This window comes from Triturus cristatus, chromosome 4_1, assembly GCF_964204655.1.
Source record: "Triturus cristatus chromosome 4_1, aTriCri1.1, whole genome shotgun sequence".
In the NCBI taxonomy this organism is placed as follows: Eukaryota; Metazoa; Chordata; class Amphibia; order Caudata; family Salamandridae; genus Triturus; species Triturus cristatus.
This window is the reverse complement of record NC_140585.1, coordinates 100,374,876-100,519,054: the sequence shown is the minus strand read 5'-3', so window position 1 is coordinate 100,519,054 and position 144,179 is coordinate 100,374,876. Positions and strand designations below refer to the sequence as shown.

The window sequence follows — 144,179 nt, the reverse complement described above, 5'->3', positions numbered from 1 at the left end:
GCCTGTTTAGGAAAGGCCCTTAAAGAACAAGTTACTTACCTTCGGTTACGCTTTTTCTGGTGGATACAGTATCTGCCTGTGGATTCCTCACCTTGTGAATATCCCCTGCGTCAGCAACATTCGGAAACTTTTGTAGCAGTCCACGCCGATGAGGTCGAAGACGAGGTCACAGAGACACAGCTCCGCTCGCGACTCCGCTGATGTCACCGGCTCCATAAGAAGACCTCGTCGGCGTGATGACGTCAGTTCCGCCCTTTTTTCCGTGCCTTCAAGTCACACGGACGGACTGACAGCAATATATACACAGTATACACAGCACATAATATACAAAGCAACACACACAGTGTGGAGAATAAGTAGAAAGGCAAAAGAAATAACACAATGCCTTTGACAGTAACGACATACATTTTGAAACACCAATAATAGAATTGTAGGTATAGAAGGATGGACAACGGGGAGGCGGGTGGGTCAGTGAGGAATCCACAGGCAGATACTGTATCCACCAGAAAAAGCGTTACCGAAGGTAAGTAACTTGTTCTTCTGATGTATAAATCTGCCAGTGGATTCCTCACCTTGTGAATAGATTCCCACAGCAGTCCCACTCCCGGAGGAGGGTGTCCACCCTTCTATACCAGAAAGTCCTGAAGGACGGAACAAGCAAAGTGTCCGTCCCTCCTCACCTCGGTGTCTAAGCAATAATGTTTTGCGAAAGTGTGGAGGGAGGCCCAAGTTGCCGCCCTACAAATGTCCTCCACAGGAACACCTCTAGACAAAGCAGAAGTGGAAGACTTTGCTCTAGTGGAATGAGCCCTTAAACCCTCTGGAGGTTCCTTACCAGCCAAAGAGTAGCATATCTTGATGCACAAGACAATCCATCTGGAAAGGGTGCGCTTGTGCACCGCTCGACCTTTCCTGCATCCAACAAAGCCCACGAAGAGCTGGTCATCAACTCAAAAGTCTTTTGTCCTGTCAAGGTAGAAGCTCACCGCCCTCTTAGGGTCCAAGCGGTGAAGTCTCTCCTCCTCCTTGGAAGGGTGAGGGGGAGGATAGAAGGAAGGAAGGGTAATGGACTGTCCCAGATGGGAAAGAGTTACCACCTCAGGCAAAAATGCAGCCCTGGTCCTGAGTACCATCCTTTCAGCATGAATGGTCAAAAACGGGGGTTTTGAACTCAGAGCTTGAAGCTCACTTACCCTCCTTTCCGAGGTAATTGCAATAAGAAAAACCGTCTTAAAAGACAACAATCTCAAGGGACACTTGTGTAAGGGCTCGAAGGGAGAACCCATAAGTTAAGATAAGGTTTAAGTCCCATTGAGGCACAACAAAGGGAGTAGGAGGAAACCTGTTTGTGAGGCCCTTAAGAAAACAAAGAACAATAGGTGATTTGAATAATGACAGCTGATCCGGCAAGCAAAGGAAAGCCGACAAAGCCGATAAGTATCCCTTTACAATGGCCACAGCAAAGCCTTGCTGAGCAAGAGAAATGGCAAACTGCAGAATGTCAGATAAACGAGCCTTCAAAGGATCAATTGACTTCTCTCCACACCAGAGAACAAATTTAGAAGACCACCTATAGGAATAGTTAGATTTGGTGGAATGATGTCTGGCAGACAAAATTACATCTACCACATCAGGTGGGAGAGAAAAAGAGTTCAGGTTATCCCGTTCAATCTCTAGGCATGAAGGTGTAAGCTCTGGAGGTGGGGGTGTAGAACCTGCCCCTCCGATTGCGAGAGGAGGTCTGCCCTCAGAGGGAGACGGAGCGGAGGGCACGAGGAGAGGTGGAGAAGATCTGTGTAGCACACCCTTCTTGGCCAATCAGGGGCGATCAATATGACTTGGGCCCGGTCTTGGCGAATCTTCCTCAGAACCCGAGGAATCAAGGGTATGAGAGGAAACGCGTAAAGGAGTCGTGAGCTCCAACTCAACTGAAACGCGTCCCCCAACGCTCCCGCCATCGGATACTGGAGACTGCAGAATGACGGGCAGTGAGCGTTCTCGTGAGTGGCGAACAGGTCCACCCGAGGAGTTCCCCACATACGAAAGACGTGACGAACTACCTCCGGATGGAGCCTCCACTCGTGGTCGGCGGAGAACTGCTGACTGAGACTGTCTGCATGCACGTTCAGCACCCCGGCCAAATGATTTGCCATCAGACAAATCTGATGATCCTGAGCCCAGGACCATAGACGCAGGGCCTCTCTGCAGAGACAAAGAGACCCCACTCCTCCCTGTTTGTTGACATACCACATCGCGGTAGTGTTGTCCGTCAGGACTTGAACAGACTGACCGCGAAGTGAAGGGAGGAAGGCCTTGAGTGCTAAACGAATCGCCCGCAATTCCAGAAGGTTGATGTGAAGCAACCTTTCCTCTGGAGACCAAAGACCCTTGATCTCCAGATCCCCCAAATGAGCACCCCACCCTAAAGTGAGTGCATCCGTAATCACTGTGGCCACCGATGGAGGTAGATGAAAGGGCTTTCCTTGAGACAGATTGCCCTCCACGCTCCACCAAGACAGATCCGCCGAAGGTTCTCTGGAGATCCTCACAGACTCCCTGAGATCTCCTTTGTGCTGATACCACTGCCTGCAGAGGCACCACTGGAGCGCCCTCATGTGCCAGCGTGCATGGTTGACCAACAGAAGGAAGCAAACAGACCGAGCAGGCGAAGGACCTTCAGAACTGGAACGACCGCTCCATTGTAAAACAAAGGAATCATTTCCTGTATGTCGAGAATCCTTTGAGGAGGTGGGAATGCTCGACACACAGTAGTGTCCAGTACCGCACCTATGAACAGGTTGCGCTGAGAGGGCACCAGGTGAGATTTGGGCACATTTATCGAAAAACCCAATTTGAACAACAGCTGAGTTGTATCCTGCAGATGACACAGCACCTTCTCTGGCGACTCCGCTTTGATCAGCCAGTCATCCAGATAGGGAAAAACTGAGATCCCCGACCTTCTGAGATGGGCTGCCACCACTGCCATCACCTTCGTGAAGAGTCGGGGTGCAGTTGTAAGACCAAACGGAAGGACCGCAAACTGATAATGTTGCGACCCGACCGTAAACCGGAGATACTTCCAGTGCGACTTCAGGATGGGGATGTGGAAATACGCATCCTGCAAGTCGATCGACACCATCCAGTCCTCCTGATTCAGCGCTTGAAGAACCTGAGTAAGGGTGAGCATCTTGAACTTCTCTTGCTTTAGAAAAAGATTTAAGATCCTGAGGTCCAATATCAGACACAATCTGCCGTCCTTCTTCGGAATCAGGAAATACCGGGAGTAGCATCCCTGACCCCTCTCCTGCTCTGGAACCACCTCTATCGCACCTTTCTGAAACAACTTCAGGACTTCCTCCTGTAGGAGAAGACGGTGGTTCTCTGTGCAAGCTCCTTGACAAGGAGGGTAATTTGGAGGGAATTCCCAAAAGGGAAGGGCATACCCATTTTCTACAAGATCTAGAACCCAAAGATCTGTAGTAACAGATTCCCAATCTTGTAGAAAATGGGTAAGCCGGCTCCCCACAGGACCAACATGATCCAGAATGGCGGATCTAGGGCTGCTTTGCGGTGGAAGGAGGGGCTGAAGAGGAAGAGGAAGAGGAGGAGAGTTGACGGCCACGTGAGCGACCCCTGATTCTACCTCTGTATCCTTTAGACAAAGAGCCTTGCTGATGCTGTTGGGTCTGCCTGTAGGAATGAAAGGTTGCCCTTCCGAAACCTCTGTATGTTTTAAACAACCCCCTTGACTGGGATTGAAGGCCCAAAGACTTAGCCGTAGCCTTGCTTTCCTTAAAACGTTCAAGAGCAGCATCTGCCTTTTTGCCAAATAATCCAGATCCATCAAATGGCAAGTCCAACAGTGTTGACTGTACATCCGGGGAAAACTCAGAAGACTTCAGCCACGCACCCCTCCTGGTGGCAACAGAAGACCCCATGACTCTTGCCACTGAATCCGCCGTGTCCAGCCCACTCTGAATCACCTGACGTGCTGCTGCCTGGGCATCGGTCAAGACCTCATTAAAGCCAACCCTATCCTCCTCAGATAGTTTTGGTGCCAATTTCTTCGCAGAGTCCATGAGCGCATGAATATAGCGTCCCAAAAGGCAAGTGGCATTTGTTGATTTAAGTGCCATGCTGGCCGATGAAAAGACATTTTTGGCCGACTGATCTAACTTTTTAGCCTCTCGGTCACCTGGAACCTGAGGAAAAGCACCCTTAGATTTTCCTGAACAAGCAGCCTCAACCACCAGGCTCTCAGGCGATGGATGTGATGTTAAGAACTCAGGGTCCCCTGGTGCTGCTCTATACCTCCTAGCCACAGTCTTAGAATCTGCAGGAGCAGTAAAAGGCTTACGCCACACCTCCATCACAGGATCTATAATGGCCTCATTAAAAGGCAATAATGGCTCTGAAACTGTAGTAGGAGAATGCAGTACTTCTGTTAGAATATTCGATTTAAACTCAGTAGTAGGCAACTGAAGATCTTACAGTTCAGCTGCTTTCCTAATCACTGCATGATATGGAGCCACATCCTTTTTGAGGGTTCATCGGAAGGTGGAGTAATTTCCCACTCAGGAGACAAATCCAATCCACTAGCCTCTTTAAGTTCTTCAAAAACTTTGTCAGACTCCACCAGCTCTGCTTCTTCTGCTTCTTCCAGAAGGTAGCTTCGCTCATCAATCACCCTTTGAGCTTCCCTTCTGGACCGAATCCGTACAAGCGGTGTCGGCAGCGCCGTGTTTGAATCCGACGGCGCCAGCGCCGAACGTGGATCCGCAGGAGCAGCCGGCGTCGAACGAGGTCGAGCCGGCGCCGGTGAAGAAGGGAGCGGCGTCGACGTCCTCGGCGCCGGTAGATGCCAAGACGGCGTCGCCGGAAAAAATGGCATGAAAGGGGCCTGCGGATAGACTTGCGGCACCCCCAAATTGAAGGCCATTGGACTCATCGGACCCGCAGGTGCACCACTGGGGTACATGGCTCTCGAAAATACCCCGTACATATCATTTAAATAATGCGAGGGGTCCTGACCTGGTCCAGGGAACGCAAGGTACTGGTCAGGCATCACCGGACTCGGGCCAACCGGCACCGACGGTGGAATAAGCGGCGTCGCAGGCTCACCCGGTGCTTGAAGCTCCTCAACCGGGGCCGGAGACGGAGCCGGAGATGAACCCAGAGCTGGAGATGGAACCGGTGTCAGAGATGGAACCGGAGCCGGAGATGTAGCCATAGCCGGTGAAGCCACTGGAGAAGAAGGACCAGGAGGCGAATCCGGAATGGGTGAAGGAGACACAGAGTCCTTACGGCATCAAGTTGGTGACTTCGACTTCGAAGCCAAACTCTTGTCAGAGTGACGTCGAGAAGAATGTCTCCTCTTCTTTTTGTGCTTCTTGGAACTTGAAGCATGCCCCGAAGTCGACTTCGACGCCGACCTCGATCGTGACCTCGACCTCGTTCTCGACTTCCTTCTTCCTCTCTTCTCCTTTTTCATCCTAACGATGAAGAGTTTCGCCTCCCTTTCTTTTAGAGCCTTGGAGCTCATCTTGCGACAGCAAGAACAACCATCCACATCATGGTCAGATGATAAACACCATACACAGTCGTCATGTGGATCTGTGATCGACATATGTTGGCCACATTCATGACAGGGCTTGAAGCCTGATTTCTTTGTCGGCATCTTTTTCGAAAAAGAAACAGAGAAATCCAGTAGAAACACAAAGCAACAGTGAAGCTACCAACAGAGATTCCCGAAATCCGTTGGCGTCGACGGCGCAGAAAAAAGGGAACTGACGTCATCACGCCGACCAGGTCTTCTTATGGAGCCGGTGACGTCAACGGAGTCGCGAGCGGAGCCGTGTCTCTGTGACGTCGTCTTTGACCTCATCGGCGTGGACTGCTACAAAAGTTTCCGAATGTTGCTGGCGCAGGGGATATTCACAAGGTGAGGAACCCACTGGCAGATGTATCCATCAGAAAAGTGAAATATACAGAGCCGAAATCTAGTCAACAGAAATCTAAATTGCATTTTCATGGTAAAAGACAGATAAAATTGTTGATATAAAAAAGGCTGATTGGTATAAGGTTGTCGCCATTGTCAAGCTCAACACGATATGTATTTTTTATAGTCAATGTCATACTTGTATCTATGCTATTAGGATTATCAAAATAATGCCCTAGGTCAATTTCATTAAATTTTCCCTTCACATAGCGAAGCCATGGGATAGCCTCAGCATTATCCAGCGACATGCAATCCTTAATAATTTCTCTTGTGAGCTTTAAGTCTTCCGACAGCCAGACTTTCGCCCAGAGTATCAATGGGGCAATGTTAATCCGATCTGTAATAAAATAAACCCCTACCTCAGAGTGGCAGAATGCAGTAGGGCCGCTTTTTGGGATCATCAACAATCTCTTTAACAAATTATTCTCTAGAGTTTGAAGTTTCAGACTTTTTTGATGTCCCCATACTCCCCCCCATATGTGGCAGTAGACAAACATTTTGATTTATATAAGGGTTATTAATTCCACTACAGGCTTATGGCCCAACTTGCACGCAAAGCTGAAAAGACCTTCCACAGCACGGCTAGTGTTCTGCACCCTGGATATAATGTGGTGTTCCCAGGTCAATTTGTTATTAAAAACATTCCCTAAATAGTTAAAATTCGAAAACTGGCCAATTGTCTTTCCCTTTACCATGAACTTTCTAGATTTGCTATGACTTGGTCCACAGACCATGACATAGGATTTAGTGAAATTAACCTTTAGATCTAGAGCTAGCATGAAATTAGTAAATGTATTCAGAGACTTCTGTAAGCTATTAGCGGTTAAAGCCATTAGAACTGTGGCGTCCGCATATGACAACAACGGAATCGGCTTACCCCCTATTCTAGGGAAGTCTAACTCTTGATCTTTTACGGCTGATTCTAATCCGTTTGTGTACAGAAGAAAGAGGAAGGGGGTCAATGTACACCCCTGACGGCCTCCCTCTGTAGAAACAATAGACCCTGTTCTTTCTTCCCTTGGTCCAAATCTTATAGCTACGGTGGTGGATGCGTGCAGCCTACGTAGTAGTGTGATCAGAGGCTCCTCAAAACCCATTTCTCCCATCATGGACCACAGTTTACTCCTATTAACTGTGTTGAACGCGCTGGACAAGTCCATGAAGGCAAGGTGTATTGACCCCTTCCTTGCCTTCATGTACTTTCCCATAATCAGCGCCAGGTTGAGGCACTGTTTGTTTGTCCCCATTCCGCTTCGAAAGCCATATTGGGTTGGGTACATTAGAACTTTGAAGTCTGCCCAGGTCTCAAGACATACTAAGATCACCCTCACCAACACCTTGGCCGTGGAGTCAATTAAGGAAATGGGCCTATAACAGGCCAGGTCTTCCTTCTTGACCATTTGTACACAGGGACCACTATGGGCTCATTCTATGATGTTGGAATGGGGCCCATTATTGCTGCTCTAAAGACATTCGTTAGGAGAGGTGCCAAAAGTTGGATATTACTTTTGAATAAATCAAGAGGTACCCTATCCGGACCTGGGGCTTTTAGATGTGTTCTTCTCTGTGAGGCCTCCTCTACCTCACTCACTGAGAGGGAGGCGCTGAGATGGTTAGCGGTCAATGGATTTAGTTGGTCCACCTGGCTTGATTCCTGACTAATGATACTGTTCGGGTTAAATATCTTGGTATAGTGAGATTCCCACACATCCCCTGGTATCAGTGAGTCCATACCCCCTGAGTCCTTTGAGAACAATGGGCGGATGATTACCTCCCAAAAGCACGTAGAATATTTGAGCGCACTTGATCTCTCTAGGTCCTCCTAGGCCTGCTTTCTCAGGTCTTGCTTCCTCTGTGCCACTATGCACTTGTAGGACTGCCTTGCACTCTTAATTAAGGCTTTATCTTGCTGGTTTGTGTGTAGTGCCTTCTTTAAGTCTTTTTGCGCCCTTGTACACTCAGCATTGAACCATTTGGTTTCCCTAGGTTCCCTTGATACTAGTGGGTTCATCAGGTTACTTGATACGTCCCTACAAATTCCCTGAAATCCCTGTATAACCATTTCAGGGGGGAGTCATAATCAAGGCATTTCAAAAAATAACTTAGATTTGTTTTAACAATGCTCTCCTTAAATTGAGGAGGGGTTTATCTTGCTCCACTTCATTCTCACCCCTTGATTTGAAATATACTTAAGGGGGCGACCATCACCTTTATTCTCCTGGGCAGCTACATGTAGGGAGACAGTGAGAGGGTTGTGGACGCTGGCATTGTTTGGCTCCACCTCAAAACTGTCTACAAGGAAGGCATATTTTCTGGACATTAACATGAAGTCAAATACACTTTCACTACATTTGCCCATATAGGTGGGATAATAAATTTCTGAGTTACTGACCAAGTCGTTCACGAAGAGCAAATCATTGACAATATTGATGTCATTTAAGGCGTCTCCCTGTGGGGTGTGTATAAAATGCGGTAGTGGCTGTCCCTCAGTGTCTGTTAACCCACATACCTTATCTGAGCTACATCTATATAAAGTGCAATTAAAATCCCCGACCCAATAGATTCACAGGGGCTGCCATTTCCCTGCGATCTTGTCAATCTCCTCCTTGAGGTTTACAATAATGTCATATCTATTTGGGTCGAAAACATTATAATACCAATTAATTAAAAGAGTCTTGACCTGGAACAGATTAAAAATCAAAATCAATTGATACCATGGTGAATTAATAACAGACTTGACAATAATAGTCCCATTTTTAAGAGAAATCAGGGTCGCCAGTCCTCATTTTGCTCTCCATGCAGGTGTCAGATCTGGTTCCTCAGGAGCAGTACCTCCAAGAAGCCCACCTTCAGGCAGCCTTGACTCTGCGCTCAAAAAACACCAGAGTTTCAAGATGGCCAGATGAGGCGAAGGGAATTAGGGAGGGTACTGCAGGGAGGGAGGTCTGGAATGCAAGTAAAATGGTAATTGAGTGAGATTCTTCAGTCTCTGGTTCAAATCACAAAAATTACATTTAAATATATATATATTATGTTCCAAAAAACCATTACCTGTAAAGAAAAAGGATCAACCATATAGTTGCTTTAGAATATTCTACTCAGAATGATTGGTTGTGCAAATCTTGTTTTCTGGGATTATTCTGAAGGTTCTTTAGTTGCTCATATAGTACACTAAGAGTCTTTTGAATATTCAAGATTTAAATGGTTCTAACATGCATTCTCTATTGTCTGACTTCTTCTTTAAATTCTCAATGTATGAGTTCCAATGTTCAAAAGCAGTCTTAAAAGAAGTGACAACAACAGTAAAATATCCAATAGACTGATTAAGCACCAAACACTAATAGCATTCTTTAACTGTCTGTGATGAACTGCTAGTGTTAAGATTCTTGAGATAATGATTCCACAGAATAAGTGCTCCGTAATGTTCAAAAGCCTAATTATGTGCTGAAAATTCTAGTTCCACAGAATAAACGTTCCGTAATGTTCAAAGGTTAATTAGGTATTTCAAATACTAGTTTCCCAGAATAAGTGCTCCGTAATGTTTCAAGGTTATTTAACTTCTGCCCTTGATAATAAAAGCTCTTCTGAAACGTTCATGTCTCTTTGACCCACAATATTCAAGTCATGTAGTCTTTGAAGATTAAACACGCAGCTGAAATGAAATGCTGCCTTAAATGAAAGGAAAATGAATTTCACTTATGTGAAGATGGCAGCCTTCACCAAAGTATCGGAAAGATCTTACCAGCAGAAGAAACTAGCTTTGTCAGAGGTGCGAGCAGGGATCCGCCTGGAAGGATGCTGGAATAATCTGCAGGGTGTGTCTGGGCGCGGTCACTTTAAATAGCAAAGGGAGGCAGGGACGGCGGCCGCAGAGGGAAATAATAATGCAGAAGACAAAGGTCTTTAAACAAATAGAGCGTGTTCACCAACAATTACAGATACGTTTTCTGCAAGGTGCTTTTTCAAGGTGCTGTTGTTTTACAGGAAATAAAGGCAAATATGTATGCAAAAAAAGGAACACACGGGCTAATAATATCACAATCTGGTCCATAGTTTGTAATTAAGCTTAAATAGTACGGCATAACTATAGTGTGTGAGGGCTGTTACACATGAATAAGAATGTTTCTGCATAATGTTCCTGAATCTTGGTAAATCATAGGACAAATAGAAGCAAGAGACACCCTCATTATGCCATGAATAGAGGGTCAAGACTAGAGGGTCATGACAGCAGGTGAGACGGTTGAATAAACATTGAGGGACCGGTAACCATTTAATTCAATATTCTCCCTAGACCAAGTTTCCTGGGTGCAGATAATATCAAAGGTATTTACATACTTTAACCACATTTCGTCAACAAGTTTGGAGCGGATGCCTGCAATATTCCAGGAGGCGAATCTAAGGGGATGAGTTTTACATGGCCTTATAGCTGGGTCCTCCCTATTACTAACAGCCCCCCCCCCCCCTTCCAAAGTCAACTAAAGTAGGGGTACTGTAGGGGTCGTTACCTGACAACCGCTCCTCGATGCTACTAAAAGTGTCTAGTGGTGTATGTGTGTTGAGATCAACAGAGTAGGACCCCAGCCTATTCTTTTCTGTTCTGTTTACTGGGCAGTTGGATTCCCTGGATAGCCCTCCTGCCCTTAACAATTTACTTGGGCTTTGTAGGTCCACTGGTAGTCAGTCAATATCTGATAAACCCGATAATACTTCAAAGCGATTTGGAAGGTGCCATGTGGGGGGCTGAAGAAGAGGGGTTCTGTTCTGGGAGTGCAAACTGGACCTAATGCTCCTTTGGTGGGGGGGATAAAAAAGGCCAAAGGACGGGCCAGTATGTATTCCATAGGGGAGTTTCTGAAGTCTGAGTCTCTGAAGTGACATAAGGCAAATTCTGCCCGTCTCCTATCATTAAAGTTCAAAACCACACAGTCACCTTCTATGTCTTTTTGATTTTTCCCCAACCAACTCACTCGTCTTGCCATTATAATATGTTTATGCCAATTTACCTGGGGATGTATTTTACTAGAGCACAAATGGGCAGATGTATGATTGAGGCTCTGACAGCTTTTCTGGTGGCCTCGGTGAGAGCGTGGAACCCCTGTCAAAATCATCGTGAAAGGGGTACTTGCTGGCGGGAGGTCTAAAACAATATTTTCCTCCCGCCGAGTTTGCTTGAGTCCCTTATTGGGCCCTTTCTTATTCCCTTGGTTCCCACTATGGCCCCTTTCAGCGTTCGAGGAATTGGAGTGCCCTTGTGTTTTATTAACGCTCCTAACTTGATCATTTGCCTGTGTTTGCAGCACTGTTTGAGGGTCTGTACAGTTTACCCCCACCCGATCTGGAACTGATAATCTTGCCTTTCCACTTATAGTTATTGATCTATCTATGGCCAACGCCTCACTCTCGGGGGCGATGGGGGTAAGATTTACTTCCCTCTCATTTGGGTTTTTACAGAAAGAACCCCGAGCATTAGGCCTAATTTGCAGCGCCGAGCTCCCCATACTTGACAGTAGTTGGCCAAGCTGCTCCTCTATGCGGGCGAATCGCAATGAAATAGGCTCCAATGAATTTGACACCATTTTCCCCAATTGAGCTGCCACCATGTCCACATCAGGCATAGATTTTGTCTTTGCAGGCCCTCCTCCCCCTCGGGCTTTCCCCATAGGGGCCGGTGGGTTTTGTTTTGTGCTCTTAACCCTGTGCAATTGACCCACGATCCGCTGTTCAGTCCCAATAGGGTCAGTGCGCTTCCTTTTTCCCCCAGCTGTGTTTTGGTCTCCCGTAATTGTCGGTGTTGCAGTGTCCATGCCTTTTGGCTCGCCACCCAGGGTGCCCTGCTTCACGAAAATAACAGTTGGTGAGAGCACAATTGGGGGATCCTCTAGCCGAAAGGGAGGGAACATAGGTGATATTCGCTTGGGGTCCTCTGCAGTTGTTTGTGGGGGAGACTTGCCTGAGTGAGTGTTCATGTCAACGGCTAGGGGTACTTGGGCCAACAATAGTCTGCGTTCTGCCAGTTCAATTTCTTTGTTAAGTGCCCCCACAGCTTTATGCAGAAAGCCATCTAGAGTTGTGTCTGTGCATTTAGGGGCAGGTATAAACTTGGTTACACAATAATTTTACTCCAACTGACCATACAGTGGTCATTATTAGTCCATGTAGATGGAATGATATGACGAACAGGGGAACTTATAACTTCACCACTAGGTGAGCAAGGAAGCAATTCCTTTTAATTTAAGTACCCTCAACCACCCTAGTGGTGTCATGCTTCATCATCGGGTCACCCCGACGCCTAAAAGTCGGGGTGGGCTCAACCACAGTGTTGGGAGCGCTTTGAAGAAATTGCAGACCAGGGAGGCTATAAGATAAAAAAACCTCAGGCAGATCCCCAGTTTCCCTTTATTATTGGGTCTGTCTGGGTTGATTAAAAAATAAGAGAGGGGGTATATATAGGAGTATTATGGTCCTATGACCCTAGTGCCAACATGTTTCAGTCCACAGTGGCCATAAAGGTCCAGGACTTTCTTCAGGGCAAACAAGGCCACCCTGGGATACAGAAGGGGGAATTCCCTATTCTGTTTAATTATGGACAAGGGTAGAGTAGCTACTCCTTGTGTGAAAGACTGATTAATTAATCTGTCTTGCGTGGTAAATCCATCTGTAAGAAAAAACACAAAGAAACACATATCCAACTTATACAAATCGGTTTGCATCATGGTGTTTCCATAGTGACGTGTTTCAAACTCGTGTTTGGAATCCAGAGCCACACCTATATGTGCCAGGTGGTCATAAAGGCATGATAGTGTGCAGCTATATCCACATGTGTGTCACTCAAGAATTGTATCTGTGTACAGTTAATCGGCGTGTCAGATATATTGTGCGGTGGCGATTATGCTCGCATTCTATCTGGAACCAGTCGACAAAACGTGGATGCTATCAATGAAAAGAGACTCTCATAAAATCATCCCACACACATCTCATTCACCCCAAATCTGTGATTCAACACAGTATTAAAAACCATGCGTGACTCTTAAAACCTATGGGTAATTGTGCATGTATCACTCACTCCTGCATACTTGCTTACCCGGGCTTCGAATGGTAGTCGTTTCTCAGGGGATGGAAGGGCTAATGGAGTAGCTCTGTAGTCAAACCCTAACGTTAGCCCCAGGGGAAATATGAAACGGAATGGTTTTAAAAAAACATCAAGATCGGGCATCCAGGATCGAAGGTAATTGACGATGATTCCTTCTCTGGTGGGGGACCCAATGCTAAGATAATCGTCCTAGAGTAACAGACTTACTTCGTCAAGAGTCCTGCTCCGCTTCGCCACCTATTTGGACCCGATCCCCGGCGTTTCGCGCCGTGTTACGGTGATCGGGAAGTTTATACTTCCGTATTGTTTGAAGCGGACGATTAGATTGGTCTGCGCAAGCATGTGATCGGAGATGTTTCCCGCGCGGGATTGGTCAGACGCGACCTGTGACCCAAGCTGTCAGCCAATGGGGAAGTGGTTAGACCGAAGAACGCCGAAATAAACAGATGTTGATTATCCATATTAGCGTCCTCATTCAATTAAACTCATGAAATGTAGTATTTATTGTTGGGGGCTCTTATTTTAATTAGTACTCTAATACTGACGGATAAGGGATTTCAAGGTGTGTATGCTTTATCCGTGCAGATTCAACGGCGATCATTGTAGCCAGTACTCACGGCTGATGGGAGATGTAGTTTATTTTTCCACTGAAGGTAAAAGTGTGTTACCCAGTGAAATACATAGACAGCACTGTTTCGAAATTATTGATCCAGACAATAGCAGAATATATTTAAATTTAAAGGAAGGAATTTTTCAATGAGTGACATGAGTGTCGCATGGAGTACTACGCAAGTGTAGTATATACATATGGGCTCCTCAAAAAGGAAGATTGGTTGTGGGCAGCACCTGTTGAGTGGGTGATCACCCTCATACATTTGGCACTGACAGAAAACTTTTTCACCTTTGAAGATCAATTATACCTACAAATACATGGGACATCGATGGGGAGTACATTCGCCCCAAGTCTGGCCTGCCTGTACGTCAGTTATTTTGAGGAACAACACATATGGACTCAAAATCCTTTCAGTATGCATATCTGCAAATGGTACAGGTACATAGATGATGTCCTGATGATCTGGAGAGGTGATCTAACTAGTCTTGAGAATTTTAAAACATGGATCAATTCACTGAACCCACACCTTCATTTCACTATGAATGTGAATAAAGAGAGTATCTCATTTCTGGATGTCACCTTCACAGCTAAAGATGGCACTCTCGAAAGCTCGCTGTATACAAAGCCCACGAACAGGAACAGTTTATTGAGATTTGATAGTGCCCACCCACGATCCTTAAGAGAGAATTTACCAGTAGGCCAATTCTTGAGGATTCGTAGAAACTGTTCCAGCATCCAAACATACAAAAAAGAGGCAGCTATTCTTAGTGACAAACTCCAACAGAAGATGTACCCTAATAAGATCATACAAAGGGCTAACAAAAGAGCTCGCAACACCCCAAGGGAAGCACTGTTAGAAACATACACAAAAGAGCAACCAGACCAACTTATATGTGTGACAACATATAACTCTTCATCCAATGACCTGAAAAAAATAATAAATAAAAAATGGTCAATATTGACATCAAACAGGTTATCCTTTGAGAAACCCATGTTCTCTTTTAGAAAAAATTCTAATTTGAGAAATGCCCTGGTACATACCAACTCCTTTACTCCTAAACCAACTGATCAGCAGACATTATGGGGTTTATCACCGGTTGTAGGACATTACCCGTGTGGGTCATGTGTGGCCTGCCCCTTTACAGAACACACCAAAACATTGGATTTGGGTCTAAATTTTCCATGGGAACAGAGGTCACACACAAATTGTAACTCCGAATCCATGATCTATATGATAAAATGCCCCTGTAGACTGATGTATATTGGTATGACGAGTCGGAAGATCAAAGTCCGCATCAGCGAACATAGAAGCACTATACGTAGATCAGTCACAGCAACTAGGCTTACTGCCCATTACCAGGAGAAAAAACATAAGGACACAGAACTGAAGTGGACAGTACTAGAAAAGGTCACAACTATGGGGAACAACTTGCAGCAAAAACTTCTAGAACGTGAACAACGATGGGTCTATCGTTTAAAGACCCATGAGAAGGGTCTCAATGATTGTATACCCTGGAACCAATTGAACAAATAGATGTAGCACATCCCTCGTCGTGAGTACTATTGTATTTTAAAGGGGTGATCTATAATCTTATGAGAATCTTCCATATGTTACCATCCCCCCTATTAGGAGCTTGAGTCCCATTGTCACCATACATATACTTCGAGATTCATGTAATAATAAAAATACTAGACTTCGTTAAAACACCAACTATCTTACAATTGCGAAATGCCCATATGTATATACTACACTTGCGTAGTACTCCATGCGACACTCATGTCACTCATTGAAAAATTCCTTCCTTTAAATTTAAATATATTCTGCTATTGTCTGGATCAATAATTTCGAAACAGTGCTGTCTATGTATTTCACTGGGTAACACACTTTTACCTTCAGTGGAAAAATAAACTACATCTCCCATCAGCCGTGAGTACTGGCTACAATGATCGCCGTTGAATCTGCACGGATAAAGCATACACACCTTGAAATCCCTTATCCGTCAGTATTAGAGTACTAATTAAAATAAGATCCCCCAACAATAAATACTACATTTCATGAGTTTAATTGAATGAGGACGCTAATATGGATAATCAACATCTGTTTATTTCGGCGTTCTTCGGTCTAACCACTTCCCCATTGGCTGACAGCTTGGGTCACAGGTCGCGTCTGACCAATCCCGCGCGGGAAACATCTCCGATCACATGCTTGCGCAGACCAATCTAATCGTCCGCTTCAAACAATACGGAAGTATAAACTTCCCGATCACCGTAACACGGCGCGAAACGCCGGGGATCGGGTCCAAATAGGTGGCGAAGCGGAGCAGGACTCTTGACGAAGTAAGTCTGTTACTCTAGGACGATTATCTTAGCATTGGGTCCCCCACCAGAGAAGGAATCATCGTCAATTACCTTCGATCCTGGATGCCCGATCTTGATGTTTTTTTAAAACCATTCCGTTTCATATTTCCCCTGGGGCTAACGTTAGGGTTTGACTACAGAGCTACTCCATTAGCCCTTCCATCCCCTGAGAAACGACTACCATTCGAAGCCCGGGTAAGCAAGTATGCAGGAGTGAGTGATACATGCACAATTACCCATAGGTTTTAAGAGTCACGCATGGTGTTTAATACTGTGTTGAATCACAGATTTGGGGTGAATGAGATGTGTGTGGGATGATTTTATGAGAGTCTCTTTTCATTGATAGCATCCACGTTTTGTCGACTGGTTCCAGATAGAATGCGAGCATAATCGCCACCGCACAATATATCTGACACGCCGATTAACTGTACACAGATACAATTCTTGAGTGACACACATGTGGATATAGCTGCACACTATTATGCCTTTATGACCACCTGGCACATATAGGTGTGGCTCTGGATTCCAAACACGAGTTTGAAACACGTCACTATGGAAACACCATGATGCAAACCGATTTGTATAAGTTGGATATGTGTTTCTTTGTGTTTTTTCTTACAGATGGATTTACCACGCAAGACAGATTAATTAATCAGTCTTTCACACAAGGAGTAGCTACTCTACCCTTATCCATAATTAAACAGAATAGGGAATTCCCCCTTCTGTATCCCAGGGTGGCCTTGTTTGCCCTGAAGAAAGTCCTGGACCTTTATGGCCACTGTGGACTGAAACATGTTGGCACTAGGGTCATAGGACCATAATACTCCTATATATACCCCCTCTCTTATTTTTTAATCAACCCAGACAGACCCAATAATAAAGGGAAACTGGGGATCTGCCTGAGGTTTTTTTATCTTATAGCCTCCCTGGTCTGCAATTTCTTCAAAGCGCTCCCAACACTGTGGTTGAGCCCACCCCGACTTTTAGGCGTCGGGGTGACCCGATGATGAAGCATGACACCACTAGGGTGGTTGAGGGTACTTAAATTAAAAGGAATTGCTTCCTTGCTCACCTAGTGGTGAAGTTATAAGTTCCCCTGTTCGTCATATCATTCCATCTACATGGACTAATAATGACCACTGTATGGTCAGTTGGAGTAAAATTATTGTGTAACTATTGATATTGGGAGGTGTTACTCTGACCTATATCCTCTCTACCCTTTGGGCACGAGAATTCATTTGTTTTTCTCAACAGCCTTTGTGTAAAAAAAGCAGGTATAAACTTGGCCTGGGCGAGGCCCGGGCATGCCCTCGTGCAGCCCGGGCTCGCCCGCGCAAGTCTCGCACTGCGGGAGCCCGCCACAAGCTTTATCGTGCCTCCAGGCGCAGATTAAAGCATCATAGCTCCACTGGCTGCTGGGCAATGGAGTGCAGGATTGCTGTTCGCCTCACGACACTTTACGGCGATGTTCCTCTCGGGCTTCCCGCGCTGCGGGAGCCCGCCACAAGTAACCCATCTAATTTTGCAGCCAGGCTGTTAAACCCCTGCATGAAGGGGAACCTTACTGCACATAGACAATCTGAAAATCTACTCAGACACCCTTACACAATGGTGCATTTGTGTTGATATCGGTGGGGGCATGCTCACTTGTGCACATCATCTGTCGCATTCACAGTGCATCCTCATTTAGTAGTCAAAAGAGATGCAGCGCTGTGCAGAAAATTGTATGTGCATGGTGTTGTGGCAAGGGGGACATTTTGACAGCCTGCCACATCTCCAGGCTATGTACCACTTCACTCTTCCCTGTTGCCCTTACATTGTGGTCTGATATGGAACTTTGGCTATGTTTAGAATTAATTTTCTGTGCATGTTTCTAAATGTATGACCCTACCAATATGTTTCTTGCAATATAATTGTTGACTAGGGTGTTATGTGGCTCTACACCCAGGGACAAGAGTATCTGTGACACGATCTGCAGTCATTGTGGATGTGCACTGGAGGATATTTAATTGTGTATCAGTGACATTGGGCCAGTACAGCCCAGTCCCCCCAGTCCCTGGTTGTTACTCACCATGTTGCTGATGTTGCTGGTTGTGTTAAGCAGTGTCCTGTCCCTAGACTCCAACCACACACTACTCGCAGATGACTGCGGACCATCCAGCTCTTCCTGTGGTGCTCGACTCCCACCTCCGGTCTGTAGTGCTGCATTGCGATTGCCTGCCAGTTTCTCCTCAGTCTTGCGCTTGGCATCATGCCAGCACTTCTTGCAGTCTTTCCCTGTCCTCCTCAACTCTCCGACAGCATTCACCTTGGCTGCGATGGACTGCCATAATGCATTCTTTGTCCCCAATGACACGGTGGAGCTGACAAACAGCTACTGTTGTTATCGATCACCTCCTCAATCAGGACCTGGTTTTCCCGCTGGCTGAACCTGGTTTTCCTCTTCCTCGTCTCCTTGCCCGTCTCCAGGCTCTCAGGGTGGTCCTCCTGGCTGTTTGGGGGGGTTGTTTTCTCCTGCAGTACTGGGTCCAGCTTCATCCGTGTTTTTTTGTATTTTTTTTTTCAGTTTGTGATACTTTGCGGGAGTCTTGTGGTCGCTTTCCAAGCTTAGCGCGAAATAAGTGGCGTCACGCTAATTTGCGTGCAGTTTCTGGCCGCTGACTGGTCTGCTGCCACTTTTTTCATGTTAGCGGCAATATTTTTATTGCCGTGACGCTGTTTTTAAGGTTGACATTCCCCGCTTAGTTCTGAAAATATCGCCACGTAGCGTCAGCTTGTACATACGTCGCTAACATGGCGATAGTTTGCTGCAGTGCGCAGCGATAAAAGTGTTGCCGCTAACTAACGTTAGCAATATTTTACCCCGGTTCCTGTACATATGCCCCTGTGTGTCTAGGGTCCTCATTTAAATGTAACATGTAACCCCGGATCTGCGTTTGAGAAGCTTAACCGCTTGTTATGTTACAGGGCATATGTATAGCGCCTGCGCCTCCTAAATGCGCCGCTGTACAAAAAACAGTTCAAATGGGAGAGCAAGGCATGCTTCCAAATGAGGGTGGCACCTTACCCTGGTTAATATAAACAAAGAGGCTTTTTGACTAACACACTGCTCCATCTCGATGAATCGAAATTTTTTCAGCGGCAATAAATCCGATTTTCCAGCACTAATTACGAGTCCACACTCGAGGATGAAGTTGTTCCTTACAAAAGAGATATTTAAATGGATGTGGCTGGAAAAAATATATAAATATTAAAAGGAGTTTGATCTTTTGAGTCAAATTATGCAAGCGCATCTGCTATAGGACAGTTTCTTCTGCTCCTCCCCCCTTTTCCTAGTGTCTCCTTTAATCGCTCACACTCATTTGGCTCTGAATAGTCATTCGAATTTAGTGCAACCCGAATTTACCAAAAATATTCTGCATTTGTTTTTTAAATACAAATGATAAGTAAGGGTCGTATGTATGTTCCTGCCCTTGAATTATTAATAATCACTCGGTGATATTAAAGTGTCACAATAGAAGTGGTGAAAAACATTATTGTGAGACCCTTTGTGCCTCGAAGCGTTGCATGATAGGCGCTTGAATACGTATGATCACTTCGCAAAACAAAAAAGCTGGCAAAGGGCTTATATTTAAAAACACGTTATCCATTGTATTTGGAAATAACAGAGGGAGCGATTTGATAAAGCACAGTGTGGCTCGGGGTGATAAATAGAATATTAATTATATATGCCATTTCACAATTAGAACACAAGTCTAATATTGAAATAACCCCAATCGCAATGCACTTGACATATTTCTATATACTGAAATATTTTACATGTCTTACTCAAGACTTTATTTTATTGCATTAGCTGAAAATAGAATAGAGTGCCATACACACGTGTTACTTTAATGACACTGGCACCTGATGCAATGCTTCCTATGACACCCCTCACCTTCGCCCCTTCCATTCAACTGTAGAAAGTCTCTCCCGCGTTTTCCACAGGACATGACGCACCTCTCTACCTTCAAATGGTCCCTACAAACAATTGTCACTCTCTCCTACTAAATCGCTCCCATTTTATGCAACTTAAATGTTTACTATATAAGAAAACTAATTTTCTATGGTTGTTCAAAAATAAAGCGCACTAACACCCATTAGATGGACGGAGAAGCACTATATAAAAGAAATAAATCTTAATCCTGATGGTTATAGCTTTTTGGGAATGTGGCATTCCAGGGGTGCAGTAGCCACAAAATATGAATTGATGACTCGCGTTACCCTGCGAGTAGTATGTTTTGGTGCCTGAAGGGGGTTTTCTCTAGATGGGGAGCTATAAAAGGGTTTCTAAGAAAGGTTGGGATTTTTTTAGTTCAGTTGAACAGTGTCCCTACTCCATGTTCTAAAAAGTAATCGACGTTAATATTTCCCCGTGCCAGTCTCTCCACAGATCATGAATCCACGACTTGGCTCTTCATTAATCATTCATTCATTTCTCCTATTTGTTCTGGCAGGTACTACAAGACGGGCAGCATCAAACCTGGGGTGATTGGGAGCTCGAAGCCCAAAGTGGCCATCCCCAAAGTGGTGGACAAGATCACGAGTACAAGAGACTGAACCCCACCATGTTCGCCTCGGAGATCTGGGACCGGCTGCTGGCAGAGGGGATCTGCGACAATGACAGGTGCCCAGCCTGTCCCCCATAAACAGGTAACACCGCACCCGGGCAGGCCTCGCCCACCCACCTCTTCTGGCAGAGCGTGGCGCCATGGCATCCATGTGGTGGCCGACCCTGCCGCTTGTAGCTGATAAACCCCATAACGGCATAATGTTTATTTCATCAGCCCACACGGATTATGCCTTTAGATAGTGCTGCGATGTACATTTATTCTCAATTTTACAGGGCATGTGGTCAAGTAGACATAGTTCTTTGTATTACAACTGGTGTGTGATTTTTGTGTCCACATCCAGTTAGCCTTGGAAGGTATCTCCGCAGAGCTTTCTGTGAAAGTACAGGCGACACATGGCCAACATGGGAAATGTCCTTTTACTGGGGGTAGATCCAATAGTAATCTATGGTTTGATCCATTATTGTCTTGTGGGCTAGTGAGTATTAGCATGTCCTTCAGACTAGCAGTTTGTTTAAATGCAAACATAAGTGATGGGGAGGAGAGTGGCCCAGTTTGTAAGATTTTCCAGTGTTTCTTATTTATTTTGTGTCTTCTTTTGGGCTGGGGTGTGTAAGTAGTGACACATGTTAGAGTCTTGTCTTGTCTCCTGCATGGCTCGAGCAGTGTCTTTCTGTTACAATTCCTAGCCCGTTTTATGTGAAGTTTTTACACATCGACTAGAGTATTGTCTTGATTCCAAATCTACGGCCAGCTATTGTACCTGTGCATCAAAATCCTTTAGTCTGTTGCAATTGTGTTGCAGGAGCAGAAACTGTCTGTAAGGTAGGTTGTCGCGAAGGGATTTCGGATGGTGGCTATTGTAACGTAGAAGGCTATTCCTGTCTGTACGTTTTTTATATGAGCTTACTACTAGCTTGTTGTCTTTCTTCTTGATCAAAAGATCCAGAAATGGTAGTACCTTTTCAGTGATTGTTTTGAAAAATTTCAGGTAGGGGTTAAAGTTGTTGACCCAGGAGCAAAATGTCTCACAGGTAGCCAGGTCCCCTTTCCAAAAGATGAGTACGTCATCTGTATAGCGCCGACAAAGAAAGTTGTTAGGTCTATCTGGGTTCTCTCGACAGAGAATAAATTGTTCTTCAAAATGTGACATATATAAACATGCTAGACTTGGGGCAAAGGTACTTCCCATAGAGGTACCTTGTATCTGTTGGGATAGTTGTATCCCATATTGAAAGGAATTTTCCATGAGGGCAATGCATGTGCATTCTATGATAAAGTTAATGGTCTTACGTGGAAGTCCACTCCTCATACGTAGGATGGTGTCTATAAACTCCAGTGTGGCTATCCGTGGTTCATTTGTACAAAGTGATTCCACATCCAAGGTGACTAGTAGGTCTAGCTGGTGTGTGTCAGAAGTTGATTCAATTATATTCAATATATCTCACGTGTCTTCTATGTATGGTGGAGTTTTTTTACACATGTGTGCAAAAAATAGTCACAGAACTTGGAGAGTGGTTCCAGGAGGGAATTTATGCCTGAGACTATGGGTATGTCTGGAGGTGGGGAAATCCCCTTATGAATCTTTGGAAGGGTGTAAAAGTATGGGACCCTCAGGTCTTTGTTCAATAGGAAGTCTGCTTTGTTCTTAGTGATCCATCCCTGTGTTTAAGCAGCAGATACCATGGAGATTATCAGCATTGTTTGCCTTGTTGTTGGGTCCTGTGCAACGGGTGTGTAATACTTGTGGTCAGCAAGTTGACGTACACATTCATTCTCATAATCAGTGGTGGACGTAATTACAGTCGCACCACCTTTATCTGCTTGTTTTATTGTGATCTGTTTGTCATTGGCAAATTCTCTAACTGCTTCATGTTCCTTTTTGGACATGTTGTGGAAATACTGTGTGTTATAGTCATTTCTTATCTCTTTTAGGAAAGCTTGTTCAAAGGTCACTAGTTAATGTGTCATCATTGGCGTAAAAGTGGATGGAGATTGTAAAGACCTGAAGACGTTTGTGCTAATGCTAGTTTGTCATGAAAAAATGCTTTGAGACGTATTTTGCAGAAGCAATTTTATAACTCGCAATTCCTTTGGAATTGGTCAATCTTGAGTATAGGAACAAAGCCCGATTCCTTCTGTAAGACTTTAGCTTCAGTTTCTGTGAGTTCTCTCGGTGAAAGATTTACAATTAATCTTTCTTCCCTGAGTGACTCCTTAGTACCATTTGGGGTAGTGGAGGTTCCTGGCACTGTCCCCATTTCTGCTGCCCTCCTCTTCTTCCTCTCCCTCTGCCCCAATCTCGGTCAAAAATAGGATGGTTGTATGGAGTTTGGAATGGATTGTGTGGTCCCCGAGGAAACATTGGGTACTGCCACAGTGGTGGACCCTGGAAGGGCATCATCCCATTACCATCTTGTTGGTGTGGGGGTGAATTCTTTCTATTCCGGTCCAAGCTGGAGTTGCTGTTTAAGGAGCTTTTCCTTCTCTGGGAGGGTAAGCTCTCATCTGATGAGATATCTCCTGTATTATTGACATAGTTATCTTTTAGATAGGAGTAGATTTTCTCTTTGTCAAATTTTTTTATGTCTTTTTGCAATTTTGTCATTTTTTTGTTTGGTCAGATATTCCCTGTTCGCTGCAATTTCATTGATGATTTCTGCTAGTTTCGTTTTGTAGGAGGTCAGTTGGATACTAGTTTTAAGGCTCCTTAAGCGATGTTTTTCTTAATGCTCAGGCCATACATTTCGCCATGTTGATAATTAGTACCAACCAGTTCTTTTTTTTAAAGTAGCATCTTCAAGAAAAATATGTGGTACGTTAGCCACCACCAATCCATTAGGGCACAAAAATCGCACACCAATTGCAACACAAAGAACTATGTCTATTTGACCACACTCCCTGTAAAATTGAGAATAAATTAACAGCGCAGCACTATACGCTGCAAGAAATCCAATACAAAAATGAGCACACATTTCCTCACTGAGGGGCACAGTGCAGAGGATATACTATGGACTGTGCTTGAAGCATATACGAACATGAACCAGCATACCCACTTTAGAAGGGAACAACAATGGATATTCCACCTTTCATCAAACATCATCAGTTTCAATGATGAAATTCCTTGGCACAAAATATAAATTTGATCACAGTTAGTGAGTGACACATGTATGTCTACATTACCATCCTCATTCACAGAATGAACAATTGTTCAACGGAAAACATTTCTTTGAATCACTACTGAAAAAACCATGTCAAGTCATCATAATAGGAGTGTTTTTATGTCAATCCGACTATTAAAACTAAGATTGAGTGGACTGACAATGACATTGACTTCACAAATTTGTGCGCCCTTGTCAAAATGGCCGCCATGTTTACACATATATGGGAGAGAAGACTCCTGTCTCATTAGAAAGAAAAAACAGATCCGAACCCCCGACCCAAGTGTTTGAAACCGGACTTCAACTGCACGAGACACACTGATGGAAGACAGATTAAATACTGAAGACCCGCTGGCACTTGGCATTTTCCCAGTTGCCAGCATGAGTAGGTCTTCCAGTGTGCTGATATACAGGAGTTCATAAGTACGACATAGTGCTCTATTTTTCCAAAAGAGAGTGTCAGTGCAATGTAACAGATCGATCGTCAGATCATTAACGCGCGTCAACTGGCCCTGTATTTTGATATTTTACAGCATGCTAATAAGCGTCACCAAGCAAAATACCCGAGGAGTCCTGATTTATACCCTCGGTGGGTAAGTTTCCTCACTCATCAAGGGTATGTTGGAATTTCATGATATATGTTTTATCTTCCATGGAGCGTTGGTGAATTGCACTTTTTTAATTCATGGGACACGTTAGAGAGTTAGCATGAACATGTGAGCACGCTTTGGTGTCTCAAATTGTTTATTTTTTGATGATAGCGAAATTGATGTCATAATTTTGTCTGCACTGCAGTCTTCTCAAAAAATGATTTACTTATTTTGATACATAGAGAAGTATAGGTGGCTGAGAGTGACGCAAATGATATATCGAAACCCCAGTCACTGTGTAGATTCGGTTTTTATGGTCCTGAAGAAAAGCCGCTAGATCATTCACATGACTAAATTTGGCTTGAAACATGTCGACCTTCAGCTACCTTAGATAATCACTTCTAGTAGGTGGCACCACATATTTTAACAAAGGCAGTAGGACTCAATCATTAAAATTTTTCTGTAGAGTACCCCTTGTCATATTTTTATCCCACTCTTTCACATATTTACTTAAAATACACCAATCTACTATTTTACTCACACTTCACTATATGGCTTATAAAATGATCTCCGGTAAAGAGCCCCAATTGAGGATGCCCCTTGGGCATTGCAGCACCGGCCCGACGTAGAGCAAAAGCCCAGGGATGAAGCATGACACCTATCTAGGTGTGTAAGGGAATTTGTTTCAACATTATAATGCTCCCTGCAGGCTCTGTGGAACCTACCTGGTCTAAGCAGACAAAGCTGTGCTTACTAGGAACTGCATACCCCTGTGATCTTAGTGTGTTTTCTCCCCCGCTGCTCCTCCATCATCAGTATACGGTAGGGGAAGAATGGGAAGAAATATCCTATTTGTCCAATTGCTGACGAGCATACCAGAAAGGTTTAGCCTAATGTGTATACTTGGAGCTGCCTTCAGGCAGCAGGCAGGAGCACAGCTTCAAGGTGGGTATTTGGGGTGTTACACCTCCCCTAAAAAATGTATTCTGTAGCAAATAGTTGGTTACAAAAGCTTTCTGTCGGATATGATGAAGTTTCTGTCAGATTTCACCTGAGAATTTTACATGCCAAATGTGACAAAAACACACACACACACTTGCTAGTCTCTATATTGTAGGCCCTAAAAATTGTTGGTTCATTTATAAAACGATGGGGCATATTATCAAGCCTGGCAATAAAATTATCGCCGCTTTAGCGTCAGAAAACTGCTGCTAAAATGGCGATAATGGGCTTGATAATATGCTCTATGGAATTCCAATTGAAGCCCATGTTAGATGTCCTTCACATTTAACATGGGCTTCAATTGGAATTCCATAGAGCATATTATCAAGCCCATTATCGCCGTTTTAGCAGCAGTTTTCTGACGCTAAAGCAGCGATAATTTTATCGCCAGGCTTGATAATATGCCCGATGTGTTTTAAGTGCCACCAACAATTCCCTCCCCTCTCTCTTTCCCCTGCCCCTTATTCCCCCTTCATTTCCTGCTTTCCATGTTTTTTTCACAAGATATCCCAGTGTGACTGTTGGTAAATCTGAAGCTCCCCCCATTCTAATTGACCAAGCTACACCCCTGGCAGCAGGGGTTAGGGCGAGAGAGCAATGAACAAAGGAAAGGGAGTGAGCAGACTCAGGAGTCGTGGTAGCAGCAAACTGGTGTAAGAACTGAGAATAAGACAGGATATGAAGGGATGTTTTACATGTATTGTTAGGGTTGTAGATGCTTGTCCACACTAACACACATCGCCTGTGATGACACTCACTTGTTTAAGTCATGGCCACTAGAAACAAGGCTGAACGCTGCAACGCGCAACCCACCACTTCCATCATGGCTGCACACCTCACTGATAAGATGGACTCAGCGTATTTGTTTCTTGCATTGGGGTTTTAGAAAAGTCTTGACAGCTTTCCTGAATGAGACGTGGGTGGAATGGATTTGATAAGTATATACATGTTTATGTACATCTGTGGTAGTTATACAGGGGACACCGAGCCAAAAGGCAGTGGAGTGCTGCACAGGGTCAAAGGCAAAGATTCAGGAAATGAGTGACTGGAGAAGCAGCTGGCTCTAGAGGCTTTGTCATGATCTAGTGTTCTTGAAAGAGGTGTGTCTTTAGAACCTTCGTAAATCAGAGCAGGGTTGGGGTAGTAGTGATGGATACAGAGATGTCGTGCCACATCTGGGTGCCTCAATCAGCTCACGGCTGGTGTTTCAAATTGAACAAGTAAAATACATAGGAAAGATGGTTGCTAGCCATACTTACCTGTGCATGTGGCTGGGGGCTAATGGGGATAATATTGACATAAAAAGGAGACCCTTATCTGGATTTAGTAATTCAGTAACTAGATACTATGAGAAAGTGATCAGTTGACTTAGTCGTTTCAAAGATGGAATCAAACAACTCACATCTTTTTGGAAGACCCTATTTTATAGAACTTAGGAAGGTGTTTAACTCACACCTACAGATGTGCTTGTGCTGGACACAAGTGAAGAAGTATCATGGGACAATCAAATACACCGAGGCAAAAAGTGATTCCTCGCGACTACCGCTTAATACTTTACTAAGATCGGATTGGTGCAACTTTAAGCAGGGGGCCATGTTTATGACACGATTTGCGTTGCACTTGCACCACGCAACGTGATGCAATAGTGATGTAAATCTTAAGTCATAATTTTGAAGTCACACAAAGCCTCTTTGTGGGGCTTGGAGTGGCTCCAAAAATATGGAGTAACGTAACACAGCACAAATCACATTGTTGTGTTATTCTGCCCTGGGTAGGCCTCTTATGGCATTGCAACTCCTATGGTTTTTTTGATGCATTTCCTGATTGACATGACTTTGTAAAACCTGGGAATGCGCCAAAAAATACACTTCCCCAGGGAGGCGTAGCGGGGAGAAATATGTTTGTTTCTCCTCGTTTTCCCTCTTTTTATGTGTGCTGCATTCTGTAACACATATAGAAAGTGCAAAAAAGAACCCCTTCCTGCACAAAAACAATCCTCCCTACAGCACAGGCACACTTGCACCATGCTAGGCTGCCAAAACAGCACCAGTGCAAGGGAAAAGGACAGGAACCGTATTGGGTAAATACTGGGCTTTCCTTCCCTTTACCTGTGATGCAGGGAAATGAAGCAAGGTCACTTGCTGCGCTGCTATGCACCACTCAAATCATAAATATAGCCATCGATATATAGGCATCAGACTGCTGCTCATCTCTAACTGGACAAGGTATACATCATTATTGGCCAACCCACATTCAGCCGAATTTTGTTGCACGAGTGTGTAACTTGGACTTTTGCACATGTGCCTGTTCAGATATAGAGACACAAACATGTTTCATGAATTTCCATACTTTGTGCATTAATGCATCCCTCAATTTTGGAACCAAAATTCATACAGCATTTCTGAAATTGTTTTAAGGGGTGAAGAGAAAATGATACTGTTTTGTCGGTTTTCCTTTGTTATATAGGCTTCAGTAAATAGATCATGCTCTTACAAAGTTTCATTTTTTATTTCTATTCAAAGATATCCAGGCTTTCACAGCTTGCTGTAAATTGACTGTCCTAATTGGTGGTGGAGCAAGTGTTGGATCTCCTTCCATGAATGCTCCTGTGCCCTGCAATGGGCTTCCAACTCCCCTCCACACACCACCGGCCGGGAATAATTGCGGAAGTGGCATATTCTGCAGCGGGGGGACCCCGGAGAATCAATTAGGTGTCCAGCGCCCAGGTAGAACAGGAGGTGACCATTCCCTTTCCCGTTCCTTTTCAGCCGTGTAAGAGCCTCATCCGCATACAGTTTGCTGTTGTAGATCTCATCATCACCACCTACAATGAAGAGTATGGGACAAGAGGCTCTCTCCACGGGGAGCAGACTGTCCTGATGCTCCGGTTTCCTGGGATCAACAAACACATCATGGATATCCATTGCCCCAGAATCAGTGATGCGAGTAAACTCCATCCTATAAGCAGGACCATTAATGCAGAGGTCCTTGTAGCGTAGTGTCATGTCATTGATGTTGTTGGTACCATTGATACAGATCGTGGCTCCCACCTGCTTTAGGAATGTCGCCATGGCCAAGGCAATCTCCGCTCCTTTGGAGGTCCCCACCACTCCAACAGTGGGGCCCAAGACCTGAAAAAAAAATACATTTGTGATTAGGACATACCATTGACTTTTTAGCTTTACTGCCAGAAACAAGGGGTTTTTATCATAAACTAATTGCCAGAATATGAGATTCAACATGCTCACTTGACGGGATCCACTAAAAGGTGGATGTCATGGGTGAGGTGGCAAGCTTAAGGAACAGTGGTAATTGGACCACATGGAATAAAACTTACATAAAAGAGGATTTACATGGAACCTTTAGAAAAGACACAGGAGACATATATTGAGTCACTTCACATGTCGTCAAACAATTTTTGGTAATTCTTCACATCCAACCCACAAAAGTATTTCCAGACTTTTACCAAGAACACTTATTTATTTATTTGAAAAGTTTTATATAGCGCTGGCTAGATCCGGAGGTATCAGAGCGCTTTACATGAGGAAGAAACATTGTTCCAGAACATGGTTACAAAGTTATATCAGTTACTGGAGCATTGTTACAGGAATTACATGAGAACAAAATCATAGCATAAACATGAGGAAAAAGAATAGGCAAGGGGAGAGAAGATTAGGGGAGAGAGGGAAGGAATAGGGAAGGTAGACAGAGAACAATAGAGGGAGTAGGAGGGGGAGGGTGTAGGAGGCACTATGGAGAGACGAGTAAAAACAGTGTCAGAGGTCCGGCTGGGTAGGTGACGGCCGAGGGGCAAACCAGAGCCAAACTCCTCTATAGCTGCTTGGGACAGCTCCACCGGTCATCGGCCAAAGGTTGCTCGTGCACCGCAGTACACACAGAAAGGTTATAGTTTCAGCCTAGGGGGGCATAGTCCAAAAGTTCCATCGAGTGCGCTTGTCACAGTGTACGGTGCTGTGCTTCCAGCGGTAATGGGATAAAAACCCAGACCTCCGTTGTGTGAGACTCCAGGGCATAAATGCTGGATCCCTCCCCAACAAGGGAAAAAGGAGTGCTTTGGAAAGGGGCCCACTCATGTTGGCCATTATTAGAAAATAATAGAGATCGAGAAAAGGATAGAGATCAAGGATTACTCTGAGAAAGTTAAAATCCTAAGGGAGTTGAATAGATGCAAATCAGGGTTATAGTCCGCATCTGTTGGCTATCTAGAAGACTTCATCAAGAGATACGTTGCACAAGAAGCTGATAGAAACAGGCTGGGGGTATTTAACTGATAGATACCGGTTGGGGAGGAATTTAAATGACAAGGCATGGTGGCCCAATGGTTCCAGTTTTAAGTCCATTCTTTGAAACTGGGAGGTACTTCCTGGGGTTGTGAAAATACTATGCTGGCGATTCCGCAGGTTAACGCAGGAATACATGAGCAGTATAGAACACAGTGATTGTGCTAATACTTCTAATTAGTGCTAATTTAGAGCACTTAGGTTCCTGAGTGCGTGTTTGGTAGTCCATAGGACTACTAAACTTTCGGACAAGATGTGGTGGTGGTCGGAGACTCCTGCACCAGTGGTCTGACAGCTGTATTACGAGTACGGCGGTCTGAGCACTTTGTGATCGTCACAACTGCCAGGTATCCCTGGTGGTGGCGTGGTGGTATGGGAAGGCAATATGCATGGCAGTGTCGCTACGAGTTTCCCCACTGCCAGCCTTTTCATGGGGTTGATCCCGCCATGAAAAGGCTGGTTTCGGGGAAACCACTGCCCCTATGCACGGGGGTGCATGCAGGGGGGAACAACTTGTGCCCCCTGTGTGCATGCACCCCTGTACCTGCACAGCACGGACTGGTCAGACCTTGCATGCAGAGACGTGCACTGGCGGTCCTGCAGCAGTGCAGTTCGAAGGGTCAATTATGAAGCTTCAAACTGTACCATCGAGGGGCTGCTAGTCTGCCAGACCACAATTAACTCATAAAATGGTGGGCAGCGGTTGGGTTTTGCTTTGTGGGAGCGGGGCGGTGGCTTGGCGGCCCACTCCCACACCGCCAAACTTGTGATCAGGCCCTTAGTGTGATAAACACCACCCAGTTCTGAAACAACAAAAAATGTGTTTATTCTAGTGTTTCCTCTTTAACACAAACAAATCTCCATTAATTTGATAAGTCTAAAAATTATTTATTAGAATACTGAATAATAGCAATCTAATTGTTTCGAGTAAAAACTACAATTATTACCTTATATTTTTTTTTACCAGAACTGCTCAAGATACAACGTAAATGTAATATGGAATTTTTTACTGACACTGCACATTTTTAGATAATTATTATTGAAATATATCAGTTTTGATAATTTCTAATTACCCAGATAAAGTTCCAACCCCTATCCGACACCAAGGCTGCATACAGGTGTGTGAATCATTTTCTGCATCTGGTCATCTTTAGCAGCCACTGCATGCTATGTGTTTCTTGGGTCCTTTCGTAAAGGAGACCTATACACCTTAGGGCTTATGAGCCAGCCTTGTGCACTGCAGAAACCGCTAGGTCCCAATCCAAACTGCTCATGCATCTCTAAGGAGGATATGAGTCTGTTGTTGATAGACAGATCCCCTGCGGTTATACATGCCCCTCTCTAGCAACTGAAGGAAAGGCATAGCAGTGAGCATATTGCAGAAGGGATTCAGGGACCCAAACAGATAAGTCAATGCAACCAATGCTCTTTCTGGGCTTTGATTACCACCCTGTGCTTAATTTCTGGTCTCAGACAGATTAAATATGGCAAACCTCTCCGTTCGTCCCTACCCATCATGAACTGCTCCTGTGATGTGTGATTTGAGCGCATGCCTGCCACCAGTGACTTTTCCCATTTAGGACCATTCTGAAACCAGTGAACCACATGTTGGAGTTGGGCTGCCGTTTAACATTAGAACAGGTTGGGCATCCCCCAACCCATGGAAATTTAAGTGTAGTCAATTTTACCATACAGCACTTTCTAGCCTAGAATTGTTTCTACACATCAACCAGTCTATTCAAGAAAATGTAGTTGTTGATAAACATTTATCTATATATAGAATCGAGTTCCTCAACACATATAGGCAGCAGGGGAGGAATACCAACTTGGCCAGTGAGATTTGTCCCACAATGGAGGTATGCTAACTCACACAGAGAGCAATCATGCACTAAACTCACGCATTGCCATAAATCAAATGCAGAACCCCGAACCTAACAGAACTAATTTGCTGTACTCCTAGCAGGGAGAGATCAGTCAACCAGGGGCTTGCCAATTTAGGGACTTTCCAGCCGTATTGAGTCTGCCAGCCTGAACCATGTTGCGCAGATCAATGGTCACATTAATCACCTCCACCTCTCACTCTTCGTCAGTCTTCAAACAGTGCCTTTCAATCACAGCATCAGTAAATCTGAGAGATAAAGCACACTAGCCACAAGTCCCAAGCAATCAGCGTAATACCTGATCTTTTATTTACCTGTGTCCCTTAATCTGGTAGCACAATTTGTCAAGCCGTTGATGTACCAATGTCACTTGGATCTGTCCCACCTTCTCCCGTTCCCAGCTCTGATTACAACTCTGGGTGTCGAGCGCTGTTGGTTCTGATCACTGCATGATCCTTGTGGTTGTCCTTTGCTCCTGCAGGCATGGTGTTCCCAGTGAGGGCCAAAGTCCTCAGCCACCCACAGTCCTAACCTGTTCCACCCCTCAAACCAGGCCCATACCTCTTCAGGTTGATTAAAGAAGTGACTCTTGCCTTTGGAAATCACCATCAGGTGCACCGAGAACAGCAGAATGCATTACAGATTCAGGACCTTGAGGTTCTGCCTTACCATTAAGAAATACTTCCTTTGAGTTTACACTTTACTGGTATAATCCAGGTAGAGGGTAATATGATGGTTTTCAAATGTTAGCTGTGTCGCCATCTTCAGAATACAATCTCTGTCCCTATGGGCTAGTATCAAATCTATCATAGCTCAAGCTTTCATTTGAGAAAGGAACCTGGGTTGGGATCTTGCCGTCAGAGCACGTTGGGTCTTTTCCACCGTAACCATGTACGACAGCCTCTTTGGTTTTTATTCATGATGAATCCATGTCTCATTACATGTCTCTGCGTCTTCTCCCTCTGCCCACTCTGTGAAGCCAAGGAACTGAAAGTTATTGTGCCATGGGCGATTTTGTTAGGGTTCCGGCATTCTGTAGTGTAGGTCGGATCCAAACTCAAGCAGAATATTAATGCAGATTTGAATCTCTGTCAATCCACTGATTCCAGTAATTTTTAGATGGCCCCTAAACCACGTAAAAGGACGCTACACTCGTAAGCCGTTGCTTGTCTTACTGATGCTGTCATGTGACCACGCTCCTTTTGGTTTCCGTATTGTTCCTGTTCCCTGCGGCGTGTAGTTCGCCGACCTCCGTATCCAGTACCTTTCGAATTGCCAGTTAGGACTACAGCTGTCCTGCACATTGAAGGCGCGGCAGCCCGCCACTCAACTTACTCGTGAGTCCCGGTATCCTTAGAGTGTATATGCATGTCTGCTCCGCTCCTGTTCTCAGTAGAGCCCGCCAGCACGCTATACATATTTTTCTCCCCCATTCCTATTATTTTTCAACCCCAACGCGCGAGCGTGTCTGCTCCGCTCTCTCTCCTTCGAGGCGGCCAGCATGCTGCGTTGTTGGGTACTTTACATGAAACTTGCACCATTCTAACGAACGCGTATGCGTGGCAGCCCCGCTCTTAAGCAATTTAGAGCCAGCCAGCACGCTGCACTGTTCGTTCTGTCACCGGCCTCTCTTTGCTCGCTCTTGTGAACGTGACTGCTCCACTCCCTTCTTCCCCTCTGAGCCGGCCAGCACGTTGCGAGCGAATTATTTACTAGCTTTCCAGTAGACCTCAGCCCTTAGGCGTATTTGTTGCAGATCCCTTCTCCCTCAGTTTCTGAACCAATCTGCAACTTGCGCTTATGGTTCTAATTAGGATTATTGTCCCTTTCCCTTTGACTACAACCTTCCTCCGTAGTCCCAGATTGAATGGTGTGTGATTAGAAGGGTCATCTAATCCCGCATCCCTGTAAGAATCCCTTTTTTATAAGACCTCTGAAGCATATTTACGCAGTACTTTGTCAGACAATCTGACGTTTTGCCGCTACCAGTTGAATGTTTAAGGCGGTCTGGAATCATTCCTTTTGGTAAGTGGACTGACAACAGAGTATTTGAGATGCATTAATCTGTTTGTATCTTTAGTCAGCTGCATATTGTGGTTATACCTGTCTGTATTATATTTCAGCTTTTGAGTATCCTGTTTTCACACACCAACGTTTCCTGTTTCTACCTATGGAGAAGAGTGGTGGTCACTCTATGTTTTTTTCCCCCAACTTTTAGCGAACAGTAACCTGTGAGTAAGGCATTCGATATTCCTCCAGGTTCTATTATCTGGAAGTTTTGGGACTTGTCTCTTCGCTCCCGTGGAACTACGCTTGGTGTAGGCTGGGATTCACCCATCTGACCCAACAGATTTTCAGCATCTTCTGCCTTACTTTCAATGACTTGAACTGTTGTTGTCATTTTTGGCCATCTGATCTTTCAACACCTTTACCTCCAACTACAAATCAATAACCGAGACCTCTACAATGTGTACTCATTCAGCCACCTTTTACAGGTTTGTCTGTAGTAGGTTCACCTCCACCGTGACTTTTCTATTTACCACTCAAGCACAGGTTGCAAGCCCTGAATGGCAGCCAGCATTTCAGCCCTAAAGGGTTCCCCCCACGACCTTCTTCTGCTCCATCATATTTTGTGTTTCGGTCTACCTGTGGGAGAGACTGTGGTGTATTGAGCTATGGTGTTGCCTGTTGTGGCTTGGATGCATTATCCTTACCCATCATGCCACTGCTGTCAAAACAAATATCAGCCAGGTACAGGTGCTTCTAAAGGAGTATCAATTAGCTTTTCTCAAGCCCCCAATGCAATCAGACTAGCAATCTAACCGCCCCCAGTGCGACCAGCCACAGCATTCTAGCAGTAATGTGTGTGTTCCTCAGACAATTGAAGCTCGCTTCACAAAGGACTGTCAGGGCTGTTCAAGCAGTGAAATATTCCTCATACTGATGTGGACTATATGGTCCACCCGGCAGGTTAGGGGCACTCCAATGGACTCCAACCACTTCCCTCATCAGAGGGGCTCACACTACACAGGCTCTTCTGCTTGGTCTTTTTTGTGCCAGGAGAGTTACGTCTACTGTCCTGATCTCCAGTCCATATTAGAGTGTGAATGTGTGTCTCTTAGCTCATTCCCTCAGGGGGGAGGGATTTGTCCCTTCTGCTATTACCCAGGCACCTCCAGTGTCCTCCAGCCCCACAGGTGGCATGTTAACTCTATGGGTAGGGGCCTGCCACATGTCCTGCTCCCTGATCAGGAGTTGCTCCACTCACCCTTTCACAAGCCTTGGGCTCCATAGGCTGTTTGTTGTCTTCACTATGTGAATATCACTTGGTCACTCCTCCGACACTTCTCTCTCTCCCGCAGCCAGGCAGCACCCATTGTACAGGGCCGACTGGAGGGCTTTAGATCAGCCATAGGCTCCCCCGGGTCGACCAGCTAATGCAGCCCAGTGCAGACTCCCTTCTGTGGCAGCCCACTCAGAAGAGCTGCTGGCGGAGCTATGTGGGTCTCTCAAACAGTTCCACACCAGGTTGCCCTCTATCGCTCTCCGTTCTGCTGCCAACTCCAAACAAGTCCGCCCACCCAGAGATCATGACAATACACTAGGAGGCAGGTTGCATACTCTGCCTCAGGGCTGCCGCTCCAGCTTGTAAGCCTGCTGGGCAGATGATTTAGGATAGCCCCTGGGTGTTTCTGGATTGTAGGACTCCAGCCCTGCCTCAGCACTCCGGGGTTGGCTAAACTCTACCCATCATTGAACCTTACAAACCCTCACCATCCCTAAACTTAACCCTACTTCGAACTCTAAATACCCCATTCTACGCCTGAACTCCACCTATCCCTGACCCCTTGTTAGACCTGGCATCATTGGCATGAGTCTCTCCTCCATTTTTTTCTGTTTGCCTCCTCTGTTTACGATGTTTTTGCTGGTTTACCGCTTTGGGCACTGTGCCACTGCTGATCAGTGCCACAGTGCAAGTGCTCCCTATGTTAAATTGTTACATTGATTGGTGTTACCATGATGGGCTTGGTTGACTTACTGTTCAGACCCTAGTCTAGTGCACTGCGTGTGCCAAGGGCGTGTAAGTTAACTGCTGCTGGTGGGCTTGCAGCACTGGTTGTGCCACCCACGGAAGCAGCGCGTAAAATATGTCTCAGGCCTGCCACCGCGGCGCCTGCGTGCAGTCCCCGACTGCCATGTCGACTTGGCAAGGAAACCTACTTGCCAGTCTCTAAACCTTCACTTTGCCACATTTCAGACACCTCTATGGTAGGCCCTAGGGCAGGGTGCATTGTTGGTAAAAGGTAGGTCATGCCCTGATGTGTGTGGCATGACCTAATAGTGAATTACAGCCCTTTTCGTTCTTCACTATTGAAGGGCTACCTGCCTCCCATAGGCCAGGATGGGCAGACGGATTATTAACTCCATTATAATCTATCTGACTCAGGGAGCATGGTAGCGGGTCGAGTTTAGTATCCCTGAACTCAGAATTTAATAACACACCCTTTAGGATGGATGGTTTTTAAATTCTATGTTTGAAAATAGCCCTTTTAGAAGGTGGCTATTTTCTTGTCCAACTATCCACCGGTCTCTGCTGGTTTGGTGTGTGTGTCAGGGGCTGGGTGGCTCCAGAGGTCTGCATGAGTCAGTGTGGGGTGAATGGGGCGTTTACACGTAGAGTGAGGGAAGAGTAGCCTGCCCTGCCTGACACAATTCTGGCTCCGCCTCCTGCTGGGCGACTGATAGCCCTGCTCCTGCCAGTGACAATACTGGCTCCGCCTCCTGCTGGGCGGCTGAGGACTCTGCCCTGCTCAGTGAATAGGCCAGGTGCTTCTGCCCGGCAACACCCACAGCGAACCTGAGATGGGGGGAATTTCCCTGCTTGGACAAAGGGAACAAAGGAGAAAAGGGGTATAAGAGAAGGACCCCTGAACCAAGAACTCAGATCACTTCTGACAAGGAAACCTGTACCAAGGACAAGAAGCCTGCTGATCTAAGGACTTGCCTCCCCTTTCTGCCAGAGTGCTGTTTGCTGTGGAGGAACCTGAAAGCTGCTTCTTTATTTTTGCCAAGGAACAAGGAGAGAGGAACTTGGTGTGTACTCTCTGAACACTTGCTAGGAAATCTCCAAGGGCTGGAAGAGTGCCAGTCTCCTGCTGAAGTCACAGGGCCAAAGGACTTCACCATTTTGCTGAATTACTGGAAAGTGTTGTTTCCAGTACACAAGGGAGAATCTGCAGTCGACGCCGCCGACGCCGCCGAATCCAGCTCGACACCGTGAGTAACGGCTCCAGTGTCCCGAGCCTTCGACGCCGGCCGCCGGGCCCGATCGACGCCAGCAGCAACGCCAGTGAGCAGTGGGTATCGGCCCCAGTTCCAAGTGACCCCGTCTTGACGCCGGTGTCAACGCCAGTGAGCAGTGGGTATCGGCCCCGGCTCCAAGTGACCCCGTCTCGACGCCGCTGCTGATCGCATCGACTCGACGCCCTTCTCGACGCCGTGAGCGCTGCTCCGGCCCGACATCCCTCGACGCCGCTGCGGATTGACCCGATTCCGAGGCACGACCTCGACGCCGACATCTCGACGCCGTGGATCATCGTTTTCTTCGTTTCTCAAGGTACTGTACTTGTGGGGTCAGTTGCAACTCCAGGCTCGACGTAGCGCTCCTCGCGGTCGACGCCGAACCTTGGGAATCTTGTAGACTCGACGTCGTGTGACTCCTGTGGGGGTTACATTGTTGCCAAAGAACTGTGCTCAGAAGAATACTTTGCTAAAGAACTATTTGCCAAGAAGAAACCTTACTTGAACTATTTTTCCTTCCAAAGAGTATTTATTAAGACTGTGGTATATTTTTGTCGTTATTTGGTCTTGTGCTAAGCCTTATATAAAAATACTATTTTTATAATAACTTCTGTGTCGTGTCCATCTGTAGTGTATTCACTTTATTACTGTATGTGGTCATAAATGCTTAACACACTGCCTCTGAGATAAGCCTGTCTGCTCTGCCAAGCTACCAAGGGGGTAGCAGGGGTTATCTGAGTGTGTAATCCCCCTTCCCTGACTAGAGTTGGTTGGTCCCTATTTGTCAGAAGTGTATACCTCTGCCAACTAGAGACCGCCGGTTCTAACACCCCTAAAAACAAACCCAAAAATGGCCCCTACATGGCATACAGTAATGTATGTAAATTAATGGGAAACGTACTGAGAAACCACACCAGAGGAAACCAAATCATGGAAAACCAATTTTAAGAAAAGACAATTTTAAGAAAATAGAAATCAACTGAAAGAAACATTTAAAAGGAAAGATCATTTTAAGGAAAAATCCAAAATTGCATTTAACTTGGGTGGAGTGTGAGGGTTTTTGGGATGGGTAATGTTTAGGGGTAACTGAAAAAAAATTGCCTGAATCATTTTGTAGGTTTGTGCATGTGTGGTGCAGATGCCTACAAAAGGATGCGATTGCATCAAAAGCGTTTTTAAAAAAAACTTTAGCCCACACTGCAAAGCTTCACATTGCGTGCCAATAGGTCAAGTTGGCGAGACTTTTGTTTAGTCTTTTTTAGTCTCCCAGCCGTCCTGTGGGTCTGCAGAATGTTTCCAGGGTCAGGGGCTGCATCACAGGATTGCAATTTCTCCTCTGCATTTTACTAACATCTGTAACTGGCCATAAAGTGGACAGAGGTACAAGTGTGTATTCTAATCTAACCTAATCTAGAGGATTTATAAGAAACATGGCTACCCAAAGGCTTTCCAACGGGTACACCAATCAGGATAACCCTCTAACCGGACACCACATGGAAGCTGAAGAGACACCTAATTAATGAATAACCAAGTCTTCTAGAGTATTCTGAAGTTAGGTTCTGAGTCCATGTGACACAATTCACTTGGCAAAACATTCCACAACTTGGGGGCCAGGTACTTAGAAGAACAGCCTCCGCATCTTATTCCTTTGATTTTTGATAGCTTTGCTAGAAGTACATTTGCCGATCTTAAGGACCTTCCAGGGTTTTTTTCGGCCAATGAGAGCATGCAGTAATTGGGGTACTTTGTTATGGAAGGCCCTATGAGTGATGGAGAGATCTTTAAACTTAGCCCTCTGCTCAATGGGGAGCCAACGAAGGACAGCCAGTGCCCTTTTTGCAGACTGATGCCTCAGAATATTGAAAAGAAGGTGAGCGGCCACATTTGGATGGCCTGTAATCTGCTTTTTAAAAAAGTAGGGAAGGCAAGTATATAGAGTTGTATAATCCAACAGAGATATAATCAGGGCCTGTCCAATGAGTCTTTGGAAAAGGAAGGGCATATGGTCTAACACTTTCCTCAGCAGTCTATGTATTTCAGAGCAATTTGCTGCCATTTTGTTGGCCTGCGATTCCATAGTGAGTGAGCCATCCAGCCAGATGCAGAGGCTTTTTATAAGATTTTTGGGGCTAGGAGGTGAAGTCTGGCCACTGCGGAGATGGCCTTCTGCCCGTGACACTCCGCGACCCCGGCAAGCCACGAGAGATCCAGCAATGCCAGCAGTGCTGAGACAAGGGTGAGGAGCTGAAATGTGACTGCACGAACCCCCGGGCACCATTAGAGTCCCTGAGTTGATGGGGCCAGGACTCCTCATTTGCTCACTGGAGCCCGACATCCTAGCCCGGCTGAGTGTCCAGTCGCACCTGAGGGAAGCTCTTTGGCATCGGTGCTTCCTATTGCTGTCGGGGGAGATGGCCTGCCTTTCCCCTTATCCTTAACTTCCTGCATTCCGCACCCCAGTGGCCCAGTGGGCCCCACCCACTGGGCCTCCCAGGGCAGCATCAGCCCTGCCCCGCCCACAATCAGACTGCCGCTTGGATTGCCCTTTCTTCTCTCCCCACTTCAACCTCCCTCTACTTAAAGTTCCCTCATCCTGTCTAGTTTAAACAAAATATCCTATTTCATGAGAGTGGAGTTGAGAAGTAGCCCTTTCTGGCTACTTTCTGCATTTGTTCTTTACCCATGACTGTGACCCCCAACTGCTGTGTCTCCGGTGGGAGTAGAATGAGTGAGCTATTGGACAACAGATCTGAATGCCGTATAACACTATGTTTGACAGGGAGATGTCGAAAGAGGACATACCTTGGGGTGCTTCAAGAGGAGGTCTGCAGCTTCTTCAAAGTACTCCAGATCCAACTCGGTCAGTGTATCTGGCAGGTCATCATAGGCAAAATAGGCCAAAGCGAGTGTGGCAAAGCCCCGGCTGGCAAGAAGACCGCTGCGGAACTCCGTGAGACCCCCAGCACCTCCATACATGTCAATGACTCCAGGAAATGCCCCATTTCCTGTGGCACAAAAGACAGCAAAACAGTCAACAGTGAATTCAGAAATGTGAAAAGGCATGTAGGGAAATGCATGTATGGTTTATGCCATGCAGCTTTGTCTGGAGAAGCCATTATAAACAAAGGTATTTAGCCAGAACCAGATTACAATGCTGAAAGTTATGGGATTTACAGCATGCATTTCAGGATAGGGTACTGACTCATACATGTTGTGCCTTCGCTGCAAGAGCCTGTAGAACCTGATGCATGTTTTCAGGATCAGCTATTCTTTTTGAGATAAAATCATATTAGCCCCATTCTCACACTTTCAAGTGACAAACATTGCAAATAATTCATTTTCTTAGCCAAAGTAAAATATTGATTTGTTAATAAATATGGAGAATTTCTATTTGCACAAACAGATAATCAAAAGGATGTTGCCAGTTGAATATATCCTCCACTTTGGCTTTTGAACTTGGCCGATCATTTATTCTTCGACATGACTCTTACATGTGCAGGTGCAGTTGTACAGCACCAATTTCATCACAACACTCACCAGCATAATCCTCGCCACAGATTAACATCATATCATATGCAGATGTCACCCAGCTCCTATTATCCCTCTCCAACTAGACTCCAAACACCCAGACTATTTTCCTTGCCTACATGACCGAAGTACCAAATGGATGAAAACCAACTGCCTCAAAACTCAACACAGACAAGAAGGAAGGAATACTCTTTGGCAGAGATGCCTAGCTCTGGGACTCCACCTGGCGGCCTGCCAAACTTAGACCCACAGCCCTCCTGGCAACCCCTGCAAAGAATCTCGGAATAGTAATGGACAACCAGCTCACCATTACCGGCTAATTGGACGAGGTCTCTGACTCCTGTTTCCACACACACAAGATGCCCTAGGAGATCTTCAAATGGCTCCCCACAAACATTTGCAGAACCGTCACCCAAGGCCTCATCACTAGCAAGATGGACTACGGCAATGCACTGTATGCCTGAATCAATTCTAAACTGACCAGAAGTCTTCAGAACACGCAAAACTCACTGCCAGGTTCACTTTTAACCTCCTACACCACACTAGCATCATCCCACACCCCAAAGACCTCCACTGGCTCCCAGTCCACAAACTAGCACTTTTCAAACTCTTCAGGCACACATACAAAGCCCTGCACAACATTAGCCCCACGTACCACATCCACCGCATAAACTTTCACAAACTTACCAGACACCTGGGCTCAGCCAGACTCTTACTCGAACCCCCACATGCACAGAACCAGATTCAGCAGTCTTGCCTTCTAACACCTCGCTCCTAAAGCCCAGAATGATCTGCCAGTGCACTTCAGAACCACCTCCTCAGTTCTTGAATTCCGCAACCCTCGCCCTGGATCGGCCTATAGGGCTCCTGCTTCAGCACCAGCATACCTTCCCAGATTTAGCTGTGAGCTTTAACATAACTGACAAAGTGGAACTGGGGTTGATATGTACAAGTACAGAGGTTCAAGAATCCGTACTTATCAAAAACTGTTCATGCTTATTATCAATCTGCAATTCTAACACAACACATTGTTTTATGTTAGTTGTACCTGTTCAGTTTCCATTTCTGTAAAGTAAGCTAAGATTCGGTATAACTGGAAATTGAACAATTTTACGTTCTACACAGAAGTAGAAACGATGAGTGGTAGTAGAGAAATAGGGAAGTAAGAGTCCCAGAATGAATCACAAAGCGAGAGAAGCAAACCAAGGAGCTGAAAATAGAATAAGAAACTAGGAGAGAAATATACTCTGCAGTACAAAACAGCAACCACTCTAGGAAAACTAAAGAGCGTAGTGAGAAGAGACTTTGGAAAGAGGGAAGTTACAAAAAAATATTTAAAATAAAAGAAACATCAAGACAGAGGATGAGAGAGGGATTGAGATAACTTATTTGAACTGTCTTAAGTCCCGCGCAGGCCCATTGTCATTTTCCCTACGTTAGCATGAGCAGGTTGCAGACCGTCCTTTTCTCTGCACACATTACCATAGAGATATACTTTTATTTATGCCACAATGTATTTTCACACAAAACACGCCATTATTTTGCACTCTGTTCTTTTCCTGGGATTTAGTATGAACATGTAGACAAGGTCGAACAACAATGCCCCTAGTTATTCTGTTCTGGACAGGCCCTAGCACCTAGACAAAACACGCAAATGCAGCTGTTGTTTAGGAACACGTACTTTCTATCATATAGGTATGCACAGATAGGTAACACACACTTGGAGAGGGACCTTTCTAGGGAAAAGATCGTGACAGCGTCTGGGATGTAGAACTTTCATCTGTGTATACTGAGGTACGGGGTCTGCTGCTAACACCTAGAAATCTTCTGATATATAATCATTTTGCTTCTGAAGAAGGGGAGAGAGGTTAGTCTGCACTGTTGAATGTAATGACAGCTCCATTTATAATTTACGGACGACTTGCTGTGGTAAACCTATTTGTGTTTTTCTAGTTGGTGTGGCACATATACTGCATGCTTAAGTACGATAGTTAAATTAACATTTTAAACTTTCCTCATGTCTCTTATCAGAACTTATTGTGGACTAGTACTAGTGTGTGAGCAAACGGTTGTGACCTGCAATTGGATTCCTGTGAGGGTCGGCAGAGTTGTGTTCTGGGGTGTCTAAACAATTGTTCCTCTGTGAGTGAGTAGGAGCGCAAGTTAGACACAATAGCTAGTTGGTCCCGGGCTCATGGGTACCCAGGTGACAGGGTGACTCAGTCCCTGCCTACTAAAGTCCCATAATCCCAAGCATAGTACTGTGACTCGGCAGAATCACTGCAACATGACGCCGCCAACATTTGGTCTGGTACTTATTCACGGGAACCCTTAGTAGCGCTGGGGCTTGTTCACAAAACCCTTGCACCGTTTTCTTGAGACATCCATGGTGGGAGCGCTTTGCCTCCTCAGTTTTTAGGGTTGCCCTACAGTTGTAGGTTTTCAAGCTTAAAGTTCAGAAGGTTTTTAACCCATTTTGTGCTACTGTTTCTTTCTATTGTCTTTCTGTGATGGCACAGCCGATTCCGGCTCATTACCGCGCTGCCCTCACTGAGCATTTCTTGCAGCAGGGATAGCTTAAATCTGGTGTCGTAGCGAGCTCGAGACCTACGTCTGGGCATAAACTTCCCACTTAGAGTGACAAATGCAAAAAGAACAGATGATGGACAGAATTTGCTTTGTTTGCCCGAAGTTGGCAGGGTATGACCAGACGTGGGTCCCTTGCTCACTTTGCCACTGGATTCAAGCTAGCCTGGCTGATGAAGGGTGTTACCCCGAAACCAGTCCCAGGATGCTGGTTTCCAGTCCAGGGAAGACCTGTCATGGCAGTTTGGGCTGAGCTGTTCCCATGAGGAACAGGGTCAATACTGATTTGCATATGGCTGGGTCTGAACTGGGGTGGCGTAGTGAGGTAAAGAACGATGATGGATTCAACCCAGATCTGTGACTAGGGGTGAGATTCTGAAAAGTTTCAGCACTCAGTCCATCATAATAATAATAACAATAATACAGACACTTATAAAGCGCAACAGCTACCTCAAACAGAGGTGTCCCGGCGCTGTTACACGCCCAGCTTCTTGCACCTAGTCTTAGGCCCACAGCTCACTACACTACTAGTACCACAATGCATCTGGGTGGGTGAGCAGACTGTGGGTGGACTTACTACACTACTAAGACCACAATGCATCTGGGTGGGTGAGCAGATTGTGTGTGATCTCACGCTGCCGAAGGAGGTGTCAGCTGACCCTGTGTTTAAAATGAGAACCGCCCCTAACACTAATTGCTTGGCTTCTTACTACTGTTGGAACCTGCTTGTCCTGACCCGTCGTGACTCTCCAGACTTCTGACCTGCTGTGCGGTGCAGTACGCACTTGGAATTCCAATAGTCATCGCATTGTTCATGCCCCCTTCATTGCGCTAAGAAGCGCCGCCTTGGAAAGTCTCGTAAGAGACTATTGAACTTATATTTTTGGGCGTTGTTCTTCCCTGCATGAGAACGCGCCAGCCTGTTGCTGCGAGAAAGCGAATCGTCCTGTACAGACTCACGCGCTCTCACGGACTCGCTAAAAGCTTCTGCCCCGCTGGGATAATTGCCTCCTTGCTGGTTTCCATTAATCATTGTTTTCGTTTAGGATGGCGTTTATCCTTCCTAAAAGCTACGGAAGACACAGACTTCTTTAACTTCCTTTTGTTAGTCTACACCAGGAGGCACGTATAACCTTGAACTCAGACCATACTTTTTGGGCACAAAAACAAAGGAGGCTTTTATTTTTTGTGAGATATTCTGATTCTGGCTGATAAGAACCTGGCTGATAAGTGACCTGCTGAGCTGAAAGAGAAAACACATTACGGAAGCTGCTGCTGCTGTTTTCTTTGTTCTTTTCACTTGTACTGGGATAGAGTGTCTCCAGCAGGGGTGATTGCTTCCTCTTCTGTTTGGACTACAACTTCTCATATTATACAGACCTCCACCTCCGTTTAAGGTGAGTGTGGAACCACACACAATAAGGGTCATATGAGTTGTAGCTATTAGCTTACACACATTAGATTGCTATTTAGTGATTTCCTGTTTACCTTCTGTTTCTCTCTTTATTCCCTGCAGTTTATTCTCCTGAGTTCCCTTCTTGAGACAGAAAATGTTGTGTCTTCTCCCTGGAGGTCCTGAGTTGTCTCTCCTCTCCCTAGGGGTACGAGTGAGCCATCCTGTTGCTCTATGAGTAGGAGTTGACTGTACCCTATGGGAGAGGTGGGATCCCATCTTCGCTCCTGAGGATAGCAGGTGGTGGAGACACCCCTTAGACCTGACAGAAAGCCAAGCCCACGTATACTTAATCCCCCGAGCGAAGATGGACAGGGCTGTTTCGTTTGACGCACTGTTACAAGGTGCCGCAGCCCCTGTGACGTCAGAACCTTCCATGGCTGAACTCACTGCCGCTGTAGTCAGTCTACAGGCAGAACTTAGAGAAGTGAAGACAGAAAACCAACGTCTGGTCCTAGAAATGGATTTATTAAAAAGTCAGAAACAATCAGAAACCGGAGGTACTCCCACATATAGGAAGAGCTATATACAACCTGCTCGCTTTCAGGTTCCCGCCTTCTCTGGCCCTTCTCAAGTAGAGAACTCTGAATCTACCCCTATGAATGTCACGGTAGTGACACCACCGCAAACCCCGTTAGCCATGCCAGAAAGGTTCTCGGGAGACAGCAGCAAATATGCTGTATTCATGAACCAGTGTCATCTGCATTTTTTGAGTAGAGCAGCCTCTTTTCCTGATGACGCAACGAAGGTGGCATTTATAATATCGTATTTGACAGGTAATGCTGCTATGTGGGCTGTTTCCCTAGTAGAGAATGACGACCCCATGCTTTACGATTTAGTGCAGTTCAAAGACAGTATGAAGCGTCTGTTTGCCCGGCACTCGTATATGCAGGCCAGTGACAATGAACTTCTAGGACTCAAGCAGGGGTCAAAGGATCTATTAACATACATAACTACGTTTAATAGACTTGTAACCGAAACGCAATGGCCTGAAGCCAAAAGAACGTCTTTGTTTTATAGAGGCCTAAGAGACGAATTAAAAGACATACTGTCTCAAATAGTTGACCCCCCGGAGGACTGCTCATCTTTCATAGATCTAGTGGTTAAACTGGAACATTGTTTACAAGAAAGGAAAGGGGAAAAGAGAAAAGGAGATTATCCCCGTCTCCCAATACCAAGGATTGAAAAGAAAGACATAAAGGATACTAGCGAGCCTATGCAGATAGGAGGGATCCGAGGGCCTTTGACACAAGAAGAACGGCACAAACGTAGAAAACAGAATCTTTGTCTGTATTGTGGTAAAGGTGGGCATTATGCCAAAGAATGTCCTGTCAAGCCTAATATAGGGCAAAAAACGTCCGTAAGTAAAACTATCTCGGTGTTGCAGGTGGAAAACTGACAGACCTGGAAGATTTTGAGACCAATCTTCCAAGTCCCTCTCTTTTTCAGGTCTCACAATTTCTTGCCAATACCTTCTCCTCAATCCCAAAACATCTGACTCATCTCTGTGGTGCTCCTATTGTCCTCTCAACATAGGAAGTCTTTGTCCATACTGGTGGATTCCGGGGCTACAGGGAACTTCCTAGACATAACCCTAGCCAAGTCTTGTGGTATTGATTTTATACCAAAACCCCAACCTGAAAAATTCCGAGCAGTGGACGGCTCAGAACTATCCTCAGGCCTGGTGACATACCATACCCCTGAACTACTCATGACGTGTGATAATGGACACACTGAAAAAATCATTTTTGTCCTGATTGACACCCCAAACTTTGGAGCCATAGTAGGTGTACCTTGGTTACAGCAACATAACCCTTTTATAGATTGGGTTACCAGGAGAATCACGTTAAAATATTCGTATTGCATGGCACACTGTTATCAAGACTTAGTTCAGATGCACCTGCCTTTGCATTGCGCAGTGACAACGAAACCCCTTTCTGCTCTTCCTGTAGAATATCAAACTTATACAGATGTGTTCGATGAAGTAAAAGCGGTGACTTTACCCCCGCATAGAACATATGATTGCAGAATAGACTTGGTCCCTGGGGCTGAACTACCTGTCAGCCGAGTCTATGCTCTTACGGAACCTGAAACTCAATACCTGTATGAGTATCTTCAAGATATGCTAAAGAAAGGGTTCATTCACCACTCCTCCTCGCCGGTATCCTCGCCCATCTTTTTCATCCCTAAAAGAGAAGGAGGTCTAAGAGCCTGCTTGGACTATCGCGCGTTAAACAAAGTGACGATACAGAACAGATATCCTCTTCCACTCATCTCCAACCTCTTAGATCAAGTTCGCAAGGCTAAAATCTTTACCAAACTGGATCTTAGAGGTGCGTATCATTTGATTCACATTCGGGAAGGAGATGAGTGGAAAACCGCATTCCGTACCAAGTTTGGCTTAAATGAATACTGCGTAATGCCCTTCGGCTTATGCAATGCCCCAGCCTCCTTTCAGTTTTTTATAAATGAAGTCCTGAGAGAATATCTAGATGTATCCATAATAGTTTACATCGATGATATCTTGATCGACTCTCAAACTGAACAGGAACATATCACGCATGTAACAGCCGTTCTCCGATGTTTACAAGACAACCATTTGTTTGCCAAATTAGACAAATGTCTATTCCACACCACCAAAGCTGAGTTTTTGGGTTTGTCATCTCCCCTGAAGGGATACAAATGGATCCATCCAAGGTGTCAGCCATAACCAATTGGTCAAGTCCTCAGACTGTGAGAGAAGTACAATCCTTCTTAGGATTTGCCAATTTCTATAGGAGGTACATTGATCACTTCTCAGACCTCATCAGTCCTATTACCAGGCTCCTTAAGAAAGACGTGTCTTTTGTGTGGGACGATGCTGCAGAACAGGCCTTCCAAACATTGAAAAACAGATTTACTTCCGCCCCCATTATACGCCATGCAGACGCAACTAGACCTTATTTCATTGAAGCAGACGCCTCCCAATATGCGGTAGGCGGCGTATTGTCTCAGAGAGATCCAAAGACTGGGACGCTTCACCCCATAGCGTACTTCTCAAAGACTCTTCTACCAGCAGAGCAGAATTACACTATCGGAGAAAGAGGGCTTCTGGCCATTAAATTGGCCTTTTAAGAGTGGCGTCATTATCTCCTTGGTTCCCCTCATGTAATCACAATCTATTCAGACCATCGAAATTTGCAATTCTTCAGATCTGCTAGAGCCCTTACTCCAAGACAGATGCGGTGGGTTTCTTTCTTTTGTGAATATGATTTTGTCATCTCATTCCGCCCTGGAGCAAGACATGGGAAGGCTGATGCGTTGTCTCGGCTGGGTAAAGAACACAAAAACACAGCTGACACACCATTACCTATCATCCCTGACAGTAAAATAGTCGCAATAGGAGACATACAGAAAAGGATGTCTGACTCCTTTTTCGAGAAACTCTCTGTTGCATACTTCACATTATCGCCAGAGGACTGGTTAATGGACCCCCTTAATAGAATCGAGAACAATTTGTATTACCATGAGAACTGTATATATGTACCCTCAGAGGAACTCCGTACCCTCATCATACAATGGTGTCACACTCTACCTTTAGCGGGACATCCTGGAAAGGACAAAACGCTTCAAATGTGTAGAAGGTGGTTCTGGTGGAAGGGAATGGCGTAAGATATACATACATTTGTGGCGGCATGTCCTACGTGTGCCCGCCAGAAACCGTTACATTGTGCACCTGCAGGATTATTACAACCACTACCAGTATCACCAGCCCCCTGGTTTTCTATCAGTCTTGATTTCATCACTGACATGCCGGCCACAAGAGGTTATATAACAATATTAGTTGTCGTAGACATGCTCTCCAAGATGGCACATTTCATTCCACTAAAACTGGTGCCCAAGGCCAAAGACCTCGCAGAGGTATTTATAGACCAGATCTTGCGATTACATGGCTTACCGTCTGTCATAGTGTCAGATAGGGATCCCCAGTTCTTCTCCAGATTCTGGCAAGGGTTGTGTCAGTCTTTACAGATAGATCATCGTCTTTCCACAGCATACCATCCTCAAACGGATTGCCACACAGAAAGGACCAATCAGACGCTAGAACAGTATCTCAGGTGCTTACTAAGCACTCTCACTAGTGACTGGGTCAAAGCACTGGCAGTAGCTGAATTTGCATACAATAACTCCACACATTCTGCTTCCAAGGTTTCTCCTTTTTACTTCTCTTATGCATATCACCCTAGATCCCTACCTCTTCACCTTCCGTCTGCTTTGTCGGAAATACCTGCTGTTTAAGAACACCACGCCCATCTACAAACCATATGGAATCAGGCTAAAAAGGAGTTGAAAGAGGCGAAGGACTACATAAAAACACAAGCTGATAAACACAGACGAGTGGTCCCTGGGTATAACATAGGGGATCAGATTTGGTTAGCCACCAAGAACATTCGTCTAGCAGGGGCCAGGAAATTGCAACCCCGTTTTATTGGTCCATATAAGGTTGTACAACTCATTAACCCAGTAGTGGTGAAATTAGAATTGCCCCAAGAACTTTGAGTGCATCCTGTCTTTCACATTTCCTTGCTCAAACCTTATGTAACCCCTTCCTTTCCTGAACCTCCACCCCCTCCTCTCATAGTGGAAGGGGAAGCAGAATATGAAGTGAAACGCATAGTAGACGCCCGGAGACATAGGGGTAAACTACAATACCTCATAGATTGGGTGGGGTACACTCCAGATGATAGAACCTGGGAACCAGCTGAGAACGTACATGCTCCCTTGTTAGTTCGAAGATTTCATGCCTTACACCCCGATAAACCACGCCCGGTTAGGCTACCTTTAAGGGGGAGAACTGTTACACACCCAGCTTCTTGCACCTAGTCTTATGCCCACAGCTCACTACACTACTAGTACCACAATGCATCTGGGTGGGTGAGCAGACTGTGGGTGGACTTACAACACTACTAGGACCACAATGCAGCTGGGTGGGCGAGCAGATTGTGTGTGATCTCACGCTGCCGAAGGAGGTGTCAGCTGACCCTGTGTTTAAAATGAGAACCACCCCTAACACTAATTGCTTGGCTTCTTATTACCGTTGGAACCTGCCTGTCCTGACCCGTCATGACTCTCCGGACATCTGATCTGCTGTGCGGTGCAGTACGCACTTTGAATTCCAATAGTCATCGCATTGTTCATGCCCCCTTCATTGTGCTAAAGCGCCGACTTGGAAACTCTCGTGAGAGACTATTGAACTTTTATTTTTGGGCGTTGTTCTTCTTCCCTGCATGAGAACGCGCCACCCTGTTGCTGCGAGAAAGCGAATCGTCCTGTACAGACTCACACGCTCTCACAGACTCGCTAAAAGCTTCTGCCCCGCTGGGATAATTGCCTCCCTGCTGGTTTCCATTAATCATTGTTTTCGTTTAGGACGGCGTTTATCCTTCCGACAAGCTACGGAAGACACAGACTTCTTTAACTTCCTTTCGTAAGTCTACACCAGGAGGCACGTATAACCTTGAACTCAGACCATACCTTTTGGGTACAAAAACAAAGGAGACTTTTATTTTTTGTGGGATATTCTGATTCTGGCTGATAAGAACGGAATAGTGACCTGCTGAGCTGAAAGAGAAAACACATTACGGAAGCTGCTGCTGTTGTTTTCTTTGTACTTTTCACTCGTACTGGGATAGAGTGTCTCCAGCAGGTTTGATTGCTTCCTCTTCTGTTTGGACTACAACTTCTCATATTATACAGACCTCCTCCTCCGTTTAAGGTGAGTGTGGGACCACACACAATAAGGGTCATATGAGTTGTAGCTATTAGCTTACACACATTAGTGATTTCCTGTTTACCTTCTGTTTCTCTCTTTATTCCCTGCAGTTTATTCTCCTGAGTTCCCTTGTTGAGACAGAAAACATTGTGTCTTCTCCCTGGAGGTCCTGAGTCGTGTCTCCTTTCCCTAGGGGTACGAGTGAGCCATCCTGTTGCTCTATGAGTAGAAGTTGACTGTACCCTATGGGAGAGGTGGGATCCCATCTTTGCCCCTGAGGATAGCAGGTGGTGGAGACACCCCTTAGACCTGACAGGCACTAAGCGGACAGTAGTGCAATGCTGGATAGCTCAAGTAAGGCCCTTGGGCCCACAGTCTGCCCTAAAGAGCCAGGTTTTTACCATTTTCCTGAAGAGGGTCTCTGTTTCTATGGTGCGGAAATTACTCGGCAGGGAGTTCCACAGATTTGCTGCACCAAGCGTAAAAGATCTGCCCCCCTTTCGCGCCTTTTTGAAAAGGGGGATGCACAGTACATTTTGTGAATTGGACCTCAAGGGTCTGGACTGTTTATATCCACATAATCTATGTCTTAGGTAGCTGGGGCAGTTGCAATGCATGGCTTGGAACGCCAGCGTCAAGGCCTTAAATTTAATTATTTTTGTCACTGGGAGCCAATGAACCGCTTTTAGATGCGGAGAGACATGCTCGCGGAAAGGCACTCGCCTGATTAGTCTCGCAGCTTCATTTTGCACCATCTGCAGGTGCTTAATCAGGTACTCAGGCTGACCCAGGTAGAGGCCATTTGCATAGTCCAGCATGGATGTCACTAAGGCATGCACTATGCTTTTCTGGCACTCCTCTGGCAGTAGATGCAGACATTTCTTCAGATTTCTCAGTTGACAGAAGCAGGTAGCTGTCACCTGACATATCTGAGCCGAGAATGAAAGTTCAGCCTCCCACTTCACACCCAGATTTTGTATACAGTCTGCCGGTGAAGGTGGGGGACCCATTTCAATTGGCCACCAGAGATCCGGAGCTGGGGGCGGCTCTTTCCCGAAGAACAGCACCTCTGTCTTTCCTGCGTTGAGCTTGAGTTTGTTGTTGTTTATCCACAACCCAATATCTTTGAGGCACCCCTTGAGGCTCTCAAAGACGACCTCGTCTGCCATTTAAAAGTGAAAACCAACTGGGTATCATCCGCGTAGGAGATCGCTTTTACCCCCCAGTTGGCTATCAGGGTGAACAGCGGAGCCAGGTACAAATTAATCCGGAGAGGGCTTAGTGCTGACCCCTGGGGGACTCCACACCAGAGCTGTTGTAGCTTAGATAGAAATGGTTGGAGCGCATCGTCTCCTTTGGGTTTGCTTTGTTTTCCCTAAGTTGGCAGGGTATGCCCTGACATGGGTCCCTTGCACATTTTGGCACTGGATTCAAGTTAGCCTGGCTGATGAGGGGTGTTACCCCGACACCCGTCCAAGGATGCTTATTTCCGGTCCACGGAAGACCTGTCTTGGCAGTTCGGGCTAGACTGTTCCCCTGAGGAACAGGGTCAAGACTGATTTGCTCAAGGCTGGGTCTGAACTGGGGTGGCGAAGTGAACTCAAGAACGATGATGGATTCAACCCAGATCTGTGACTGGGGTGAGCGTCTGATAAGTTTCAGCACTCCGTCCGCCGTCTCCTTTGTGTTTGCTCTGTTTCCCTAAGATGGCAGGGTATGCCCAGACATTGGCCCGTTTCTCACTTTGCCACTGGATTCAAGCTACCCTGGCTGATGAGGGGTGTTACCCCAAAACCGGTCCCAGGATGCTTGTTTCCAGTCCAGGTAAGACCCGGCTTGCGAGTTCGGGCTGGACTGATTCCATGAGGAACAGTGTCAAGACTGATTTGCATATTGCTGGGTCTGAACTGGGTTAGGAAAAGTGAGCTAAAGATGATGAGGGAGTCACCGCAGATCTGTGACTGGGAATGAGTGTCTGAAAAGTTTAGGTGCTCCGTCCATCATCTCTTTTGTGTTTGCTTTGTTTACCCTAATTTGGCAGGCTATTCCCAGATGTGGGTCCTTTGCTCACTTTGTCACTGGATTCAAGCTAGTCTGGCTGATGAGGGGTGCTACCCAGAAACCGGTCCCAGGATGCTTGTTTCTGGTCCATGCAAGACCTTCCATAGCAGTTCTGGCTGGACTGTTCCCATGAGACTAAGCATGCCTATTGTCAGGTTGGTGATTCCTCTCACCTGTGTTTCTGCAGAGACGTCCAGGAACTGATGACAAGATCCGCAACTTCCCACAAACACCACCTAAGCATATCAGACTCTATACTACAGGGGTGATCTGGGGAAGAAGGGAGACAAAACAAGGAAAGAAAAAAGGGGAAGAATCTCGTGCACCGTCACAGCATCCAGAAGATTCACTTCAAAGAAACTAAAAGAAAGAAGGAGGGGTTAGCTAGCAGGGTTTACACTTGTTACCTATCTAACCCTCACAAATCAGTGCAATACCTTAATTCTCACTTCTTCCTATCTTGAACTGGCAACATAATAAAGCGGTGCACCGAGGAGGCTGTGAAAGCAAGTAACACAGAAAACAGGAACATTATACTGAATGTATTTCTAAAGGATGTGAATGATCATTAATAGCTATACTCGTGCTCACCACTTAGTTACTCTCTGCCATTGTAGAAATTCAGGACACTTTATCTGATACGTCAGAGCTTTACGTGTTACTTCAGTTTCTTCTTATGTAAACAAGAACAGCTATTAAGCAAAGAAAAAGTAATAAAGTAGCGACCTTCTCACTGTTACCGGTGTTCAGGATTTCTTTGTTCATTCAGCTGAAGTCCGGCGTATTCACAGGAGAAATGCATGGATATCTTGAGGTTTTCTCATTCGGCACTCGGTACCAGCCGACCTCAGGACAGATAACACTCGGGACCGCCTCTAAGTCGCTAGAAGCCAAGGCAACCCCCACCTTAGAGGGAATAAGTGCAACGCAAAAGGGAAAAACGAATGGCGGGAGCACAGAGTTGCGGAAGTCCGACAGAGGAGCTGAACGGAAAGCTTTCAGCCCGGCCAGCAAGCGGAACACAAGTCCGGCCAGTAAGCGGAACCTACAGCCTCCGTCCCTACTCCACTACGGAACCCCTCCCTCCGTACTTCGGCCGCCGGGACAAACAAAAAATACCTCTCGAGGTAACGCAACGGGGTTTCTTGAAAACACTCGTGATCCGGAAGAAGGTCCTTGTCTCAGAGTGCAAGGGACGTAAGCGAGTTATAGAGTTCGGGGAAAGCGAGGGGCAGGATTCTTCGAATTCCAAGGATAAACAGGATACCATACGAGCTTCGGGTTACTGGGGCTTCAAGATCCTGAACACAAAGCGCCACATCCGGGGGAAGCCGCCATCTTAGGTCAGGAGCGTCGGCATTCATGACACCTATGCTTTGGTGTGGGGTCTTGCCTTAGCTCCTGCTTTATGTCGCAAGCAGGCTGGTTGGGGTAAGGAGTCTCCTTCACATGTTGTGCCTGTTCGGTCTGTTCCTCAGCCACAGCCTCCATATCCAATTAGATGTGACCCAAAGGCATGCGTTAAAGAGATTCCGACTCAATTGGAATATTAGTTCGTGACTATAGAAGCTGGTATAGTGTGTACAGAGTCTAGTGGAACCCCAAAGGTAGGCAGAGGTAAAAGTAGATAGCACCCTACTCTCTATTTGAAGCAGTGTGGGCGAGCAGTAAGGCTTTACCAGAGGGTAGTGTTAAGCATTTGTTGCACACACTCAGGCAGCAAATGATGTCACACACTCAGAGACTGAACTCAGACCAATTTGTTTGTATAAAAATATTATTTAGTTATATTTATTTTCTAGAACCAAGGAAGCCTGGCACAGGTAAGTGTAATACCTACTTTTCAAGGCAAGTTGAACAATACAAGCAAGCTGAATGAAAATTACTTTGTTACAGGTATGTAAATACTTTTGAATACACTGGAAATTACTGTTAGATTACTTTGGATTGCTTTTTAGATTACTTTATGGATTATTTTTTCTACTCCGTGTGATATGTTTAGATATCACATTGGGACATTTCCTAGAGAAAAGGTAAGTAAAGCAGTTTTTAGATATTTGCAGTTTTTCAAGTTCTCATACAAAACCATCTCCACACAAAATTTTCAAGAAAAGCAGTCCACGCAATCCTTTGGAATGAAATTGAGTTATCCATTTGCAGGTAAGTACAAGTTTGTGGGAGTTGGTATTCTGGGGTTAGAACCAGGGTTCCCCCAGGGCCAAGGATGTACTCTTGAAACACCATCAGTGGCACTGAGGCGGCTGGGTGCAGAGTGCTGGGACGCAATGTTATCCAACTGGAGATGGGGGGCCTCCGGTTGGTGGCTGCTCACGAGCAGGCCACAAGGTGGTGGGAGCAAAGCTCAATGTGTTATGCTCATGACAAAGGGGGATCTGAGTTAGCACCCAAAGTACACCCGCAGCGGCGCAGGGGCTGATGGGTGTGCGGTGCTGTTTAGGCATTGGTTACCCTGTTTTCAATGGGGATGCTCCTGTTTCAACAAAGACTGCAGGCTCGGAGAAGAAGATCTTCTTGAGGTGACGACCAATTGGAGAGGTTAGTTTGGATGCAAGGCGTTGGTTTGACCACCCAAGGTTGTGGGACGTCGGGTACAGGGGTGTTTTTAGGCATTGGGTTTCCTATCAGCTCTGGTTGCAGTTGTGGGGGTCCTCCAGAAAGAGACTGGAGGCATTGTTTGGTGAGTCGAGGCAGGTCAGAGATCACCATATCTCAGGTCAGGATCACCGGGGAAACCTCCTAGTGGTGTTGGGCCACTCAAACTCGGGCCGTGGACATCGGGTGAAGAATGGAGCAGACTTGCGGATTTGGCTGGGGCCTGAGTCTGTGTCGTTGAGCAAATCCGGTGCTCAGGGAAGACAAAGTCTTTGGCTTAGAAGGCAGGGCACGTCCTTCTGTTTCTTGAGGATGCTGGCTGCAGGACACATCAGGATTTTGCTGGAGCAGATTCAAGGTGGCGACAGGCTGGTAGGGCTGGGGCCAAGTCAGTGGGAGTCCTCCTCTTCTTACTTTCAGCATGGCTTCTTCAGTCCTTCTTCTCTTCTTCTTGTCAATTCTTGTCTGTGGAGGCAAGGTTCAGGGTTGCCCCTAAATACTAAATTTAGGGTTGTTACAGGTAGGTAAAGGTTGGGACCAATGAGTCCCTTCCTTGGGGTGTTACACCCACTTTTATGCCACCTTCCAGTGGGAGGGGCATATGCCTCACTGTGGTTGGCTTGGTCCCCCATCTGCAAGATGGCGGGGACTGAGTGTTGAGATTCACCTCGCCTCCCCCACCTGAAGCGTGGGGTTGGCAAAGGTGGGCACACCTCCCTTCCTCACTTGGTTTTCCTGCTGATTCTCCTGCCCAATGTGGGGGTCAGAACCGATGGGGGCCAGTTGCTGGAAGCAGTTAAGGCCTGGGGTAACTCACAAAGGCAGCAAGCCTTTGAAGCTTTCCCTTCGTTGACCCTGCCCATCCTGGGGGGGAGGCTTGGCACCTTATCCCAGGATGTGCATTGTTTCAGACCCCCGAGAGCAGCAGGCTCTCGACCCAGGGGTCCAGAAACATGTCTGGTGGTCGGCAGCTGGTGAGCATCAACTCAGCCTGGACACTAGTGTTAGGTCGTTTTTCAGGGGGCATCTCTAATAAGCCCTCTCAGTGCATTTTTCACTTAATCACTCACTGGCATCAGTTTGGGTTTGATACGCTGAGATGTTTGATACCAAACTTCCCAGTTTTCAGTAAAGCCATCATGGTGCTGTGGAGTTCGTAATGACAAACTCCCAGCACTATATACTCTTAACGGCAGTACGGCACTAACAATATCTAAGAATTGGTTCAGACTCTGTAGAGGTAGGTTCAGGGGTCATACACCTATACCCTCACCACTGCTATAGTACACCCAGCTGGAGGGGTGGCTGACCTATGCTAGGGGAGTGGGTTGTAGGCATGGCACACAGGGATGTGTGCCATGTCGACTCTTCACTTTGTTCTGCACCAAAATAAGCAGCCTGCAATGGCAGTGTGTCTGTGTGTAAAGGTACAGGGCCTCTAAGGATGGCACAATAAGTGCTGGAGCCCGTACAGGTCCTCCCTGGCCACAGTGCCCATGGAACCCATGGTACCATTTACAAGGAACTGACATGTGGCCAAAGAGTGCCAATTGGGTTTTGTATAAATGCAGTTTTAGAGAAAGAACATAGGCCCTGGGTACCCGTTTGGCAGGAACCCAGGGCACACTCAGTCAAAGTAAATCAGCAGTATAGCAAAAAAATGGGGGCAACCATGCTAAAAGAAGGCACTTTGAACCCTGTGTCTCTGCGATGAATAATCCTCTCTTTCCGATTTTAAAACCGGTTCATATCGCATTGTTTTGTACTATAGACCTTTGAATAGTCATACCAGTACATATGCAGCGCAAAACGCACATAGTACCGCATTGATCAGAAATATCGTACATAAAAGATTTAAAATGATTTTGGATATTTCCAATGACTTTTTTAGTCACAACCTGGCACCTGGGAGCCGGGTCATATCCGCATTCAGCGCCCATGGCACTCAGAGGCGGTATTATTAGGTCATTGGTATGCGAATATTGGACGTTGTGGGAAAAGTTGACACAGATCTGGTTCAGTTTGGATGATGGACCAGTGTTTCATGATAATGGATTTAATTGAATGAGATTGAGTGGAATGTTTCAACACACAAATGATTGAGTTTGCTTTTGTTCTTTGGTTTGAAATAGTTCTTCTCTGTTGACATTTGCTGAACTTTGTGTGGCATCATTAACAATATTATGGGTATAACCACGTTGTTGCTTTTGTGGGCAAATTGATTGATAGTTAATGCCGCTTCCTCTGGGTTAGATGTTATTCTTTTCAATCGAATAAACAGGGAATAAGGAAGGTGGCTCTTCAGAGATTGTTGATGGAAGCTTTTCAAATGTAAAGCGTTGTTCCTATGCGTGGTTTTAGTGAATACATTGATTTTTCTTTTGATGACGCCAGATTCAATTTGAATAAGCACATCCAAAAATGCTATTTGTTGTTTTTCAATTTGAGAGGTGAATTTATTATGGCTGTGTATTTGATTGAGTTCTTCAATTTCTCATTTCTAGGGTGGTACGATCACCTTTCCAAATGATAAGGATATCTTCAATGTATCTCTTAAACAAAACAAACAAGCATTTGCAATGCATTAGGTCTCGCATTTACGAGAGTTTGAGCTATTGACATTGCAAATAACAATGCCTATAGGCATTGTCATTTACAATGCCAATAGCTTTAACTGGTGTAACTGCGAGACCTATTGCATTGCAAATGCTTGTTTTTGTTCTCACACGGGTTGAGACGGTGAGTGAGAAACGACATTGTAGATCAAGTAGGGGGTGGTGATGGAAGGCTTGGGTAAACCAATCCTCCGAATCAACCGGGGCCGAGAGCGGGTTCGGAGTCTGCGGGTCACACTACAGGCCGTGACTGAGGTCAAAGGATGAAAATGTTGAGATGGACCCGGGCTGGAGTCAGTCCGAAGGCTCGGAGGCTGTGACTGACTGGAGGCTACGGGTGCGCTTGGAGGCGGGAAGTGAGTGAATGAGTCTAGGCGGCGAATAATGATGGGAGTTGTGCTCGAGGCTGTAGGTGTGAGTCCAGGACCGCGACTGGGAATATGGTGCCTGTGAGGAAGGTTTGACGTGAGTCAGTCTGTTGTGAAACCGGAGGCTGTGAGCTAAGAAAAAGGGAGACCGCCCTGTTGGCTTTCACAATCACCCACTGAGAGGTGGATCCAGGCCAGACTCCCTGGGTGCTAGCAGGCTGGGAGGGGGAGTCTCCGAGGAGCCTCCTGTCCGGGAGTCAGCAGACACCTTGCCACATCAGACAGGCCCCCGGTCAACTATTCTTAGGGGGAGGGGCCCTCTGGACGAGATGTTTATGAGGGTGGCGTGCTCACGGCCGCTGTGTGAAGGTGAGATGCCATGCCCACAGTGGGTGGGCGAAGTTCTCATGGTCTCTCCAGGGTGAGACGTTGCTCCCTGTGTTAGGCTGCTCTGCTCAGCCCTGCTATGTAGGAGAGAGAAGCTCCGCATTCACGGTTTTGGCGCTAATCGCTCACATGACAACACTGGAAAGATGTCATAGGGAGTTTCTGCAGCGGAAAAAGGCGAAATCCTAGTTGCTCGAGGGCTTCCCTACATCACCCCACGTACGAAGGCCAAGGAAGCCTTCGCTCGCATCAAATTGAGTAATGGTAACACCAGGGCTTTAAGTAGGATGACAAAATGGAGAGAAATTGATGCTGTAAGTTGCGGCACTTCTGACCTAGATGGGAGGCACATGACACCCATGAGCACCCAAGGGAGGGGGTGGCAAATGGCGTGTACATTTCGCGGGCGCTTTGATGTTCGCAGTGGCCGCGCAGCTCACTGAGAACATCAAAGCGCCCGCGAAATGTACACGCAGGCTGCCAAATGGTGCGCGCGCCGCATGCACTGTGTGAAAGTATCAAAGTATCAAAAATTCAGTCAGAAAGTCTCAGTGAGTTAAACACTCGCCACTGAGAAATCTAGTGCTCTGCAGGTCATGCGTTCAAACTTTAGCTAGGTCGACTCAGCCTTTCAGCCTGCTGAGGTCAGTAAAGTGTGTATTATTTAATTGAGTAACAGTCCCGCCTGTTATTTAAAACACTTAGAAACGAGGTATGAAGCACTCTATAGAGTTATTTGTAATATTACCTAGAATATGGTTCTCACTTTCGTTTGGAAATATAATTGTCAATCAATCTGCAACCTGTATCAGGCATATTTCTTTGCCATGTTAATACATATAGGGACATATTTACAATGAAATGCAGGAGCACAGGGCTGCGCCAAATTTGCAATGCCACGCTCCTACATTTCCAAAACGCTGGGATGCACCGTATTAACAATATTGCGCACTCCTGTGTTTTCCCTAGCGCTGGCAGTAAAATTAGCTGCCTAGCGCCAACGCAGGCACCGTTGCACCATAGTGGAAGAGTGTCTGCATTGTAGACAATAATTGTTTATGTGCAGGAAGGGACACCTTTCTACACATGAACAATGATTCATGGTGTTTTGCTCTTTCTATGTGTGCTGCAGTGCAGCACACATAGAAAAGGAAAACCAAGGAGAAATAAATGCATTTCTCCTCATTGCGCCACTCTAACACCTGCTCTTGCATGGCGTAAGTTTTTGGTGCTGCCTCAGATTTATACATACTTGTAATTCTGGGGCAGCGTAAAAAAAAATGGGTGTTGCGGTGAAACGCCCACAGCAACACCCATTCCACACCCCTTTCACGCAGTGATGCTTGTAAAAGGGCTGTATTTACAAGGCAGCATTAAGCCACAAAAAGTGGCTTAACGCTGCTTTGTAAATATAGAGAAGGGCATAGCGTCACCAGAACCTCACAAAAATTACGTTCTGGTTGTGCTATCCCTTTGTAAATATAGCCCAAAGTTTACAGGGAACAAATTAAGGGGCATGGCACGCTCCTGCTACATAAATAGTAGTAATTTTACATTTGAAATAACCTTTATTGCAAAAAAAAAAAAATACCAAACTGATGTTGCACTATTGTTGCTACATGCATAGTAAGGCGTAGTACTAACCACTTTTGCTCTAACCTAAGTGCATCTTTCATGGCGTAAGGGTCTGCATTGACGCAGGGCAGCATAGAATGCATCAGCGGCGGGAGAGGGCACAGCAGCGCCGCATCGCAGTGGCTATGGCACTGTTCTGCTCTCACCCATTCAAGCAGCGCAGCAACTTTACTTGCTGACTGTGCTGCGTAATTTCTTAGTAAATCTGGGCCTCAATGCCTACAAACACGCAGCGCAGCAATGATGAGATCAATACAAATAAAAACTGGTCTTGCACAGTTTTGTTCTCCTTTCTCGTGTGTTCCAAAGGTTGAAATACCTCATTTAGGCACAGCAACTTTGCAAGAGTTCCTTAGGCACTCACACGAGACATGTTAGCGCATATCTGTCTCTTAAGGGACTTCCAGGAACACCCCTTTCGTTTTTATTATCGAAGGCACCCATGTCAAGCTAAGTTTGTTGTGTTTGAGAGCTACAGAATACTGGAAGAAAATCCGATTTATTTTTAAGACGATGGACTTCATCATGGGTAAAAATGATGCGGCAGCTCTGAATAAAGTTAGAATCAAATGACAAAGGTGTGCCACTGCTAAGGGAACCCAGTGTGTATTCAGTGCGCTGGAGAGGTGTGGCACGCGAGGGCTCGAAAGTGGTCGATTTAGTCAAAGAGGAAAAGAACCTTCAACGGCTTTGCGGCAAGAGCTGCAATGTGCATCTCCGAAAAGCGAAGGAGGGTCCCACTGTCCCGTCCCCAGCACAGACACGTTCTGCCCTCTACTAAAAAATACATGCAATTAGGGCTAAAGCCCTTAACTTTACTTTTAAAAACACACAAAAGGGTCTTCAGACATTGACCTCCATTGACAGGAGAAACTCTTGGAAGGGACACAGTATGAAACGCACATTTGTTGGTGTGATTTTTACTGTAAATAGTAGTAGCATGGTAATTATAGCTCCTTGAAAGGCAGAACCCCTCACTTTAGAACTGAAGGGCAAACCAGCAGAGGAGCCTGCCTGCGGCGACAACTGTTACTCTCACCAATCACAACAAGTCGTGCCAGGAAGCACCCGCCCCTTCTAGTAATCTAAACAAGAAAAACAAGCCCGGCGCAGCGTGGCGCGCGCGCGCGTGGGGGTGGGGGAGCGTTAAAGTGAATGTAATCATTTCGCGGGCGCTTTGAAGTTCGCAGTGGCCGCGCGGCTCACTGAGAACATCAAAGCGCCCGCGAAATGTACAGGCAGGCTGCCAAATGGTGCGCGCGCCCAGCGCACATGCACTGTAGTTGGGGGCCTGGAAAGCACTCGTTTGCACTTCCAAATCCCCGTTTTCTATAGCTCTCGCCAGAGCAGCGCTAAAGCGCTGGCTCAGGCGAGACCTAAAAAAGCATTGAAACCCTTTCATGAAACTTTTGCATTTGACTCGTGTTGACTCGTGAGGGACATCTAGTAACGACGAGTGGAACTGCAGCTTGATGTAACAATAATTTCAATGCTTTTGCATTTGACTCGTGAGGGACATCTCGTAACGACGAGTTGAACTGCAGCTCTTTGTAGAATTTATTTTGATATTGGATACTACAAAATTCACTGCCCACTGCTAATCTTGTCCCATAATGCTTTGCAGGGCCTTTGGTTGGGATTGTATTTTTGCCCATAATAACTGTGCTTGGGATGGTCCTAAGAGGAGGAGACCACCGCCGAGTCGTTCAAGAAGATGTGCTTTTTGTTTTCAAGGCATCTGCTTGGTTCTCTCCCTAGGTTAGGGAGGATCCCAAAATCATCACCTTTCTCACTGCTTGCTAATGTATAATTTTCACATTTGTGAAATGACTATATGCGTTATAGCATTTAAAGACAGAAATTCTAATTTTATCGTAACTTGCAGTGTGCAAGATGCTGTGTTATCAGCTACCCATAGATCAAAGTAGCTGAGCGTAGATAAAAGTGTACTTCGCGTAGCTACGTGCAGTGCTACTACGCAAACTACGCCCAGGGTTAGTTACGGCCCCTGCTTTTTACATACCATTTTCAAGGGGCTGAGCGAGAGCTTTTTCTAACAGAAAAAATTTGCAATTCGACTGCCAGCCACTCCCTTGTCTGTCAACAAGTAAAAATCCACAGCGCCTGTAATGTTTCTGCCCCTAATCTGACTTGTTATGTGAAAGGAACTCTGGTTCCCACTATTATTCTCACCCTCACATTGCTTTCAAACAGCAGTTATCTTGTTCTTAATAATCATGACTGCTGAGGTCTGAGGTCATGACTGCTGAGGTCTGTGGGCGGTAATCCCTTAATCCCGCATGTAGTGTCTGTTTCCCAGTTAGTTTATTGTTGCAACAACGTCCTGTTTCCCCTCCACATGCAAGTGTAGATAGCTCGTTGAGGCCTTCCATTCCAACCTAAACAGATTCCAAGCGCTATTGTTTCAATGAGAAGTGGCTCTCACTTCAGCTCGTGAGACCCTTGAATTGCAGGTGGCAAGAACCTCTGATGAGATACAATCATTACTGAACACAAATCTGTCCCTGCATTTTGGGGAATTGATCCATCAAATATTTATTGCGTCTGATACCACGGGCCTAGCACACTTTTTTAAACTCATGGGCTCTGCCCTCGTGACTTAATTTCAATCTGTTTTCAGAGTAATACCAGCTTTTATACATTCCATTTTCCAGTGTATTTGGTGGGTTTCCGCTGATGCTCTTCTTGGTTTGTGGCATTGTCATGCTGTTCCTTCTATTCCACAATGGCTGCTCCATCTGTGGTCCTGCCCGGACAGGCATCGGTACAACTGTACCGTGAGCGGATGCTACAATTGTTTGGAATAGTGCCTCTAGATGACGAATTTTGTCTAACCTTCCGATATGCTTGCTTCACCTGTGTGCAACCTGTGCTTCATTGTCTTGAGTGCCCCTTTCAGTGGGACCTGGATGTCTGCCTGGCCACCCCATCTCAGGATGCCCTGGATTTTGAACTGTTGATGGGTCCCTTAGTGGCCCATAACCAGAACTGTTCCTTCGGTATTCAGCTTGTATACAACCCAGTGTTGGGGCTACTGGTCGGAGGTAGTGCCTGTGCAAATGCCCAGCGTCTCTTGGATCTCAGTTTCATCGAAGTTCACACAGGTTCTCCATGGATGGATCTGTCAACACCTGAAAACGAGTAGCTTGTTTGCTATTGTGACCTCCTCAATTGGAATTGCTGATTTGGAAGGATTGGATATGTTACTTGAATTGATGTTGTTCCATTTGGTATCCTACATTGTGGGTCCCGGTGATACGCAGTTATTGGCTATATATTTGTTCACTTAATTTTCCATTACAATAAACAAATGATGGACGGAATGCTGACAATGCAGACATTCTCCCCCAGTCAAGAGATCTGGGTTAAATCCATCGTTCTTTTGCCCACTACGCCACCCCAGTTTAGACATGGCCATATGCAAATCAGTTTTGACCCTGTGCCTCATGGGAACAGTCCAGCCCGAACTGCCAAGCCATGTCTTCCCTGGACCGGAATCTAGCATCCTAGGACCGGTTTCTGGCTATCAGCCGTCATCAGCCAGGATAGCTTGACTCCAGTGGCGTAGTGAGCACGGGTCCCACGTCTGGGAATACCCATCCCACTTAGGGCGAAAAGCGTTACAATAAAAAAATGATGGACGGAATGCTGACAATGCAGACATTCTCCCCCAGTCAAGAGATCTGGGTTAAATCCATCGTTCTTTTGCCCACTACGCCACCCCAGTTTAGACATGGCCATATGCAAATCAGTCTTGACCCTGTGCCTCATGGGAACAGTCCAGCCCGAACTGCCAAGCCATGTCTTCCCTGGACCGGAATCAAGCATCCTAGGACCAGTTTCTGGCTATCAGCCGTCATCAGCCAGGATAGCTTGACTCCAGTGGCGTAGTGAGCACGGGTCCCACGTCTGGGAATACCCATCCCACTTAGGGCGAAAAGCGTTACAATAAACAAATGATGGATGGAATGCTGACAATGCAGACATTCTCCCCCAGTCAAGAGATTTGGGTTAAATCCATTGTTCTTTTGCCCACTACGCCACCCCAGTTTAGACATGGTCATATGCAAATCAGTCTTGACCCTGTGCCTCATGGGAACAGTCCAGCCCGAACTGCCAAGCCATGTCTTCCCTGGACCGGAATCAAGCATCCTAGGACCGGTTTCTGGCTATCAGCCGTCATCAGCCAGGATAGCTTGACTCCAGTGGCGTAGTGAGCACGGGTCCCACGTCTGGGAATACCCATCCCACTTAGGGCGAAAAGCGTTACAATAAAAAAATGATGGACGGAATGCTGACAATGCAGACATTCTCCCCCAGTCAAGAGATCTGGGTTAAATCCATCGTTCTTTTGCCCACTACGCCACCCCAGTTTAGACATGGCCATATGCAAATCAGTCTTGACCCTGTGCCTCGTGGGAACAGTCCAGCCCGAACTGCCAAGCCATGTCTTCCTTGGACCGGAATCAAGCATCCTAGGACCGGTTTCTGGCTATCAGCCGTCATCAGCCAGGATAGCTTGACTCCAGTGGCGTAGTGAGCACGGGTCCCACGTCTGGGAATACCCATCCCACTTAGGGTGAAAAGCGTTACAATAAACAAATGATGGACGGAATGCTGACAATGCAGACATTTTCCCCCAGTCAAGAGATCTGGGTTAAATCCATCGTTCTTTTGCCCACTACGCCACCCCAGTTTAGACATGGCCATATGCAAATCAGTCTTGACCCTGTGCCTCATGGGAACAGTCCAGCCCGAACTGCCAAGCCATGTCTTCCCTGGACCGGAATCAAGCATCCTAGGACCGGTTTCTGGCTATCAGCCGTCATCGGCCAGGATAGCTTGACTCCAGTGGCGTAGTGAGCACGGGTCCCACGTCTGGGAATACCCATCCCACTTAGGGCGAAAAGCGTTACAATAAACAAATGATGGACGGAATGCTGACAATGCAGACATTCTCCCCCAGTCAAGAGATCTGGGTTAAATCCATCGTTCTTTTGCCCACTACGCCACCCCAGTTTAGACATGGCCATATGCAAATCAGTCTTGACCCTGTGCCTCATGAGAACAGTCCAGCCCGAACTGCCAAGCCATGTCTTCCCTGGACCGGAATCAAGCATCCTAGGACCGGTTTCTGGCTATCAGCCATCATCAGCCAGGATAGCTTGACTCCAGTGGCGTAGTGAGCACGGGTCGCACGTCTGGGAATACCCATCCCACTTAGGGCGAAAAGCGTTACAATAAACAAATGATGGACGGAATGCTGACAATGCAGACATTCTCCCCCAGTCAAGAGATCTGGGTTAAATCCATCGTTCTTTTGCCCACTACGCCACCCCAGTTTAGACATGGCCATATGCAAATCAGTCTTGACCCTGTGCCTCATGGGAACAGTCTAGCCCAAACTGCCAAGCCATGTCTTCCCTGGACCGGAATCAAGCATACTAGGACCGGTTTCTGGCTATCAGCCGTCATCAGCCAGGATAGCTTGACTCCAGTGGCGTAGTGAGCACGGGTCCCACGTCTGGGAATACCCATCCCACTTACGGCAAAAAGCGTTACAATAAACAAATGATGGACGGAATGCTGACAATGCAGACATTCTCCCCCAGTCAAGAGATCTGGGTTAAATCCATCGTTCTTTTGCCCACTACGCCACCCCAGTTTAGACATGGCCATATGCAAATCAGTCTTGACCCTGTGCCTCATGGGAACAGTCTAGCCCAAACTGCCAAGCCATGTCTTCCCTGGACCGGAATCAAGCATCCTAGGACCGGTTTCTGGCTATCAGCCGTCATCAGCCAGGATAGCTTGACTCCAGTGGCGTAGTGAGCACGGGTCCCACGTCTGGGAATACCCATCCCACTTAGGGCGAAAAGCGTTACAATAAAAAAATGATGGACGGAATGCTGACAATGCAGACATTCTCCCCCAGTCAAGAGATCTGGGTTAAATCCATTGTTCTTTTGCCCACTACGCCACCCTAGTTTAGACATGGCCATATGCAAATCAGTCTTGACCCTGTGCCTCATGGGAACAGTCTAGCCCGAACTGCCAAGCCATGTCTTCCCTGGACCGGAATCAAGCATCCTAGGACCGGTTTCTGGCTATCAGCCATCATCAGCCAGGATAGCTTGACTCCAGTGGCGTAGTGAGCACGGGTTGCACGTCTGGGAATACCCATCCCACTTAGGGCGAAAAGCGTTACAATAAACAAATGATGGACGGAATGCTGACAATGCAGACGTTCTCCCCCAGTCAAGAGATCTGGGTTAAATCCATCGTTCTTTTGCCCACTACGCCACCCCAGTTTAGACATGGCCATATGCAAATCAGTCTTGACCCTGTGCCTCATGGGAACAGTCCAGCCCGAACTGCCAAGCCATGTCTTCCCTGGACCGGAATCAAACATCCTAGGACCGGTTTCTGGCTATCGAACGATGGATTTAACCCAGATCTCTTGACTGGGGGAGAATGTCTGCATTATCAGCACTCCGTCCATCATTTGTTTGTTGTAACACTTAATTGTCCATCGCATTCAACAATGCACACATTTTTGGAGACACTCTTGCTCTGCAATTTCTTACGCACTTTGGTGCTGCTTATCATTTTGATTTATATCGTCATTCAGTGCTTCTGTCTTGACCAAGGGGAGGGTGTCATAATCCCTGTGCAGGCCCATTGTCATTTTTCCTATGTCTTAAATGAAATCTTGATTCTATTTCACTTTGCTTGTAGAATCGACATTTCATTTCTAGACTGGATGCTACCATTATGCATGTTGAAAGCATTTAAAAATTACATTTACACACATGCTTAATTTGTCTAAAATAGTCGTAAGCAAAAACTCCTACGCTAGACCAATCTGCAGATTTAAAAATTTCCTCCAAACTACCTCCACACAAATACATTTTACATACACCTGTGCCTCGTACAGAATGCGCCTTGTAATACTCGACATCAACACCACTCTCTCCCATTACATTCTTCACCCATTTTGCAATAGTCACTGTACTTACTGCTCCATAAGGTTTCACATATGATATCAATAATTGATTCTCACCATGCCTTCAGAATTCCAACATCCTGCACAAGCATTCCACAACACACAACTTCCTCTCTTCCTCATTTTAGGATAGAATATAATCTCTGACATTGTCTTTGTCCTTTTCCAAATCTCAAAATACTCCCCATCCGGTGCTATTACCTTGTTATTTAGTACCAATACTCGCACATTTGGTACACTTCTACATGAAACCAAGCATACCAAGGTTGCCAACTTCCCTGCAAGTCTTTTCAAATCCAAGTACCTATTTTGCTGGCCACTGTAAAAACATACTCAACACCACGTTGACAGCCCACAGCACATTGTACCTTACCTTAGGTGGTCTCTTCAATCTCCTACTCTTCATAACCTTACAAATAATTATATTTCTTCCAACTGTCCTGTTGTCTACAAGTGCATGTCCTGCTGAAACTCCTGGCCTATAACAATCACTTGTTCTGTAACCTAAACATTCCTCAAACTTCTCCACTAAAGAATTTACCACCTCAACTAGAGGAGCTTCCACAGGATCCAGACTCGTTTCCATGCACCAACTAACCCATATTCTCCAAATTCCTCTATACCTACTCCTAGTTCCTGATGCCCAAGATTCTTCCAGTAACTCTGCAGCCTTACCCGAAAGTCCTCTGAAAATGCTACATCTCCTGACACTCTCCAGACAAGAAAGTCCAGCACCTTGCTCTGCACCAAAGGTTGCTCCTCTCCTTCTATATTCTTTGAAAGATCCTCTATTGCTGGAATTAAATAAGGCCCTGCACAAGCCAGCTCCATCACTGATGGAAACCAAACCTGTTACACACAAAACAGAGTCACCAACACTATCTGACATTTCTCCTGTCTCACCTTTAGTAACCTTTTCTGTATCATTGCACACGGGGAAAGGCATAAGCCTTCTTTCCTGCCCAAACCTGCTGGAATGCTACCACCAAAGGGTTTGCTCTCCAACTGAAATATTTCTCCACCTGATACGTCAAATGGCTCGCAAAAAAGTCTACTTCCGGTGGACCCAACAATCTGTCTATCTTCCTGAAACTCCTCACATCCAACTTCCAATCGATGAAGTCCTTCAAATGCCTTGAATTCCAATATGCTATCTGATCAATCTCTCCTGGCAAATACTCTGCCCTCACCTCTATTTTGTGTTCTAAACAAAAATTCTAGAACTCCATCCATTGCCAAGTTTATCAACCCTCTGCATCTTGTTCTTCCCAACCTGTTTAAAGACGCCACTGCTGACACATTATCCATCCTTTTCATCACAGATTGTCCACTCAGAATCCTCCTGAAACGCTTTACTGCACATAAACCCACAATCAACTCCAAACAATGTATGTGTCCTGACCTCTCCTCCTTTGTCCAGAGTCCACCTGTCTGTTCTACTCCTAACCGTGCTCCCCATCCATTTAAACTCACATCTGTTTCCAAAACAAAATTTGGACCTTTTCCAAATATTGCACATCTATTTTGCGCATTCAAATTGCTCAACCACCACTCAAATTCCTCCTTCGCTTCCACACTCAAAGAGATCTGATCTCCATACCATAAACCCTTTCTTAAAGCCTCCCCTTTCACCTTCTGCAAAGCTCGATAGTGAAGGGGTGCTGAAAAAATCGCCTATATCGATGAAGACAATAAACCTACTATTCTGCCAAGTCTCTTAATGTCATCGAATCTCTCCCAATGCTCAACCTTATCTCCTTCTTTATCAACTTCACTTTCTTTTCTGGCAACAAGAACATGCACTTCACCGTATCTACCCGAAAACCCCAAAACTCCATGGTTTGACTCGGAATCAGAACAGACTTCTCCAAATTCACTACAAAACCATGATTCTCGAACAACCTGATAACATCCCTCAAATTCTTTTTCAACTCTCTCTAATACTGACTCATCAACAATATGTCGTCTAAGTAGATTATCATTCGCACTCCTCTCTGCCGAAAAAAAAGACGACCAATCTCATCACCTTCCTGAAACACCAACCTGCAGATGAAAGGCGGAAAAGCAGACATAACAACTGGTAAAGATTCCCTTGCCACCTGAATTGCAAAAACATTTTAATCTCCCTGCTCACTGGTATCGTGAAATAAGCGTCCTAAAGATCTAATTTAACCAACCAATGCTCTTTTTCCAACAGATCTCCCAAGCAATGCATTCCCTCCATCTTGAAATGTCTGTATACTACAAACTTGTTCAGATCCCTCAGATTTATGACCGGTCTCCATCCTTTTTCTTTCTTCCTCACCAATACAAATTGCGTACAAATCTTTTCCTTGATCCTTTACCTGAATAACAGCTCCCTTCTTTATTAGTGCTTCTATCTCCAAAGTCACTATTTCCTCCTAATCTTTTGACATCCTTATCTCTCTTGCCTCTTCTCTTTGACTGGGAAATTCCGCAAACTCTACTCCATATCCCTGTATTGTCTCCAATACCCAAGGATCCTGAGTTATTCTCTTCCATTCTTCTACAAAATACCTCAGCGGTCCTCCTACTTTTCCTAGGGTAGAACCAGTTAAAATCTCCATACTAGCCTTGTCCTCCTTGAAACTGGACCCGTCTTCTTGAAGAGCTTCTTTGTCCTGCTCTTCTCATCCTTCCTCCACTTGTATAGAATCCTCCTGAAGCATAGCTTCTTTCTCTATAGTTACCCCGCCTTGGGTATAATATTGTCCACTATACTGGGACCTATGTATTCCTTGCCCAGCAGGTTGTTCCCTTCTACTGGATCTACCAAAAACACTTCCCCGGAAGACCCTCCTCACATTAATGTGCGCCTTATCCAGTGCTGTGAACGTATTCACATATTTCCCAATGCTCTTAACAATTCCTTATCCAAAGAGATTACCTTTAGCATCCTAATTTTCTTCTTTCTCTGCAATGTCACCTTGTTTTGGACTTGTTTTCATTAAAAGTGTCCTTCTACGCTCTGATTAAAGGCTTGCGTTTGCATTTCCTAAGAACACTAGAGCCCTCTGGGTCCATTCTCTAAGCAGTTCAATTCTACTGCCTCTTCATTGTCATATCTAAAATCCCTGCCAAGGGTCCTAACACATGCAGGAGCTTATCCTGGCATATCATCAATGATCTCTCAAGACCTTTCATTGGGTCTCTACCAAGCCGAAATAAAAAGCTGTTCACCTCAGGATCTACGTTGCACATCTTTTCTTCTATAACTGGTCTTGCACTTTCAGACCTCATCACCCTTCGCACTCCCTATCTGGCGCCACATGTTCCATGGGCCATCATTCTCCACTGCATGGATTTTTAATATTTAGAGGTGTAAACATCTCTCCTTCAAATGGATCCTTAATGGTTTCATTCGAAGTTGGGCCTTCTATTTCCTCAAATTCTCCATCCATATTCTCATCCTGATTCAAATCAATAATATATTCATCCAAATCCTTCTAATTTCCTGCCTCTCTGGTATTCTCATTCTTTCAAAATCTTCTTCTTCATGTGTACCACCAAAGGACACCTTTCCATGTGTGCCACCAAGAAACCTTTCATATGCATGCCGCCAAGGATACCTACATTTATCACGGCATTTACGCCTTCTTTTTCTTATTAGTAATCAACACATACTCCACATGCCTCATCTTCTTAGTTCTCTTTTTACCCACTTCTGCACTTACTCCTTCTCCATCTGATAAAGGAAAATACTCTTCTCCACAATCTATATCTCTTTTTCTACTTTTCAAAACACCATCTACAACTTCCATAACATGTTTCATCATTTCATGTTGTATTCATCTTTTTACAAGCTCCTCATTAACCATCTCTCCTGTCACAGTCAAATCACTGCTCTGCTCCTCTGACATTCTGAAATCCTCCTCCAAAGTCAAGCAAAGAAAGTCCTTAAAATGATCCTTCTAAGCTTAATATTAGCCAACCTCCTCAAAATGCTCCTACAAACTCCACAAAATGCTCCTTCACCAAATTCTAAAACTCCCCGTTGTTGACACCCATTCAGCTGTCACTGCGCTCACATACAGGCTATTTCTGTCTACCTTAAATTGCCCAATCCAAAATGTCCTCCCAAATCTCGCATTATTTTATTTCTATCCTGACGCACTGCCCATGCATGCTAATACGTGCTGCCCATACGCGTAAGATCTCTCCTTTGCTTTGATGCTTGCGCGAGCCAGAGGATGCTCTTCATGTTACCAGGGCAACTGAGGCCACGTGGAACGGAAGTCACACGACCTCTCACCAGCCCTTGAGGCTCTGCTTGTTATGTGTACAATGGAGGTTCGAACGACAGAAGCTGCGCGACCTCTCACAGCCCTTTCTAATATGTGATTGCGCTACTCACAAAACACCACATGATCGCTCTGCTCCTCACTATCAAGAATTGTGTCCGTGTGCAAGAATGTTGCGAGACCCTTCACCCGCTCTACCGGTAAGCGGCCAAGTTAAACAATGCTTTTCCATTTTTTTTATATGTATTTTTATTATTCCTTAGCGAGCTAATAACAAAACCTCAATTACTTACTTAAACACCGCTCGAAATCTAATCACACCCATCACAAATCCATTCCTGTCACATAAAATTGTTTTTGACAAAATTTAAAGTTCTTAAAAATAGAGAGGCTAAGTCTAATTGTACACTTCAGCTCCCGAAAATTAGAAACTGAAGTGTACATACCACATCAACGTACAAGCTTACTACCGACAAAATTCACGCCAAAACATCCAAAGATAACTCTAACATATCTCTAAAATATATAAGGATTACGTTATAAGGTTAAGGTACTCATCTTCTCCTGAGCAGCAATTAAAAGAGGAGGAATTTTGAGGACCAGTGATATTTATGGACTGGAGTATTCTAGTTCTATTGTTTTAGTGTGTTATACTTCATTAAAGCTGCTGTGGATTGGCAATTAAAGGTTAAAATGCATAATGGCAGCCTCTGTTCTTCAAATGAAATCACAACTTTGAACATGACCAAAAAAACAAGCAATTCTGAGAAAATCACTTGATTTCCCTGTCACTAAAAATATAGATATGTGAAAGGGTATAATCGATAAATGCAATGTAATTGTGTAGTTCAGAAACATACACCCACTGAAAGTACTCTGTCTTGTATGGCATGCTACATCACCCACAATGCATTGTGCCCCAGCTAGGTTCAATCTATGTAAATAGCAATATATAAACTTAACAGAGCTCTGCACCCCTCATTTTAGTTGGGCTCCATCATCATTCTGGCAGTATACTGGGTTCCTGGCAATCTGGTCTCTAGAGGTTGAGGATAAATTATTGGCTATTTACAACAAATGCTGGGTTTAGAGGAAAAATATTAGCAAAGTAATACCATGGTTAAGAAGCTTACAAGCTACTCAAGTTGGGCAAGCTGAACATTTTCCATCTGCTGGGATACCTTGTACAGAAGCAAACCATGTTCACAAACTGAACAAAGATAGACAAGGACAAATGCGAGACCTATTGCATTGCAAATGCTTGTTCTACTTTGTCACCCGAGTAGGACGGGTATGTCCAGACGTGGGTCCAGTGCTCTCCATGCCACTGGAGTCAAGCTATCCTGGCTGATGAGGGGTGAAACCCCAAAACCGGTCCTAGGATGCTTGTTTCCAGTCTGGGAGGACCTGGCCTGGCAGGTCGGGCTGGACTGTTACCATTGGGCGCAGGGTCAAGACTGATTTGCATATAGCTGGGTCCAAACTGTAATGACATGGTAAACAAAAATAGATGGATTTAGGCCCAGATATCTGAACTCGGGGTGAATGTATGACATTGTTCTGCATTCTGTCTATCAATTGTTCTTTTTGCATTTGTCACCCCGACTGGGACAGGTATGGCCAGATGTGGTTCCCGTGTTCTCCATGCCACTGGAGTCAAGCTATCTTGGCTGATGAGGGGTGAAACCCTGAAACTGATCCTAGGATGCTTGTTTCCAGTCCAGGGAGGACTTGGCCTGGCAGTTCAGGCTGGACTTTTCCCATTGGGCACAGGGTCACGACTGATTTGCATATGGATGGGTCCAAACAGGAATGGCATGGTGACCAAAAAAACGATGGATTTAGGCCCAGATCTCTGTACTGGGGGGAATGAATGACATTGTTCTGCATTTCTGCATCTGTCCATCAATTGTTGTTTTTGCATTTGTCATCCCGAGTGGGATGGGTATACACAGACGTGGGTCCTTTGCTCTCCATGCCACTGGAGTCAAGCTATCCTGGCTGATGAGGGCTAAAACACCAAAACCGGTCCTAGGATGCTTGTTTCCAGTACAGGGAGGACCTGGCCTGGCAGTTCGGGCTGTACTGTTCCCATTGGGGGCAGGGTCAAGACTGATTTGCATATGGATGGGTCCAAACTGGAATGGCATGGTGAGCAAAAAAACTATGGATTTAGGCCCAGATCTCTGCACTGCGGTGAATGTATGATATTGTTCTGCATTCTGTCCATCAATTGTTCTTTTGGCATTTGTTCTACTTGTTATGGCACGTATACTATATATGGCTGTTCAAAATAGTCAAGTCCCTCACTACAATTGACTCCGGCATAAACTTCTCCCAACAGTCAAAAGAGAGATGTAATGGGCTAGCCACATTCTTCAAGAGTAAGGTGGAAAATATCTATAATTCCCTCCACCCTAACGCCACTCAGATATCAGCAGCCCCTGAGGCCTCCAATAGCACTCCTGAATCTCCAAATATTGTAGAACAAGCAGTACTCACCACCCCCCGCCCAATTCTCCTTCCCTAAACCGAGTGAAGAACAGGTGGGCTCCCTGTTACAGAACATTAAATCCGGGTCTCCTTTAGACCCGGCTCCACCCCATATTCTCGCCCAAGGAGGGAGATGTGTCTTAACCCAATTGTCTCATTTTATCACCCTCTCCCTCGAAAGTGGTAAAGTTCCTAAAGAGTGGAAGCACGCTATCATTAAACCACAACTAAAAAAAAAAAAAACTGGACCCCTCCTCTCTGGCAAATTATCGCCTGATCTCTCTGTTGCCCATCCTAGGCAAGATTGCAGAGAAACACGTGAATAGCACGATTTCACACTACCTGGAAGACAATAGCATCATACATCAGACCCAGATGGGATTCCAACTAAAACACAGTACGGAGTCAGCACTACTTGTGGTCACTTAAAAACTAAAAGACATTCTAGACCAGGGGAGAGCCGCTGCGCTTGTATTATTGGATTTAAGCACGGCCTTCGATACGGTAGACCACGTAGTGCTAGTCAAAAGGCTTAAAGAAATCCGAATAAGAGGGAAAGCTAATCAATGGGTGGACACATTCCTGAGTGGGAGATCCTTTCAATGTTTGGGGGCCGGTATCATGTCAGACTCCTTTTCAGCACCTTGGGGAGTCCCTCAGGGATTCTTCCCTAAGCCCGACCCTTTTTAACATATACCTCAGCCCCCTGGCCCACATTGTACAGTATTCTGGCCTCTCCATTGTGTCATATGCCGACGACACACAACTAGTGGTCTCAACCTCAGATTCCCTTAACTCAGACCATAGGCAAGTAGCCCCTTGCCTGGAAAAAATCTGATCTTTGATGGCTGACTGTAGCCTCAAGCTGAATGGGGACAAAACTGAGCTAATGATCCTGGGCAGTAACTTTAGCCCATGCTCAGAGATACCCTGGTGAGCTAAATGCCCCCCCCCCTAAATCATCCATAAAAAACTTAGGCATGTAGCTAGACTAGAAGCTAACAATGGAGATCAAAGCCAAAAAACTGTTGAGTACCTGTTTTGGGATACTTCGCATGATTAGGAAAATAATGAGCTTGCTCCCAGAAAATTCCAGGAAGACGGTAGTGCAGGCCTTGGTGGTATTGAGGCTCGACTACGGCAACTCTCTTTATTTGGGTTCCCCCAAATACGTCACAGACAGACTACAAGCAGTACAGAATGCAGCTGCAAGACTGCTTCTAAATATACCCAGACACTAATCAGCTAGATCCTCCCTGAGGGAGTTTCACTGGCTCCCGGTCCAGGCCAGAATCAAATTCAAATCCCTATGCCTGGCATATAGAGCCATGTATGGGAGAGGCCCCGCTCTGCTACAAAATTTAGTCTCACACTACTCACCCCGTCGCCATTTCAGGTCAGGATCTAACTTTCTGATGAATACAACCAGAATTAAGAGATCTAGGTGGGGTGGAAGGTCATTCACACACCTGGTACCCAAACTGTGAAACAGCATGGACCCAGAGCTACGACTGATTGAAAACAAACTGTCCTTCAAAAAGAGACTCAAAACATGGCTGTTCCCCTAAATCCATTTGCAAATATCTTCCTGTCCTGTATCGCATCAGCGCTGGGATGCCCAAGGGTAGCCATGCGCTTTACAAATCCCTAAACCTAAAGCTACTGCATATTAGAGCACGATAGTTAAAATAAACATTTTAAACTTTACTCGTGTCTTTGTCAGTACTTTTCGTGGACTAGTACGGGTGTGTGAGCAAAAGGGTGTGTCCTGCAACCGCAATTCGTGAGGGTTATGTTCTGGGGTGTCGAATCACTTGTTCCTTTGTGAGTGAATTGGAGGGCAAGTGAGACACTATAGCTAGTCAGTCCCTGGGCTTATGGGTACTCAGGTGGTAGGATGACTCAGTCCCTGCGTATGAAGTCTCATAATCCCAAGCATAGTTATGTGACTTCGCAGAATCCCTGCAACAGAACAAGCACTGCAAAGCCAAAATGTATAGCCTAGGCAAACAGGTGTGGTTTTTTAATTGCATGTACTGACAGGGCGTTTCAGACAACCTGCCTAAGGCTGGTACATGCTAAGAAAAATTAAAAAATCACAGCATTCTGTTTTGTCTAGTTTTGGTTCGCAACCCCGTACAAATCCTCCACTAACTGTACTGATCCTGGAGTTTCTACACCTGGAGTATAACCATTACCAATCTTGGCTTCCTGCCGACTCAGATGATGAATCTATATACAGAATAGATGATGAATCTGTATACAGAATAGATGATGAATCTGTACACAGAAGAGATGAATACCTGGGTGGGAATTATACTCGTATTGATTCTATTAACCATAAGGACATCATAGAAAATTGAGTATGGTATTACAGAGATACAAAAAGTTATTTGTAATTCGCAGGGAGTGAGGGTCACCTCTAGTAATGCAGCTATCTTTAAAGAGAATGTCATTTCACAGAATAGGAAATTAATACCCCAGGTTCTGCTCTTTTCATCTCTATTCTAATAGTGCTTCATGTGTGGGAAAGAATGGAGCGCACGATTGTGCCAGCCAGGTGACAAAAAAAAAATCACAAGCTACTCCTTAAGTAACAAGAACCAGGAGGAACCGAATAGCACAAGATTCCTAACCAAGGACCTTCTGTAAATTGATTACTGTTCCAACTATGATTCTGAAGGTCCATGTTACATCTTGAAAACACATAATATTCTCTGGGTTCTGCTTCATTTAGCAGATTTGGAACATCTCAGATCAGGCACCAGCTTTCCATTACATTTTTGATTTACAATAAGTCTAAAAAAGAATTTACGCGTATGAGCTGGTCTAGTCTGAATTACTACACAAAAGTACCTGAAAAGGAAGACATGTTATCAAACTGGGGGATTAAACTAAAAACAGTGAAGGCAAGGAAATCTCCTCAAAAGGAAATGGCCAGATATGTCGGGTACTTCCGATGTCCTGTGGGGGGCATGGGGCAGGGGGAAGGGAGCGGGTCATAACTGCGATCTCAGTGGACCCCGGGATCGAGCTTTCCACCGCTACTGTCACGTGGTTTTCTTAAACTGCATGAGGAGACTCCAAATTAAACTTAACTGCACATTGCCACCTAAGATTAGAGCTAGGCCTTACTCCTCTTACTGCATGGGTGATATTACTTTAACACTACTATTTTATACATTGTAAACTGGGCTGTAAACTGGCAGGAATAAACATCATAAATGTAATTATTAAGAACAACTTGCCCACTCAAAAGGGGGATGTTTCGCTGTGCGAAAGTTCCAGCTTTAAGTTGTTAAATTTAAATTTCCTCCCAACGGTGAACTTATTAAATATGTCCAGATCAGCTAGAAAGTTACTGGTAAAAAAAGGAATTAAAGCACCATTCAGGATTAGTAGGCAAGGTACATAAATGATTTCACCACTGACAACCAGATCTTGATTGCAGCTTTGGAAGAAGAACTTTTTCTTGCGTTTCAGGTTTCTGAATCTTTCCATTCAAGGACTTTGATGCTGTAGCGGCTGGCATTGAGTGGTGGTCGGGGGGATTCGCCGCGGGTGTTGCAGGGTGGATCGTTGGGGTGTCGCGGGGAAATTTTAAAAAAACTTACATTTACCTTTCCGCTGAGTCTGCATCTCCTCGGATCCTGCTCTCCTCCCTCCAACAGGAACAGGAAGCAGGCAGCCAGGCTTCCTCCCCTAAGCCAATCACAACGCTGAAAGCAGCATTGTGATTGGTCAGGACGGATCCCAGCCAGAGGCTAGTGGGGTAGGAATTTTCTCCATGCACTGCATGGAGAAGAGCAGAGTGCACATGACTGGTTTGGGCGGCATGCAGCCTGCATGGAGAAGGGCGGAGTGCACATGACTGGTTTGGGCGGCCCGAGAGGGCCAACAAAACAGTCTTTGAGCACTCAGGAGTGGACAAACCTCTCCTTCCCTACCCTGCTCAAAGAGAAGAGCAGCCCTGTCCACCTGCCAGCCCGCCCGCAATGAGCAAAGAAAACTTTAAATGGTAATAATTAGAAGTTATTACCATTTTATGTTTTGGCTTTCTTGCACTGCAAAAAAGCAGTGGGGCGATGCCCCTCCACATTAGTGGCCTAGTGGCTCCTGCTTTGATGCTTCTTGGACATCAAAGACACAAGTGTAAAGTCTGTGTTATTTTGCGGTGTTCAAGGTAACCGTTTAATGGTAATGCGATCACTGCAAGGAGGCCGGGCAGGAATGGGGATCGCGGGGCCTACATGAAATGAAAAGTCGGAGACACAGGTATGAACAACTTGCTCGTCGCTGCACGGAGACCCTCTCTGAGGCCACGCCCGGCAGCCGGAACAAGCATCCTAGGACCGGTTTCGGGCTTTCAGCCCTCATCAGCCAGGATAGCTTGACTCCAGTGGTAAGGAGAGCATGGGCCCCACGTCTGGGCATACCCGTCCTACTCGGGGTGACAAATGCAAAAACTACAGTTGATGGACAGAATGCAGAACAATGTCATACATTGCTCCCTTGCTCACTGTGCCACTGGTTTCAAGCTAGCCTGGCTGAAGAAGGGTGACATACCCTGCAACCGGTCCTAGGATGCTTGTTTCCGGTCCAGGGAGAACCTGGCCTGGCAGTTCGGTCTGGACTGTTCCCATGAGGCACAGGGTCAAGACTGATTTACATATGGATGGGTCCAAACTGGGACGGCGTAGTGGGCAAAAGAACAATGGATTTAACCCAGATCTTTTGACTGGGAGAGAATGTTTGCACTGTTAGCATTCCTTCCATCATTTGTTTGCTGTAACACTTTTCGACCTAAGTGGGATGGGTTTGCCCAGACGTGGGTCCCTTGCTCACTGTGCCACTGGATTCGCTACATGAGCATCAGCATCGGAACTCTTTACTGCTTTTTGCCAACATCAACTGGCATGACTTGGAGCAGGTGCCTGCTGTAGCAGCAGAGGCAGTGCTTAATTTGTGCTGGTGCTTTCCGATGCTCAGCACCGGCAGTTATTTGATTGGCTATGGCATTTTCCCTCCCTGGCCAGAAGTCAGCCCTGCCAAGTACCGCGCATGACGGATTAGACTAATGCATTTTAGCGCTGGTGTCCGCATCACCACACTAAAAAGCATAAGTCACACATTTACATATACTTGAATTAAATGTGCAGTGAAGCTCTGCAGCCTCCACATAAATAAAAAAGGTGATGCTCCTGCGTTCCCCAGGCAATATATTTAGCTGACTCAGAGCTCACAACTGATGGCCTCAGAGGGTTGGCTAAATCGTTGCCATGGTGAGCTTTTTATTGAACTGTGTCTTTGACACATTGTTTTCAAAATGGCAGGACCTGATATTAAAAAAACAAATCTGCCTTGTTGAGGACCGACCTCAGCCTCTGGGACGGGTAGATCCGGTGCATTCCCACCTGAAGGCGGATACAGAATCTTCTCTGCACAGCTGGCCACAGCTCACGTGATTACCAGAAAGCAGGGCCGGACTGGCCATAGCGGGCACCATGCGTTTCCCCGGTAGGCTACTAGGGTGGGGGCAGGTTTTGGGCTCCTTGGGCCGTTTTTGTTACCGGGGGTCGGTAATATCAGCCCCCTGTAACAAAAACAGCAGAAACCGGCACTCCCAAACTGCTCGGCTGCACCCCCCCTCACCCCAGGGGGGCCGGCTGAGTAGTTTGCCATGGCCGGTTTCTGTTCCCAGTCTGGCCCTGCATGCTCTCCACGACCCAGGTTGGGGAAAGTGTGCATTGACGCCACCTCAAACCATGCACTGCTCTCTGGCCTACCTGCTGCTGCAACAGGCTCTGGGCATCATGATTTCACCAGCCCTTCATGCCTCTGTTGTGGTTGGCGCAGGCCGAGGCAGCACTCTTGTCTTGGACACTCCTGTCCTCCAGGCCTTGCAAAAATTCGGCAGCCTCCTCAGTCCTCAAATATATGACAGACGCAGTGACAGACACTGACTGTCACAGAAAGGCTCTGGTTGGTGCGGGCTGCAGCTACAGGATGTTTTAATTTCAGATTCCTGGCACAGCCAGTACGAGCCACCAGGTATTGCTGCCACAGAAATTAAAGTAAGGAACATCCGTGACCATGCTGACATGTGGAGGAATTAGGTGGAGCCGGGGGACGTGGGTTAACATGCATGCTGCAAAGAATGTGTATTTTGCATATCACAGAACTATATTTTATTTTTATATGGCTAGTTCAGTGGGTTACTGCTTTTGTCGCAGGGATCATTTGGTCACTTGCAATTCGTAATTACAGTCCTAATCCACACAGTGACCTGAAAACTGTCATTAGCTAGTTTGGGTAGAAATGCATTAGGAAAGACAACCCCAATTACTGTGGTACATTTTAAACCCTGAGTTTGTGCTTTTCCAAACTACTCTTAAAATATACTACCTACCTAGTATGGATGACGTGATTCTACACATAGTTGTGATCCTCATTGGTTTATTTAACATTTCCTTGGATGATTAATTGTCTCTATATAATTTGTCTGTGGTATCAAGTGCTCTGACATTCTGCACTGGTATGAGCAGTGCTAAGAAAAAATGAAATGTTTGTGAGAGAGGAACTATGGAGAGATAAGGGGCACTGTTAGTGAGTGGTGGTAAGGGAATCCATAGTGGGCAGAGCATATAGAAAAGTAGGTGGTGCCAGAGGAGGGATTAGGTGGAGCCGGGGGACGTGGGTGTGGTCTCCTAAAAGTCTTTTTGAGCACCTGCACTTATTATTTTACAAATTAAGCACTGAGCAGAGCACAGATGCAGGGCCGACAGGGCTGGGTCAAACACACAGCACGAGCATCTCGCACTTTTACATTGGATAAGCGGCTGCCAAGCGCCACCCGGTGCAGCAGAGAGCACCCGCTCGATGCCGATGTTATGTTGCGGTGTTCAAGGTAACCGCTTAATGGAAATGCGATCACTGTAGGGAGGCCGGAAAGGCACGAGGATCACAGGGCCTATGCGAAATGAAAAGTCGGAGACACAGGCATGAACAACTTGCCCGCCTCTGCACGGGGTCCATCTCCGAGGCCACGCCCGGCAGCCGAAGTCTTTAGTATCATAGTCCTACGTGGCGTGGGATCAACCAATTTCACACAAACCCTAGGCACATCACCAAAACACCTCCCGTGCTTCATAGACGTAATCACGACGTTCGGGGGACGTCATCAAAAGACAACATTACAGTCAGTACAGCATGTGTAAAACAGCTGATGAGAAGGCATAAGAACAATTTCTGAGGTGCTTTTATTTTATCTTTAGGGCACTTCACCAAAATCCGTGGGCCACACCATCAAATGTTTAAGCTTGGCATTTTACGCAGGAAGAAAAGTCCACAGACTGTCCATATGGCTCTGGAATGAGATCAGTAGTTTTAGTGTACATTGTACCTGTCTTTTTTTGTAGTAATATTTATTAAGCGTTCATTTTGTGCTGATTTTGTGTTCTTATATATCATTGTCTGGAGAGGAGTTTGGGTGCAATCATGGGCGTCCGCAGGGAGGGGCAAGGAGGGGCGCTTGCCCCCCCCCTGGATCACCCGGCCCACGCTGTAAAGAACCGCGCATAAGGTCAATGACAGCCCCCCACAGTGTTGCCTGTCTGCAGCAGGCCCTGTTTGATGAGCAGGAAAACGGCTGCTGTTCGGCTTGATCAACAGAGAAGGTCCGGGCCTGCCTGCACCCCCAGCTCAAAGTAAGTCATAACCTCTCCTGTTTTCTGTCTCTGTCTAGCTCCTCACTTGCTGAAAACTGTGACTCGTCTGCAAGAACTGCCTCTTACCCTCTCTTTCCTCTCATTTGCTTCATTCGCTCCCCTGTGAAATCGATCTAAAAAGGAAGCAATGTTTTTTTTTTTTGGGACTGTCTTTTTCTGACATTTTCTATTCCAAAGTGAGCCTCGGAATGGACGTTAGCACGATCTATGTGCACCCACTACAGCAGACACTTCTTATTTATAAAAATACCTGCCCGCTGGACACCTATATAGGGATTCCGCTTTGAGAAGGTACTCTCAGAGCAGAGGTGTGCTATGTATGTGGCAGTCACACCTGCTTCATAGAATACTCTCTACAGCACTCTCTACAGCACTCTCTCCCGTACACCATACCATATGTAAATATTTTGCTTTAATAGCACTTAGGTGAATCTTTTTGATCATTGTGAGTGTTTTAACCGGAGTCCTTGGAACAAGCAGCGCTTGCATTGTAAAAGGACGGAGTCCGGCTCTGAATGTGCATCGGTCCCACACAGAGCAGCACCACAGCGGCCGGTGCACTTGGGGACACGTGAAGGCTTCAAAGCCAACGCGCCTACACGTCCCCATGGTCAAGGGAGGCTGGCGACCTAGCACCCTGGCTTTCACCCTTACCCCCTGGTGGTCGGGCTACAGTAATGCGTATTTTAAGCCGTGGCACAGACAGGCCTTTGAGGCTGGGGCGTGGTGCACTGAGGGGGTGGGCACCTGACCTCGGCTCTCGTCCGTTGGGGCTGTGTGTGAGGGCCAGATCCGAGAGAGGGAAGGAGCGCCCAGGAAGGGGCCTACTCAGAGCTCCAGCCAGCTAATGCCCTGGTACTGAGAGGGGACAGACACCTGTGTGAGAAACGCTTCCACCTCAGGGGGTAGGAGGCCTGGAAAGTGTGTGCTCTGAGCTCCTACCACAGTCCTGAACCAGAGGGTCTGGAGGGGGGTGGGGGTTGAGTAAGGGGAGACACAAGCCCGTGGCACCCCCTGTAGATGGTGGAGTGTGTGTGACAGGTATTCCAACCTCAGAGGACAGGAGGCCAGGATGAGACCTGCTCAGAGCAGCTTCAGCAACAAACAAACCTGGACACGAGGGGGTGACGGGGATAGGGGGCACCTGCCCCTAGCACCATTAGGAGATGATGCGTGTGAGACCTGGACCAACTTGAGAACAGGAAAAGCAAGGAAAGGGCCAACCAAAAGTACTAACTATAGCGCTGTGCACAAACAGGGCCTTGCAACCAAAGGTGTGTGGGAGAAAAGTTCACCCCGTAGTATGGAGCAGTCGCCGGCCACTTAAGGGCACAGGGCGAGCCCCTGCTCCACCTGACTCCAACAGTGTCCTGTGGAGGGAAAAAAAATATACCACACTGTCTGGGGAAGTTTGAACGCATTTGAGTATGTCAGGACATTATACTTGATAGGCAGCCACCACTATCACGTCCTGGTAGGGTCCATCCATGCCACCTGCCTGCCTCCCTCTAAGCTCCCATCCACCTGTCTGCCTCTACCTTCCCATCCACCTGCCTCCTCTAAGCTCCCATCCACCTGCCTCTGTAACCTACTATCCACCTGCCTTTCTCCCATCCACCTGCCTGCGTCTAAGCTCCCATCCTGCTGCCTCCTCTAAGCTCCCACCACCTGCCTCTAACCTGCTATCCACCTGCCTGTCTCCCATTCACCTGCCTCTTCTAACCTCCCACCCACTTGCCTGCCTTTAACCTACTATCCACCTGCCTGCAAACTCCCATCCACCTGCCTTTCTCCCATCCACCCTTTTACTATTTCCACACCACTCTCGACTCTGATGACCAACCCGCTGTTATTTTGTTTTTATTTATTTTATTTATTTAAATGTGCGCTGCATACACACGACTGTGCATGGACTGTTTGTTAGGTGCGATGCTCTATTGCCTCAGTCTCTTTGTATAAGTTTGTTGTTATTTTAAAGGGAATTTATTGAGTGCACGTACACCCAAGGTCTCTTGGCGCCGAATTGGAAACTACCCATAAGCAGTCTCTGTGGCTCTTTGCACACACCCGGATAGACATGAGTGCACATGGTGTACATATTACACAGAATATCTATAGATGAAGAATACTTGTGGAGCTCGGCAGTGCCATCGAGGTCGCCTGTCTGTCACGTGGACAGGAATGACCTAGGAAGTGCAGCGAGCTTGGAAAATAGCAAGGGGGCATTCAGAGCTACATGGCTCCTCCTGCGCCCCAGTGTTTGTTGTGCCCCACCTGGCACACATCATGTCGGAGGATGGTGATGACTTTAACATTTTGCCCCCCCCCTGGAAAAATTTCTGCGGATGCCCATGGGTGCAATCGCAGGTTTTGTTAAGAAGTTGGGCTCAAAACCGCTAGCCCCAATTCAAAAGATTTACCAAGCAAAAACTGTATCTGTTGTCACCTATGGGCAGGCGTGTGGGGCAGATCAAATAAAACAATTGGAAGACAAATTCCTTAAGGGCATAGTCTCGCTTCCTGGGTCGTTCTCAAACCACATTTCCCATCTACTGTTGGGAATTGTGGTGTAGCGGTCTAGCTGATACACCATCACATGACCGAGAGGATCATGGGAAGTGCGGGCAGCCATTAGACCAGGGAGACCGGAGTGTAACAAGCCGGCTCCGAACTCTCCCTTCAGAGAATAAATACATTTCAACCTCCCGCCAGTCTCCTGCCTCATCCTTCACTGGGGCGGGAGGTATACAACACAAATGGCGACAAAGATGGTGCATGCTGCACTTCCTTGCTGTGTTTGATCCACGCCTGCACGTCACAGAACGCATTGCAACACGGTTGCGCCCTGACGCGACATTCCATTCTTGGAGGGAGAGTGTGCCAGCGGGATGCCCGGCGGGCGGTGGCGCTTCCTGCCTTTGATGTTGATGAGCCGCGGAGCCGTCTCAGCTGCCGCAGATTAAAGGGACACTGCCCACTGGTGCTCCCAGCTGAGTCATACAGACGACAGAAACGTGCCAGTAAGTGCCTGCGAGGGGCCACCTGCATACCTTCCCAAGCGTACTGCTTCCAGGGCCCCTAACCAAGGCTGGTACCCACACTGCACCGCCCCTGCTCCAATTATATACACATTCAATTGGAGCACCTGCCACCTGCTACTGGGGGGGTGCACATGTTCCCCCCACCCCACAGCGTCCCTACAGCATACCATGAGCACCCAGGAGAAGCTCAGGTTGACCAAGTCACGACCCCACACGGCGCACCAAATGACTGTGATCTGCCCTTCCCTGTTGATCAGTACTACATTTGCACAACCATACCGCCTGCCTACTCTTCCTGCGTCCGCCTGCAGACTTTCCTGCTGTTTCCAGGTTAACTCTTCACCACAATGTGTGCTCAGACCTTTTCCCTCACCAATCCTGTTCCCTTCCTGTCGAAACCAGGTGAACCGGCGATGAAATGGACAGATTGGAAGGGATACTTCTTAAATTACCTGTCCGCACTAGAAGATGAGGGGAAAGACGAGTTTTCCTGTAAACGTAGAAAGAGAATACTGTTGCACAACCTGGGGCCAGAGGGGTTAAGAGTATACGAGAATATGGTCAAAAAGACTAGGGCCCCCAATGATGACGACGTCTTTCAGCATGCGTTATTGGACTTGGACAGCCACTATCAGCCAGTCATATGTACTGCCATAGACCGTTATAATTTTTTCCAAAGGAAACAGACCGACACCGAGTCTGTGGAGGACTATGTAGCTGAGTTGAAAAGACTAGCTGTGACTTGCAAGTTTGGCCCCCTTCATGATGAGCTGATTATAATTCACACAGTACATACCAGCATCCAAGAGAAATTGTGGGTGAGTGGGTATGCCCTCCTCAACGAGATTATTGCCATTGTGAAAAAGGCGGAGCTGTCCAAGAGTTGCGCTGCCGCAGCCAAAAGAGACTGTGAGAGCCAACCTGCCGTATGCAGGGTGAGTGATACTGAAGCACCCAACGACCGCCCTCTGTCCTCTGCTGGGACACGAACCAACAGGAAGCCAGCACTGAAGTCTATGATTCCCAACAAGTCACCTAGCGACCAAAAAGGTAGTTTCTACAGGTGTGGGAGCCAGTCGCACATTGCAAATGATAGACGCTGCCCAGCCTTCCGTGTGAAATGTTCCTTTTGTGGAGTTACGAGCCACTTTGGTAAAGTATGTAGACGGAGGCCCAGTAATGTCATGTTAAATGTGTCATGTATGATTCAGACACGGAGGGGGAGGGAGCAGCCGATGATGACAGTGTCTTATGCATTAATGACCAAGTCCTAGGTATTGATTGCTACAGCGACAGGAAACCATCATGTGTGTTAACCATTGGGGGGGGTCCAGGTTTCCATGGTAGCCGACTCAGGGTCCCCTTATACCATAATTCAAAATGTTATTTGGGAGAGGGATTTCGTTCCCACTTTAGGTACCCACCTTCACCCCACTGACATCCACCCAGTCACCTTCACAGGAGAAAAAATTCCCATGGTAGGGTTTCGCTCACTTCTCTTCGAATGTAAGGGGAGGACTTCCATGTGCAAACTGTACATAGCAGAGTAGGGACCCTCCGTGCTAAGATGGGCAGACCAAGGGGAGTTAGGGATTTAACTCACCCCAGGCGGGGCAACACAAGTGCTCTTGACAGACAGCCCGCCAGCACTGGAAATAGTGAAACTCAAAGAGGACTTTCCCTCTGTCTTTGGCAGCACCATAGGCAAACCCTCAAAATTCACCCACAGGATCTGCCTGAAGGAAGGAGCCACACCAGTCTGCCACAAAGTCAGGAATATCCCATTCAATTGCAGAGACGCGGTGCAGATGGAATTGCAGCCCCTGGAAGATAATGGTGTGATTGAACCCAATCAAAGCGCTGAACGGCTGGCGCCCTTGGTGGTGGCATGCAAACCCAATGGGAAAGTGCGCCTCTGCATTGACCTCAAGGAACTAAACAAAAACATTATAGTTGACAAATTTCCACTACCGAAAATCAGTGAAATGCTAGCCCAGACCAAAGGCATCAAGTGGTTCTCCACCATTGACCTCACGGCAGCGTATCACCAAATAGCACTTCATCCTTCCTGCAGGAAATGAACATCCTTAATCACGACATTCGGATGTTACAGATTTTGCTGCATGCCATTCGGTCTGGCATCCGTGGCTGCTGTTTTTCAAGACATCAGTGGTGTCCTATACTTCCAGGATGATATACTGATCATGGGGAGAACCAAACAAGACCATGATAACAAATTGAAAGCAGTGCTACAGATTCTGTCCACCAATGGTCTCACAGCGGAATGGGAGAAATTCAAGTTTGGCCTATGCTCCATCACATACTTGGGGCATGAAATAAGTGACAGCGGGATTGCCCCGAAGAGGGCGAATGTCGACGCAATCATGTCTGCACCCACTCTACGTAACAAAGAGGAAATTTGTTCATTCTTAGGATTGGCTGAATTCTACAGCAAGTTTGTACGGAACTTCGCCACCAAAACGCACCACCTCCGTCAACCATTGGAAGAGAAGAATGTCTTCAACTGGTCGGATGATTCCAACTCTGAATTTGTAGAAATCAAAGCGGACATCTGCGAAGCAGTTCCACTACACGGCTTAGACAGCTCGGCCGCCTCCATCTTGACCACAGATGCCAGCGGCAAAGGCTTGGGAGCGGTTCTGTCGCAGATGTCCACGGATGGAACGGAAACCACCGTCAGTTTTGCCTCTCGTTCCCTCACCCCCAATGAGGAGAAATTCAGCGTCATAGAGAAGGAGATGCTAGCAGCTGTTTGGGCCATGTAAATTTTGTGCCAATACCTCTGGGGCTCCCGGTTCACTCTCAGGACAGACCACAAGCCGTTGGTCAAAGTCCTCACATCTAGCGGACATGCCAGTGCCACGCCACGCATCGCCAAGATGACTCTCAGACTGTTGGATTTCGTATACAACGTAGCCTACTTACCGGGTACGCAAAACAACGTAGTGGATTTCCTCAGTCGGTCAGCTGCAAGAGAGAAGGCGCAGACTCACACGAATGGGATGAATACTCCATAGCATTCACAACAGACCAGGAGGAGGTCATTAGCGCACAAGAATGGAAGGCGGCATATGATGCGATCCCCAAATGATGAATGTAAAAACGTATGTTACGCAAGGCTGGCCAGGGAAAAGACACATCAGCAATGATCTCAGGAAATACTGGGTGGTCCGAGATGAACTTTCTCTCAGTGATGATGCCACACTCCTACTATGAGGGACCAAAGTAATCCCTCCCCAACAGTTAGTGGATTGCCTCCTACTATACTGCATGAAGGCCACTTAGGAATTGTGAAATCAAAGAGACTAGTCAAACAATCCTATTGGTGGCCCGCAATCGACACCCACGTGGAGAGGTATGTGAGGACATGTGAGCAGTGTGGGAATGCAGACAAATCACACACCTTACTGCGACCACCCCTGGGGAAGTTCCCCACACCTCACAACCCCTGGGAGGAGCTGTCCGTCGACATTCTGGGCCCCATCCTGGATTCGTGGGGAGTACCCAAGTATGCCATCGTTCTCATTGACCGATACTCCAAATGGCCGGAAGTAGAGATATGTGACAAAGTGGATACGGGCACCCTCATTGCGTTCCTCACCACCACATTCTTACGTGAAGGAATCCCGAAAAGCGTCACGTGCGAAAATGGGCCGCAATTTACGTCCGACAAGTGGAAGGCTTTCACAAAAAGAAATGGCATCACAACCAGACACACCCCGGTCTACCACCCTGTGGGAAACGGCCTAGTGGAAAGATTTAACCGAGTACTCATGGGGCCCGTGCAAGCAACCATCAGTGCGGGAAAAAACTGGGAGACGGAAATCAAGCACACTGTGTGGGCATACCGCAACGCACCCACCATGATGGGCTACAGCCCATTCAAGATCCTACGGGGCCGGGACCCGTTCACACATGACAACTCACTGTAGCTGAACCTCACGTTGCAGAGCAAGTGATCCCCTGCAGTTGTCAGAAGCAACCTTGAGAAGGCTCAGACGATCTACACGGATCATTACAACAAGAAACGCGGAGTCCGAGATGTCTCCTTAGAAAATAGGGAATGGGTGAGGGTGAAGCTCAGCCAAATATGCAGGAAAGGTGACAGCAAGTTCAGCGAGCCCCTACAAGTCAGAGAAACATACTCGCGCTCTGCCCTGCTAAGCGACAGCAAGATATGGTCACATAGCAGGATGGCAAAACGCAACAAAGTGATCAATTGGAACAAAAGCAAATCTTTGACACTCACTGGACAAGCAGAGTGGCAACTGGACGATGATGAAGACAGACCAAGTACAAGCACATCTAGCCACGACACGATAAGAGACAGCAACAGCGACGTGGGCCACGCAAAGAGTCGGAGAAGTTCAGAAGTCACACAAGGCAGCATGCCCCAGGAGAGCCAGGACACATGTGAGTCAGATACCACACAAAGTGCTCTCAGTGCGCACAACAGGGCCCGGGAGGAAGGTACTGGGGAACCCAGAACACACACTAGAGAGCACAGAGGACACAAGTACCCCTCACACACACCCTCACGGCAAAGTGATAGTATTACCAAAGAGATATAGGGAATATGATATGGGAACTCATACCTCTTTGGAATGTTCCTCCTCACCGTGTTATCCACAAAACTGGTTGCAACATTTTATGTTACCTCATGTCCCACGGGGCACTGTTAAGGTCTAATATGTAAACATATCGTTAGTGCCTTGTTTGTATTGTTTAAGGGGGGAGATGTGGTGTAGCGGTCTAGCTGATACACTATCACGTGACCGAGAGGATCATGGGAAGTGCGGGCGGCCATTAGCCCAGAGAGACCGGAGTGTAACAAGCCGGCTCCGAACTCTCCCTCCAGAGAGTAAATACACTTCAACCTCCCGCCAGTCTGCTGCCTCTTCCTTCACTGGGGCGGGAGGTATACACCACAGCAATGCCATGCGTGACGGATTGTAATAAGCTAGCTCCGATTATATTATGGCACTCAATATGGTGTAGCGACACGATTAAATTAACGCAGACCATAATAAATAACTGCCTGAAATGAGACAACTCCCCAAAAATGACCTGGCTACAGTATGTGAAATGAACTTTGACCTCAATAGGGCTAAGTGAATTGTTTGAGGACCCTAGTCCATGCCGGAAGATTTCAAAGCTTGAACTAAAGACCATTTATCATACAAGGCTGCTTTTGACCGACAGGAAGCTCACCCTCTAAATAAATCCGTTTCAGCTTACGAATAGACCTGTAATTCCAGCAGGGGAGTTCTCCTATTTAGAAATTGTCAACATACCACAGCGTAGATACATATTACTGAGGTTTCGTTTGAATCTAATCAGTTTGATGTTAGGCTTCCGGGCAGGGAAATGTAGCCTGAACTTTCACCCTGCTACTGCGATAGGGTGTCTAAGCAGTCTGGCCTCCACATAGTCCTATTCTGTGGTTTTTATAAGGAAGAACGTGCAAGATTTATTCTCCCGTTTTTAAGACGTTTCAATTTTGAACAATGTCGTGTGGCATTTTATTGGGCGTGCTCTAGAAAAAGGAAAACCTTGCACCTTGGTACTGTATAATCTGTATTCTGATCTGCTTTTGCTTGCTTTTTGTACTGGCCTGACTTGTGAATGTATTAGTCTGACTTGGGGAACATTTTTCTTTGCAGGGTTTCTACATTCTGGAATGGACTTTGTACTCAGTAATGAATTCTGTGTCATCATGTTTACATATTTATTATCATATCTGCTTTTATGTGTATTTTTGCACTTTTATGATCTATATTTTAAATGGATTGAATAAAGAAAGTGATGATGACAGGCTGGTAAAATCATGATATTTGTGAAAGTGTAAACCTAAAATATCAGCTTGAAGCTCGCCAAAACAAAGGTGTCTCCCTCACTATCATCATCCACGATGGATTTCATACTCATGCTCTGACACCTCTTCCAGGCACCTAGCCAGACCAGAACATGACTCTTTTCACAGACCCCCCACCTCTAAACAGTACAAACACACAGGTGTACTTCCCCCCTCTTCTCCAACAAGAAAAACACCTCTCTGCCACCATCAAGAAATCAATTCTGAAGGGTCTCTCCAAAACACCCACCCCTTTTCACAGAAACCATCTCACAAGCAGGTAAAAAATGCCCTCTTTTAGCTAAATAAATGTATGCCCCAAATGTACAACTGGTACAGTGCGCTACACATCCAGTTAAAAATAAGATGTTGGTGGCATATATCTATGTGGCACAGATTCCCAACCTCCTCATAAAACAAAAAAACCTGTTCCTTCTGCCCTAATGTTAGCTGTTCAGACAACATAAATCTTATCTTTATTAGTGCCCCAGAATTCATAATGAGGCAGGTAAGAGTACCGGAAAGATTCACTAGGTCTACAGAAAGTCCCAAAATCTGTGATGTTCACCACAAACCTTTCAGCTGACAAAGGTAGCTGATGTCTCTGGAGGAAATCACAGAGGGAATGAGGAACTACCAAAGGAATTGGACCTGGAAATACCAATTTCCCTTGTAACTGCTCATGTCTCAGGAGATTCCCAGTGTTAAGATGACAGCAGAATTAACATTTGCCATACTGAGGCACTTGTAATGAAGCCTTTAGTCTAGCACGAAACAGTGCTCGGTCACACCTGCTAACTCTCAGTTGTGCGATGATCTGTCCACATTCTTCATAGGTAATAAAGCCCAGGGAATCAGAACTGCCATCACCATCATATCTGCACAAGCCACCAAAACACAACTTCCAACTTCCATGCTGACACCACTCCCTCTATCAGCCGTCTTTGGAACGATAGGCAACAAACATACTGAAATCGTGATTTCATGCATTGGACAACAGTACAAACTAAACCGTCTGTTAGCAGCAGTCTTTCTTTGAAGGGATTCCAAACTGTAAGACTGTCAAAAGTTCGCGTTCGAGCCTCGGCCAGTCACAGTGGTCTCCAAAAATGTCCAATCTACCACCTCACGCAGGAATTTAAGACCCTCAGATCAGACTTGCTGAGGTTGTATGGACAGTTTCAGGACTAATCCTACAACTACCGAGCTCCTTCCACTGGTTTAAAGCACAAACGGCAGACAACATTCTGCATCTCACACACCCAGCAGCACCGGGAGACAATTGAAAACATGAACCCTGCAATATACAAAAAACATATAACAAATGTTTACCCTGCTGGAATATTGACAGAAACTGGAAAGAGGATCTAACTGTTTAGAGCAGTTACCTGAAGTGTCGCAGATGGCAGATGATTCTGGGCGAACACAGAGGGCCAAAGAACTGCACCTAATAAAAGAACGAAGACTCTGGCGGAAGAACACTCACCTGGAGGGAGAAAAAGGGCTCCCCGCACCCTGCCTTCCCGGATCGCTATCCGTCGCACTCCAGGTGCCACGTACCACCGCTCAATTGTCTGGCTGGCCAAAAGTGTGAGGGAAGGTGATGGTTCAAACTGAACTGAATCAAAAACTTCCACAGTGATCCGGAAGGGACTTCCAATCACATCTCGTTTGATGAGCCGATGGAATGGCTTCTCAGAGCTCAAGGCCCAGAGGAGGCCCATGGGCAGCACGCCTCGGTAAACCCCTCCAATGGCTGCTGCCTTCTCCAGGTCCACCTCTCCAGCAGTATCCCCTCGGTAGAAAGCGCTTGAGCTGTACAGGAATCCCTTCTCGTCCACCAGTGATGCCCTGAGAGTCACCAGCTGATTGGGCTCCAGGCCAGAGATGAAGATTCTGACAGGTTCATCTACAAGGGACACCTTTGGAAGCACACTCAGATCTACCATTGTGGAGGCGATCTCTGAAGTCCCTAGCAAATAAAGAACAAAAGAGGAGACTGAATTAGTATGATGCAGCAATCTCAGAATGACATCATACATTGAAATTGCTTTCAATACCATCATTGCACCAGCACAAGTCATGACCACTAGGTACAGAGCAAGCACTGCCCATACAAGCATAAGCACCTCAAGACACTTCTGTTTGGGGTTAACGGAAAGAATGTCAGGTCAGAAATACAAACTCACATTGGCGTTTACATAAGACAAAGATTTAGAGTGATTATGGAAACATTTATGAAGAAAAAAAGAACCTGCAGCCATGTGTTCTCTGCCCTGACATGCATGCAGATTTACAAAATTCACAATTGTTTTCCAGAATGTGACTCAAACTGTTTCACGAATTTCATATTAGGGATATGCAAAAGATTGTAAGATTGAGCAACCTGTTATACACTGCATTTGTTGATTTAAAAAAAACACTGCATTGATTATTGTAAACTGTTTAAAAAAGGGACACATTGGGACATTCCTTCCACACTACTTAGAGAAATTATCAGCCTTCATTTAAGTACCTGTGTAGAAAATGTGTGTTTCTGGATGTAGAAGTCTGTGCACTTTACCCCTGCTAACCCGCAGTACAGTTGTGCTCCCCGTTCCAACATGATGTAACTGGCATATCCCTAATTTTCATATGCAACTTACCTATAAGTCCCTAGTATATGGCACAGTGTGTATACAGGGCCTATAAGCTAAATGTCAATAGTGGACTCAGCACCCATTTTGCCTCTTACTAAGGTGACATTGCAAACATGACTGTAGGCCTATCCTTTGTATCCAGGCTGTTGCAGTTTAAACTGAAAATTCAACTCTTCAAAATACCTTCTTTACATATGTCAAAATCTTCCCTTTACATATTTATGTCACCCCTAAATTCAGCCTTATCACCCATCAGGCAGGGTGCGTACCATTTAAACGCAGGATGGTAACTGTTTATGTTAACCATGTCCTGCCAGTATAAACGGACCAAAAGCTATTTTAAATGTAGCAAGGCAGACTGTTTTATATAGGAAAACTCTGAGTTACATTATTACATTTAATGTTGGTTAAGATATAGCTAGAAATATCATTTGAAGGATCTTTTTAATGCTTATTCAAATTCCAATGTAATAGTAACATTGAATTTGTTTATAACTAATAACTACTGAGGAAAAGTTACTTTATAAAGTAACATTTTCCATACCTAAAGTCTCTAGAGGTCCAGATTTCGATGAGTTCTGTCATCTAGCAGTTGAATAGCCCCCTTAATGAGGTGTGAAAACTGCTCCATGAGCAACATAAAGACCTTGGGTGTAGAGGTGTTGTTGTTTCCTTCCCAGAGTAGCCAAGTGGGATGTGCCTAGGAACTCAATTAGCACTGAAGAGGTCTACCCTGCTAAAGGCAATTGTTAGCTGACACCTGGGCAGGCCTTCCTCTGTTCCTACAGTAAGGCAGACAACAATGCCAGTGGGAGAGGAGCTGTCCACCCACTGGTTTAGGAGTGTTGCTTATTTCCATGGCCACATGTTTGAGGTGGTCACAAGCACACAAGGGAAGAAAGATTCTACCAGCTTAGTTTTAGGTAGTGAGGGGCAATGTGGGATTGTTTGCAGTAGGGCATACAGAAAATGCTGCAAACATTGGTAGGGTTACCGCTGGGAGCTATTACTCTATTGGTTAGGAAGGGGCCAGGAGTCTCCGCTACTCACAGACTGGTGTCAAGCATAAATATGGCATCCACAGTACCTCCTCAGAACATTCCTGGACCTGTGGATAATCAGAAGAGGACTGAACCTGCTGTGTGAGACCTGAGAAGAGTCCTGAGGAACTGGACCTGCTCTCCTCCTTGTAACCACAACAATGAAGTGGACTCTGAAGGTCAATAGGATGGCCTCCTGTTCTAGCTACAGGGACACAACAAACTCCAGAAAGGATTTTGTTAAACTTCCCAGTTGAGCTGAGCATTGCCAACTGAACTTTCCCTTGACAATGTTTGGGGCTTCTGTTGGAGTAGGTCTTGATCCTCAGGTGCTGTTCCCAAGATCTTGGAGCCCTGGGCTGTGTCAAAGTCTACTTCTCAATTAGACCTGTCACCCATAGGGTTGTCTTCCCCCAAACATTTTGCAACCTTAACCCAAATTTGTGCTAAAAGTAGCTTTTATTGGCCGTAGAACTCTACATTTGCCCCTGCTATCTAGTACTGAAGTGCTTGTGCTCATTCTCCCAAACATGGTTTGAGTTGCTTATTTAATTTACTTATAAGTCCATTGTACAGTGGTATACCATATACCCAGGGACTGCAAATGAAATGCTAATGATGGAGCAGGTAAAACACAATTTTGTATACCTCCTCTATTCTGCATGAAATTTTAATACATAATCATTCTAAATATTAATTTGTACTAATTAGTTTGGAGTGGAAATACTAATCAACCCATTGCACCTTATTAAACACGAAATACACGTGGGACTAAAATGCAAATTGCATGGCTAATAATTAAATGATTAATTATGGTACGCAAACTAACTGTAGAATGTGCGGAAATAGAGAATTGCATGATTTATGTTGCTTTGTGATAGTTTGTGCTTCCAGTGTTGCAGAATGGTGAGTATTATTGCATTGAATGTTGCTATGAGCTAGGAAAATACTAATATATATTGGGATTAATGCGGGTTTAACCTTAGAATCTTTATATCCATATATTAATTTCCGTTAAATTCGCTTTTGCTTAAGTTGGCGATCGGGCCTACTAGGCCGCAGCACTTAAGATGGAGTTCGGAAGTGGGATGTATGATATTACAACGCGGGTTTTTACCACGCGTGCAGTTACATCGCATGCGTTACAACGCATGCGATGTTACAACGCTATGCCATTAGAACGCTAGTCTTTACATCGACTTGCGCTAGATGGCGTGCTGACATTAAAAAAGTGTAATTTACTATTCCAACTCCAGTCCACTTAACAGTAGGGAAGGTGTTGGGATAGTAAACTACACTATTTGTAATGTTAGCACGCCATCTAGCGCAAGTTGATGTACAGACTTGCTTTCTAATGGCATAGCGTTGTAACATCGCATGCGTTGTAACGTATGCGATGTAACTGCACAGCGTGGTAATAACCGCGTTGTAATGGCTGTTCCCCTCGGAAGTGGCCACCGTCATGTGAGTGCGATGCCTACTCCGCAGACTCGGATGGCTTTGAAGATCTCCAGGCGACCTCCGAATGAAAGATGTGATGTTCCTTGTCAAGGATAGGAACGTTGTGGACTGCCAAGACCCAACTAGTGTGAATGACTGAAAAGACAATAGTGTCCTGTACAAGAAGGTTTACATGTTGTTACTTCCGAACTTTCGCCTGTGAACCCGTGAAAATAATACAATTCTGAGAGATGTCATACTCTGGCCCATTAGAAGCAGGCAAACCTGGGAATATCACCACTTCTTGCAAATTCAGAGAATTTAGCCAATCAGAACACTTCTACTCTGAAATTGTTGCATATTGTCTTAAAGTAAGGGGAACAAAGTGTATTTAAGGGGAAATTTGGAAGAGAGATAAAGAAGGTCCGTATCACTTTCCTGTTGGTGACTGTTGGTGTGGAGGATTGATTGACTAATTCGTTGGCGCGACTGCCTGGTCCTTGATTAAATTGTGGGGACTGTGTCGTGCTGAGGGAGACTTCTTGGACTTACCTAGGTTTCTCTTTGGCCGAAGAGGAACAATTTCACCGGAAGGGATTTTGATTTATGCAGTGGGTTGACGGGTTCTTCTGGAAATGGTAGCCAATATCAAAATTTAGGTAAATGTATTGGTTATGTTGATCAAAAGAAATCTGAATTTAACTGTTATCCTGAATATGACAACAGATTGAATTAATAGATAAACTAAATATTGATTAATAAGAAAATGAGTTTGTGATTCTTTAATAAGGAATTGAAAGTTAACCGAAGGTTCCGAAGCTTTAAACGTGTTTTAGCTGGTTCTAAATCACCATCAACCAGTCCAAATAATTTGTCCATCTACCATGTGGTGGAGTGCCTTGATGTTAAAGTTAGGATTCTGCAGGTACTTATGTATATAATGTATATAATGTAAAGACATTTATCCCGACAGGTAACAAGGTACCCCCACATGTCCAGCACTTCTTTTCCTCCTGTGTGCAGATTCGGGTGAGACGTATGAGAGTTGGTGTTATGGGCCCCACCAATGAATGCATGTATAAGTGAGTGTGAGGGGGTGGGGCCAGGAGCGCGACGCAAAACTCCTTCCTTACCTGTGGTACGGAGAATGCGAACGCCGGATAGAGAACAGAAACCCCGGAACGAGACTCCAGAACACCCGCCAACCACACCCCCCTCTCGTCTCTTCCCACAGACAGGCGAGAGGATGGAAGAAGGTGGGGCTAACCCCGGAAGCTGTACTCATCAGCCACTAAAAGGAGACCTGACCCAGAAAGTACTCTCTCGGATCGGAGAAGGAGTAGGAAGTCGAAGGACGAGGAAGGCGAAGCAGAGAGACGAGGAGCGGAATGACGGCAAGCCGGACCAGGTCGGGAACGAAGGCGGAACCGAATCGGAACATCCGGAAGAGTTATGGAGCGAAGACTCGTGGTGTCCCCCCGGAGGAGGCTGTGGAGCGGCCACAACTCAGGAGAGTTGCGGCGAGGCCAGTGAGTGACGAGGCTCCAGGGGAAAGACCGGCAGGGAGTGGGGAGGAGGGAGGAGACTGAACAGAGGGAGCAGGGTGGAAAGGGCACGGATCAGTTAATTTTATCAAGTGCGGCACCATTATTCCTGCAACCCCGTATATTTTCTTCCTGAGCACAGTCGTGATTATTCCGGCATTTCCTCTACCCCTGAGCATCGTTCACCCTTCCTCACCACGCTGGGTTTTCCTGTCACACCCTTCCCCCCCCCTTTTATTTTCTTCTGGTGTTATAACTCAGAAGCTGCCCACATTGGGTTCTAAAGCACACCACTCTCCAACCCTATCCTTAGCGAATCAGCTGGGGTGAAATTTGCTCCAGGAAGCAGAGAAAAAGGTGAGGTGACGGGTAGAGTAACGCCTATATGTACTGAATGACCCTGATACTGACGGCCCGCTGTTTCCTCTTTTTATGAGCCTTCGGGAGGATCCAACCACGGCCGAAGAAGCTAGGCAGACACCATTGAGCTCCAGCTCAGAGGAAGACGACGACGAACTGCGTTACCCCAATACATCTCCACGGATAGGACACAATACCTTCCCAACAGCCACATCAAAGAGTGACCTTCCTGATAATAAAATATTTTCCCTTGGAAAATATATTCAGCCTCCGCGTCTGTATATCCGACCCGCCCTCCCACAGTGAGTCAGTGTGATGACGGGTCTGTGACACAAGGAGGATATGTAAATTTGCCCTTTTCTGCTCGAGCAGTTTTCTGGTAGCAGAGGATGGTTATTTTTGGCTAGTTTGGTGATTAGTAATGTTTTTTTTGCATTGGTTTGGTGATTCTTGATTATTGATTTATGTTCTAACATTCTATGTTGTGTCGCGTCGCATTTTATGTTGTTTGAAGACTTCCGGGATGTAGGAAGGCGGATGCCCTGTAGGTACACGGGGAAACTTGTGGCAAGTGAAGTCGTACAGTGTATTGTCTGGTCACCCTGTAGGTACACGGGGAAATGTGTGGCAAGCGAAGTCACACAACACATTGTCTGGGTTCGAGTTGGTAACATCGTCGTATGTTATAGTTAGGGACATTTCTGTGTGAGTGTGTGTGAGTGCAATAGCAACAGGTTATCTCGTGAAACTCTGGCCTTAATTCTCAGGAGCAGTGTAGTCTCCACATGTGTTTTATCCCCAGAGAATCAGTTAGTCTTTTTGCTTGTTAGAAGGGTAAGTTAGAGGGAAGTGCTACTTTATCGGCGAACTGAATAATTCTGTGGTAGGGTAGAGGTAAGCGCTGTCTACTGGAAATACAGAATTCTTGTGTAAATGGACAAAACTATCCCTTTGGTTTAGCGAAACAGGCAATGGTGGTGTTTTTATGTCGTTACTAACAGATTTTGATTAAAGAAAACGTAAGAAAAGTTTGCAGATACATTTTGTAAAGGAGGGATAGCAGAAGCAGGAGTAGCGAGCAAAGCTGACGTCAGAAAGGCTGCGCTGGGATTGGCCAGCCATAGATAAACAAAACGTTCATGGATTGGTGCGTTGGTGTGAGCTGCGCTAGGAGTGGAGAATTGTCAGTGTGACGTGGACGCCCCAGATTGGTGTGGTAGTGTGAGTCGCGCTGGGATTGGAGGACTTCAGAAGTGACTTAGACACGCAGGATTGGTGTGTTAGTGTGAATCGCGCTGGAATAGGACAGCATACGGAATAATTGAAAGGGAAGTGATTTGAAAAGTCTAGAAATTCAGAACTAGGGATAAATAAAAAATGATGTAGTATGATTCACCTGAGAAAGAGAAAAAGTCATGGTTTGGGAAAATTAAAAGTCTATTTAAAAAGGATAAGCCGATTGTGGCAAGGGAAGGACAGATAATTCCACCACCAAAATCGCCTGCATCTTTTATGATAGCGAAATATGGGTACCATACATGTATATGGTTAGAGAATTGGGCAAAGTACACGAAAGAAGATGGAGTACTAGCATTTCCGAAAAGTGTTTCATTTAGTTCAGCTGTATTGAGGAACTTAAGAGAAAGAATGATGAGGTTAGAACCAAGGCCTAGACCTACTCAGTTTGAGGCTTTGACGGAATGGGAAGAAGAGATGTATGAAAGGCAACAACATCGAATTGAATTGAATTGAATTGAATATGGATTTCTAAAGCGCGTAGCTGCCCTTGGGCGTCCCAGCGCTGATACTGTCTAAGAACACCAGTAGGACCGGAAGGGAAAGAGGGTTACACAGGAAATAGCCAGGTTTTGAGCTGCCTACGGAAGGCAAGCAGGTTGGGTTCTGACCTTATGGAGAGGGGTAAGGAGTTCCACAGTTTGGCAGCATTGTAGGAAAACAGTCTCCCTCCTGAGCGGGATTTCTTCACTCTGGGGATGACTGTAAGATGGAGAGAGTCCGATCTGAGTTGACGGTTTGCTCGGTAGGGATTGATAATGGATTTCAGGATAGGGGGGCCTTTGCCTTGCAGTATTTTGTGGGAGATGCATAAGGCTTTGAAGGATATTCTTTCCCTTACTGGGAGCCAATGTAGGCTTTTAATGGCCGGTTTGGCTGAGCATCTCGTTTTTGTTTGGGTCAGTATTCTTGCTGCTGCGTTTTGGGCGCACTGTAGTCTGTTGATGACATAGGCAGGAGCTCCCAGGTAGAGGGCATTGCCATAGTCCAACCTGGCGTTCACCAGGCCTTGCATGAACAGTTTCCTGGACTGGAAGGGAATAAGGTGAAGGATCTTCCGTGCTGTTTTTATTAGACCGAAGCAAATGCCTGTCGTTTTCCTCGCCTGTGTTTTAAAGTTGAGGTCTTGGTCCAGCCATATGCCCAGACTCTTAACTTCGGGTTTAGGGGAGGGTGGCAAACCCATGCAGGGGGGCCATAAAAGAGTTTGGGGGCGTTTGAGTGGATTACCAAGGAGGAGGATCTCTGATTTTTCTCCATTAAGTTTTAAGCGGGATTCGCACATCCAGTGATGGATGTCTTCTAGGCAAGCTGCCAGGTTGTCCAGGCTTTTACTTGACTGGTTGATGGACACCACCAATTGGGTGTCATCAGCGTACATGACCGTTTTGATGCCAAATGGGGCGGTAATGTCCTCCAAGGGGGACATATTCACATTAAAAAGTGTGGGGCTGAGGGAGGATCCCTGGGGGACCCCACACTGAAGCGGGGTGGCTCTGGATGTGGCTAGGCCATCGGTTACCTGATAGCTTCTGTCTTCCAGGAATGATTTGATCCAGGAGAGGGCGGTCCCTGTTACTCCTGTCAGTTTAAGCCGGTGGATTAGTATGTCGTGATCCACAGTGTCGAAGGCTGCGCTTAGATCCAGGAGGATCACTGCCACTGATCCTCCTGCGTCTAAGATAGATCTTGCCTCTTCGACCACCGCTAGAAGTGCAGTGTCTGTTCCCTGCCTCGGTCTGAACCCCGTTTGGGATTGTCTTAGGAGCTCATTGGTTTCCAGAAACCAGGATAGTTGCTGGTTTACCATTCGCTCGGCCACTTTGCTTATTGCCGGGAGTAGGGAAATGGGTCTGTAGTTGGAAAGGTCGGAGGGGTCGAGGTGTGATTTTTTGAGGAGCGCCTTTACCATGGCTTTTTTCCAGTTAGTTGGGACCGTGCCTAGTCTGATGGAATCATTGATTAAGCGGGTAAACGGCTCAGCAATAATCGGTATGACTAGCTTGAGTTGACTCATCGGGGCAGGGTCTAATGGAGAGCCACTCTTAACCGCTTGTATAGTAGATATGAATTGTTCCGTGGATATCTGTGCAAAAGCGTCAAGACGTGGGGTGTCTGGGTCAGGGAAGGAGGTCTCAGGGGGTTGAGGTGTAGGGGGCGGTGGAAGAGAGTTGAGGATTTTACTGATTTTGGTAGCGAAGAACTCCGCTAGTTGGTTGCATCTAATGCCCGATGGGTCTGGTGTGGGAGGGGGCTCGGGGGTTTTAGTGAGGAGACGAACAATACGGTACGTTTCTTTGGCCGAGTTGGTTGCGTTCTGTATTTTTTCCTCGTAGAAACTTGCTTGTGCGTTTTTTATACACGCTTTGTATTGTTTTATAGCAGATTTGTATGTGGACTTGCTTCTTCGGAGTGGAAGAAGGTACAATTACATGTTTGGTAGACATTGTGGTCAGGAAAGTCATGAGAACAGGATGAGCAGATGGCGGAGTGCAAACATGACTGAAGGTATGTTTCCATTAAGAAATACTGGAGAGACAAGTGGCAGAAAGTGTACAGAAAAGAGAAACCATACAGGGTCAGAAGGTTACAAGTATGGTGTGAATGATTTAGAGGATGAAGTGCTAGAGGACATGTTTTAAAAAAATCCTCCCCCGTATCAACCAAATTCTACGCTGCTGACGCCGAGTCCGCCGGTAAAAGAAATCATGCTAATAAAAATATTGAGTAAACGCCACCTGATTTAGGAAAAAAGAATCCATTTAGAGACTCTGAACTATCACAACCTGTTAGGACTGGAAATGAAAATTCAGCCAAACTAGCTAGGACTACTTTGGAATTAACTGAGAAAATTAGAGAATTAACCAAATACATGGAAGCCGTAACTGTACCTGTAACGATCCTGTCCGAAGACGGGTACTCCTCAGGATTCGTGCGATGCAATAAGGGGTCCACCCCTTGATACCCCCAACTCCTACAATGAATGCACTATTAGGGTGATCAAGTGACGGAAGGGTAGGAAGGGAACAGCGGGAAGTAAATTCTGAAATACAAAGAACAATACCATGAGATACAAAGGCATGCAACACTACTCTCATAAATTCTCGCTAGGGTAGTCAATTACCATAAACGTCACACCACACCATCGGCTTTTCCATAATTCATCACTCATAACAGTCCCACTCTTCCAAAGAGCCTTTAAGAGTTACGAGAGCAGATATAGTCTTGAATGAGTAACAATGGCCAGCGTGTGTAATCCCCAGTTAATCAGTCACTGTGAATTCCACTGTTCCTTTCCCACACTTAAAAGGACATAAGAAAACAAAGAACTAAGGTGTCCCAGCTCTTGCTTCTGGAGCTGGTAGCAAACCCAATGGAATTGCAGTCGCAAAATAGTCAAGCAAGACTTGAAATGGCTCCTTAAAATGAGAGCCACTCCTTCTTAAGAAACTATATCCAGCTCCTCCTGTGGAGCGCAAAGAAACAATACAGGAATGTCCTGCTCCTCCTGTGGAGCGCAAAGAAACAATACAGGAATATCCTGCTCCTTCTGTGGAGCACAAAGAAACAATACAGGAATATCCTGCTTCTTCTGTGGAGCACAAAGAAACAATACAGGAATATCCTGCTCCTCCTGCGGAGCGCAAAGAGACAACTGAGGAAATATGAATTTTGTGACTAGTTATGTCCCCTATCTTAGACCCCAACGGCTCCATGTATATGCTACAAGTACATGTATGTTCCCTCCAGTTTCAGTTTTGAAGACGCAAACACATGTGCGTCCACCGTTAACATGTCCTCTTTCAGATCCGCCATGAATGGGTCAGATATTCCATTCCTAAGTATGAAAGGCCACCGACTTTATGTGGTTCACTTTCATCATTTTGCAGTTCAGGCGAGTAGGCCCTGAATTCTGCCATCAAGCCTTTTCCTGCCTTCTACCTCTGACAGCTCCAGTCTGAGCTCGCATCTGTATCCATGAACTTTGTCCTACTCCCTGCGCGGCTAACGGTGCCTGACTCGGCCTGTTTGCCTGCCAAAAACTGTATTTCACCTTCAAGATTATCTGCTCCGCTCCTCATCCAATGCATTCCTGTCTAGTAGTTTAGGTAAACATCCTTCCAGCTACAGAGCAAAGGGCCCGGCTTCTCTGTCCTCATGCAAGTAATTCATAGCCCCTGTTACCATGGAAGATTTCTGCTCCCTCGCATCTCATGTAGACACTTAGACGCTTGTACACGCACTAACAGTCAGTATAGAATAGATCTCGTCCGAGAGACCTTTCCTTTTGGATAACACCGTTCTTTAAACATAAGATGTTAGATATGATTTGGGATTAGGTTGACTTGACCCCCCAGACTTCTGTCTCCACATGTAGAGCTAAATGTCAAGTCCCCTTCACCCTCTAGTTGCACGTCAATCACACATCATGCGGCTGCGCGCGCATCTCTGCCAATTATTTCTGCTGACATTGCAGGATTCTTTTATGGATCCACCCACTTGTGACATCATGTATAATGACGTTTCTAGTTACGCCTATATGTACGCCCTTTTTTATGACGTATGTGTATTGTTATCTCTATTATCAGTTGTTACGCCTCCTGCATCTGTCTTAATGTAATTCTTTTCATATAAAAACGATTACCTGTCAATAATGTATTGCCTTCCCTTCCTGAACCCCCGTGGTGATGGAATATGATGCCTGCAGTTCGAACTGTAATTCCTTTGTAGAGGAATAAAGCCCTTTCAGAACCTCTAATACCACGGATTCTGCCTCTTATTTTACTGAGTTATTCTTACTAGATTTTACCGCATCAAAAATAGTATAGGTAATTAAATATTTACCACATTAATTGGCGCCCGAACAGGGACACTTTCTCATCTCACGCGCCGGAGGTGCGTTGCAGGCCCGGTCTCCTGCCACAGCTGGACGGACAACAACGTGTACCCGCAGGATTTCCTGTATCTCCCTCCTGCCAAGCGGGGGTGACTGAGGCTGCGATCAACACCCAGACGAGGCGGTGAGAAGTGTGAAGTATCCCGACCAGAGCCTAGCTGAGAGAGCAAGGTCCGAGGTATACAGAGGCCCACCAGGTTCCGAAGTTCCGCGTCGAGTCCAGTCCAGTCCGGTCCAGTCCAGTTCAGTTCCGAGGCCTTCAGTTCCGTGCTACCCGGTGAGTACCATTGCCGGGGAGGCATTTACACGTGCACATAGTCTGTGCCGGTCAAGACGGGTTTGGGTACACAAATCCGGTCTGCACTGTTTCAGCAGTGTATCTGTACTGTTTAGCAGTATATCTAGTATGTCTTGTATATAATTCAGTATCATCTAGTAGTAAGTATTATACCAGTAACTAGTTCCCTATAGTTATGATTGTTCGTTAAATGTTAATGTTAAATGTTTTAAATACGTTCTACATATTGTGGTGTGAATGACTGTTCATTATTGTGTTTATTGTATTAAGTGTGTTCAAGACTAAGTAACCAGATCTCAAAATGCCGCTCTTTTCAAAATTAAGACAGATCAAAACTAGAAAAGGGGTACTCGAAGAAGCTGTTCCCATTCCACCTAGGGACACTCCAGGGTACTTTATGTATCATAAGCATGGCCTAGACGCCGTATTATTTCTTGATTTATGGGTGGACTACACCAAGGAATTACCAGAAAGTCAGAGGTGGCCCGCAGCTGGGACCTGGGATGCAGATTGCATCATGAGAGTAGAAGAAGAATTATGGAAAAAGAAAGCCAGACAGTCACAGAAAGATGCCATTGAATTATGGCGTAAAGAATCATATAGACGTACAGAAAAAGCGCTCAGACAGGAAGAGAGAAGTAAGGAGAATTCAAATAAAGCCCGAGAAAATCTATTAATTGAGGAAGGTACCCGAGTAAAATCAGAACAAGTAGACAGACAAAGAAATGCCCTTATGAATGGTATGTATCCTCTTATGGCCGAAGGGTTACCTAAGGCTACTCCGGAAATACCGAAAGACTTGCCACCTCCAACGTACACCCCAACTAGCAACATCCGACATGTTTAAAGAGCAGCTTGTAGATTGTAGATATGATCCAGTGCCAGGTAAGCAGGACAGACTGCTACTGTCATCACTACGTATACGACGAGCTACATTGTATTTACTGACGATACCAGGAATGGTTGAGCACCTAGACAATATATATCATTTTGTCCAAACAGGGCGCGGCCCTGAAAGTATTAGCGAAGCTATGGAATACCAGAAAGTGGATGTACAAAAACAACTACTACGATTTTTTATAAACTGCGTGATCAGGAACCAAGACAGGCCTGAGGCAGATCATGATACTATGCAAAAACTTGCCAAATGGGGTCAGAATATATCGGAAGAGAAACATGATAAACAGACGTGTATAGTCGCCATGTACCGAAAGATCCGCAAGGAAGTAGAGCGAATACATAAAGAAAGACGAGAAGCAGACAGAATTGAATCAGAGGGAGAGGAGGAGCAAGAATCAGAAATAGCCGCAGGACAATTAGAAACGATGGCTTATGTAGGTAGAGGAAGACCTCATAATAATACCAGATGCTTTAATGATCCAATACGTCCGACACGCCCAGAATGTAACAGAAATTTCCAAACCCCTATAATAAATATAAGGTCTCCTGAACACCTATTTCAAGCTGCTGATAAATTACTCCGAGAACGAAGGGGGTATCATATGCTCGATTCTATGGATGAACAAGAATTAGCCAGGTCAGCAGTCCTATGGGCTGACTGTCCCGGAAAATACAGTGATGATGCACTAGCACACACGTTTTTGAACCTTACCCCAGACGAACAGCGTTTAGCTGGTATATACATGATTCAACAACTACTTATATTATATAAAAGCCAACACTCCGATCCTGGTCCCTTACCTGACATATTGACTGAATTACTCACGAATAGATGGAGAGGTTCAGGTACTGATTTAATTAAAGAAATTCTAGAATTCAGAAACCAGTATATTGTTTTCGTATGCCCAGAACATGTCTCACTTCCCATCAAGGAAAGAACGACGTATTACATGGACAGACAGAATCCCTTACGCGAAGTGCACCCAATTAGAGGTGACGGCAATAATTTCCAACGAGTATTTGTGTACACACCTATAACTAAAATTGAATTATTAGAAATGAAGAAAGTAGTACCTAGCCATGACAAAGACCCAGCGGGTTTCCACCGTGAGATCAAAGACATGTTACTCATGGGAGAGTATACCTACCCCGACATTATGAAAATATTAAAAGTACTAATGCCTGCTGGTGTCTACGAAAAACTCAAAGAAAAGGATTGGGAGGTGGGAGACCAAAAGATAGATTGGACAGCATTAGAAAACGAAGAAAAAGCCCGAGCTGCAGGTTCAGGGCTTGGGGACAAGACTGCAGCACTACCAGGATTACTAGTGCAGGTACTGCCACGTTTATTAACTACGAAAAAGGAAGACTGGGGTGCAATCTCAGCCTGTAAACAAAAACAAGATGAAGACACTAGTGATTTCTATTCCCGATTTGAAAAATGTTTTGGTATAAATAGTGGCATAAAAGCAAGTAGCGAGTCATATCCACATCTGTTTGTGACAAAATTAGTTGAAAATTCCCTGCCCCAAGTTAAGAATAGAGTATTGAAATTCGAGAGTACCTGGCAAGGTAACACCCCGTCACAGATGTTACAAATGTTGCAATATCACCACAATAGAATTAGAGAGGAACAAGAACATGAACAAAGACGTATGAAAGACACGAAAATGAAAATGCTTGTGGCTCAGTCAGTTCCAGCTGACGGTCATAAAAAGTGTGATACCACAGGTCCTACAAAAGGGACATGCAACTATTGTAAACAGTCAGGTCATTATATACACGATTGTGCAGTTTTGAAACATAATATCGCCACAGGTAGAACCCAGGAAAGACCACGTCCACCTAGACAGGATCAGAACCAACAACAAATCCCTCAGCATGCACAATCTATGCCAGCCCCACAACAGGCAGCTCCACCACAGATCGTAGTTACAACACAGCAGCAGCCTATTGCTGCCACACACGCAACAACGCAACAGATGTATCAGTATGCACAAACAGATTATCCCGATTATCAACGATACACATGAAACAGCCTAGAGAGGGAAGTTGGCTTACCCCTTATCGAGGTTCCTGTAGATCAAGAGGGACCTTATGTACATAGTGAACTATTAGGCCAAGACAGAAAGTTTTTACTTGATACAGGGGCAAGCAGAACAACCATACGACGCAGTGAAGTTCCAGGGGCACCCCTCTCAGGCTCACAGAATATTTCCCTTGGTTTCTCAGGAAAGCCTATCATTAATGAAGTATCGCAACCCCTTCCACTCACGGTTGGTCCATTGACACGAACTACAGATCTATTGCTTACTAAATCATGTCCAGAAAACCTGTTAGGTATAAAAACTTTGAAGGCTCTAGGAGCCATAATATGTTGTTCTCCGGAAGGAGTAAGATTATTTTTACGTGACTTCAAAGGTCACTACGTGTCCAGAGACATGGATCACCGACTGCAGAATTTACCTACACATTTATGGGCACAAGGCCCCACTGATGTTGGTTGCATGAACATTACACCATATCGAGTCACATTAAAAGCAGGAGTGGTACTACCACGAATGCGACAATACAAATTACCACCAGATGCTGTAGTGGCTTTACTGCAAATCATTGACGAGCTCATTGCACAAGGAGTGGTTGTGGAAACCGACTCAAATGTATGTAATTCCCCGATAATTCCGATTCTCAAAAGAACAGACCCACTAGCACATGATTGTATTGAAGTCATTACTATCACGACGAAACCCAGACAAGACTTGACAGATATCCCATTGTCAGATCCAGACCTGACGTTGTATGTAGATGGTTCATGTATGAGAACAAGTACAGGAGAGTTAGTGGCCGCTTATGCAGTCACAACAGACACTGAAATCATTGAAACAAATTGTATTAACACTTTGTCAGCTCAAGCAGCAGAGCTCATCGCTCTGACACAAGCCTGTATTCAAGCCACAAATAAGAAAGTCAACATATACACAGATTCACGTTATGCATTCGGAGTTGTACATGACTTCGGCATGCTGTGGCGAGAGAGAGGTTATTTAACTTCTCACGGTGCCCACATCCAGCACGGACCCCTCATTCATGCTTTATTAGATGCGATTCATCTACCCACTGCAATATCGATTATGAAATGCAAAGCCCATACGAAAGTTACCGATATCATTTCTCAGGGTAATGACCTAGCTGACAGAACAGCTAAACAGACGGCTCAAACTCACACAGCTGACACGACAAAGACAATAGCTCCGACACCGACACATTGCATGACAGTTAAGGATCCCGCTCTTGATGTAATTGACATAGTCCATGTAATTGACATAGTCCAGCGCACCTAGGAGAGAAAGCTATGCTAGACAGCATTCAACACATCTGGTTCAACAAACATTTACGAGCAGCTGCTAAACAAAAAGTTCGTACCTGTATGATATGTTGTCAGTTTAACCCAGGTAAAAGCATTCCCGTAGAACAGGGTGGATTTCAGCCTCCTGATCACCCTTTTGAAGTCCTCCAGATGGATTATATCCAGATGGAACGATGTCGAGGATTCAAATATGTTCTCGTAGTTGTCTGTGCTCTTTCCCGTTGGACAGAAGCCTACCCGGTTTCAGATTACACTGCCCCGACTACTGCCAAACAGTTAGTTCGAGAATTCTTCCCACGGTACGGTTTACCACGTGTTGTCTATTCAGATAACGGCCAGCCGTTCTCATCCGAACTGATGAAACACGTTTCACTTTTGTTAGGTTACCAATGGAAATTCCACTGTGTCCGACATCCCGAGGCAGCAGGTCTCGTGGAACGCCATAATCAAACTCTGAAAATTAGATTGTCTAAAATATGTAGAGAGAAAGGTGTCGATTGGGTAGTAGCCTTACCAGTTGCACTCATTTACATGAGAATGGTAGCACATTCTCGAACAGGGCTATCCCCGTATGAGGTGATCTTCGGTAGACCACCAAATATGTGGGGGACGCCTATACCCCGTAAAATAACCGATGTTGACTGTAATATGCTGACAGATTACCTGGCTTCCTTGATGTCTGCACTACAATCTTGTCGTTCACAGGTAGCTGCAGCTTTTCCCGATAACACTGAGGTGAAGCCCCATGATGTGGTTCCAGGGGATCTTGTGCTAGTGAGGAATTTCGACCGGAAGACCCAGCTGGAGCCTAGGTGGCAGGCACCTAAACTTGTTCTGCTAACAACAAGGACAGCCGTGAAGATCGAGGGACGTAAAGGGTGGTTACACTCGAGTCATATCAAGAAATTTTATGGACTACCGTCCGATGTGAACACTCAGCCCTGCATTCCTTCACAGATTGATTCAAAGCTCCCCTTGGTTGAACCATCGGAAACAGAACTATATAAACTGAAACTAAGGTCTAGCAAGTCAGACAATTTGATTGTTTAAGTCCTCTCCAAGGTGAATCGGTTGAATTTGTCTCTGACATGTATCCTCTAGACCGAAATAGAGAAAGAAATAGACAGATACAGCTGAAAAAACATGCGTATTGTAAATCACTTCGTAGTCACTGTACAGTAACATTATTAATTTTGTTTTTTCTAAGTCTTCTGATCATTATAACCAGTGTATTACTACATATGTATTACCCTATTTCTAAGCGTGTTTACAATGTTACTGCTGAACATTCTTTTAGCGAATTACCCCCACATGAGTTGTCTTATAGATTTGCGCTGCGCAACAACACTTTCATTACTATGTTACATCATTCCCATCAGACCAGCAATGCTACCAATTGTTGGATATGTGGCCGACTCCCTCCCTATCAGAACTATAAGGGAGTTCTGCCTCTCTTTCCGTATCCGTTCACACATAATGGCTCCTGTGGAGCATGGTTTAGTTTGATTAATTCCCTAGATTCGAATTCAGTAGTTTATCAAGACCACTGGGTATGGGGAAACCTGAACCTAGTTTTACTTAAAGTCTGCTACCCTAACAAGGAGGGACTTCCCAAAAGAACAGGAACTGATCTAGAAAATGAAGTATATGGATTAGGTAATTTTACACTTAACCTCATGATTCTGAATGTTGAATCCGAAGCTACACCAATCTTGCCCGCTATGTCAGTATTTCCAGTTAAAGGTGAATTATGTGTAAGAAAGAATGGTTCAATACACATGGGCCATAGTAAATGTACCACTGTAGTAGAATTTAGTGATCAAGGCAAGTCTACGTTTAGAGCTTCTCGTCATTCCTATTTCATATGTGGCCAGACTGCATATATACGTTTACCTCTAGATTGGGATGGTACCTGTTACATCGCATTCCTTCTGCCACCTGTTTTCCTAGCCCCTCCTGATTATCACAGAAATACCCATTTATTACACAATAGGCAACAGAGAGATCTCCCGATTGTCGATTACACTGAAACGGCATGGGAACAATATACAGATTTCAATAAAGGTTTCTTTCCCTATATAGGTACAGTCACTAATAGTAAGCTGATACGTAGATTGACTAGAACCCTTGAAGCAGTAGTAAATGAAACTACTTCCGCCTTAGGCAACTTAACAGAGGAGCAGTCTGCGATGCGGATTGTTGTTCTTCAAAATCGTCTTGTCCTTGACGTCATCCTGGCCGATAGGGGCGGAGCTTGTAGGGTCATCAGATCAAGTTGCTGCGTATTCATACCAGAAAACTCGCCATCTGTATATAAAGCCATAACTCGCCTCCACAAGATTGTAAGCCAGATACACCAGAGTCCAGGCACCTGGACTTGGTCCGGTTGGTTCTGGAGCGTGTTGTCAGCCTGGGGATGGAGGATCCTATCCTTCCTAGGTATTGGCTTTCTCATACTATTCAGTTGCTGCTTATGTCTACAATGTGGGCCAGCGATTTGTGGTCTGTGTGCCACATCGTGTATTCCACATCCAAGTTTTCGCTCAAGATCCCGGAAGAAGAAAGAAGAACAAATGATGCTATATGAACAGATTGATGGATTGATGAAGATCGATATCTCCTGAGGGTCCGTAGGGGACAAGGAGGGAATGAGGAAATATGAATTTTGTGACTAGTTATGTCCCCTATCTTAGACCCCAACGGCTCCATGTATATGCTACAAGTACATGTATGTTCCCTCCAGTTTCAGTTTTGAAGACGCAAACACATGTGCGTCCACCGTTAACATGTCCTCTTTCAGATCCGCCATGAATGGGTCAGATATTCCATTCCTAAGTATGAAAGGCCACCGACTTTATGTGGTTCACTTTCATCATTTTGCAGTTCAGGCGAGTAGGCCCTGAATTCTGCCATCAAGCCTTTTCCTGCCTTCTACCTCTGACAGCTCCAGTCTGAGCTCGCATCTGTATCCATGAACTTTGTCCTACTCCCTGCGCGGCTAACGGTGCCTGACTCGGCCTGTTTGCCTGCCAAAAACTGTATTTCACCTTCAAGATTATCTGCTCCGCTCCTCATCCAATGCATTCCTGTCTAGTAGTTTAGGTAAACATCCTTCCAGCTACAGAGCAAAGGGCCCGGCTTCTCTGTCCTCATGCAAGTAATTCATAGCCCCTGTTACCATGGAAGATTTCTGCTCCCTCGCATCTCATGTAGACACTTAGACGCTTGTACACGCACTAACAGTCAGTATAGAATAGATCTCGTCCGAGAGACCTTTCCTTTTGGATAACACCGTTCTTTAAACATAAGATGTTAGATATGATTTGGGATTAGGTTGACTTGACCCCCCAGACTTCTGTCTCCACATGTAGAGCTAAATGTCAAGTCCCCTTCACCCTCTAGTTGCACGTCAATCACACGTCATGCGGCTGCGCGCGCATCTCTGCCAATTATTTCTGCTGACATTGCAGGATTCTTTTATGGATCCACCCACTTGTGACATCATGTATAATGACGTTTCTAGTTACGCCTATATGTACGCCCTTTTTTATGACGTATGTGTATTGTTATCTCTATTATCAGCTGTTACGCCTCCTGCATCTGTCTTAATGTAATTCTTTTCATATAAAAACGATTACCTGTCAATAATGTATTGCCTTCCCTTCCTGAACCCCCGTGGTGATGGAATATGATGCCTGCAGTTCGAACTGTAATTCCTTTGTAGAGGAATAAAGCCCTTTCAGAACCTCTAATACCACGGATTCTGCCTCTTATTTTACTGAGTTATTCTTACTAGATTTTACCGCATCAAAAATAGTATAGGTAATTAAATATTTACCACACAACACAGCACCGAGAGTCATTGACTGTCAGCCTGCGCACTACCTGTGAGCGTGTGGGAAGCCAGGCAAAGTTCTTAGTGGCGCTGGATGCCCAGGAAGGAACCAGAACAAACGTCCCTCTTCAATCGGTCCCCGCGGGAAAATGCCGTGAGTTTTGCCAAGGCTCGCCTTCTGTCTAGCAGCAGCCGGAAGGAAACAACCAACGAGCCGTGACCGGAATCACCGGAGGAACCGCGGGTGATTCCAGTCTCCAGAAAAAGACGCATCCACGCGTTGTTGTAGCAGCCAGGAAACAGGAAGCTCGGATGCGACAGGTTCGCATTCACAATTACGCACGCCTCACTTAGCGCGTTGCGTCCGTTAAATAGCCATGGCCCCGCATCCTAGGGCATTGTGGGAATTGTAGTTCAGGCAGGCGCGACGCTTGCCGATCCTGACAGTAGATCCCCCTGCCAAGTGCCTCCTAGATCCAGGCTTATCGGGGTGTTTGCCGTAGAAGGAGCGAACCGCAACCGGAGCGTGCACATTGACACATAGTTCCCATGAATCGTCTTCCGCGGTATAGCCTTTCCAGGACACCAAAAAGCACAGCTTCCCTCTCCTGTAGCTGGAGTCCAGAATCCTTTTCACCTCGTATTCCATCCCGCCGTCCGTAGCCACCGGAGGGTGTGTTCTCCGCTTCACCCCGACCGCGGGTTTCAGGAGACGGCAATGAAACACAGGATGAGAGAGAGCATGGCAACCGCAACCTGTATGCCACAGGATTAATCCTCTTAACCACCCAATAGGGGCTGATGTACTTTGGATGAAACACACTGCGCAGTTTGAATCTGATGTGCTTGGTGGATAACCATACCATGTCCCCCACCGCATACTGTGGTCCAACAATACGGTGACGATCCTCCCATCCTTTGTACACTAGCTTCGCTGGCACCAGCTGTCTCCTCACTTTCTTGTGCACCTCCTGCAGAGCTTTAATATGGGCTCTAACAGAAGGTTGGTTGGCGATATTGTCGGGCAGGTCAATGGGCAGGAACCTGGCACAAAAAACGTAATTGGCTGTGAATGGAGACACGCCCGTCGAGCTATGAGGAGCGTTGTTATATGCCAACTCGGCCATCCATAGCATGGAAAGCCAGGATTCCTGTGCTTCCTTGGTGTAACATCTTAGGTATTTTTTAAGAGTTTGCTTAAGCCCCTCTGCCTGCCCATCTGTCTGGGGATGGAAGCTTGTAGATACCGCAGACTCCACGTGCAGGGCCTGGCACCACATCCTCCAGAAACTCGCTACAAATTGAGGGCCCCAATCAGACACAATGACCTTGGGGGTTCCGTGTAGTTTGATGATGTTCTGGAGCACCAATTGGGCGGTTTGTCCTGCAGTGGGCAGGTATTTACAGGGAACAAAATGACCCATTTTGGTCAGGTTGTCCACCAACACAAGAAGTGCAGAGCACCCCTGGTCCTTAGGTAGCCCCGTGATAAAGTCCAGACTGATATGTTGCCATGGCAAGCGAGGAGTGGGCATAGGAATCAGTTTCCCCTTCTTTTTTGTCATGTCCCCTTTTCCTCGTGCACAACTTTCATACCGGGAGACCCAGTCCTTAACGTCCCGTACCAATGAATCCCACCAGAAATGCCTCTGCATCAACAGGATAGTTTTCTTGAAACCGGGATGTCCGGCCAAGGGAGAATCGTGACACCAAACATATGCCTTTTTCCATAAAATCCCGGTGGGGAGATACAGCTTATTGTCCTGAAAGGGTAACCCATGCTTGATGGCTCGGGCAGGGTTTGCTCTAGCCCATTCTTCCCACTCCTTGGTGCTCCTATCCCGTTGCACCTCCTCCAAGTACCGGTCAGCCTTGAGAACACACACCACCTTAGAGGGATGATGATGGCTTCAGGAAGGACTGCCTCCTTATCCTCACTGGAAACAAGACAGGACAAGGAATCCACTTTGTGATTCTCCGACCCAGGCCGGAAGGTGATGATGAAGTCGTATTCTTCAAAGAAGAGCATCCACCTCATCTGTCTTTGAGAAAGGTGTCTAGCCATCTTGATGTATTGGAGGTTCCTATGATCGGAATATACCGTGATGGGATACCGGACCCCCATAAGTAAGGGAGGCATTCTTGAAAAGCCTTTTTTATGGACAACAGCTCCTTCTCCGCTATGTTATAGTTCCTTTTTTGCGGGGTTCAGCTTCTTGGAGAAGTACGCGACTAGATGTAGCTGTCCCGTATGCTTGTCCCTTTGCGAAAGGATCGCTCCAACCGCCTCGTCTGAGGCGTCCGCTTCCACTATGAAAGGAGCATCCAACTGGGGGGGTCTAAGTACTGGTGCTGAGGTGAAAGCATGTTTCAGGTATGCAAAAGCCTCTGCGGCCTCCTGGGACCATCCAAAGGGCACTCCCTTTCTGAGCAGCCTGGTGAGAGGTATCGCCATTTGAGAGAAACCTTAAATGAGCCCAGGAAGCTTTGTACCCCTTTTACATTCTTTGGTACCGGACATTCCTGTACTGCCTGTACCTTCCTTTCTGCCATACCCAAGCCATCAGGATGGAGCATAACCCCCAGAAACTCTACCTCATGCACTCCAAACTCACATTTACTCAGCTTGCAGTACAAGTGGTGTTTTCTAAGGGTCCGTAAGACTTGCATGACATGTTCTTGGTGGTGGTTCTCCGATTCCGAGTAAATCAGTATGTCGTCAATGTAAACAACTACTGTTTTATCCACATACTCCCTCAGAACATCATTCAGGAAGTACTGAAACGCCGCAGGGGCGTTGCATAGTCCGAACGGCATTACGGTGTACACGAACAGGTCATAGTGTGTTTTAAAAGCTGTTTTTCATTCATCCTCCTCACGCATGCGGACAAGATGATAAGCCCCTCTCAAGTCTAGCCTGGTGTAAATCTTTGCTACACGCACCTGATCCAATAAGACTGGTATTAGGGGTAGGGGGTAACGGTTACGGATAGTGCTCTTATTCAGCATGCGGTAGTCGCAGCAGGCCCTTAATTCTCCGCTCGCTTTGGCTATGAAAAAAAGAGGGGATGCCGCCAGAGACCGTGATGGCCTGATGAAACCTAGTTCCAGAACATGGTCCAAATACTCCCTTAAGTGTTTGGTCTCGGGCTCTGATAGGGCATAAACCCTACAAGCGGGGATGGTGGCTCTTTCTACCAAGTCGATCTGGCAGTCATACCGCCGATGTGGCGGGAGTCTCTCCGCCTTGGATTTGCTAAACACATCCGCGAATTGTCTGTATTAGCTTGGCAAAACCATCTCCTTCTCTGCGGGGGTGGGCAACAGAAATGGGTGTGCCAAAGCAGTCGCGCCAGAGATAGGTCCGGGGAACGAGTATTCCTTACACGTCTTTGACAGGAACCATACTGTGTTGTCCCTCCAATTGATGGTGGGGTTATGATGGCAGAGCCACAGCATCCCGAGTATCACCTCATACTGGGGGGCATCAATTATGTTCAGTGTCAAATCCTTCATATGTTGTCCCCCTTCTATCCCCACCGACAGGCGTACCGTCTCTGTCTGTTCCGTGATGAGTCCTGATTTAAGGGGTTTTCCGTCCACGGCCAACACTTCCTTGGGGATGTCTCGGGGCACCCTAATTAGGTCTAGGTGTTGGACTAAACCACTGTCTATGAAATTCCTCGTAGCCCCGGAGTCCAACATGGCCATTACCTGGAATATGTGCTGCTTATGTTCTAGACCCATCATGAGTACTATATGAGATTCTGTATCCTTCACCCTAGTGGTGGCCAAAGAAGGGACTCTCCATTCTTTATCCAGAACCGGCCCAGAAGGAACTGAGGAAACACAATTGAGGTCTGTGCTCAGTGCTGTAGCTATAACTTTCTTGTTTTTGTAAGTGCCTCCTAGAGTCTTGGGCCTAGCTGGGCACTCACGAACGTAGTGCCCTTTCTTTCCGCAGTACATACAGAGCCCCTGAGTGTGTCTACTCTCCCTCTCACTCTTGGAGAGCGGTGCCCGAAGAGCTCCCACCTCCGTGGGCTCAGGAGTGGCTTCGTTACTGGTCGTGTCTCTCCTAAGGCTCCTGTCCTGTTGATACACCTGCTTTTCCCCTTAAGATGCTCTCCTCCTCTATCAGCTATACGGCCATCTAACCTCAAGGCAAGACTGATAAGATCAGCACAACAACGCGGTTGATGACATCTTTCAGCTCGTCACAGAGGCCCTGGTAAAAGAGAGACATCCTCTTTTCTTCCGGCCAAGCTTCTTCCCCCACCAGCCTATTGAAGGTGGTCAAATATGACACCAAGTCACTCCTCCCTTGCCTCAACTCCAGTAGTTCCTTGTCAGCACTGAAGGTGGTGGTTCGCCTATCGAATATCCCTTCCAGGGCTGTTCTGAACTCTTCCCAGTCTGACAAGATGGGGTCGTTGTTCCGAACCAAGGGTACTGCCCAGTTCACAGCATCCACTATGAGGTAGGAGATTGCAAAAGCCACTCTTGAGTGATGATTCGGAAATGAGGAAGGTTTGCATGAAAAGTGCATCATGATCTGGGTTAAGAACACCTGTATTTTCAGGGGATCTCCGGCATAGCGTTCATGGCTAGCTAAGGGAATGGGAGGAGGAACGGTGACGTGTATCTGTGGACTCCCTGAAGCAATGTCAAATGGGTTTTTAGTTAGTTTTTCCATCCTCTCTCGCAAAGCTGCGGTCTCTGCTCATGAGGCCGCCAACTCTTGTTGGACCAAGGCTAAGGCTCCCAGAACCTCCTCCATGGCCTCACCCTATTGCCATGCACGAACCGTGAGGAGAATCTTGACACCAAACATATGCCTTTTTCCATAAAATCCCGGTGGGGAGATACAGCTTATTGTCCTGAAAGGGTAACCCATGCTTGATGGCTCGGGCAGGGTTTGCTCTAGCCCATTCTTCCCACTCCTTGGTGCTCCTATCCCGTCGCACCTCCCCCAAGTACCGGTCAGCCTTGAGAACACACACCACCTTAAAGGGATGATGATGGCTTCAGGAAGGACTGCGTCCTTATCCTCACTAGAAACAAGACGGCACAAGAAATCCACTTTGCGATTCTCCGACCCAGGCCGGAAGGTGATGATGAAGTCGTATTCTTCAAAGAAGAGCATCCACCTCATCTGTCTTTGAGAAAGGTGTCTAGCCATCTTGATGTATTAGAGGTTCCTATGATCGGAATATACCGTGATGGGATAACGGGCCCCCCATAAGTAAGGGCGCCATTCTTGAAAAGCCTTTTTTTATGGACAACAACTCCTTCTCCGCTATGTTATAGTTCCTTTCTGCGGGGTTCAGCTTCTTGGAGTGGTAGGCGACTGGATGTAGCTGTCCCGTATGCTTGTCCCTTTGCGAAAGGATCGCTCCAAATGCCTCGTCTGAGGCGTCCGCTTCCACTATGAAAGGAGCATCCAACTGGGGGTGTCTAAGTACTGGTGCTGAGGTGAAAGCTTGTTTCAGGTATGCAAAAGCCTCTGCGGCCCACTGGGACCATCCAAAGGGCACTCCCTTTCTGAGCAGCCTGGTGAGAGGTATCGCCATTTGAGAGAAACCTTGAATGAATCGGCGATAAAAATTGGCGAAGCCCAGGAAGCTTTGTACCCCTTTTACATTCTTTGGTACCGGACATTCCTGTACTGCCTGTACCTTCCTTTCTGCCATACCCAAGCCATCAGGAAGGAGCATAACCCCCAGAAACTCTACCTCATGCACTCCAAACTCACATTTACTCAGCTTGCAGTACAAGTGGTGTTTTCTAAGGGTCCGTAAGACTTGCATGACATGTTCTTGGTGGTGGTTCTTCGATTCTGAGTAAATCAGTATGTCGTCAATGTAAACAACTACTGTTTTATCCACATACTCCCTCAGTACATCATTCAGGAAGTACTGAAACGCCACAGGGGCGTTGCATAGCCCGAACGGCATTCCGGTGTACACGAACAGGTCATAGCGTGTTTTAAAAGCTGTTTTTCATTCATCCCCCTCACGCATGCGGACCAGATGATAAGCCCATCTCAAGTCTAGCCTGGTGTAAATCTTTGCTCCACGCACCTGATCCAATAAGAATGGTATTAGGGGTAGGGGGTAACGGTTACGGATAGTGCTCTTATTCAGCATGCGGTAGTCGCAGCAGGCCCTTAATTCTCCGCTCGCTTTGGCTATGAAAAAAAGAGGGGATGCCGCCAGAGACCGTGATGGCCTGATGAAACCTAGTTCCAGAACATGGTCCAAATACTCCCTTAAGTGTTTGGTCTCGGGCTCTGATAGGGCATAAACCCTACAAGCGGGGATGGTGGCTCTTTCTACCAAGTCGATCTGGCAGTCATACCGCCGATGTGGCGGGAGTCTCTCCGCCTTGGATTTGCTAAACACATCCGCGAATTGTCTGTATTAGCTTGGCAAAACCATCTCCTTCTCTGCGGGGGTGGGCAACAGAAATGGGTGTGCCAAAGCAGTCGCGCCAGAGATAGGTCCGGGGAACGAGTATTCCTTACACGTCTTTGACAGGAACCATACTGTGTTGTCCCTCCAATTGATGGTGGGGTTATGATGGCAGAGCCACAGCATCCCGAGTATCACCTCATACTGGGGGGCATCAATTATGTTCAGTGTCAAATCCTTCATATGTTGTCCCCCTTCTATCCCCACCGACAGGCGTACCGTCTCTGTCTGTTCCGTGATGAGTCCTGATTTAAGGGGTTTTCCGTCCACGGCCAACACTTCCTTGGGGATGTCTCGGGGCACCCTAATTAGGTCTAGGTGTTGGACTAAACCACTGTCTATGAAATTCCTCGTAGCCCCGGAGTCCAACATGGCCATTACCTGGAATATGTGCTGCTTATGTTCTAGACCCATCATGAGTACTATATGAGATTCTGTATCCTTCACCCTAGTGGTGGCCAAAGAAGGGACTCTCCATTCTTTATCCAGAACCGGCCCAGAAGGAACTGAGGAAACACAATTGAGGTCTGTGCTCAGTGCTGTAGCTATAACTTTCTTGTTTTTGTAAGTGCCTCCTAGAGTCTTGGGCCTAGCTGGGCACTCACGAACGTAGTGCCCTTTCTTTCCGCAGTACATACAGAGCCCCTGAGTGTGTCTACTCTCCCTCTCACTCTTGGAGAGCGGTGCCCGAAGAGCTCCCACCTCCGTGGGCTCAGGAGTGGCTTCGTTACTGGTCGTGTCTCTCCTAAGGCTCCTGTCCTGTTGATACACCTGCTTTTCCCCTTAAGATGCTCTCCTCCTCTATCAGCTATACGGCCATCTAACCTCAAGGCAAGACTGATAAGATCAGCACAACAACGCGGTTGATGACATCTTTCAGCTCGTCACAGAGGCCCTGGTAAAAGAGAGACATCCTCTTTTCTTCCGGCCAAGCTTCTTCCCCCACCAGCCTATTGAAGGTGGTCAAATATGACACCAAGTCACTCCTCCCTTGCCTCAACTCCAGTAGTTCCTTGTCAGCACTGAAGGTGGTGGTTCGCCTATCGAATATCCCTTCCAGGGCTGTTCTGAACTCTTCCCAGTCTGACAAGATGGGGTCGTTGTTCCGAACCAAGGGTACTGCCCAGTTCACAGCATCCACTATGAGATAGGAGATTGCAAAAGCCACTCTTGAGTGATGATTCGGAAATGAGGAAGGTTTGCATGAAAAGGGCATCATGATCTGGGTTAAGAACACCTGTATTTTCAGGGGATCTCCGGCATAGCGTTCATGGCTAGCTAAGGGAATGGGAGGAGGAACGGTGACGTGTATCTGTGGACTCCCTGAAGCAATGTCAAATGGGTTTTTAGTTAGTTTTTCCATCCTCTCTTGCAAAGCTGCGGTCTCTGCTCATGAGGCCGCCAACTCTTGTTGGACCAAGGCTAAGGCTCCCAGAACCTCCTCCATGGCCTCACCCTATTGCCATGCACGAACCGTGAGGAGAATCTTGACACCAAACATATGCCTTTTTCCATAAAATCCCGGTGGGGAGATACAGCTTATTGTCCTGAAAGGGTAACCCATGCTTGATGGCTCGGGCAGGGTTTGCTCTAGCCCATTCTTCCCACTCCTTGGTGCTCCTATCCCGTCGCACCTCCCCCAAGTACCGGTCAGCCTTGAGAACACACACCACCTTAAAGGGATGATGATGGCTTCAGGAAGGACTGCGTCCTTATCCTCACTAGAAACAAGACGGCACAAGAAATCCACTTTGCGATTCTCCGACCCAGGCCGGAAGGTGATGATGAAGTCGTATTCTTCAAAGAAGAGCATCCACCTCATCTGTCTTTGAGAAAGGTGTCTAGCCATCTTGATGTATTAGAGGTTCCTATGATCGGAATATACCGTGATGGGATAACGGGCCCCCCATAAGTAAGGGCGCCATTCTTGAAAAGCCTTTTTTTATGGACAACAGCTCCTTCTCCGCTATGTTATAGTTCCTTTTTTGCGGGGTTCAGCTTCTTGGAGTGGTAGGCGACTGGATGTAGCTGTCCCGTATGCTTGTCCCTTTGCGAAAGGATCACTCCAAATGCCTCGTCTGAGGCGTCCGCTTCCACTATGAAAGGAGCATCCAACTGGGGGTGTCTAAGTACTGGTGCTGAGGTGAAAGCTTGTTTCAGGTATGCAAAAGCCTCTGCGGCCCACTGGGACCATCCAAAGGGCACTCCCTTTCTGAGCAGCCTGGTGAGAGGTATCGCCATTTGAGAGAAACCTTGAATGAATCGGCGATAAAAATTGGCGAAGCCCAGGAAGCTTTGTACCCCTTTTACATTCTTTGGTACCGGACATTCCTGTACTGCCTGTACCTTCCTTTCTGCCATACCCAAGCCATCAGGAAGGAGCATAACCCCCAGAAACTCTACCTCATGCACTCCAAACTCACATTTACTCAGCTTGCAGTACAAGTGGTGTTTTCTAAGGGTCCGTAAGACTTGCATGACATGTTCTTGGTGGTGGTTCTTCGATTCTGAGTAAATCAGTATGTCGTCAATGTAAACAACTACTGTTTTATCCACATACTCCCTCAGTACATCATTCAGGAAGTACTGAAACGCCACAGGGGCGTTGCATAGCCCGAACGGCATTCCGGTGTACACGAACAGGTCATAGCGTGTTTTAAAAGCTGTTTTTCATTCATCCCCCTCACGCATGCGGACCAGATGATAAGCCCATCTCAAGTCTAGCCTGGTGTAAATCTTTGCTCCACGCACCTGATCCAATAAGAATGGTATTAGGGGTAGGGGGTAACGGTTACGGATAGTGCTCTTATTCAGCATGCGGTAGTCGCAGCAGGCCCTTAATTCTCCGCTCGCTTTGGCTATGAAAAAAAGAGGGGATGCCGCCAGAGACCGTGATGGCCTGATGAAACCTAGTTCCAGAACATGGTCCAAATACTCCCTTAAGTGTTTGGTCTCGGGCTCTGATAGGTCATAAACCCTACAAGCGGGGATGGTGGCTCTTTCTACCAAGTCGATCTGGCAGTCATACCGCCGATGTGGCGGGAGTCTCTCCGCCTTGGATTTGCTAAACACATCCGCGAATTGTCTGTATTAGCTTGGCAAAACCATCTCCTTCTCTGCGGGGGTGGGCAACAGAAATGGGTGTGCCAAAGCAGTCGCGCCAGAGATAGGTCCGGGGAACGAGTATTCCTTACACGTCTTTGACAGGAACCATACTGTGTTGTCCCTCCAATTGATGGTGGGGTTATGATGGCAGAGCCACAGCATCCCGAGTATCACCTCATACTGGGGGGCATCAATTATGTTCAGTGTCAAATCCTTCATATGTTGTCCCCCTTCTATCCCCACCGACAGGCGTACCGTCTCTGTCTGTTCCGTGATGAGTCCTGATTTAAGGGGTTTTCCGTCCACGGCCAACACTTCCTTGGGGATGTCTCGGGGCACCCTAATTAGGTCTAGGTGTTGGACTAAACCACTGTCTATGAAATTCCTCGTAGCCCCGGAGTCCAACATGGCCATTACCTGGAATATGTGCTGCTTATGTTCTAGACCCATCATGAGTACTATATGAGATTCTGTATCCTTCACCCTAGTGGTGGCCAAAGAAGGGACTCTCCATTCTTTATCCAGAACCGGCCCAGAAGGAACTGAGGAAACACAATTGAGGTCTGTGCTCAGTGCTGTAGCTATAACTTTCTTGTTTTTGTAAGTGCCTCCTAGAGTCTTGGGCCTAGCTGGGCACTCACGAACGTAGTGCCCTTTCTTTCCGCAGTACATACAGAGCCCCTGAGTGTGTCTACTCTCCCTCTCACTCTTGGAGAGCGGTGCCCGAAGAGCTCCCACCTCCGTGGGCTCAGGAGTGGCTTCGTTACTGGTCGTGTCTCTCCTAAGGCTCCTGTCCTGTTGATACACCTGCTTTTCCCCTTAAGATGCTCTCCTCCTCTATCAGCTATACGGCCATCTAACCTCAAGGCAAGACTGATAAGATCAGCACAACAACGCGGTTGATGACATCTTTCAGCTCGTCACAGAGGCCCTGGTAAAAGAGAGACATCCTCTTTTCTTCCGGCCAAGCTTCTTCCCCCACCAGCCTATTGAAGGTGGTCAAATATGACACCAAGTCACTCCTCCCTTGCCTCAACTCCAGTAGTTCCTTGTCAGCACTGAAGGTGGTGGTTCGCCTATCGAATATCCCTTCCAGGGCTGTTCTGAACTCTTCCCAGTCTGACAAGATGGGGTCGTTGTTCCGAACCAAGGGTACTGCCCAGTTCACAGCATCCACTATGAGATAGGAGATTGCAAAAGCCACTCTTGAGTGATGATTCGGAAATGAGGAAGGTTTGCATGAAAAGTGCATCATGATCTGGGTTAAGAACACCTGTATTTTCAGGGGATCTCCGGCATAGCGTTCATGGCTAGCTAAGGGAATGGGAGGAGGAACGGTGACGTGTATCTGTGGACTCCCTGAAGCAATGTCAAATGGGTTTTTAGTTAGTTTTTCCATCCTCTCTTGCAAAGCTGCGGTCTCTGCTCATGAGGCCGCCAACTCTTGTTGGACCAAGGCTAAGGCTCCCAGAACCTCCTCCATGGCCTCACCCTATTGCCATGCACGAACCGTGAGGAGAATCTTGACACCAAACATATGCCTTTTTCCATAAAATCCCGGTGGGGAGATACAGCTTATTGTCCTGAAAGGGTAACCCATGCTTGATGGCTCGGGCAGGGTTTGCTCTAGCCCATTCTTCCCACTCCTTGGTGCTCCTATCCCGTCGCACCTCCCCCAAGTACCGGTCAGCCTTGAGAACACACACCACCTTAAAGGGATGATGATGGCTTCAGGAAGGACTGCGTCCTTATCCTCACTAGAAACAAGACGGCACAAGAAATCCACTTTGCGATTCTCCGACCCAGGCCGGAAGGTGATGATGAAGTCGTATTCTTCAAAGAAGAGCATCCACCTCATCTGTCTTTGAGAAAGGTGTCTAGCCATCTTGATGTATTAGAGGTTCCTATGATCGGAATATACCGTGATGGGATAACGGGCCCCCCATAAGTAAGGGCGCCATTCTTGAAAAGCCTTTTTTTATGGACAACAACTCCTTCTCCGCTATGTTATAGTTCCTTTCTGCGGGGTTCAGCTTCTTGGAGTGGTAGGCGACTGGATGTAGCTGTCCCGTATGCTTGTCCCTTTGCGAAAGGATCGCTCCAAATGCCTCGTCTGAGGCGTCCGCTTCCACTATGAAAGGAGCATCCAACTGGGGGTGTCTAAGTACTGGTGCTGAGGTGAAAGCTTGTTTCAGGTATGCAAAAGCCTCTGCGGCCCACTGGGACCATCCAAAGGGCACTCCCTTTCTGAGCAGCCTGGTGAGAGGTATCGCCATTTGAGAGAAACCTTGAATGAATCGGCGATAAAAATTGGCGAAGCCCAGGAAGCTTTGTACCCCTTTTACATTCTTTGGTACCGGACATTCCTGTACTGCCTGTACCTTCCTTTCTGCCATACCCAAGCCATCAGGAAGGAGCATAACCCCCAGAAACTCTACCTCATGCACTCCAAACTCACATTTACTCAGCTTGCAGTACAAGTGGTGTTTTCTAAGGGTCCGTAAGACTTGCATGACATGTTCTTGGTGGTGGTTCTTCGATTCTGAGTAAATCAGTATGTCGTCAATGTAAACAACTACTGTTTTATCCACATACTCCCTCAGTACATCATTCAGGAAGTACTGAAACGCCACAGGGGCGTTGCATAGCCCGAACGGCATTCCGGTGTACACGAACAGGTCATAGCGTGTTTTAAAAGCTGTTTTTCATTCATCCCCCTCACGCATGCGGACCAGATGATAAGCCCATCTCAAGTCTAGCCTGGTGTAAATCTTTGCTCCACGCACCTGATCCAATAAGAATGGTATTAGGGGTAGGGGGTAACGGTTACGGATAGTGCTCTTATTCAGCATGCGGTAGTCGCAGCAGGCCCTTAATTCTCCGCTCGCTTTGGCTATGAAAAAAAGAGGGGATGCTGCCAGGGACCGTGATGGCCTGTTGAAACCTAGTTCCAGAACATGGTCCAAATACTCGCTTAAGTGTTTGGTCTCGGGCTCTGATAGGGCATAAACCCTGCAAGTGGGGATGGTGGCTCCTTCTACCAAGTCGATCTGGCAGTCATACCGCCGATGTGGCGGGAGTCTCTCCGCATTGGATTTGCTAAACACATCCGCGAATTCTGTGTATTCGCTTGGCAAAACCATCTCCTTCTCTGCGGCGGTGGGCAACAGAAATGGGTGATTAGTTATAATAACTCACTAAGCTATGAGCTTGATTGAAGACTGTCTGTGTGTAGACCGAGTGGTGGAATAGAGACCAAACTCCTACCAACCTTCCAGGCACTTGCAGACTCACGAGTGCGTACGCGCCGTCGATATGGATATGGGCGTGGGGACGTGTATTCCTCATTTAAAGGGGTACAGTACTCCGTGAATTTAGTGTACTAAAATCAAGCAGTGATCATGCCGCAAGACAAAGATGTCTATTATAATATGGCAGAAAGTGCATGTATCTCAGAAATTAACCGAAAAGGTGCACTGAACTAAAATGAGTGCAAACTGTCTGTTTGCTTTTCTTTACTTTCAGAAAGTTGGTATTTTCCTGCTCTTAGCCATTGTGCCTGCAGCCTGTCTTGGGTAACATGACTGTGTGTAGGTGTTTGTGAATTCCTCCCACACAGTCACACAACAGAGGGATAAGTGTGCCACTATGTACAACCAACAGACAGGATGGGGGGTGGAGCTGAACACAGCTCCACTTACAACAGAATACCCTGTGCTCTGCTTTCACACAAAGGGCCTACCGACCCTGTATTGTCACTGCAGCTAGCTTGCAGCCAGAGCAGAGAAGTCAGGAAATTCCATGCACCTTCCAGAAGAAAGGCTCCTAGGTATAAACATAGGACCTTCAGATCCACTCTTCACTTCTCTACTGGACATGCAGAAGGACTCGCCTGCTGCTGTGACCTTATGAGCACTCTGCCAGACTGATGCTCTACCTGGAAGGGGATGCCTAGCTGCCTGGAACCTGAAGAGGCCAGCCCTACTATTGAGGCCTTGATCTTCCCCTGCACCCAGGACTCCCAGAAGTCATTTCAAGGGCTAGTTTGCTGGCCACCTGTTCAAAGCCACAGTGACATAAAAGGCTCCCACTTTCTTGACCCCGCACCTGGGCCCAGTCTGAGTGTGTCCTAAACCGCCAAGAGCTGTCCCACCAGTCCTAGACCCTTCATTGTGGTGCTAAATGTGCCCATATGTCCAATTCCCAAAACTGAGAACCAGAAGGAGACTGGGAAGGACCAACTCGCCTAGCACTCGAGGAGCATCGCGGTCGGACTGGCATTGCATCTTCTCCTACTATGTTCTTTTCTGCAGCAGTAAATCTGTTTCAGCGGTCCTTTGCCAAAGGGGTATCAAACCTCATAGAAGTGTTTCGGCTACAACCCTTGCCCCACTGGAGATTTTTGACTTCCATTTGAGGCTCCAAACAAAGAAAAGCTCAGAGTGGCTTTGACCTAAGGCTATCTGGAGATGATGCTCTCTCGTTGGACACCGGCTGCAGCCTCACCCAGCTGAGCTTTACCTTCTACGAACATTTTTCTCAGAGTTTCATCTAAATCCGAAGGTAAGCGCTGATCAGGCCCAATCCACTATCTGTATCTGAACAATGCTCTATCACGGTTGGCCCGGTCTCGCAGGACAAGATGCCCATGGTTGACACGTTGATCTTTAGGAGCTAATTTTCATGAAAAACTTTAAAAATTCTACTTAGTGGATTTTTGTTGTTTTAGTTTGAAATAATTTATTACAAAATACTCTTGTTTTTGAAATTGTTTTGGGATTTTTCTTGAGTTGTGTTTTCACTTTATTACTGTTTGTGTGCTGCATAAATACATTTCCTATAAGTCAAGCCTGACTGCTTTTTGTGTCTAGCTACTCAGGGTCAAGCACAGGTCAATTTAGTGACTTTTTGTGGTTAACTCTGCAAGGGATTGTGGCTGTTGCTTGACCAGAGCTCATACCCTAGTCAGCCAGCAACCCAATTTCACATATCCTCCTAATATCTCCTGAAACCAGAGACTTAAGAAACTTATTTGCTCTGAAGACTTCCAAAGTATCAGGGCCAACATGCCAAGAGAGCAGGTTGCTCAAACTCAAAGCTTTTCCACAGCACCGCATTAAACACGTTTCTGGCCTCTGCAGCCCTATTTGGCTACTGCTTGAATACTTGCCCCACCGGAGGAATCCGAGTTCCAAAAAAGGGACTAGGTCTGAACATAGAATTCTACACACAGCGAAGGGCTAAAAGTATCTGGCCATCAAGCAACTTTCTCTGGGCCCAAAATTCAAATTTCTCCCACTCAGAACTTTTCTTCCAAAATTCAATGGCTTCACCTGGATCTCTTCAAATCTGATGTTGTGGAGCCTTCTGTAGCCACAGCCTCCTACCTTGCCCTGCTGAGCATTTTTGAATTCCATTTTAGAAACTAAGTCCTAAACTAAGACTTCCATCGGGTTAAACCAGGTTTCTGTGTTCGACCAATCCAGCTCCTCATTTGGCTCAAATGTCGCCTGGGTACCGGCCAGCACAACCAAATGACTACGCTTTTTGGCACTATTTTTTATTTAAACTTTAACCCCTTCGGTGCCACGCCCTTTCCTCCTCCTGTGCCGGGCGTTTCCCACGTGGGTGGGTTTCATGACGAGATAGTCTCGTCATGGGCACAGCGCGACCGTGCTCCATGACGAGACTATCTTGTCATGGGCACAGAAGAGGTTAAAAAGTCATATCGTCGATTCCCTTTATGGGATTTTTGGCATTTTGATGTTTTGTCTTGTGTTGTGGTTTAGCTTTATTACTGTTTTGGTACTGCATAAATACTTTACCCATTGCCTCTAGGGGAAGTCTGCCTGCTCTGTGCCATAGCTACCAGGGGTTGAGCTCAGGTTCACTTAGTGACTTTAGTGACCCATCTCCAACCAATACTCCAGTTTCTTCCACCTGGGAAAAAATTAGATTGGCGCTTGCTACAGAAAAAATTTACAAAAATAAAGCAGTGATTAAGCTCCTTTGCTTTTAAACTTCTATAGAGCCAACTTAGGAACTTCCCTTCATAAAGCAGGCTCCTTTCCCCCTATACTTGCTGACCAATTAGCAAACATGTTGCAATATGCAGATACCGTGATTTTTTACAAGACAGTCATAGGGCTCCAGAGAACACGAAGAGTTTTAATAGAGTACTGAACAAGTAACAATTAGCAACAATGACAACCAAAAGGGCAATGGCAAACAGATAGCATCAATAACAAATTAATGGCTACAAATACCTGGGTTTCAGCTTGAGAAAACATGGAAGCACTAAAGTGCAGCTATCACCGATGAAAAGCACAGCCTCAGCGCTTAACCCTTCTTTCTAGAGGCTAATCAATAAGCTATCAGGAACGTCCTTAAATCAAATCCTCTGTCAGACTAATGGGGTAAAGGGATGCCTACCCTAACTCGTGGCCTGGTGACTTTTCATGGGAAGCTTTCAACATGGCTGAACATAGCGCAATGTCACTCATACAAAATTTCAACTCTCAGATAGCGCTCCAAAACCCAGGTGTGTTTAGAATTCTGCTTGTTCAAGGAATCCACCACCCTGAAGGATCTTTTGGTTTTATACTATTCCCAGTGCTTAATTTGTAAAACAATAAGTGCCGAAGCCCAAAGATTTTCCCGGAAGTTCTAGAATATCAGGAGTGCTGAATACAAAGCTGTGTAGTACTGAATCCACCTCATGCCTTAGTAATCCACCACTTGACACTCCCTATACATTTATCTAATTCTAGCAGTTTTTTTCATCCTCGTTTCCTTCCTTTATCACTCTTTTCCCACCTTTCTCTTCCTCTTTCTCTTCCCCTTTGGGATTTCTCTTTCTTGCTCTGGGTAAAAGTGTGATGAGGAACAATAAGTGCCAGTCACCATAAATAAGTGGTGGTGGTGTAACCCCATCCACAACGACGACCCAAATTGAGTAATGACCAGTCTATTCAAAAACAAGTTTATTGAGAAAAATCTAAGTAACAATACAAAGGACAATAGAACAGTAAATAATCACATAAGTTAAACTAAAACTAAGAATCAGAAATATTGAATGTAAGAGTCAGTTTACCATAGCTTGAGAGAAAAAAATGACAGGGGTATGCAGATTGATCGGTGCAAATAAAAGAAGGTTACAATTCATATAAAAACCTTAATACAAAATACAAAATACCCAAATAATATAATACCAACATAAGGAAAGTCAAGGAGGTTTAGAGACTTCTTGCACTGGATTTAGGGAGAGGGAGCGTCTAGCACTAGCATCAATGAACAATGTGATAGGTAACCATAAATTTGAGCGTGTTGTTGCCATGTGAATAGGGTAAACAAAAGTTGTATCTAATCTATGATTCTAACAAACAGCATACCACCATGCCTAATAGGAAAATTTGGTAAAATCCTTCCAATTTTAATTTATTTGTTGTAGAGCAACTGCTAACAATAAGTCTATTAGAATCACAATCCATCCAAATAGGGGATAAGCTTCCCAAAACACATGAGAAGTAAAGAAAGGGCAACTGGAACCAAAACTTTAATTAATTTGAGTCCAAACATTTTTCCAAAAATTATGGACAGGCGGACACGTAAAAAGTAAGTGGTATAAATCTGCATGTGGATAGGAACATATCCAGCTGACATCTTAGAGCTCAGTGTGTCTTGCATTTAGAGTAAACGGGGATAATAGAAGTCTATTGTATATAAAGAAAAATATATGTGTGGTGTTCGCTGCTCTAGAGGATTTCCTAATTTTAGTCCATATTTTGTTCCATAGCGCCGTAGGCCAACAAACCTCTAATTCCTGTTCTGAAGAGATCTCCACCTTAGTTTTTTCTTGTGGATTACATGAGGTATGTAGATGATTATAAATAACAGAGACTTTGGGATTGACGTGTAGAAAAATATGTAGTTTGTAATTCGGACTGGAGGCAGGATAATTAGGGGAGGTTGGGAGTACGTATTGGACATGAGTGTTTAGAATGGCTTGTTTCAAAAGGCGATACCTAGGTTGGAAAAATGTAGGTAGGCCAAAAAGTCTACTAGCTTGCGAGAAATATATAATTTCATCTTGTATATACAGTTGATGTATCCATACTAAACCTCTTTGCCTCTGGGATTTCCAATATAAAGGCTTGCTACGTATCAATATCATGTCATTATGCCATATTGTGGATCCGGAGAAAGAAGGCAATCCATAGGACCTAGCGTAGAGTTCGGCTTTAAAATTTTAGAGGTGTGTTTATGTACGGGAGTAGATAAAGATTGTGGTTTGCGATAGATAGATAAATATTCTTGAAATTAAAACGGAGAGATCAAAGATCGTTCAAGTTCAGCCCAAAGAGGACAATCCATGGTGGATTCGGAGAGCCACCTTGAAGCTTGATGAAGTAAAAAAGACTCGTGATATGTAGGGAAATCAGGAAAATTGACACCACCGTCTGACTTTTCAATTTTTATAAAGACTTATGTGATTTTTTGTTACTCCATAGAAAAGAGGATAATATAGAGTTGATTTTTTTAAAATAATTTAACGGATATAGATACTGGGATATTAGAAATTGTATAGAGAACTACATGGGACAACATCATCTTTATGGTATCTAAATGGCCCACCATGATAAATATAGAGGCTGCCATCTAGTGGTCAAGGAAGATAATGTCTGTATACAATTTTCCATACAATGTGAAATTGTGACTAAATATTTAATATATTGGGGGCTCCATGTGAAACTTGAGATAAGAAATCGTCTTTGAAAGAATATTTTGTTAAAGGTAAGATTTCACATTTAATTTATATCCAGTGACAGCTGCAAAGGAATCAACTTCTTGTAGGAATGCGGGGAGAGAGGTTTGAGGTTGTGAAATAAATAATAAAATGTCATCAGCATAAGCTGCCAATTAGATTTGAGTAGCTTTGAAATCAAATTCAGTGATAGCCTTATTTTGACGGATTCTTTATAGAAAAGGTTCTAAGGCTAAGTTGAAGAGGAACAGGGATAATGGACAATAGAAAGCATATCAAAGAGTAAAGAGTAATGACCACTCTAAGTAACGTTTCCACAGAGCGATATTGCCACTGTTTGGGTTGTTCTCATTAAATACAAGGAGATTTTCATAGTTGTCCATGTAAAGTTTAGCCAGATCTGGAGCAAATCCTGCCCCCACAGCAGCCCTCTTAGTCTGTAGACAATATTTTCCTTGGAATTAGAAGAGGTTTTTACTCATAACAATCTTTAAAAGATCAAGTATAAACTCGGTACAGACTTGCGTGTGTTGGGGTCTTTTTTCTGGGACCTCCCTTATCACATTGAGGGCTGGTCTCTGAGGAATTCTTCTTTTTATTTATGAAGTCTCATTTAGCGGGAACAAGGCCAAAAACTTGGCATCAGAGCGCTGAACAATATAACAAACAGCATTCGATATACAAGGTGCAAAATATAGAATCATGGGGTGATGCCCTAACGCTGAACAAAGGGGGGGGAATACAGCATGAAAAGATAATACAAAGAGACAGAGTGAAAACACCAGCAATAAAAAGAAAACATTGTCATGGATAGTCGCCTCAGATAGGAAGGAGATTATTAAAGTAGTCTAAATTGTAATTAGTTTTTTAAAGGAGCGAATGAAGGGATGGACCTGAAGTCTGGGGGAAGAGCTTTCCAAATTCTTTAGCAATTCCGGAGAAAGTTCTCCTATAGGTTTTCTTTTCGTGAAGGTTTTGGGGTTTCAGCAGTAGGGAGCATGTACTGCGAGAAGCTCCATTCTTTCCAGAACCTCTATTCCTTCCTAAATGTGCGGGAATGCAAATGGATCCATGACATAGACATAGTTGCCTGGTGTCTGAATGAGTGTGAGGAGATAGCAAGGCAGGTATCCACTCTCAATATTGGTTGATATGTGGGGATTGCTCTGTCAATTTATGTTCTGCAGACTTAGAAATATAACATATATACATATATATATATATATTTTGATGTCATGCTTATGCTTCATGCAGCTTGAATAATTCAGACCCTCTGTTGTGGTTTCGTTTTGTTTTACAATTTGACCTTCAAATCTCTGTTGTTGACATTTTATTAATGTTTTGATGAAGAATCTACATATTGTTATTAATTATTTGACAAAAGACCCTACATATTGTTATTAATGATTTGACAAAAGACCCTACATATTGTGGTCACCTGGTACGTCATTTATATGTCTCCTCCCAATTTTAAAAATTACTTTTTATATTTGATCTTTTCCAGTCTAGTTATGTAATTGTTTATTTGTGAAAAATATTTTTCAGTCAGGCTTATGAGACCAAAATGTATTTTTCAGGAAACACTAGTGCGGGCCCTGGCCATGTTGGGAGTAGGTCTCTCATAGGCTGCGCTGGGGGCTCCCGATCGGCTCGTCATGCACAGGGACGCTGCCGCATCTGCCTTCTTAATCTCTTCGCATCTAACTGCTCTCAAAGCTGCAGCCGAGGACAATGTTGCCAGTTGTCTAGGTAACTGGTGCGTTTTGCCGCCGTCTTTTCCCGTGAGAAAATTGTTGGAAGTACACATTTCAGATCCCCCTGACAGTATATTTTATATTATTTCAGAGACCCATTATGATTCACTTGACTTGAGGGCACCACTACCTAGGCTTTGGTCAGAGGTTTTTCAATTGAGGGGTGAGTAGGCTCCCTTTTAAGGTCTCGCTGAGACAGCGAAAGCTGTCTCTGAGACATTTTGTAAGTGGGCTTTCAAAAGTGCTACCCACATGGTTTTGCTGGCCTAGGGCTTGAGTGCACGATGGCGTGCACGGGCACAGCTGCTCCTTGCATTCCCCCCTCCCTTCTCACCCAGCCCTTTGATGATCTGCTCGATTACTTTCACTTTCGCCGCTTTGATGTTTGATCGCAAACGCGATCACTTCCGCTTGGCATAGCCTGTACTTGTTTATCTTTCCAGTACTGCTCTGAATAGAGAGGTTAGTTTCATGGCATTATTTTGATTGAACCTATTGTGACAGCCTGTCGGACTAAGTTTCCGATTGTAGAGCCAGCAGGAGCGCTGCCTTCGGAAAGAGTATGATCTGCCTGACTCTTAATACAGCAGGCAGGCCGAGGGGTTGAACGAAAATGACTCTGCCACATTTGTGATAGAGTACCCTGTCTGCCATCTTTAAATCAGGCCCTAATTGTGTTTTCAACATAATATTAAGTGTAAATTACATAGACGAGTGAAATATTGAGTTAGAACTTGAAGGATTCAAAGAATCATTGCAAGTTACAGGCTGAGCTATTTTACTAAGCTCAGAGTCTTTGAGCTTCTTGTTCCATAACGAAAGTTCTCTATAAGAAATATAGTAACCCACTAAGATACCTTACTAGTATGAAAATGTGTGATCTACAGATTTCACGCTATGCTCTGCACCTAGCATATTAATCCTTTATGCCATTTTAAATACTGATTTCAGTGTGGGACCAAAGATCAGATCTCTGCAGCGTGTGCACGCGCCCACCTAAGCTGCGCTATCTTCAGGATTCCTTGCTGGATACATATAGATGTCCTAGCAGGTTGCTTAGCCCTGCAAGTTGGCATAACATGCACGCTGTTTGTGACACCAGTACCACTTTGCGATTTTTGCTATTGCCTTTCTTTGGGTGCAGACTTTGTAGAAATAATTAATATTTACTTGCAAACCATTGGACGATAGTCAGGACTCTTTTCCTCCGGGCTCTGCCTTCCTGCCCTTTGCCCTGCAATTTGTGAGATCTCATAGTATATATGTTATTTCCATTTTCAGCACTGTACACAGCCCTTCTTTAATAAACCTAAGCATCCTTGCAACGGAGCAACCCTTTGCCCTTTGGACTAGCGCAAGCCTTCTCTGAAAGAGAAGTCAGCTCTCTAGGGCCTCTTTACCTGAGATGGACACGAACTAAACTCCCCGAAAATCCAACTAGTTCCAACCCATCACAATCCGACCATGGAGTTTTTTTCGTGAGGGCAAAGGTCATCCCCCATGAGTCAGCCCCGCCTCATTTAGAAAGCTTCCATTCTCCCAGTCCCACCGCTTGTTAGCTTCTGTACCCAGCCTGCCTAGGAGAGCGGATCTAATTAAACGGATGCTACCACCTCTTCTCAGCTCATGAATTCATTTAAATAGACCTTATTGAAAGATCTTGGCTTAAAAATGCTACACTCAGCTGTTGGCTTCATCTAGCCACCCAGACCATACCACACCACATTCAGACGCAAGTGAGGGAGAATGCTCTCTGGGTCCCTTTCAGTGATGGCTCCTCCGCAATGGCGGAGAAGCGTCGCACCACTGCCTAGCACAGAGACAGATCATGAAAACTAGCATTGTTTTATTTTTCATTGCCAGCTCTGAGCCAGCTCTGTAGGGAGCGGTGAAGCGGAAGCATGGGAGGGGGAAGAGGAGAGCTATCTGCACTCCCTAAGTGTGCATATGTGTTTGGCCGGCCGTCCCAGGCTGACCAAAACACACATGCGCACTTAGGTTTCTCCAGCCCAGCTGAATTGAGCAGCCGGACTGAAGAAATCACACAGACTCCCTGACCTGAACAGAACGTCTTTCTAGTCCACTCAGGCCAATCCCTGCGCTGCTCTGCAGCATGGGGATTGGATGAGAGTCTGTCCAAGGGGCTGCTGGGACCAGGAAGAGGCGAGGAGGTGTGACGTGACATGGTAGGTAGCCGGCGGCTTCAAGTATGTTTTTTTTTTAAAGATATTCATATATTATTACTAACCCCCCCCCCCCCCCCCGCGCGACTCAACACCTTCCGCATTCACTCCAACCGCCTCACCACCCTTTGTCATAGCGGCCGCCACTGGTCCCATCTGTTGACTTCTCAGGCTAAAAAAGAGCACCCACTGCAGCTCCAACATACTTCACCCTAGAATACAGGGGCAGATTTAATAGAATTCCATGCAACCCAACTCAGCAAGGCAAGTTGCTGTGCTGCTTAGCATAAATGGGAGAAAGCTGAAGAGCGCCATATTTATAAAGATATGGCACTGTTCCGCTCTCTCTCCCTTAACTGGCACACTTTTGGCTGCCTGGTGCCCATGCAGGCACCTTTGCATCATATTGCAAGGGTGCCTGTGTTGAGGTCGGGATTGATTTCATGCAGTAAGGCAAACGTCCTCAACACGAAAACATTCCTCGAAGATATATTCCAACTTCTATGTGTGCCTGCGAATGCCTATCCTGGGTAGGCACAGCATTTTGGCCCAAACCCAGGTATACTGGATTTAGTAAATCTGGTTTTGCATCAAAATACACGAAAGGACGCATGGAAATGACCATGCTCCACCGATATAATGCTAACCAACGCAGTGTAATGCAACGCAGCACAAGGCAATTGCCCTTATATGGCTTTGTAAATGCAGACTGACATTTTGTGTAATAGTTACTCCCAAAAAACCTGGTGCAATCACAACACAAAATCTTGTCTCTAGGACTAAAGTCTGTAAACAGATAATGGGAGCGAGAATGTATCCCAAGCCATCCTACCCATCCCTGCAAAGCAAGGGAGCACCCTTTCTGCATATTGATGAGCATTGTACTCACTGCATGTCTGTCTCATTCATGTACGCCATGAAACAAGGTACCTCCCATGATTTACGGTGAGGATACGTGTGCTGTGAGGTAGCTGGCCACGAGTACGAGTTCTGTGCCCACCTGGCCTCAGGACCCACCACAGTTATCTCATTTTGATGCAAGTATGATCTGAGCACATTTCCCTTACATGGGCTGTTATCTGCAATACATTTTTCCATTGCAATACAAAAACCAGCATTGGCATAGCCAATAGGTCTCGCCTTTGGGACCTTATAAGTGTTTAGCCATGCAACAGTTGATGTTGTTGCGCCAAGGATATTGTGCCGGATAACTAAACACTTATAAGGTCCCAAAAGAGAGACCTATTGGCTATGCCAATGCTTGTTGTGATTATTATTCAGCCACGCTAAAGGTAGATTTTTGGCATGAAGGTTGGGTGTCTTTTTTATTCGTCCACAGCATAACTGCCACATGCATTGATTATTTCTACGCATAACTACATTTAATTTGGTTCAACTCTTGTTTTTATAGTCGTGCTGTGGTGCTGCCCTTATCTAGTTTTTTGTACTGTATTAATTGCCACAATACATTGTTTTTTCTAGATCTCTTAAAACATTTAATTCTGGACTAGGAGCCTTTGGGTTCCTATACTGGTGTATTCCACATCAAGTCCTGACATTGCACTGCAGAAAGGCAGTAGGTGTTACTTCAGCTAGAGAGAGAGAGCTGAATCGCTTCCAAACTCTATTTTAAACTGTAAATACACTTTTTCTTTTTTCGGTTGCCCTCTTTCTTCTCTTTTCCGTTCTGATGAAGACCCGTTTTTAAGGCCAAATTTACCTAATCTATTATTTGAGTTGAAACATCGACATACTTTTACCAGCCTGGATTGAATATTCAGATCCTTATGGCAGGCGTGCATTGATTCATCGGCCCCCTGCTTCCAGCATGAATATTTCTTGCATATTAGAAAGTGTTCTTAGATAGGCTTATCGCTGTGGCCTGCTATTTCTTTTATTGGTTTCTCTACTTTTGATATTTACTACTCTTTCCCCTTGTGTTTCTCTTCACACACGAGCACCTCCATGCGCACTTTTCATACACTATATGGAGCAACCTTGATAGCATTCAGCAAATGTATGCATCACTGATTTACAGAATATAAATTGAATATATTTAGCAGATTCTATGTGCTGTTTTCTCTCTCTCTCTCTCTCTCTCTCTCTCTCTCTCGCATCGCATCGCATGAATTGATTTGTTTTGATTAACATACGTCAATCAATATTGTATAAATCTTTTCACTCCTGCCATTAGGACCAATTTGTTTTTTTATGGAACTGTGCCGGGGCCCTTTGGCCATTTAGGTTACCTCATGAGCTTGCGATGGAACCCACTCTGCTGCAGCAGTGCCCCCCAACTCAGAGCCCCCAAACTCAGAGTTAGGCGCTCACCACCATAACATCCGGGCCTGTCCGATGCCCAGATGTTGATCACCTGAATCGACATGCACACAATTGAAACTTCAAATGCATGTTTCGAGAATCTTGTAAGAATTCAATTTTCGTTGCCTGCCTTTCTTACACAGCGGTTGATAACTGTCAGTTGCTTCAAAGCACTTGCTGACAGGACAATACATACATGAAATTCATACATCAGAGTTTCTGAACAAGTCGAGTACATATACACGACAGGTGCACATGTGGCCTATGGTAGACAAAAATGTAAAAAAAATACACACCTGAAGAGTGTCCGTACCCCCCACGTTCCTGCTCCACCTGCCCTCTTACAAGCGAGCACAGCACCCCAGAGTAGAATTTCAATTGTAGATGAAATGACTGGTAGGCAAAGACAGCCCAGGATGTGGGGCCTCACCCTGGCAATGGCGCGAAGGAATGAGTTGCAGCTAGGTCCCTGAGGAGTCACCCCAGCACCAGCAGCACAGTAGAGCGAGTGGCAGGCAGAGGGAGGCCCGTTACTCTGGCGCGATTGGAGGTGCGCTCAGAGCTCAGGGCCCTGCTTGTGCCCTCATATACTCTCCCCTCCTGGGACTAGTCATTTTAATAAAATAAACAAATGATTACTGGCAGCGGCACCGCTGCTGCTTCCAAACCCACAAAGCAATTATTTGCGGGTGGGGGGTGTTCCACCCCCCTGAAGTTACGCCCCTGTCTAACACTCAGAGCCCAGTCGCCCTCTTCCACAAATCAGCTCATGAGTGAGGCCTGCCTCCTACCCACCAATGGCCATAACTGACTGGGCAGGGCTGGTAGCCAAATGCTGCATGAGAGCTCTACACTACCTATTACATCACCCATACACCAATAACAACAGTCTGAGAAGCACCTGGGCTGGCCACTCACCACACTGGGCAGCCTTTCAAATGCTGCAGGAGAGCTCTACACTACCTGTTACATCACCCATACACCAATAACAACAGTCTGAGAAGCACCTGGGCTGGCCACTCACCACACTGGGCAGCCTTTCAAATGCTGCAGGAGAGCTCTACACTACCTATTACATCACCCATACACCAATAACAACAGTCTGAGAAGCACCTGGGCTGGCCACTCACCACACTGGGCAGCCTTTCAAATGCTGCAGGAGAGCTCTACACTACCTGTTACATCACCCCTACACCAATAACAACAGCACGAGAAGCACCTGGGCTGGCCGCTCACCTCACTGGGCAGCCTTTCAAATGCTGCAGGAGAGCTCTACACTACCTATTACATCACCCATACACCAATAACAACAGTCTGAGAAGCACCTGGGCTGGCCACTCACCACACTGGGCAGCCTTTCAAATGCTGCAGGAGAGCTCTACACTACCTATTACATCACCCCTACACCAATAAAAACAGTCTGAGAAGCACCTGGGCTGGCCACTCACCACACTAGGCAGCCTTTCAAATGCTGCAGGAGAGCTCTACACTACCTGTTACATCACCCCTACACCAATAACAACAGCATGAGAAGCACCTGGGCTGGCCGCTCACCACACTGGGCAGCCTTTCAAATGCTGCAGGAGAGCTCTACACTACCTGTTACATCACCCCTACACCAATAACAACAGCATGAGAAGCACCTGGGCTGGCCGCTCACCACACTGGGCAGCCTTTCAAATGCTGCAGGAGAGCTCTACACTACCTGTTACATCACCCCTACACCAATAACAACAGCATGAGAAGCACCTGGGCTGGCCGCTCACCACACTGGGCAGCCTTTCAAATGCTGCAGGAGAGCTCTACACTACCTGTTACATCACCCCTACACCAATAACAACAGCATGAGAAGCACCTGGGCTGGCCGCTCACCACACTGGGCAGCCTTTCAAATGCTGCAGGAGAGCTCTACACTACCTGTTACATCACCCCTACACCAATAACAACAGCATGAGAAGCACCTGGGCTGGCCGCTCACCACACTGGGCAGCCTTTCAAATGCTGCAGGAGAGCTCTACACTACCTGTTACATCACCCCTACACCAATAACAACAGTCTGAGAAGCACCTGGGCTGGCCGCTCACCACACTGGGCAGCCTTTCAAATGCTGCAGGAGAGCTCTACACTACCTGTTACATCACCCATACACCAATAACAACAGTCTGAGAAGCACCTGGGCTGGCCACTCACCACACTGGGCAGCCTTTCAAATGCTGCAGGAGAGCTCTACACTACCTGTTACATCACCCCTACACCAATAACAACAGCACGAGAAGCACCTGGGCTGGCCGCTCACCTCACTGGGCAGCCTTTCAAATGCTGCAGTAGAGCTCTACACTACCTGTTACATCACCCCTACACCAATAACAACAGTCTGAGAAGCACCTGGGCTGGCCACTCACCACACTGGGCAGCCTTTCAAATGCTGCAGGAGAGCTCTACACTACCTGTTACATCACCCCTACACCAATAACAACAGTCTGAGAAGCACCTGGGCTGGCCGCTCACCACACTGGGCAGCCTTTCAAATGCTGCAGGAGAGCTCTACACTACCTGTTACATCACCCCTACACCAGTAACAACAGCACGAGAAGCACCTGGGCTGGCCGCTCACCTCACTGGGCAGCCTTTCAAATGCTGCAGGAGAGCTCTACACTACCTGTTACATCACCCCTACACCAATAACAACAGCATGAGAAGCACCTGGGCTGGCCGCTCACCACACTGGGCACCCTTTCAAATGCTGCAGGAGAGCTCTACACTACCTGTTACATCACCCCTACACCAATAACAACAGCATGAGAAGCACCTGGGCTGGCCGCAACAGTCTGAGAAGCACCTGGGCTGGCCACTCACCACACTGGGCAGCCTTTCAAATGCTGCAGGAGAGCTCTACACTACCTGTTACATCACCCCTACACCGATAACAACAGTCTGAGAAGCACCTGGGCTGGCCACTCACCACTCTGGGCAGCCTTTCAAATGCTGCAGGAGAGCTCTACACTACCTGTTACATCACCCCTACACCAATAACAACAGCATGAGAAGCACCTGGGCTGGCCGCTCACCACACTGGGCAGCCTTTCAAATGGTGCAGGAGAGCTCTACACTACCTGTTACATCACCCCTACACCAATAACAACAGCATGAGAAGCACCTGGGCTGGCCGCTCACCACACTGGGCAGCCTTTCAAATGCTGCAGGAGAGCTCTACACTACCTGTTACATCTCCCCTACACCGATAACAACAGTATGAGAAGCACCTGGGCTGGCCACTCACCACACTGGGCAGCCTTTCAAATGCTGCAGGAGAGCTCTACACTACCTGTTACATCACCCCTACACCAATAACAACAGTCTGAGAAGCACCTGGGCTGGCCACTCACCACACTGGGCAGCCTTTCAAATGCTGCAGGAGAGCTCTACACTACCTGTTACATCTCCCCTACACCGATAACAACAGTATGAGAAGCACCTGGGCTGGCCGCTCACCACACTGGGCAGCCTTTCAAATGCTGCAGGAGAGCTCTACACTACCTGTTACATCACCCCTACACCGATAACAACAGTCTGAGAAGCACCTGGGCTGGCCACTCACCACACTGGGCAGCCTTTCAAATGCTGCAGGAGAGCTCTACACTACCTGTTACATCACCCCTACACCAATAACAATAGCATGAGAAGCACCTGGGCTGGCCGCTCACCACACTGGGCAGCCTTTCAAATGCTGCAGGAGAGCTCTACACTACCTTTTACATCACCCCTACACCGATAACAACAGTATGAGAAGCACCTGGGCTGGCCGCTCACCACACTGGGCAGCCTTTCAAATGCTGCAGGAGAGCTCTACACTACCTGTTACATCACCCCTACACCAGTAACAACAGTCTGAGAAGCACCTGGGCTGGCCACTCACCACACTGGGCAGCCTTTCAAATGCTGCAGGAGAGCTCTACCCTACCTGTTACATCACCCCTACACCAATAACAACAGTCTGAGAAGCACCTGGGCTGGCCACTCACCACACTGGGCAGCCTTTCAAATGCTGCAGGAGAGCTCTACACTACCTGTTACATCACCCCTACACCGATAACAACAGCATGAGAAGCACCTGGGCTGGCCGCTCACCACACTGGGCAGCCTTTCAAATGCTGCAGGAGAGCTCTACACTACCTGTTACATCACCCCTACACCAATAACAACAGCATGAGAAGCACCTGGGCTGGCCGCTCACCACACTGGGCAGCCTTTCAAATGCTGCAGGAGAGCTCTACACTACCTGTTACATCACCCCTACACCAATAACAACAGCATGAGAAGCACCTGGGCTGGCCGCTCACCACACTGGGCAGCCTTTCAAATGCTGCAGGAGAGCTCTACACTACCTGTTACATCACCCATACACCAATAACAACAGTCTGAGAAGCACCTGGGCTGGCCACTCACCACACTGGGCAGCCTTTCAAATGCTGCAGGAGAGCTCTACACTATCTGTTACATCACCCCTACACCGATAACAACAGTATGAGAAGCACCAGGCTGGCCACTCACCACACTGGGCAGCCTTTCAAGTGCTGCAGGAGAGCTCTACACTATCTGTTACATCACCCATACACCGATAACAACAGTCTGAGAAGCACCTGGGCTGGCCACTTACCACACTGGGCAGCCTTTCAAATGCTGCAGGAGAGCTCTACACTACCTGTTACATCACCCCTACACCAGTAACACCAGTCTGAGAAGCACCTGGGCTGGCCACTCACCACACTGGGCAGCCTTTCAAATGCTGCAGGAGAGCTCTACACTACCTGTTACATCACCCCTACACCAATAACAACAGTCTGAGAAGCACCTGGGCTGGCCACTCACCACACTGGGCAGCCTTTCAAATGCTGCAGGAGAGCTCTACACTACCTGTTACATCACCCCTACACCAATAACAACAGCATGAGAAGCACCTGGGCTGGCCGCTCACCACACTGGGCAGCCTTTCAAATGCTGCAGGAGAGCTCTACACTACCTGTTACATCACCCCTACACCAATAACAACAGCATGAGAAGCACCTGGGCTGGCCGCTCACCACACTGGGCAGCCTTTCAAATGCTGCAGGAGAGCTCTACACTACCTGTTACATCACCCCTACACCAATAACAACAGCATGAGAAGCACCTGGGCTGGCCGCTCACCACACTGGGCAGTCTTTCAAATGCTGCAGGAGAGCTCTACACTACCTGTTACATCACCCCTACACCAATAACAACAGTCTGAGAAGCACCTGGGCTGGCCACTCACCACACTGGGCAGCCTTTCAAATGCTGCAGGAGAGCTCTACACTACCTGTTACATCACCCCTACACCAATAACAACAGCATGAGAAGCACCTGGGCTGGCCGCTCACCACACTGGGCAGCCTTTCAAGTGCTGCAGGAGAGCTCTACACTACCTGTTACATCACCCCTACACCAATAACAACAGCATGAGAAGCACCTGGGCTGGCCGCTCACCACACTGGGCAGCCTTTCAAATGCTGCAGGAGAGCTCTACACTACCTGTTACATCACCCATACACCAATAACAACAGTCTGAGAAGCACCTGGGCTGGCCACTCACCACACTGGGCAGCCTTTCAAGTGCTGCAGGAGAGCTCTACACTACCTGTTACATCACCCCTACACCAATAACAACAGCATGAGAAGCACCTGGGCTGGCCGCTCACCACACTGGGCAGCCTTTCAAATGCTGCAGGAGAGCTCTACACTACCTGTTACATCTCCCCTACACCGATAACAACAGTATGAGAAGCACCTGGGCTGGCCACTCACCACACTGGGCAGCCTTTCAAATGCTGCAGGAGAGCTCTACACTACCTGTTACATCACCCCTACACCGATAACAACAGTCTGAGAAGCACCTGGGCTGGCCACTCACCACACTGGGCAGCCTTTCAAATGCTGCAGGAGAGCTCTACACTACCTGTTACATCACCCCTACACCAATAACAACAGTCTGAGAAGCACCTGGGCTGGCCACTCACCACACTGGGCAGCCTTTCAAGTGCTGCAGGAGAGCTCTACACTATCTGTTACATCACCCCTACACCAGTAACACCAGTCTGAGAAGCACCTGGGCTGGCCACTCACCACACTGGGCAGCCTTTCAAATGCTGCAGGAGAGCTCTACACTACCTGTTACATCACCCCTACACCAATAACACCAGTCTGAGAAGCACCTGGGCTGGCCACTCACCACACTGGGCAGCCTTTCAAATGCTGCAGGAGAGCTCTACACTACCTGTTACATCACCCCTACACCAATAACAACAGTCTGAGAAGCACCTGGGCTGGCCACTCACCACACTGGGCAGCCTTTCAAATGCTGCAGGAGAGCTCTACACTACCTGTTACATCACCCATACACCAATAACAACAGCATGAGAAGCACCTGGGCTGGCCGCTCACCACACTGGGCAGCCTTTCAAATGCTGCAGGAGAGCTCTACACTACCTGTTACATCACCCATACACCAATAACAACAGTCTGAGAAGCACCTGGGCTGGCCACTCACCACACTGGGCAGCCTTTCAAGTGCTGCAGGAGAGCTCTACACTATCTGTTACATCACCCCTACACCAATAACAACAGTCTGAGAAGCACCTGGGCTGGCCACTCACCACACTGGGCAGCCTTTCAAGTGCTGCAGGAGAGCTCTACACTATCTGTTACATCACCCCTACACCGATAACAACAGTCTGAGAAGCACCTGGGCTGGCCACTCACCACACTGGGCAGCCTTTCAAATGCTGCAGGAGAGCTCTACACTACCTGTTACATCACCCCTACACCAATAACAACAGCATGAGAAGCACCTGGGCTGGCCGCTCACCACACTGGGCAGCCTTTCAAGTGCTGCAGGAGAGCTCTACACTACCTGTTACATCACCCCTACACCAATAACAACAGCATGAGAAGCACCTGGGCTGGCCGCTCACCACACTGGGCAGCCTTTCAAATGCTGCAGGAGAGCTCTACACTACCTGTTACATCACCCATACACTGATAACAACAGTCTGAGAAGCACCTGGGCTGGCCACTCACCACACTGGGCAGCCTTTCAAGTGCTGCAGAAGAGCTCTACACTACCTGTTACATCACCCCTACACCAATAACAACAGCATGAGAAGCACCTGGGCTGGCCGCTCACCACACTGGGCAGCCTTTCAAATGCTGCAGGAGAGCTCTACACTACCTGTTACATCTCCCCTACACCGATAACAACAGTATGAGAAGCACCTGGGCTGGCCACTCACCACACTGGGCAGCCTTTCAAATGCTGCAGGAGAGCTCTACACTACCTGTTACATCACCCCTACACCAATAACAACAGTCTGAGAAGCACCTGGGCTGGCCACTCACCACACTGGGCAGCCTTTCAAATGCTGCAGGAGAGCTCTACACTACCTGTTACATCTCCCCTACACCGATAACAACAGTATGAGAAGCACCTGGGCTGGCCGCTCACCACACTGGGCAGCCTTTCAAATGCTGCAGGAGAGCTCTACACTACCTGTTACATCACCCCTACACCGATAACAACAGTCTGAGAAGCACCTGGGCTGGCCACTCACCACACTGGGC

At 46.3% G+C, this 144,179-nt stretch overlaps 1 protein-coding gene across 1 annotated transcript; it reads right to left on the bottom strand.

Annotated features, from left to right (window-relative positions):
* Positions 1-27,956: 27,956 nt before the first annotated feature.
* Positions 27,957-137,088, bottom strand: LOC146839647 (acyl-coenzyme A amino acid N-acyltransferase 1-like). The gene is made up of 5 exons (XM_085651734.1): positions 136,841-137,088; positions 101,538-101,689; positions 91,814-92,299; positions 39,707-39,909; positions 27,957-28,553 (listed from the first exon to the last, which is right to left on the bottom strand). The coding sequence occupies exons 3-5, from the start codon at positions 92,274-92,276 to the stop codon at positions 27,957-27,959; spliced, it is 1,263 nt and encodes a 420-aa protein (XP_085507860.1). The 5' UTR covers positions 92,277-92,299; positions 101,538-101,689; positions 136,841-137,088.
* Positions 137,089-144,179: the final 7,091 nt, after the last annotated feature.

Coding starts and splice junctions, on each gene's coding strand:
- LOC146839647 (XM_085651734.1), bottom strand. CDS start 92,276: ATGGTAGATCTGAGTGTGCTTCCAAAGGTGTCCCTTGTAGATGAACCT. Junction 39,910..91,813: donor AGCCCTTTTTCTCCCTCCAG/GTGAGTGTTCTT, acceptor TTTGTGCCACAG/GAAATGGGGCATTTCCTGGA. Junction 28,554..39,706: donor TCCTCTTGAAGCACCCCAAG/GTATGTCCTCTT, acceptor TTTTTTTTTCAG/GTCTTGGGCCCCACTGTTGG.